We start from the raw sequence: 136,567 nt of genomic DNA on the forward strand, positions 1-136,567 counted from the left end.
TTCAGTTTTTTTATCTTGATAATTGCATGCTTTAGTGTCTTTTAGTTTGTTATGTTATTTTAATTTTTCACCCTGAGCAGATAAAGAAGGCCCTCAGAGGAGTGAAAGTTGAAGTCACCCACCGTGGTAATATGCGGAGGAAGTACCGGATCTCAGGTTTGACATCTCAGGCGACACGGGAGCTGAAGTAAGTACTTTTTAATAGTCTGGCTAACTTCCCTTTCGTTGGAGCCTATCTGGTTGTTCATAGTTGTTGTATGTCTTTTGGAAGACAAGACAATATTGACTACTCTCAATGTTTTCTGGTTTTAGTTTTCCTGTTGATGATAGAGGCACTATGAAATCTGTGGTCGAGTACTTTTATGAGACTTATGGTTTTGCTATCCAACACACCCAATGGCCTTGTTTACAAGTGGGAAATCAGAATAGACCAAATTACTTGCCAATGGAGGTCTTTGCTCTACTTTTAACTTATATTGTTGATTATTTTTTTGTCACTTTGTTGTCCGTCATATCTGATCTTACTGTTTCTAAGTTCAGGTATGCAAGATTGTGGAGGGTCAGAGGTACTCTAAAAGGCTGAATGAGAGGCAGATTACGGCCTTGCTTAAGGTGACTTGTCAGCGCCCTCAGGAAAGAGAGCTAGACATCATGCAGGTGAGAAATTTGAAGAAACATGTCAATTGTTTTTTTCACATGATGTTTAGTGAAATAATAGAAATATTTCTGTTTGCGTTTCTTCATCTGCTTCTTTCACATTTTGTGATTTCAATTTTGTGTTCTGATTGCTGTGCACTTTCAGTTTCTGTCCTGTTGATACAGAAAGTTATGAAAATTAGGATTCAGTAACTTTTCTTTGTTCCCTTGGTAAAGTGTGGATATGATTTTGCTGTATGTATTAATTGATACGTGTGGCTGAAGAGAAAACTCGAAAGAAAAATGAAATGACACATGAAATTTGATCAAACTAATGTATCTTATGTTGTGCAATCAATTCCATCACCATACTCCTGGAATCAAACAAGTAGAGAAAACTTTTTACTAAAAGTCTCAATAAATAACCATGCCTTAATCCTGGAATATCAAACAGCAGAGAATTTTTCACTAGCAGTCTCAATGATAGCTATACCGAAAGTGATAAATTTTCGCGTGGACTTAATGTGTAGTTACATTGAGAAAGTTGTTCGTTCTGCTGCAACTTGCAGGCTTATGCTTGTAACAAGGGGAGTCCCTTTTTTATTTATTTGGTTTGAGCCTTGAGGTCTCTATTGCACAAAGCTGATTGAATCTGCTCAGTTATTGTCCTCGAAAACTTGTTGCCTTGTTTTTACCCTTCAATTTCTGTTTCTACTTGCCCTTCATTTTTTTATTGAATGGAAAATGATGTTTCCTGGATGCTAATTGAAATATTGATTGCTTTTACAGATCTAGGGCCATACCTTTTGCCAGCCCCTGTGCTTTTCATAATCTACATTTCTTTGGTTTTCCTACCCTGTTTTTATCGATTTTATCCTTTTGGTGTGACTATGGCGTGACTTTAAACCAGGAGTCATAAACTGGTACTGTCATGGAAGGTTCATACACTGCATTGTCAAAATTTTGATAGATTATCTACTAATCTGGTGTACTTGCACATATCAAGTAACACTGCCTGGTGTTGATAAATCAGATTAATATTAGACCAGGAGTCATACACTGGTACTGTCGACGGAGGTTTTTGCACTATATTGTCAATATTAAATACTTTATCTACTAATTTGATATGCTTACACATATCAAGTCAGATTAATATTGGTAGTGCTGCCTGGTGGTGATAATTTTCCATTTGTTTCGATCATCCAGACTGTTCATCATAATGCGTACCACGAGGACCCTTATGCTAAGGAGTTTGGGATTAAAATTAGTGAGAAGCTTGCTCAAGTGGAAGCACGCATTCTCCCCGCACCTTGGGTAAATTGTCGTGCACCTGGTTGTTGTCCTTAACATCTGCAATAGTTTAGGAAATCACTCTTATTTATGATTGCTACTCCTCTATGCAGCTCAAGTATCACGATTCGGGCAGAATAAAGGATTGCCTGCCTGAGGTTGGGTGCTGGAATATGATGAATAAGGTAAGTTGTCAGTTGGACTAGAGACCCAATTTAAGTGCCATGTACTTTTACTTCCTGAAGCTGGGTTGTGCTTGAAAGGTTTTTTAGTGCCTCAGGGTCTCTTAACAATCAATATATTCATGTGTTATTAATCTTTGTGGGATTTATGAAGCTTTGGAATAAGGGATTCAGCGACCTAGGATGTGGTCTTGCTTTTGTGTTATTTTGTTTGCAGCTCAGACTTTTTGGCTTTTTTGTAGGAAATGGTTGTTTTAGCTTTTTGATCAGCTTGTATATCTTGGGGTGGAGGTGCTGCGATCTTGATTGGAGAGTTTTAGATATGGCTGCTCCTTTAATTTACGCTCATATTTGCCTGCATTTGCTTGTGTGAAATGACTCCCTTCCTTTGAAAAAGACTCTCTCTCTCTCTCTCTCTGTCGTCACTTTCTCACATGTCCATTCATTTGTGCTACATCGGTGAGGGAATAAGTTCAGTGTGTTGTAGTTTGGTGGATAATACCTCATAAATATTTCTGCCTGGACATTATTTTGTGTACCTTGTCCCGTTTCTACGACATTTTCAATGCTATTGCATTCCCTTGCATCCCTTAAAATGTCGCCTCTTCAGGCATTTGATTGCATCAACCTTAATTTGCAGAAAATGGTTAATGGAGGCACAGTGAACAATTGGTTCTGCATCAATTTTTCGAGGAACGTTCAAGATACTGTGGCACGTGATTTCTGTAACGAGCTTGCTCATATGTGCTACATTTCTGGCATGGTATGATTGATTGTGTTATTTTATAATTTGTTGATAGGACTTTGTTGACTTCAATTTTTTGGTGATTTGTCTCACCTTTTAATGGTTTGTTAAGGCCTTCAATCCTGAACCTATTCTTCCGCCAGTAAGCGGCCGTCCAGATCAAGTTGAGAGGATTCTGAAAACTCGATACCATGAGGCCATGACAAGAATCCAGCCCAAGGGCAAAGATATTGACCTCCTTATTGTCATTCTTCCTGATAACAATGGATCACTTTATGGTAGGAGATACTCAATGACATCAGTCTTCCTCGAATTCTCAAATTGATCTTCACTCATAATATCTTATATTCATTTTTCCTGCAGGGGATTTAAAGCGAATATGTGAAACTGATCTTGGGCTTGTTTCTCAGTGTTGTTTGACGAAACATGTATTTAAGAAAAGTAAACAGTACCTGGCAAATGTTGCCCTCAAGATCAATGTGAAGGTTGGAGGGAGGAACACGGTTCTTGTTGATGCACTGTCTAGGCGAATTCCTTTAGTCAGTGATCGGCCTACAATTATCTTCGGTGCTGATGTCACTCATCCTCATCCCGGAGAGGATTCTAGTCCATCCATCGCTGCTGTACGTATTTTTTTCATCTGATCACGTGTTTGGTTAATTTGTTTTATTTTAATCTGAGTTCGTGTTACCTATTATAACTTTCGGTCTCTCCTCTTTCGATTTTTAGGTTGTAGCTTCTCAAGATTGGCCTGAAGTGACCAAATATGCTGGTTTGGTATGTGCTCAAGCCCATCGACAAGAGCTGATTCAAGATTTGTATAAGACCTGGCAGGATCCAGTTAGAGGGACTGTGACTGGTGGCATGATAAAGTATGCTGCCTCTCTCTCTCTCTCTCTCTCTCATATTTTATGTGCATCTGATACTAGTTGGGCCTGTATGTAAGCAGTAAAGGTTACCAATTTCCCAACCCTGCAGAACCTGTCAATTTCTGTCAGTATTGTCATTTGGATGATCAAACTGTCTGTTATTTTTCCCAGGGAACTGCTTATATCTTTCCGCAGAGCGACGGGACAGAAACCTCAGCGCATCATTTTCTACAGGTTTATTTCGTCCTGTCTTAACTCAACAGTTGGCAGTTGGTATGGTGTTTCAACTTTTTGTCCGGTTTACATGTAGGGATGGGGTAAGCGAAGGACAATTTTATCAGGTCTTGCTTTATGAGCTTGATGCTATCCGCAAGGTAGTAACCCCTTCTCGAGTAAAAGTTCCTTACTTGCAGTGCAACAACTACTTCGTACTCTAAATGTTTTAGTCAATAGCAACTCATATGTTCGTTCTGTGGACTCCAAATAGTTCACGAAGTAGCACTTCTCTGATATCATAACATATTGCTTGTAATTCCAGGCGTGTAATTCCCTGGAACCAAATTATCAGCCTCCTGTGACATTTGTTGTCGTTCAGAAGCGACACCACACAAGATTGTTTGCTAGTAATCACCGTGACCGCGGTTCAGTTGATAGGAGTGGGAATATATTGCCTGGTAAGGTTTTGGCTTACCTCTGAACTAGCTTTGTTTGTTGGCATTATTTCGTTTGTTGAATATACAATTTGCAAATTATGAGCAGGCACTGTCGTGGACTCCAAGATCTGCCATCCCACAGAGTTTGACTTCTATCTGTGCAGCCATGCGGGTATTCAGGTATTCCACGTGCCATAGATAAACTACATTTATGTGTTTCATTTATGGTCCTCAATTTAGAAGATGCACTTACACTTGGATGGATATTGGTAGGGTACCAGCCGTCCAGCGCATTATCATGTCCTCTGGGATGAGAACAAATTTACTGCTGATGGACTTCAGTCTCTGACTAATAACCTTTGCTACACGTTAGTATTTTATCTCTGTCGCGTTAGTGAATTTTAAGCCCCATCTACATTTGGGATTATTCAAATCATTGTGCTTTCTGTTTGCCAACTGTTCTTATGTCAGAAGATAAGATTTTTCTTTTTATCAGTAACTGTACTAGTGACTACTAATCAGAGCTGATTTACTCTTCTTAACTTGCAGTTATGCAAGGTGTACTCGATCTGTCTCTATTGGTGAGTCCTCTCTCTTTCTCTCTCTCTCTCTCTCTGCCCCCACACACATTAAATAGGAATATAGTTTTGAACTGGAATTGATGAATCTCTTGATCCTGCAGTGCCTCCTGCGTATTATGCTCATCTTGCTGCATTCCGTGCTCGCTTCTACATGGAACCAGAGACGTCGGACAGCGGTTCTGTGACTAGTGGATTCGCCACAGGACGTGGGGGTCCTGGTATGGGTGCTGCTGGTTCACGGAGCACTCGCGTGCCAGGAGCCAGTGCTGCTGTCAGACCGCTGCCTGCCCTCAAAGAGAACGTCAAGAGGGTTATGTTTTACTGCTAAGTTTGGTTTGGTGGGTCTGTCTCTCGCGTAACTGTTGAGTTTGCTTTTTACGTCTGCTTCCCAAATTTCGCACTCTTTTCAGGGAAATATAAGATGTAGGTGGTTCATGCTCATGCCACACTATCCGGACAAAATCTTCTGACCTCCGTGATATTTGAATTTGTTGGATGCTAAGTTGGTCTTTAATGTGTGCTTTGCGCATTTTATAGCTTATATAGCAAGACAGTATCTCGGAGAAAGCTCAATGGTTACGCAGGTAATGTTGAGGATGAGAAGGCTGGCCAGTTGCCTAGCTAGTGACAGTTAAATCATATTTAAAAGGGTGGTTCATCGCCACGTCTTGTCGTCTGCTGGGGCTGCATTTGTATCTCTCTTCGAGCTTCCTTCCTTCCGGAATGTTACAGGCATCTGCGCTCACACATGAAGTAGATAATTTTAAGCGCCCAATTCTGGTCATGATCTTGATTGCTTTTGCTCAGCTTATGCTACCCCGTCCATTCATATACCATGTCCATCTTAGTCATGACGATACGATTTGATTTGGCCACACGCCACAAGACGCTTATGTACTGTTGAATCGGGCTACGTCATTGCTTTTGCTCTGCACAGGCATTTCGTTCAATGCTTTCTTTGAATTATTTATGATGCTCTTTGGCGTTGCCAGAATCCAATTTTTCATTGCGCTGTTGATGCATGTGACTCTCTACTCACCTCGCTAGTAGTAACAAAAAAAAGGGAAAGAAAAAAGATATGCTGAATATAATCTGGCCTGGGAGTAGGACGAGTCCGCCGCAGCAAACTGAATCAGCCCTACTCTCGGGTCCGAACGTTGCTCATCCACACGGGGATGCTGCATTTGGTCAGGGCTAGACTTGGGAAGCTGGGTCGGGTCGAAAATCATCTCATTCAAAGATCAATGTGTGTCATCATGGTTGGCAGCAGCAAGCACACGCCCGTCAAAGATGATTAATAATTTGATATATAGATTTCCGTCAAAGGGAAGTTTTCATTCGTTATCAAAATGACACGAAAGAATCCATAAGACGTTTCAAAAATCATTACAACGAAGTAAGCTTACAGACATGCAAAATAAACGAAAATCCAAAAATCAATGTATGTCATCACAGCATGGTTAGCGGAGCTAAGCACACGCTCGTCCTTGAAAATCAAATATGTGACTGCATTCAAACAAAATGATTGGCGGCCGATCATCGAATCATACATCATCATTATTGATAAGCATGCATCGAGATCTCCATTTGTATTTACAACTTTCACACAATTTTCGGCGTTCCCAACATCACTGTATGGAAACAACAAAAATATGTTGAACAAGCTCGGATTTGACACTTGTAAGAATGTGCCAAAGCTTCCAACAAAAACGTATTGAACGAGCATAAATATGGCACTAGAGCTGTTGTGAATACCAATGAAGCTAGAGATGGAGTACTTATTCATTAGAACATCCTAAATCTAGAACTAGATCGGGAGAGGAAAACTCTCAAATTTAAGATTGAGAGAGTAAAGCTTCCGGATCTAGAGTGGGAGAGTAAAGCAAGAAACAAGAGAAAATAAAAAGAAAAGTAACCAAAGAGAGAGGAGAAGGAGAGTTCTAGGTCAAATCCCTCCCATCCATAAGTTGAAGAAGCGAAGAAAGGTAGAGTAAACTCGGAGAGGAGAGAGAGGTGGGGTGACAGGTTTCCGACTTATATTGACTCATTCATTCGCGATACAGTTTTACCGACACATACCCGACCTGTATAAACCCATACTCGACCCAAACCGAGCTCTTTTCTTAACAAAATTTTTCCTTCAACTGTCAATGGAAGTCCAGTTCGATGGTAGCCTGTCCACGTGCATTTTGAATAATAGGCGATACCATGGACCAACCCGCCAAGTGAGTGAGAAAGCTCGCGAGTAATGGACGGGAGCACGAAGATGGCGATAAGGCCAAGGGGGGTATTCAATAAGACCTATAAAGCTCTTAGTACATTATAATTACCTCATCGTATTACTTAAGAATTGCAGTTTTATATCATGCATTGTCAAATGCATGCACGAATCGCAAGACATAGAAATGCGGTCTGGTTATACTCTTTCCTTGACTTTTAGCCTTTCCCACCAAATTTGAATAGTTACGCAAAGTAATTCTTGCAACACCTAACTGGGTTCTTTCCTTTTGCGAGCGGTGATTTGATATTCTTCGCATGACCTCAGAAGCATACAAGATGCATCCGATGCTCTCTACCTCTCTTATCTGGCGAGCATTAAATCCTTGTCGAGAAACGGAGATATGAATCAAGCTAATTAAGTGGCCCTTAATCGGTACAAAGATCGATTAATTGCACTTTGAACCGAAAATAACAATTTTAAAAGAATGAATCGGTTAAGCTTCGATTGCATTGCTCCAATGCACTTCAACAATTTTAATTGATTTTCAGCGAGCGATTATTGAATAAGTCTCATGTTTCTTCGACGGTTCAAATCCAATGAGAGCAATGCGTCGAAGCGATTAAGGAATACTTTTCTTAACGAGTTGAGAGCCGCTAGTCCGATAGTCCGACAGTAGTGTCAATTATTTTTAACTATACGATCGCTCAATTAATATGTGTTTTATGCAAAACACGCAGTGATGGCTTGTGAATTTACGGTTGAGATTGTACCGTCACCGATAGGATCGGGGGTGTCAACAAAGCCCGCGCCGGACGAGGCTAACCCGGCTCTACCAGGCTCGAAAATTCACTTAATTTTCGGGGCCTTTTCGAGCCGGGTCGTCGTCCGACTTTTTTTAACACAAATTTTTTTTTATTTTTAATTTAATTTAATTTTTTCTTTTTACGTTCTTTCATTTGATGAGTTTGTTAATTGATTTTGATTCTAAAAAAAAGGAAAAAAGAACCAGACCAGAATCTGGCCCGACTCGACCCGGTCCGGCCAGTGTCGGGCCGCGTCGAGCTCGGTACTGTTTTGTTTCGGGTCGGCTCAGGCCGTGCTGAGACCCGGCTCAGCCTGAGCCCGTTGAAAGCATTTTCCTAACGAGTTTGCCTCCATGCTCCCTAAACCACCGGTGACATGTCTCATTTCCTTAAAATTCATACCTGGGCGACGTAACGGCCGTTCTTTGCTTCTTTCACGTGCTTCTCCGTCGAGAGAGAGAGAGAGGTAGATGAAGAAAAGAATCAAATTGTCGTCCATTGCAGGGGCAGAAGAAAAACGAACACGTTCCAACAAATTCTTTTCCCTCCAACATTCGAATATCGTCCGACAGTCGGAAAACCTCTGACGCCGGTTTTTCCTGCCACACCAAAATTCCTTTCTTGGTTTAAATCCTCGAAACTTCCCACTCATTTCAATAAAGAATGTTCTTTCTCCTCCTCCCTCTTCTCTCCTCCCAATCCATTCTTCGTCCCTCTCCCAAGCCCCCCTCTTGCTATATATATACACATTCCCGTCAAGGCAAAGCATGAACAAGAACAAGAACAAGAGCTCCTTTGTGAAGTCCAAATCCGTTGCGGGGGTTGCGCTTCTTGAATCGCGGAGATGGCCTCAGGTTCAGGGATTAAGAGGGCGGACTCGGTGGCCGACAACATGCCGGATGCGATGAAGCCCAGTAGGTACCACATGAAGAGATGCTTTGCCAGGTAATCATCACTTGGTGCTTGGTACTTTTGTGGTCGTGGGTCTGGATGGGTGCTTGGTTTTCTTTGTTGTTTGCGCGCATCTAATGGATATATGCGAAGCTTACTTGGTTTGATGATTTGGTTTCTTGTTTGGAGAAGGTTTGTGGCGGGTGGGAAGAGGTTGATGAAACGCCAGCAGATTATGGAGGAGGTGGAGCAGTCAATTGAAGACAAGGTCGAAAGGGCTCAGGTTCTTGAAGGCCAGCTCGGGTTCATTCTTAGCTCCACTCTGGTCTCTCTCTCTCTCTCTCTCTCTCTCTCTCTCTCCTGCTGGCTCGTCTGAACCCTGTGCGCTCACCTGCGCCCGATCACTCGCAAATTGGACTTGCTATCCTCGTATTTTGGTTAATAGGCAAACAAAATTTTAGCTTTTCGAAAAGTCGCTAAGTTCCTTTGCCAGTCATGATTGGACTTACAGTTCCTGTTCGATTTCACTTTAAATGACTCCCCTCATGCATTGATGAATGTTTAACAGATTGCAGTTTAACCCACGTCCCTAAAATAGCAATAGCAGGGACTGATGCAACTTGAAGAGTTTGAAATTTACACGTGAATTTGTCAAAGTAGCATAGCATTTCTGACTCCTATCATTTGATGCTCAAGCATTTGTCGAATTTACTGTTCTCTGATTTTGCAGGAGGCAGCGGTGGTCCCCCCATCTGTCGCGTTGGCGGTTAGACCGAATCCTGGTATTTGGGAATATGTGAAGGTGAATGCCGGTGATCTTGAAGTAGAAGGCATCACTGCTAAAGAGTACTTGAAGTACAAGGAGACGGTTTTCGATGAGAACTGGTGCGTGCCTCAGATCTCCAGGAATCCCCAAAGAGAATCACTTTCAGGAAATAGTTATATCATGCATTTCGTCTATGTTGATGGCTTTATGCGAAGTGCCGTGTCATGATTAATGCAAATGTTCGCTGCAATAGTGGTGAGGCCCAGTTCAATATCTTATTTCATCGCTCGAAACGATTTGGTCCTTTGTGCAGGGCAAACGACGACAACGCACTGGAAATAGATTTCGAAGCCATTGATTTCACCACTCCTCGCATGGCACTTCCTTCTTCTATTGGGAACGGATTGAACTTTGTCACAAAGTTGATGACCTCTAGGATAAGCAAGGACAGTCAAAGTGCCAAGTCTTTTCTTGAGTTCTTGCTTGCCCTCAACCATCACGGAGAGGTAAGCATTTACACCTGCCAATTTGGTGATGAACGGAACAAACAACCAAGGATAATGCAACACTTACCAATGATAGCGCAATGAATTGATGGGTTCTATTGTGGTTCCAATTTTCAGAATCTAATGATTAACCAGAACTTGAACACGGTGTCGAAGCTTCAAGTAGCATTGATAGCAGCTGAAGCATTCATGTCCGCATTTCCCAAAGATGCACCTGTACAGAAGTTTGAGCAGAGGTTACCAATTTATTCTCACATTTGCAGAAAGAAAATTTCTTATACTCCCTTTTCACAGTATTAACTAAACCTGTCTTGCTTTTTTTCCTCTTGGTTTTCCAGGATCAAGGAACTAGGATTCGAAAAAGGTTGGGGCGATACTGCAGAGCGAGTGAAAGAGACAATGCATACTCTGTCCGAGTTGCTTCAAGCTCCGGACCCGGAGAAAATGGACTTGTTCATTAGCAGGCTTCCTATGATTTTCAACGTCGTTATATTCTCTCCCCATGGCTACTTTGGCCAGTCAGACGTCCTTGGGTTGCCAGATACCGGTGGCCAGGTACTATATACGTGGATATTTCGAGTCAAATGTAGAGAAAACTGCAAAATAAAAGGCACTTCATGCATGAGAAAAGTGGGACTAGACTCTCACGGCACAAATCTGACTAAGATATAAAGAGAAATCTTATGCTGCACAATTTCTCTAGGTGGTTTACATCCTAGATCAAGTGAGGGCTTTAGAGGAAGAAATGCTCCTGAGAATCAAGCAGCAGGGCCTTGCAGTGAAGCCTAACATTCTTGTGGTGAGTGACTCACAAGCCCACAGAGAGATTAGTCCTCTAGATGTCGATAATTTACCAACAGAAATGCCTGCTTCGTCTTATCTTATGCTGTTCCACTCATGCAGGTCACGCGACTCATACCGGATGCAAAACACACCAAGTGCAACCAGGAGTTGGAGCCTATCGTGGACACAAAGCACTCCTACATTCTTCGGGTCCCTTTCAAGACGCCGAAAGGAGTCATTCTCCGCCAATGGGTGTCCCGTTTTGACGTCTATCCTTACTTAGAGAGATTTGCTCAGGCAAAAATATTCTAGATCTCATTGCTTCATCAGTGGCTTTTAGTTCGTATGATTGTTGGTGCCTAATTTTCTGATGCATTTGTTATTTCATTAGGATGCGGCTGCGAAGATAATGGATCACATGGATTGTAAACCGGATCTCATAATCGGAAACTACTCAGATGGGAACCTGGTGGCTTCTCTTATGGCTAGCAAACTCGGAATAACACAGGTTACCATTTCCCTCTCTCTTGCGACTAATGCTGCAAAGCCGAATGGAGGACCTGCGATTCTCATGATTTGTTGTTTACTGCTGCATGTTGGCTTCCTCTCTATCCAGGGTACCATAGCTCATGCTCTAGAGAAGACCAAGTACGAAGACTCGGACGTCAAGTGGAAGGAGATTGATCCAAAATACCACTTTTCATGTCAATTTACCGCGGACTTGATTGCGATGAATCAGACTGATTTTGTCATTACCAGCACATACCAAGAAATTGCTGGAAGGTTAGTTTTAGCATCCTTCAAATTTGATAAGTTTGTAGGTCGAAGTATTTCTAGTGATGCTAATGACATTTATCTTTCTTCAGCAAAACTAGGCCCGGACAATATGAAAGTCACACAGTGTTTACTATGCCGGGGCTTTGTCGGGTGGTCTCTGGCATCAATGTTTTCGAACCGAAGTTCAATATCGCTGCCCCGGGTGCTGATCAATCTGTGTACTTTCCCTACACACAGAAACAAAGGAGGCTGACTGCTTTTCACCCTGCCATCGAGGAACTACTCTACAAAAAGGAGGACAACAACGAGCATTTGTTAGTCCCATCCCGATTAGTTTATATTGGTTTGAACATTTGGGTTCTAAGGCATGTTTCCAGTGTTAACTCTTGTATATGTGGACAGGGGTTTTCTTGCTGATAGGAAGAAACCAATCATTTTCTCGATGGCAAGGCTCGATACCGTAAAAAATATCACTGGACTAACAGAGTGGTATGGGAAGAACAAAAGGCTCAGAAGTTTGGTGAATCTCGTTGTTGTAGCAGGATTCTTCGACCCAGCAAAATCGAAAGATAGGGAAGAAATCGCGGAAATTAAAAAGATGCACTCCTTGATAGAGAAATACCAACTCAAGGGTCAGTTCAGATGGATTGCAGCTCAAACCGACAGATATCGAAATGGAGAACTGTACCGCTGTGTTGCTGATACCAAAGGAGCTTTTGTGCAGCCTGCTCTGTACGAAGCTTTTGGTCTGACTGTCATTGAAGCGATGGACTGTGGATTGCCCACATTCGCCACTAATCAAGGTGGTCCTGCAGAAATTATTGTTGACGGTGTTTCAGGGTTTCACATTGATCCCAACAATGGCGACGAGTCAAGCAACAAGATCGCTGATTTCTTCGAGAAATGCAAAAAAGAGCCTGACTATTGGAATAGGATCTCGACAGGAGGCCTTCAGCGCATAAACGAGTGGTAAGCATAACTTAGAAAACATTGCGACTCATCGTGCAAAACATTTGTTTGATCCTTGATCGTGCTCCTTCGCAGCTACACGTGGAAAATCTACGCAAAGAAGCTCTTGAACATGGGGTCCATGTACGGAGTTTGGAGGCATATGAACAAGGAACAGAAACTCGCCAGGACAAGATACATACATATGATGTACAGTCTCCATTTCCGGAACTTGGTGAGTCATCTGAGTTGGAGACTTATAAGGCTTTCTTTTCGATTCGAAAAAGACAGTTTGATTAATTTGAGCTACGAAAGCAGGCGAAGAACGTTCCAATCCCTATCGAAGAACCCCAAGAGCAAGTGGCGGCGGTGGAGAGCGCACCCCAAAAACCAACACAAAAGCCAGAGACAGTTCCTCCGAAGGCGACACCAGAACCTAGGCAAGTGACATGATTTTGTTGGCAAACCAAAATGACAACATGGAAGCATGACGTGCACCGTCACTTAACAACGAAGTGCTGAAACATAAAGCATGAAAGCACATTGAAGTTCTCTAGAATGCAAGCTAACACTTTACAATTTTCAGTGACCAGAAGATCCCGGAACCAGAGCTTCGAAGGTGAGAAATTTTGCCCGACCCATCGCATTGCAATGAACAGCGATCCCATTTACCGAGGAATCTAATGTACACGGAGACACACACACACACACACAACCAAATGCACAAACCACACCATTCTGTTCTAGTTTTCAGGGAACTTATGTTAAGGAAGCCAAATATAGAAGAACCCAGAAGGCTATGATGAGCTAACAAGGTTTTAATTCTCAGGGTGGGAGATTTCCAGGAAAAGCCACTCTACTCGAGGATAGGGGACCGAGTACTTTGCCCCTGGAATTGGTGGTGCCTCACAATTACATTCATTTTGCTGTCATACTACGCCGTGTTGAGGCTTTATTTCTCAGATTGACCTCGCGAAGGGGGGAGGGAGGCATCACGGCAAAGCATTGAAGTCGTCATACCAAGACGGCACTCAATAAGAATAGTGCTCAGACGCAATAACCAAATAAAAAAAAAATGTCATTTTCTTTTCGATTTTTCTGGGCAAACTGTATCAGAAAAAACTGTTGCGATGTAAAGCGCATCTCTTGTAAAGAACAGATCATAAACGCTCGTAGGTTTGCGTCATCATGATGATATCAATAAGACAAGAACTTCGTTCTTACAGTTGCTGCCGTGATCTTCGATTGTACTGCCTGTTCTTAACAGAAAAAGCGAAAAAAGAGAGAACCGAGGGTCAATGATGGGATGAGCCTGGCAAAGAAGTCCCACTTCTCCAGTTCTGGGCAGGTCCACATTTTCAAGATTATCGTTCTTTACTTAACTATGCGAAACCTCCTTCCCGCATTGAAAATTAGTTTAATATTCAAGTGAAAAAAAACACGTGTTTTATTTATTTATTTATTTGAATCTGTTCCCGGGGGTCGCTCCTTGCGGCACCATCATCATCCTCAAAACGAGACCACCTTCAAAACCTCCACTTCACTCTGCCAAAGATGTCGCCTTTTTTAGCTCCTGAAATCGAATCCATCGCAAGAGAAGAGAAGAGAAGAGCTTCTTTGGGCATCTCTCGTGGCGTCTCTTCTTCCTCTTCAGTCCCGCCGTTTCTGCTTTCAGCCCGACCACTCGCGTTCGCAGCAGAGCGTCGGCCGACGCTCGGGTTCTCTACTCTGTTTCGCCTCCTTCGAGCTCTCACAGCTCCCTCTCCTTCCTTTCCTCTTCCACAGCCCGATCGTCCCCCGCTTCGCCGCTCGAGCTCGGCCTTGGGCTCGTCCGTTTGGCGATGAAGTCGCCGCCGGCGTCGCCTGAGCTGTGGCGGCGAGGTCAAAAGGAGAGAACAGAATGAGTTAAGGGACTTCGCTAGATGTTCTTTTTCAATATTATCGGAGAAGGGAAGAATCAGAAGGCTTTCTTGCGACAGAGAAGAATTAAAAGAGGTTTGCTCTGCGACATTGACTTCCTTTCTGGTCGTCAACTTCTTTTCCCGGAGAAGAAGCAATGACGGTATCTGAAGAATATTAAATAGTTGTAATTCCCCACTTATTTCAGCAAAGATTGTTCTTTCTCCTACTCTCTCGCTATATATGCACATTCCCATCAAGGCAAGAAGGAACAGGAGCTTCTTTGAGAATTCCAAGTCCTGTCGGTTTAGCAGCTTTCTCGCACTTCTTGAATAGCCAAAATGTCCTCGGGTTCAGGCATTAAGAGAGGGGATTTGGTGGCCAATATTATGCTGGAGGAGATGAAGTCAAGTAGGAGTCATATGAAGAAATGCTTTGCGAGGTGCTTGAAAGTTGATTCTTGGTTTTTTAGGGGTCTGGTCTGGTTCCTATGTTCTTGAATTGTCTTGTTCTTTTTTTTTTTTTTGTGCGTGTCAAATGGAAATCCATGAAGTTCACTCGTTTTTTGATTTGTTTCTCGGTTGGATAAGGTTTGTGGCAACTGGGAGGCGGTTGATGAAACGTCGGGAGGTTTTGGAAGAAGTGGAGCAGTCAATTGAAGACAACGTTGAGAGGGCTAAGGTTCTTGAAGGCCAGCTTGGGTTCATTCTCAGCTTCACTCAGGTCTCTCTCTCTCTCTCTCTCTCTCTCTCTCTCTCTCTCTCTCATCTGTGCAAGCAAAGTGCTAGCTTTTTAGAATATACATGGAGGCTTTTTTCTCAAAAATTCAGATTTGTCTGACTTTTATTAACTGCCTAAATTTTGATTAACAAGTATAGACGCTATAGATTAATGAAATTACTCGAGATAGCTGTTTTGTATGTTCCATGTCAGCATAATTGGGTAATGTTAATGGCAGAGCTTGATTCAGTTCCTAAAAAGCCTCAGATTTTTATGTATTCTCAGGACTGTAGCATTCGCTACTAGTCTTTAACATCTGGTGCTCGAGATTTTGTCCAATTTTGTGTCTTTTGAGAATATGCAGGAGGCAGCTGTAATTCCCCCATATGTTGCATTGGCAATTAGCCCAAAACCCGGGGTTTGGGAATATGTGAAGGTGAATGCTGGTGACCTTGAAGTAGAAGTTACCACGGCTAGGGAGTACTGGAAGTTGAAGGAGGAGGTTTTTATGAGAACTGGTGTGCGTTTTAAATATCAAGGAAGCTCAAAGAGATTAACTTTCAGAAAATAGTAATTAATGCAGTTCATCTATATTGACAACTTTGTTCAAAGCACCATATGTGGCTTTTTTATGTGATTGTTCTCTGCTATAGTGACATAGCCCCAACTTGATATTCTCTCTCATTGCGCAAAATGGCTTATTTCGTTATACAGGGCAAACGACGACAATTCTCTGGAAATAGATTTTGAAGCCATTGATTTCAGCTCCTCGCATGACACTCCATTCATCTATTGGGGAGGGATTGAACTCTATCACAAAGTTAATGACCTCTAGGATCAGCACTGACGGTCAAAGTGCAAAGTCTTTTCTTGAATTCTTGCTGGCCCTCAACCATCATGGAGATGTACCCATGTTCAATTGTTGAATTGGTAACGGAAGAAAGCAGAACAGACCATCAACCATGCAATAATTTCTATGAAACTGCGAGAAATGGACGAGTTTGATTTTTATTTTTTCCGAACTGCAGAATCTAATGGTCAACCAAAACTTGAATACGGTTCTGAAGCTTCGAGCAGCGTTGATAGCAGCCGAAGCATTCATCTCCACAATTCCGGAAAATGAACCCATAGAGAACTCTGAGCAGAGGTTATTAGTTTGTTCTCACTTGCAGGAAAGAAAACTGATTAACTCCTTTTTGTATTGCAATTAAACTTGGCTTACCAATTATCTTCTTTCCAGGATTAAGGAACTAGGCTTCAAAAAGGTTGGGTTGCTACTGCAGCAAGAGTGAAAGAAACCATGCATATGCTGTCCGAGTTGCTTCAAGCTCCAGCCCCGCAAGAAATGCACCTGTTCATTAGCAGGCTTCCTATGATTTTCATTGTTGTTGTAATCTTTCCTCGTGGCTACTTTAGCCAGTCAGATGCCCTTGGGTTGCCAGATACAGGTAGCGTGTTACTAAATATATAAATATTGCAAATCGTTCAAATGTAGGAAACTATAAAAGGAAATTCCATTTATGACCAGTTTAGATTTTCAATTGTTTATAGCGCAAATCTGACTATACAAAAAGTTATGATGCTGCACAATTTCTGCAGGTGGTTTACATTCTAGATCAAGTGAGGGCTTTGGAGGAAGAACTGCTCCAGAGGATTAAGAAAGCGGGCCTTGCAGTGAAGCCTAACATTCTCGTGGTGATTGACTCTCAAGGCCATGGAGATTAGTTCTCTAGTTTAGGTCACAATAATCTGCAAATCGAAAAATTACTCTGTCTCATCTTTTGCAATTCCACTATGCAGGTTACGCAACTTATCCCAGACGCAAAGCAGACCAAGTGTGACCAGGAGTTGGAGCCGATCTTCAACACAGAACACTCTTTCATTCTTCGGGTCCCTTTCAAGACACCAGAAGGAGCCATTCTACGCCAATGGGTGTCCTGTTTCGATGTCTATCCTTTCCTAGAAAGATTTGCTCGGGCATTCATTCTGAAATTTTTTGCTTCATCAGCAGTTTTTAGGTATCATGGAGGTTGGTGCATATTGTCTTTATGTTCATTTTGTCAGGATGCGGCTGCAATGACCATGGAACACATGGATTGTAAACCGGATCTTGTAATTGGAAACTATTCAGATGGAAACCTGGTGCCATCACTTATTGCTAGCAAACTAGAGATAACACAGGTTTGGCAATCTCAAAGATTCTGCCTTTTCCCTCTCGTTCCCGGCTAATTCTGCAAAGCGCATGGAAAACCTAGAATCTTATGAGCTGTTTTTGTGCTACTGAATGTTGGCTTCTTCTGCATCCAATCCAGGGTTCTATAGCTCATGTCCTCAAGAAAACCAAGTGTGAGGACTTGGACGCTAAGTGGAAGGACGTCGATTCGAAATACCACTTTTCATGTCAATTTACTGCAGACTTGATTGCGATGAATCAGTCGGATTTTGTCATAACCAGCACATACCAAGACTTGTTTTGGTCCTTCAAACCTGATCAAATTTGTTAAGCGACTTATTTTCAATGATGTTGATCAGGATAGTTATCTTGCTCCAGCCAATCTATGCCTGGGGCATATGAAAGTTACAGAGAATTTACTATGCCCGGGCTTTTTCGGGTGGTCTCTGGCATCAATGTTTTTGAACCAAAGTTCAATGTCGCTTGCCCGGGGGCCGATAATTCCGTGTACTTCCCCTTCAGAGAGAAACAAAGGAGGCTGACTAATGTTCACTCTGCTATTGAGGAACCACTATACAACAAGGAGGACAACAATGAGCATCTGTTAGTCCCTTTCCTGATCTGTTTATTTAGGGAGGGAACGTTGGCGTTTGATGTCATACGTTGCTAACTCTTGTATATGTGGACAGGGGATTTCTTGCCAATCGGAAGAAACCAATAATTTTTTCAATGGCAAGGCTCGACAAAATAAAAAATATCACTGGTCTAACTGAGTGGTATGGGAAGAACAAAAGGCTGAGAAGTTTGGTGAATCTGGTGGTTTTATCAGGATCCTTTGACCCAGCGAAATCAGAAGATAGGGAAGAAGCTGCGGAAATAAAAAGAATGCACTCCTTGATAGAAAAATACAAACTCAAGGTTCAGTTAAGATGGATAGCAGGTCAAATTGACGCATGTCGGAAAGGAGAGCTTTACCGCTGTGTTGCAGATACACGGGGAGCATTTGTGCAGCCTGCGCTATACGAAGGTTTTGGTCTCACGGTTATTGAAGCACTGAACTGTGCATTGCCCATGTTCGCAACTAATCAAGGGGGTCCTGCAGAAATGATTGAAGATGGCGTTTCAGGGTTTCTCATTGATCCCAGATCCCAACAATGGTGATGAGTCATCCTTACCAAAAAAAAACAATGGTGATGAGTCAAGCAACAAGATCGCTGATTTCTTCGAGAAATGCAAAGAGGATCCTGAATATTGGAATAGCATCTCGATGGCCGGGCTCTAACACATATACTGCTGGTAAGTATGAAAAGTTAAATAAACGAGGCAACTCATTGGGCACAATTTTCATTTGATCCTTGACTGTGCTTCTTGGCAGCTATACTTGGAAGATCTATGCAATGAAACTTTTGAACATGGGGTGCGGATATGGAGTTTGGAGGCAAATGAACAAGGAACAGAAACTTGCTAAGAGAAGATACATTCAGATGGTGCACAATCTCCTGTTCAGGAACTTGGTAAGTCACTGAGTTCTGAGGTTTGTAAGGCTTCTGACTGGAGAAGAAGGTTGTGATTCATTTAAACTATGAAAATAGGCAAATAACGTTGCTGCCCGGATCGAAGAACCCCAAGAACAAACCCCAGTGCTGGAAACCAAATCCCCAGAACCATCTCCAAAGCCAGAGACCGCACCTCCAAAGCCGACATCAGAACCAAGGCAGGTGACGTGATTTTGTTGGCAAATGACAAAAATAAAATGACAACATAGAAGCATGCGTCACGCTGTTGCGCACAAATGCAAAACTGAAACATAAAGTATGAAAGCACATTGAAGTTCTTCAGAAACTTACTGCCTCGAGCAGTGGGCAATCTAATGCACACGGAGACACAAACCCGTACAAACCATGTAATTCTCGTTCTAGTTTGAGGGAACTTAGGAAAAGAAAATGAGTATTAGAGAACCTATGATGAGTTGTTCTCAGGGAGGAAGATTTCCCAGAAATCTTCCACTCGTCTCAACTGGAAAGGATCGAGCACCATGCCCCTCGAAGTGGTGGTGTCTCACCATGGTATTCATTCTACTCTCATGCTATGCCCTGATGAAGCTCTACCGTTTCTCAGATTGACCTCAGGGACACATGCTAAACATTTGAAGTCATACCAAGACTGCACTCAATATGAATGATGCCCAGATGCAACAAATCAAATCTCGTCGTCCTTTTCTTTTCTATTTTGCCAGCAAACTGTATCGAAGTGACTGTCGCGATGTTATGGTCGCGATGTTATGGTCTGTTCCATGTGGAGTGATATAATCATACTTGCGGATTGTCTTGCCATGGTTATCAATAACATCATCTTCATTGTTGCTAATGTGATCTTCGAGTGTGTACACTGCAGTGCAGCTTGTCCTTGACCAAAAAGGAAAGAGGAAAAAATGATGGAACCAAAGATAAATCATGAGCCTGGCGAAAGAAGCTCTACTTCTAGTTCTAGGCAGCCCACAATTGAAAGTTCTCCAAGGAGTCCCATAAGAAAATAGTTTATTCTTCCTCTTTTTACACAGATTTGTCGAAAGATTTTTTGTCTAATTACCTTTTGCATGTGCTTATTCCAAAACACGTACATTGTTTGTGAGTTCAGCACGCAAAAATTTGTTCTTTGCATTCATGGTACTGTCAACGAATGATGAAGATACAAATTTTATTTTATTTTTTCAAATTGGGAAGGTAAATTATATTAATCTTAAAAACACAATTGAAATTTATGTATGGATTAAAAATAAAGCTGATGATACATATATAATGTTAAAACAAGGAAAAAATAATAAATGAAAAAAAATAGTTTACTAATATAAAAGCAAGCTTTATAATTTGGAAAAAATAATAAATGAAAAAAAAAACATTTTCATAACAATTTTTTTTTCTGGAAATTAAAATGGAACCAAGCCGGTCTTAGCTCTTCTCCGACCGTCCAAAAACGTAAAACCCCAAATCTTGAACAGGCTCTCGGACAGACCTCCTGCAGACAAAAAGAGAGAAAAAAAATTCCCGCTCGCTACTTTCCATCGTCTTCCTCAAAGCCACCCCACCCCACCCCGCCCCACTCTCTTCCCCGAAAAAGATGCCAACTTTGCCTCCTGAAACCATCCCCAGGAAGAGATTCTTAGGGTTTCTCATATGGCAATCGATACCCACTACGCTTCTCTTCTTCCTCTTCAAAGCCGCGATTTCTGCTTTCGCTCCAACCACTCGCCCCCGCAGCAGAGCGTCGTCGATCCTCGGTTTCTTGCTCTGTTTCGTCTCCTTCGAGCTCTCGCAGCTCCTGTTCTCCGCTTCTCTCTCCTTCCTTTCCTCTCCGCAGCCTGATCGCCCCGCTTCGCCGCTCGAGCTCGGGCTCGGGCTCGTCCGGTTGGTGGTCGAGTCGCGGACGGCGTCGCCCGAGCTGCGGCGGCGAGCTAGGGTTTCGCTAACCATCGCGACGTTCGTCGTGGCGTGCGCGGTGTCGAGTTTCTTGTCGGTGGCAGCGGTGTGTTGGGGGGTGAGTTCGGGGGATTCGATTGGGAGAGTAGTGGGGTTTAGAGGTTTCGTAGTTGGGCTGTTGTATGGGGTGTTATATGTTTATAAGCGCAGATGGGTATTGAAGTTTCCCATTGTTCAGGTTGGTCAAGCATTATTTTACTGTTAAAAGTCTGGATTGGTTCTTCATGGTTAGCTTCAAATTTATTGCATAAGTTTAGTGTTTTATGCAGCGTCTTACCTCACTGCCTTTGTTTATCCTTTATATGGTTCTAATGTGTAAAAACTGTGTTAGTTGGAAAAGAAGACCATTACCACAATTTATGAGATAAGTGTCTGGTTAAGTTTCTAAACTGCAGAAGTAGTCGACTGATGGATATAACCATGGGAGGGTGCACCAGGGTTTAGATGGGAGCACAAGTGAACTTATAGAATGTCAATGTGGAGGGATATAAGTGCACTCCCACAGTGTTCAGAAAACTATCATGATGCGAGATCATTATTGATTAGTACTCTTAAGACATGCTAATAAGTCATAGACACATTGAATTAATGACAGAATCATGAAGAATGAATGCAATTACCTCCCTGTTGTTGAAGGAGCAAAATAGCCTAAATTTGTTGCTAGCTAATGAAAGAGGTTATTTTAAGTGCTAATGTAGAGATCTACCTCTGGGATGGGCGGGAATATATGGGTCAAGCCATCAAGAGTACTTTGTATTGGCAACTTCGCATGGCTGCACATGCGAGCACTGGCCATTAGGCTACCTTTAGTTGCAGTGTGGCTGACCTATGGCTGGGGAGGTTTGAAGCAGCAACTTAATGGTTTTTGCATCAAGTTTCTGCCTTATTTTACATGGAAGACAGTGATTGCCTCAAGTGTAAAATTGTGGAAAAGTTAAACTGCAAACTGCCATATAAACCGATGCTGATGTGGCTTTTAAATTGATTGGCAGAGTTTTTGTTTACTCAAGTTAACTCTCAGTGGGACCCTAGATAAGTGATTGCAACCTGTTCTGTGAAACATATGATCAGAGTGGTTTACTAAATTGCCTCGGTGAATTGGGAGAGGATTTGCAAGTAGAATTGCGGAATTTATTGGTTTATCTATTATAGAATCTTGATTTCCGAATGTTACTTAGGAGGTTGGTTTCTCTATATTCTTTTACGTACTATGCATGATTTCTGACATTGTTTTCTACCAAACAGCGGACACTATATTTCAGCTTCAAGATGGGATTGCCTACTGCTGCCAGAAATTCTTTTAAATTTTCCGGCGCTGCCTATGTATTTTCATCTCTGCTGTTAGCATTTCTCCCTGATCATCACTATGTTCGGGCTAGCATGGGAAGATTCTTGCTTGAGCAAATTATCTTTTACATGGGGACTCTTGCTGTTTTCCTTTGCTGGGAATTGATTCATCATTTGCACCAGGTGAGTGCTTGTCGCTATAGGAAACACAGTTGCTAGTGCATGTAAGGTGGTGTATATGTTAATTTCCTTTTCATCATTTCTCTTATGGAATGACTCTCCAAATACCTGATCTAGTTACTGTAGAACTTCACAGGCACGTGAGACTTCTTATCTTGTGTTCTGTTTCCAGCTATGCTTTTTGTCATTAATTTCTACAAAAATGAAACATGATCCTGAAGTGACTGAAGACAAGTTAGGGTTTTATGGGGCTAAATCTAATCAGTTAAGCCATGTTGATAGTTGTTAATCTGGTTTTTTCTATTATGTTTAACCTTGGACCTTTGGCTATGTATTCCGGCAAGAAGAGCTTTTTTGAACTGAGAACCGGCAGTCTTTATGAGCAATCACCGCATGCAAGCCTCAAATTATTATTTTCTCTTTTAATCAGCGTTCTCGAGTTTTACGTGATCTTTAAGAATCCTTTTCCTTTATTTAGTGCCAAGAAGATGTTAGATTGGTAGACCTGTTCATTTTAAGCTTTTGCATGAAGAATGAATTTTTTTTTAATAAAGAAAACAGCTCGGAGAAGATAAATCTCTGAGTAAGAAGAGTTGGCGGGTAGCTTCCTAAAGCCCTTGTGCTTAGTGCATCTTATATTGTTACAGATGAAGACAAAGGTTATAACATTAATACATCTGCGCCTGTGGGATAAAAAAGTTTGTTAGGAGAAAACTGTTGGTCTGTTGACAGCTGCAAAAGGAAAGACAAATTCTTTTTTGTTCTGGTGTATTCATGTACTAAGTTGAATGATCATGTTTCGGTGTGGTAATCAATATTGCTTTCTTGTGTCTTTCTTCTTGTGGTGGAGGCTTTGCTGGAGTTGCCTCATCTGTATTGCTGAGCTGTTTCCTTATTTACATGTCTCCTTGCCAAACCTGTTAGCTTTATCTGATTTCCTTCTGTCTGATATCTTTCATGTGGCTTCAGGTCTTACACACAAAGAGGTTCATATTTGCTCCCCCAAGAGGGTCGGCTGCAGCAGAAACAAATCCAAGCGAACCACTTCTTGCAGCTTTGGAGGAAAGTCACCCAAGTGCTCTTGTTCACTATCTTGCTTATCTGGATCTCTGCATGGTTTGTGAGAATAATGTGGATACTTGGCGGCGAGCTGCTTTCTTTGAAGAAACTGGTGACACTTACAAAAGAGTTATAGCGGTATGCCTGAGGCCTTTGGAAAAGCTTGCATCAAAATTAGCTGAAGGTCTAGAAACTTCTGCTGATAAAAGCTACCCACTTTCAAATCAGTTACTCTCCCCTGCCGACTTTCAGCTAGATTCATCTTGCTATGAACCAATACATCATTATCAGGTATGGCAAACTATCCGTCCTTGTCACCTTTTGCTTCCTGCACGTATTGTGGTGTTTGTATAGTGTGCAATTCTCGTCTTGTACTTCATTTGCAGAATTACAGATACTACTGTAGCAATGCCTTTTTTTTTTGGGTCATGCTTAAACTTGGCATTCTGGAATCGATGAGATGGTTATGTTTTGCAGTTCACATTTGTGACATGAGCGTTGATCGAAAAAGAATCCTTGTTTGCAAATCAACCCACTGTATATGTCAGCCATGCTTGGATTCTTGGCTGTTAAATGCTCCCCCTCCCCCCTTCCCCCCCCTCAAACAACGCAAAAACCCCCCTCTCTCCTTTTCCCGCAACTACAATTGACTGGTGTAAGTGGGCAACCAGAGAAAGCTGGGTTTGAGTGCTAGTCACCACCCTGTCAAACTTAGTAATCTATTTATTTAGTTTAGTAATCTCAGTTGCCAACTTCCAAATCGAGATTCATGTGTACTGAAAAGGAGATGAAAAAAAGGAGGTGGTGGTTTTACTCTCTCCCAAGAGAGCTTCCGGAGCAATAGTTAGAAGATGGAAAGCCAAAAGAGCTTAGGACTTATGCTTTTCATTTTCGGGTGCCTATAACAGTAGAGAGCCTAAACAAATTGAGCTTCTTTCTCGACGGAGGTTGCCATGTTACTTGACTGTCATTTTTAACTAGATCTAGCAAAGAAATTAAAGTTATATAGCTGAATCATGATGGCTTATAGTTTTGATGACTCGATGTTTTGTATCTTCTCGATTTTGTACAGTTGTATGCATGGTGTGCCAGAGCTGCTGCCTCTCTGACCGTGCACTCACATGAGGAGGACAGATATGGTGTTGCTCAGCTTTCTGGCAGCAATGCTGCTGTTTTATCTACCCTATTGTCTTGCCTTCTTGCGGTTGAATCATTCATGGGGAAGAGGACCCACTTGCAATCCCAGCACCACTTTATGGGAGCCAGTGGTATTAAATGGGCGACGCCAAACGCTGGAAGAAGGTATTTTCCGTCCAGTACCGTGGGTAAGAGAAGGGGTTCTCCTCTGCATTCAAAAGCATATGCTATTGCTGATGTTCTTAGGACATCCATTTACCAAATAGTGTCTGCCTTCCACGATGAAATGCTTGCCAGTGCCAAATCTGGCAATCTTGAAAAGGAATGGACCATCAATGCGAAGCCTCCATTTGGCACTCGTGATCTTCTCTTGCAGAAATTGCATCTCTTCTTGGATTTTCGGGCTAGCTAATCTCATCTCTGAGGCTTCTCTCGTTGTATTGTGTCCAACTGTCTCTTTTTGCCTTTTCATCTCATTTAACCACTCTGAAGAGTCAAGACGCCACAGGATGTAACGTTGTCGGAAGATAAATATAAGCATTCCACATTTTCCCTAAGGGTGAGAATTTTTCTTGCTTATTTCAAGTAAATGCTGTGTTAGCTAAATACTAATACTCCACTGGGATGCTGTCTGATTACTGGATTGGCTCTGAACATAGGCCTCTTGGAATGTCTGTTGGTTAGGTTCCATCTACAATCTTGGAAGTGAGAGTGAGCACTTAAGTTTTACATCAGACACCGTTCAGACCTGAATTCTGATGTAGGATGATGGTGGGAACTGAACCTATTGTTGAGCCATCCATTGGCTCCAGTAGTTTGCTTTAAATTGCGTCCACCACTCATCATGCCCTATAAGATTCTAGCATGTCATCTCTTTCTAGGAGAAGGCAAGAAAAGATTCATCAATTTTGTCAAACACAAGATTGTGGCCACAAGCTTCTTGTGCACTTATTGTCACTTTTAAGTATGTCCTCCACTCACTATTATTTGTATGTGAAGTGGCATGCACGTCCTTCCCATTGAAGAAGCACCCGTCCCACCTTGTGTCCTGCATGGGAAGAGCACCCACACTTAGTTTTTTTTTTTCCTGGTTCAAAATTGGAAAAGGATTCATGTCTCATAGGGTGTCTGAAATTCTTTACCTTTCGACGAGTTGTTCGGTCCGAGTCGACCATTTGATGGGGGCGACTTCCGCGCGTTCGACTACTTGCTGCGAGTCCTTTCATATAGGATCGATTGCCCAACGATGTCCGAATAGGTCAACATTGACTTTCACCCAATTTCCAGGATGAAAAAAATTGTGGGACAGGCAGAAAATCTCCTTTGCAAGAAGCTGAGGTCACTCAAAGCTGTTCCTCCACGGAGGGTGGGGATGAACAGAAACTTCATGATCCCGACAAGAAGAGATGGCGGGGACACCATCCTCTCCGTGGAACCGTGGAGAAGCGTGAGAACTTTGAGACTTAGAATGAAGGCCAGCGTCAGCAACAGTAGTCTTGCTCGGATTGTCACCATTTTTTTTGGGTTTTTTTTTTAACAGAGGATTGTCACCACTTAGAAAGGAGCTTCTTAGGCGATTCAGTGCCTTAATACGTGTGCCACTTTACATGATTGTGATAGGAGAGAGAGCATCACGATCACCGCGGAGATTTAAATTTCGTTTATTTCGTAAAAAATAAATAATTTTAAAAAAATTAATACCACAAAAAATTATGAAAAATTCTAAATCAGTATACATGTTATAAATTTATCTCAAATTATTTTTTTTTACCACAGAAAACTCCAAATAATTTGAAAATAATTGTTTGTAATTGTAGGTCATAAAATTATTTCGAGCGATATAAAAAATCATTTTTAAGGAATCGTTTTTCAAATCATCAATCTTTCGCGAAACAGATAGAGGGAAAGTTCCAACACTAGTTGTAATTGATAACCGTCCTATTACATCGTGTCTACTCAGATATGCATGAACAATCGACCTTAAGGTAGCATTTACGTCGTCATCTTGGACGCAATGAATGATTCTTGTTGTTTAGTCCATGGTGCTTTTGTTATTTTATATTTTATTTGTATTTTTTCATATAACGCGACCTTGAATTAATTCTGTGTCGAGTGGGGGGATCACAAGTGGGAACCAATAGCATGGATTGTAGCCTATAAGGCGTGGCTAGGGGAGATGATAGAAAGGAAATGTGGCCAGTCAAAATAATAATCATAATAATAAGGGTTAATACAATGAAAAACCCTAAACCGGTACACCTGTGACAAATTTACCCCAAACTATTTTTTTGACCACGAAAAACCCCAAACCGGTACATATGTGACAAATTTACCCCAAACTATTTTTTTTACCACCAAAAACCTTAAACCGATATATTTGTGACAAATTTACCCTAAATTAATTATTTTGACCACGAAATACCCTAAACCGATACACATGTGACAAATTCACCCCCCGTTAAATCGTCACTTTGTTTTGGCTTTTGGTCCGCTACGGTATGGGAGGACACAACCCTTGGTGCTCCACCCATCCGTGCGCTATGGATGGTGTCATCGTACAAGAAGAGACTATCGAAGGAAGGAGGTTTACGATTTGACATAAATAGGTAAGCCTTAGGGGCAGCCAGCGGCGAAGATCCCGACCATGGAGACCATGGGGATAACCCGGTAACAATGATATGGAAAGCAAGTCTTCGATCTTACAAAGAAAGGCGATGGCTCGAAGACCTCGTCTCTAATGCTTTTGCCTTCCACGAGACCGTACCTGTCGGATCCGAAGATCGCCTATCTCAAATTGATAAACCTGTAACAAATAGAGGGTTAAAACCCCATATTGGTATACCCGTCAACTATCACATGTCACTAAATCAACAATTTGATAGTTAAATTTAATGAAAATTAACGGAGGGTAAATTTGTCACATGTGTACCAGTTTAGGGTAAATTTGTCACGGGTGTACCAGTTTGGAGTTTTTTGTGGTCAAAAAAATAATTTGAGGTAAATTTGTCACAAGTGTACCAGTTTGGGGTTTTCCATGGTATTAATCCTAATAATAATAATAATAATAATTATTATTATTATCTTTTATAATGTAATTGGGGAATATTCTCGTCTTAAAAGGATGCAAAAGCAGAGGATGGCTAAACTAAAAGAGGCTTGAGAACAATCAATGCGATGCAAAATCAGGGCATGGAATTTTGCTAAATAAAACGTACAAAGCAGACTTAAGAGATGGCAGATGGTTAGCAATAATGAAAACCCATCTATTCTCATTAAAGCAGTGATTTTGGACAGTTGAAGTGGCAGATCATTAAAATCCCCGAGACGGGTTGGTAGTGGCCATTAGATGGTGTTCAAAATTTATCTTCTCGAATCGTTTTTCAACGGGGCATTTCTGCTAAGGAAATGGTTTCCTGGGAGGAGGAAAAAAAAAAGGGATGGTACTGATAGGCTCATTGGTAGTTTGCACTCAGCACATCGGTGCGTCATTTGTAATGAAATTTGAGATAGGTTAACCTCTTGAATTGGAGCTGTTCTTTTTTTTTTTTCTTGGTTAAGCATGACCGATAATGAAGTTAATTAGGGTTAACCTACCATTATATCACGTTATTATATGAGGGACAGGTGATGTCAAAACTCTCGGAATGCTCAATGCAGACGAAATTCATGTTCTCACCACTCGTTTCAGGTTCTCGTGTCTTGCTCTTGTCTCATTCAAGAGTTAGGCCTCGTGCGTCTAGGATATATGTGTTTAAGACAGTCATTTTTATCATTAGGAAAAGTCTCGTCTCTCTAGGCTACGCTTGTCTATAGTTTTCATTTAACATCTTTTTATTATTATTTCTATAAAACTTAATATCCCAACATTTTGATTCGCCTAATCACTCTCGTTGTGGCGGACATACGAATGACATGTTGCGACAGGAAAACCGAATGCCTAATCACTCTCTTGTCGGGATGTTATGCTTTATTTTTTCTTTTTCCATAATTACGTACTGCGATGCATGAACCATTTCGTATAGTTATAGAAGCCGAGAGTTTTAAAAATCCATTCCCAAGGTTTTTTTTTCTTCGTAAAGCAGACAGAATTTTGCATATTTAATCATGTTTTACAAGATACATTATTTTCAAAAGGTCGAGGATGCATGCTTTAACCTATGCCGGACCTCCTTCTATATAATGGACACAGAACCAGAGGGCAGATGCAGAATCTGGCTGGTCTAAGCTTTTCTAATATTCATCCCCTGCCTCTAGCTCCGTCCCCTCCGGCAATGGACGATGAAGAAGCACAGCGGCTCGTGCGCACGAACACCAACCCGGCACGGAGTGAATCGCCGCCGCCCGCGAAGCTAGAGCTGACCGTGGATGAAGTCGTGGAAGAGTACGTCGGATCGTTCGGGTTCGCGCAGCTGCTGCACGTGTTCTTGGTGTCGCTGGCGTGGATATTCGATTCCCAGAGCACGCTGATCACGATCTTCACCGACGCGCAGCCGTCGTCTTGGAGGTGCAAGTCGCCGGGTTCGTGTGCCGATGCCGGCGGAGACGGAGGCGCCGTGGCTTCCGTATGTGGATTGGAGGGAGGGACTTGGGAGTGGGTCGGTGGCAACGCCAGCTCGGTGATCGCCGAGTGGGGTCTCATCTGCGACCGCAAGTTCCTCGCCGCCATACCCGCCTCTCTCTTCTTCCTCGGCTCTTTATTAGGTACGTTGGATTGATCCTCGTCTTGAACATGCTCACAAAGTCACATGCTTTTCCCGCTGCTCAAAATCTACATTTCTCATGGGTTCCGTTTCGAATCGGAAATCGCTTTTTCCTTCACAGGATCAGCGGTTTACGGTCACTTGGCCGACGCGCGGCTGGGCCGGAAGAGAACCGTGCTAATTGCCTGCGTCTTGACAACTTTGACCGCTTTCCTCACCTCTCTTTCACCGGACGTATGGACGTATGCCGTCCTCCGCTTCGCCAACGGGTTTGCTCGATCGGGAATCGGCATCTGCTGTCTCGTCCTCTCCACGGAAGCTGTCGGCCGCAAATGGCGCGGGCAAGTCGGGCAATACGGCTTCTTCTTCTTCACCGTGGGGTTCCTCTCTCTCCCCTTGATCGCTTATCCCACGAGAAGTTGCTGGAGGGACTTGTACAAGATAATATCCGTCTTCCCCCTGCTCTATTGCTTCCTCTTGGTCCCTTTTGTTTCAGAGTCGCCGCGCTGGCTTCTTGTCAAGGGGCGAGACGGAGAAGCGCTCGACGTGATGAAGAAGTACGCAAGACTCAATGGGAAGAAGCTGCCGTCGAATCTAGTCCTCTCCAATCCGTCTCCGCCGAAAGCGGTCAGCAAAGATGAGGCCGGAGGAGTATCAATGGCAGATGAAGCAGAGGAGAGCCTGTGGAAGACCAGATGGGCTGCACAAAGAATGGTTCTGGTAATGTTAGCCGGTTTCGGGGTCGGGTTCGTCTACTACGGCATTCAGTTAAACGTTGAGAACCTCAACTTCAATCTTTACCTAACCGTGGCCCTCAACGCGGTGTTGGAAATCCCCGCGGTCTTCATCGGGAGCGTGCTCTTGAGCTTCATGAACCGCCGCCTACTCTTCTCGCAGTCCGCCTTCCTAGCTGGAGTCTCGTGCATCCTCTGCATCGTCTTCTCTCGAGAGAACCGCGGCGGCGGTGGCAGCGTTGCGGATAAACCGGGCGGGAGCTGGGCGCAACTCCTCATCGAAGGGGTGGGGTTCATGGCCGCTTCCATGGCATTCGACGTGATGTACATCTACTGCGTCGAGCTGTTCCCTACCAACGTGAGGAACTTCGCCGTGTCCATGCTGCGCCAAGCCCTCATGCTGGGGGCTTCGATGGCGCCACTGCTGGTGGCGGTGGGCCGGCTGACCCCGTCGTTCTCGTTCCTCGTGTTCGGCTCGCTTTCCATCTTCAGCGGAGTTTTGGGCCTCTGGCTTCCCGAGACTAGGAATGCTCCTCTCTACGAGACCCTGAAACAACAAGAAGAGGTGGAAATCCTGAGCTGCGGATCCGATGATCCGGGTTCGGAGCTTGGAAAGGAGGTCAGAAGTTAGTAGCCCACCGACATGATCATGCGACGGTTTCATTTTGCAAGACATTGCGCATCAGAAACTGCAAAGTCTGAGCACACCAGAGCACACCAGAGCACACCAGATGACCAGGATCAGATGCTAAACGTAAAATATTTGATAGTTGTTTCATGGGCTTTTTTTCAAATTGCATACAAAAAAATTTTTATTTACCATTTTAGGGGAGAGAAAACTTATTTGCCGTTTAGGGGTCCGCTCGGTAGTCTTGCTGCCGAGCGGGCATCCGTTCGGCAAGATAACCGCCGAGCGTGCTGCTCGGCAATTTAACTGCCGAGCCGAGTGGCCGCTCGGCAGCCCCCCTCCCCCCTTCCCCTTCCCCCTTCCCCCTTCCCCCGCCGCCCCTGCCGCCCCTCCCCACCCCCGGCCCCGATTCCGGCCCGGCGATTTCGTCCTCGTAAGAAATTATTTTCTAAAAAAATTATAAAAGCTCGGAGAAATTAGTAAATGGCAACATTCAACTAGCCATAGACAATTCGGGGTATTTTCGCCGACGACTTTTGAAAATGACGATTTTGCCCTTATGGCAAATTGTCTTCGAAAAAAATTGAAAAAAATGTCAAAAATGGCCATAATGAACATGTCATGCACGATTCGGGGTATTTTGGCCGACGACTTTTAGAAAATGACGGTTTTGCCCTTCCGGCAATTTGTCTTTCAAAAAAATTATAAAAAATCTCAAAAATTAGTAAATGACCATAATCGACCGGCCATGGACGATTCGGGTTATTTTGGCCGACGACTTTTAGAAAATGACGGTTTTGCCCTTCCGGCAATTTGTCTTTCAAAAAAATTATAAAAAATCTCAAAAATTAGTAAATGACCATAATCGATCGGCCATGGACGATTCGAGTTATTTTGGCCGATGACTTTTAGAAAATGACGGTTTTGCCCTTCTGGCAAATTGTCTTTTAAAAAAATTATAAAAAATCTCAAAAATTAGTAAATGACCATAATCAAGCGGCCATGGACGATTGGGGGTATTTTGGCCGACGACTTTTAGAAAATGACGGTTTTGCCCTTCCGGCAAATTGTCTTTTAAAAAAATTATAAAAAATCTCAAAAATTAGTAAATGACCATAATCAATCGGCCATGGACGATTGGGGGTATTTTGGCCGACGACTTTTAGAAAATGACGGTTTTGCCCTTCTGGCAAATTGTCTTTCAAAAAAATTATAAAAAATCTCAAAAATTAGTAAATGACCATTATTGAGTGGCCATGGACGATTCGAGTTATTTTGGCCGACGACTTTTAGAAAATGACGGTTTTGCCCTTCCGGCAATTTGTCTTTCAAAAAAATTAAAAAATCTCAAAAATTAGTAAATGACCATAATCGATCGGCCATTGACGATTGAGGGTATTTTGGCCGATGACTTTTAGAAAATGACGATTTTGCCCTTCCAGCAAATTGTCTCCCAAAAAAATTGTAAAAAGAAAATTGCCACAATCAAGCGGCCATGGACGATTCGGGCGTTTTGTTCTACTCGGCGTTTTTTAAAAAGGAAATCATTATTTTTGTTAAGTTTTTAATAATTATTATTTTATTTATAAATTGTTTCTTTTGAAGGTTATTTTATTAGTGTAATTAATTCGGAATATTGATAAAATGAAAGTCTCGAGATATATGAAAAACATGCTATTTTCATAATAGATAATAATCGGATTGTCACAATTACATGTACTAACGATGTCGTCTTCCTACATAACCTCCTGTTCCGCAACGTGGCTCTCTTCGGTGCTCGGCGACTCTAGTATTGTACGGACGAGGAGGAGGCCGAGGAGGAGGATCCGACCGAGGAGGATGTGTAGATGATAAAGGCATATCTTGTGAAAATATGCCCCCGCCTGACGGTACATATTCTTCTGTAGAGAAGCTTGAATAAAAAAGAGGGAAATCGGGTACATACGAAGTAGGAGAAGGAGCTGGAGTTTGCGGATCGGGAAATGCAAAAGTAGATCCCTCGGGAAATGGGGCGGCAAAAGGGGTGAATCCAACATTGAAACCTGCCTGGTCTAATCCCGGAGCGAAACCCGAAGCGAAATCCGTCGTATGATACTCGAAGGTGTAAGGGACGGCATCGCCAACTACATGACCTCGAGGAGTCCTCCGGGTCGACCGAATAGGCTCAAGCGGATCATCATCGTGAGGGCCAACGGTTGCCGCCGTAGTTGCTGGTTGGGGTGGTGGCATCATTGTGAGACGCCTCTCCTCATGCTGGGCGTATAGCATTGCCTTAGCTATCCTCCCCACATCTCCCAAAGTCCGACGAGATGGACGTGAATTTAATATACGTAAGATTTGTTCCATGCCATCACCCCGGTAATGATATGACAAGCAACAAATGTTATAAAATTACAATAACTTATGTTAGTAAAAATATAGTTAATGAATTAAATTGAAAGTATTTGCACTAACCATTGAACCCATTGCAGCTCCGGTAATAGAAATCCACTTCCGTGTATGTCTGCGGAACCACTCCATATATCCCGAGTGAAAGTGAAGTTCCTCCGTGGCGGGATCAGCATGGACTACATATTCGGTACGCCTGTCCCACATAGCGATCAATCGTCCGTGTTTAGCTGCCCAATCCATCCCGGGTGGCCTATTGTCAATATCATGCAACCCCGTGTGATCGCGGGGAGGAGTAGGTATCGCTCGCTGCATACCAAACCGGCGAAGTACCCGATCTGGATAATGCCACTCAACTATCCAAAAACGGATGAGTGGCACACGAGCCCTCCAAATATCCCGTCCCCGCAAGCGGCAGCCGGTACATTCTCCGTAATGTCGCCACCATAGGGCTCCCAAATAATCTGTTATCATAATAAAACATATGAAATTAAATGAAGAATTAATTTAAAAGCTAACATTATATTAAACTCATTCGTTGCTATCATTACTTACATCTTCGGATGCCAATCTATCAAGTTGGTAGCGCAGATGTACCAACGTATGCGTGGGAATCTCCGTCGTACTTCGACCGTGACTCCAACCGCATAAACAAAAAACATTCAATTTTCTTATATTATACGCACTGGAAGGAATTAATAACGCACGAACTAAAAATATAATAGATCCCATACCGACTACCGAAAGGTGCAAGTCCTAAAGGAACCTCAACCGTCGGGGATGGGGAGACACATCCGAAGCGCTCCCACGCCCAAAGCTGCAAGATATGTAAGGCACCGCCCATTTGCTTCGTCTGCGGGTCGGTTGCACGACATAACTCACAGTACAACCATGCAAGTTCCGCTGAACCCCAACTATCTTTGCGTAGGGACGTTAAGGTTCGCCAATAATGGAAGAAACAACAAACTAACTCGGGCACCTGATTTGTCCGAGAAAATAGATCCTCCTAGCAGCCGGAGAATGAAAGCCCGGGAATGCTGCACTATGGCGACGTCATCGGCGTCTGGCGGAAGCTCTTCAAAGCGCTGTCTCAACCAGCTCAAAGCGATCTGTGTGCCCCGCAATCGGACCGGGTGAGCACCGAGTAGATCGTCACATACGGTGGGCCAATGCGGAACACTGGGGCCGATGAATCGCACGTCCATCTATAGGAAGGCCGTCGACCTGCAATATCCTGCGGCGTGATAGTGCATTCACCTTCCGGCATATGGAAGGTGTGGGTCTCGGGCCTCCACCGCTCGACCAATGCAGTAATTAAGTGCCAATCCAGCTGCACGAATCCCATCATATAAATGCCAAAAATCCCCGAAGCTTGCAGATACGGGACTATCCGCGGATCAAGATCACCTACGTGTAGCATCGCTCGCCGACATCGAAGGGCTTCTGTCGGAGGTATCCGTGACATGTAACATGAACAGTTAGTGGCAATTTTGATGATATTGTTACAAAGTACAGATCAATTGAAAAATCTTCAATTACCTTAGCGTCCCATATAGCCCGAGATCTATGTCCGGCCCGCCCAGCAAGTAGTGAATCATCCTCCGGGCCCGGCTGAATGTAAGTACTACGTGCCATATCTACACAATTGTGATATTATAACATTACAACAAATTCCCATATGTATATATAACATGAAACACATAAACTGAATAAATATCGTGCAATTGTGATATTATAACATTACAAAAATTCATGATACTTGTCACGCCTCGTGTCTTTTTTACGCGCCAACATCCGTTATTCGTTGATTTCCCGGGATCGATACAACGATAGAAATTATTTTATAACATAGAAATTATTTCATGATACAATTTTTTTCCCATATGAAGATATTCATTTGATGACTTCAGAAGACAAAGAGATTTTATAACATAGAAATACGATCATCCTTACAACACATAGGAATGAAATACATAAGGATCGAGCAAGTATGATCTACTCTCCGGTCGATCTATGTGCACAAGTTTTCCTATTGTGCCCTGATTTTCCGCTGTGTGTGCAATGATTTCGCGAAGAGCCATCGCTCGCGCTTCTCCGATTCATCTCATTCCGGATCCGTGATGTACGGGGCCTTCCTTTCTTCCGAATACGACTCGGGTCCGGCACTAATGGCGGTTCTTCAGGTTCAAGCTCGTAATGAAGATGCCCCAACGGATTAAACATATACCGATAGCATTGAAGGGTTTTCTCTAAAGTATAGAATTCATCTATGTATGGTTCGTAATCAATGCCATACGCTTGACATGTTGCCATGACGTGTGAACATGGGATTTTCAATCCTTCAAATTTCCCACATGTGCACGTTCTCAAGTGTAGGCGCACTATGTGTTTGTGGCCCCCTGAACCTCTGGATGCGTCACGTCCAGTTGTCACTTCAAAAACGCCTCTATCGTAGTCGAAACACGTGACGACATGCCTATTTGCTTTTTGACTGTTCTTCGGGAGCGTGACACCGGCAAATTCCGTATATTTCCACTGGTTGTCTTTCTGCATCCTATACATTGTTCTTCTCGTATCAAAATAGTGCACCAACCGATAGAATATCTTGTCGACCATGGCTGCTATTGGTAGATCACGGAAACCCTTCAACATCCCGTTGACCGATTCGACTAAATTTGTCGTCATCGATCCATATCTCCTCCCTTCATCATAAGCCTTTGTCCATTTTTCTCTTGGAATCTGATCGCACCATGCATGTGGGCCGGATCAAACTCCCTAATTTGGCTCATGAATTGGTCGAACTTTCGACGTTGGTTCGCGTAAGCTGTACAAGACAACATTAATTAGTACTTTGTACTCAAATTTTTCCATATGTATTTTCTTAAAATTTACAAATTCGAGAATTTATCTGCCGTCCGAATAAATTTTTTCCCTTCGGCATTTTTGAAGTGTTTGTTGTAGTTGCCGGCAATGTGCCGAATGCAATATCTATGGTGGGCATGTGGAGGACGCCACCGTGTTGTCTCCATTGCTCGTTGAATACCGATATGTCTGTCTGATATTACACAAATATCATCTCTCCTAGTGACATATCTCCGCAATGGATTCATAAACCAAGTCCAATTATCAACATTTTCCCGATGGACTACAGCAAATGCCAGCGGGAAAATATGATTATTTCCATCAAGGGAGGCCGCACAAAGGAGGGTTCCTTCGTATTTTCCGTACAAAAATGTACCATCAACAAAAATCACGGGACGACAACTTTTGAAGCCTTCAATCGTCCGCTTGAAAGTCCAAAACATCCGGTTCAAAACCGTGCAGCCCTGATCTAGGTTGATATGATCATTGATCACAAAATGTGAACCTGGATTCCGACTCTTCATTTCGATCATCCACGTCCTCAACCTACCGTATGATTCATCCCAATCTCCAAATTGTCCGGCGATCGCCATTTGTTTGGCCTTCTAGGTTTTACGGTAAGTAGGTTCGAATTGCGGCTTATCTTGAATCTCCGCCATCGGTGGCTTGATTTTGATATCTGGTTGGGCAGCGACCATTGCTTCTATTTGGCTGCAAAGGTACTTTTGGTCAAGGTGCCGATGATCCCGTGACATTTGCGGAGAACTGCATGTATGTGGCCCATTATATTTACTTATTTTCCAAAACATGCCACCCGATTTAGCAATCGCGCGGAGCCTCCAACCACACGGTCCATTTGAATTGCCACACTTTATCACATATTCGTCTTTCTTTGTCAAATAACTCGCGAAAATTTTGATTTCTCCTAAGGGAGTACTCTTTCGCGACCAACCGCACCAGCGTCCCGTGATGGAAACAACATGCCAACATCAAATTCTTTTGATGGATCAAATAGCATACGGCCCGGCTTGGCTCTTGTGTCGTCTTGCATCATGTCAAAGTCGATCTCTGAATAAGGCGGTGGATGTACCAACGGCAAAATGGGATTGTTGTATCGCGTATTATAGTAAGCCTCCATATTCTCACATCCGACATCTTCTTCGTCATTGTCATCGGAGTCGATCCAAGGATCATCTTCTTCATCACCATCATCATCATCACCAGCAAAGAAGATTATCAACATTATTATCATCATCAGCAGCATTATCAGCATTATTATCATTATCGCCAGCAGCATTATCAGCATTATCATCATCATCATCATCATCAGCATTATCAGCATTATCATTGGCCTGCACGTATCGATTATGTAGACCATCATCATCTTCACCAACATTCGAAGCTTCCTCCGCGAAATCATCTCTCAATTGATGTTCCGCTACGGTTGCATAGAACCGCAAGAACCCCGTACCACCAGCCTGAAGTGCAAATTGCTGAATCATCGTAATCGTGGCATCATCATGGACCTCCGTAATGTCATATGTAACACAATTGCCTGTTACATACGGATATCTATACACCACTTGTTTGAATATACTTGGTTTCTGTTATATTCAAAGCGCTCTCAATCGACACACGTAACTCATCAAATGTCGATATATTTGCCATCCCGAACATGGTAGATTGTCCGCCTTCGTAATCAATTCCATATTCGGTTCGTACTATTGTGCCTCCCCAACGCACAATCGCAAAAGATGTAGACGACATTCTGAGTAAATTAGAAATTATTTCTAAACTACAATTTCCTAAATATTGTCCCATATACGTTATCAAATTAACATACCTACTATCAATATATCAAATGAAATAAATGTCTTAGTATAGGCCTAAGGGCCGGTTGCTAGAAGGGCGAAATCGTCATTTTGGGAGACAATTTGCCAGAAGGGTAAAATCGTCATTTTTCAAAATTCCTCGGCCAAAATGCCGTCAATCGTCCATGGCCGATTGATTGTGGCCATTTCCTAATTTTTGAGATTTTTTTTGAATTTTTTGGGAGACAATTTGCCGGAAGGGCAAAATCGTCATTTTTCAAAATTCGTAGGCCAAAATGCCGTCAATCGTCCATGGCCGATTGATTGTGGCCATTCCTAATTTTTGAGATTTTTTTTGAATTTTTTGGGAGACAATTTGCCAAAAGGGCAAAATCGTCATTTTTCAAAATTCGTCGGCCAAAATGCCGTCAATCGTCCATGGCCGATTGATTGTGGCCATTTCCTAATTTTTGAGATTTTTTTTGAATTTTTTGGGAGACAATTTGCCGGAAGGGCAAAATCGTCATTTTTCAAAATTCGTAGGCCAAAATGCCGTCAATCGTCCATGGCCAGTTGATTGTGGCCATTCCTAATTTTTAAGATTTTTTTTGAATTTTTTGGGAGACAATTTGCCAAAAGGGCAAAATCGTCATTTTTCAAAATTCGTCGGCCAAAATGCCGTCAATCGTCCATGGCCGGTTGATTGTGGCCATTTCCTAATTTTTGAGATTTTTTTTGAATTTTTTGGGAGACAATTTGCCGGAAGGGCAAAATCGTCATTTTTCAAAATTCGTCGGCCAAAATGCCGTCAATCGTCCATGGCCGATTGATTGTGGCCATTTCCTAATTTTTGAGATTTTTTTTGAATTTTTTGGGAGACAATTTGCCAAAAGGGCAAAATCGTCATTTTTCAAAATTCGTCGGCCAAAATGCCGTCAATCGTCCATGACCAGTTGATTGTGGCCATTTCCTAATTTTTGAGATTTTTTTTGAATTTTTTGGGAGACAATTTGCCGGAAGGGCAAAATCGTCATTTTTCAAAATTCGTCGGCCAAAATGCCGTCAATCGTCCATGGCCGATTGATTGTGGCCATTTCCTAATTTTTGAGATTTTTTTTGAATTTTTTGGGAGACAATTTGCCAGAAGGGCAAAATCGTCATTTTTCAAAATTCATCGGCCAAAATGCCGTCAATCGTCCATGGCCAGTTGATTGTGGCCATTTCCTAATTTTTGAGATTTTTTTTTTGAATTTTATGGGAGACAATTTGCCGTAAAGGCAAAATCGTCATTTTTCAAAATTCCTCGGCCAAAATGCCGTCAATCGTCCATGGCAAGTTGATTGTGGCCATTTCCTAATTTTTGAGATTTTTTTGAATTTTTTTGGGAGACAATTTGCCGGAAGAGCAAAATCGTCATTTTTTTAAATCACCGGCCAAAATAATCTATGGCCACTTCATTGTGGCTATTTTCCCATTTTCTGAAATTTCTTAATATTTTTTTCCTTCATTTTTTTTAAAGTCTTTATGATTTTTCTTTATTTTTAATCCATTTTGTATTTTGTAATTTTCTATTATCCGAATTTTGAAATTATTAAAAAAATATTTTTCGGACCGGGTCAAATCCCGCCCCCGCTTCTCGGTTCGAAAAAAAAATTTTCGGATCGGCACCTAGACTACCGAGCATACCCCTAAAAGGTAATTAAGTTTTTTTTCCCCTTATTTGGTAAATAAAATTTTTTTTTATGCAATCTTGAAAAAGCCCCAAAAAGAAGCCAATCTCTAACTATGTAATCTGTCCAAAAAATCATTTCACACTCCTAATTTTCTTTTTTAAAATTTGAAAATCGTCAAAATAAATATGTGGACGTAGTTGCAAAAATGAGTCCTCAAAATTTGTTCTTATGAGATTATGGTCATTTTTTTTATTTACCACAAATCGTAAACATTACAACTATTCAGTCTACAAATAATAATTAAATAAATAAAACAATACTTACGAAACTGCAAAAAATAACTATAACAAGGTTTACCTCAAACTAGTAAGAAGGTCGGCTTTGCTTTTCTCTCGCCTTCCGCAAAAATAAAAAAGTCCCAATTTAATTTAAACATGACAAAAATATTTGCAATAAAATAAAACCCTAATATCAATAAAGGCACCCGAGGAGAGGGGATATGAGAAAATCTTCGTGAGCTATATAGAAGAAAACAAGAAATGACGTCTTAGAGAATCTGATTAAAACTTGGTCGGGATATTAAGAACAAATCTCGCCGAACTTAATCAAAGCGAGGGAAGGGCTCCCAACGGACTCCACACACTGTTCACTTAATATTCGGATCACTTAAAATCGGAGATTCTGTGAAGGAGGCTTCAACAAAAGAGGGATGAGGTTTTGTGGAGAGGTGAAATGCAGTGCAAAGTTGAGCTTCTGTGGAGAGGCGAAATGCAGAGGAGAGATGAGCTTCTGAGAGGAGGCGATTTGTAGAAAGAGATGAGTTTCTGAGAGGCGAAACGCAAAAATGCAAAGGAGCGATGAACTTCCTTGGAGGAGCGAAATGCAGAGAATGAAGCTTTTGTGTGGATGAGCTTCTGTGTGGATGAGCTTATCAACGGAGAGCCTTCGGCTTTGCTTAAAGCAGAGCCGAAGGCTCAGTAGCACTCGTGCAAGGTCACGTCGTCTGCCCGCGCCTGATTAAAGGCGGCGCCGTAGGGGCCCCTACCCGCTCGGCGATTAGTGCCGAGCGGGTAGGGGCCTAAGATGCGAACAAAGCAGAAATTCTGCTCTCTGCATGCTTTTTTCTTGCTCGGCACTGTGCGTGCCGAGCAAGACCCACTGTGGAGAGAGAGAGAGAGCAGTGCGCTCTCTCTCTCTCCACGATCCTCCCGCACTCTCTCTCTCTCTCTCTCTCTCCAAGTGCTCGCACGCTTTAGTGGAGAGAGAGAGCGAAAGCGTATTCCGCTTATGCACTAATGCGGAGCGGAATTCTCGCTCCGCACCGCATGCTTTAGTGCGAGTTGAATTTCTGCTCCGCACTAAAGCGTGCAAAAAAAAAAAAAAAAAATAAGACACGGTGCGGAGAGAGCAAAACCGCTATCTCTGTTTGCTGTCTTGCTCGGCACCGTGAATGCCGAGCAAGACATGTGCTCGACACCTATGGTGCCGAGCGGCCACTCGGCGTTATGACCGCCGAGCGGGTTCCGCTCGGCAATAAGACTACCGAGCGGACCCCTAAACGGCAAATAAGTTTTCTCTCCCCTAAAATGGTAAATAAAAATTTTTTTGTATGCAATTTGAAAAAAAGCCCTTGTTTCATGTTATAGCTTCATTTAGTGAAAGCTCTAATCATTGTGAAGATGTTCAGATAAACCGGTGTGCGAATAGCCATAGAGAAATGTATATCGACATTGGATTGGATTGTGATTGTTATGATTATGATGCTGAATTATCGACCGATTCTGCAGGGCGCATTTCGAAATATTAAAGGCAAAGTGCCGGACGGGCACTTGCGGTTTCTTCGCTCACTTCTGAGGCGGCGGCATTTACCGAAAGCAGCTCTCCGGAGCTTCACCGGCCAAAAAAACTCTGCCATAACGGACGACGACAAGATCCTAAACGGCGGAGGAAATGTAACCGGCTGGATCGATTTCGGGCATGTTCACCGACAATGCACTTGTCCGACCAACATCAGCAACATAACAATCCACTCGCGCATTACCGGTCTTGTAGGACTTGCAACTTGTGCGCTTCACCGCTGCCCCGGCCAACATGTATATTATTAGTAGTAGTACAGGAGCATTGTCGACCCAGTATATACATTACAATCACTGAAATTTTCAAATAATTTTTGAATAACAATATGCTGGATATTATCTCGGATTTGAGGCACGTGAATTTACCTATAGCTTTAAAATAACTGCAGCGAATGGAGGATGAACATATGTTTCAAACGAAATGGACATCAAAGCAATACGCGCGAGAAGATAAATTAGTTTTGTAGCTCAAGAATGATTTATTTCTTAGGGATTTTTCATTTGGTCCACACGAATTTATAAGTAAATGGTTTTGAGTTCACGTTCTCATCATCTTTCGTAAAATCAAATCCATCACAAAGACATTCATAAACTACTATACCGTAATTCTTAGCAGATAATCTTAATTTAGGTTAAATAGTACATCTCAATAGGGGACGCCTATACTTGTTCAATTTATCCCTCTTAACTTGGATGTCATGAGGCGAGCCTTGGAAAGTTTTCGTATAAGAAGGATGTAGAATGATTAAATTGCCATTACACGGACCATTAGATCTAAACAGAGTGAACTTTGCATTTTAACTAAACGAGTGTACTCGTGGCACCTATTTGGGCAATACCAACTCACAAGGACCAGCACGATCAGGACACGTGTCCCGCGCGGCCCCCGTCTCAGCCGTCCGATCACAGTAAAGACATCGGACGGAGCAGTCGGAAACCTTGCTGGGAAGTGAAGGGCAATCCATAAAGTAAAGCGAGCGCCGTCTGAGGAGTCTCGCTCTCTCTTATCTTCTTCTCCCCCCCCAAAAACCCCCCCTTTCATTCTTCCTCAGTCGGACCCAAAAACCCTAACGAAGGTGCACACTTCTCCTTTTCACCTCGAATTTGACTCTGCCTTCGTTGCTTTTGACCTTCGTGTGTTCTTGGCGCATTCTTGTCGATCGGTATCCTTTTGAGTCGTTAATCGATCTGTGATTAGGGTTTTGACTTCTGATTGCTGGGTTGTTGGAATATCTTTTGCATTCCTGCTGTTGTTGTCTTGTTCTTTCTATTTGGAGATTTTTGGAGATTGGGGGGTCTTATGGGTTTGGTCTTTGATCGTGTGTATAGGGCCTTTGTTGTCGGAAGCGTGTGTAGGCTCTATATCGTCTCTTTATAGCACTTTGCCTTGCTCATTTGTTTGGTTGATGCGGAATCTGTGGAGGAAGACGAGCACTTTGGCTCGAGTATTAGATATTTTTCTTCTTGGGTTAAGTATGTAATGTGAATGTGAGGAAAATAAAAATGCAAAGAGTAATTCAGCTGGTAACAAACGCAGTTAGCCTTGCGTCCCCTATTGTATATTTTGTTTGCTTTGTGGCTGAGTGGGTGGGTTGAACTTGGATGGATTGATGCAATGGAGGTGCTTTATATTTGTGGGCATGGAGTCAGCTGTTATTGCTCAGTAGAAGAAGAGTTTGTTGTAGGGGCCGTAATGACGTTTTGGGCATTGGGAAACTGAAATATGATCTGCAATTGGTAGCATTCTAAATGTGTCAAAGCGAGGGTGGCATGTTCTGTGATGTTTAGAGCGGGTAGAAGTTCAACATAATTGTTTTTGTGTCTAAGCAGTCCCTTTGCAAAGGTTGCTATATATGATTAGTCTAAGACTTTAGGCCGCGTTTTCAATTTAAATGATGTAGACTTTACATATTTAAGTTGTTGCCTTTTATCCTCATCTGGCTTTGTTTAAAAAGTTTTTAGTGGTTTACTGTTAGAGGCAGAGTGTTGTTAGCTTATTGGCTATAGCATTTCATGATATTGTGTTTTTGCTTTCGAGGCTTTTCTTATAGCTGTCTTTTGTTTTAAGTAATTCGTAGTTGTTAGCTTATTGGCTATAGCATTTCATGAAAGTGGAGTTTGTATCCTGTTCCTAGCTGAAAGTCATGAAAACTACTAACTAGTAAATGGGCAACGAACGAGAAACATTGTCATCTTTTTAAGAACTGATTTGGCAGTTATATATTACTTGCTCATGAAATTGCACGTCCTCGTATGTACTGGCCAAAGTAGAATGGTTTTTGGAAGAGAATGCTGTTGGATTTGAGATCTTAATTTACAGTCTGCGTTGCCATTATTCTTTCTATCCTTTATATTTGGGTTTTTTGGGTCCTCCAGTAATTCTGTATTTGGTGTTTTGTTGATTCTTGTGCAGTCCTTTCCACAATTCTATCAACTTCTATTATGCGAGTTTCTGGCTTTGAAGTAGTTCTACTGTTACTTAGCCCTTCTTTACCCTGCAGATGAATAGGGAGAGGCTTATGAAGATGGCGGGTTCTGTCCGCACTGGTGGAAAGGGTACTGTGAGAAGGTCTGGAAGTTGGTCCTACTCATAAGTCAGATGTTTCTATGAATTTTCTCAATCTGGGTCTACAAGCATACGGCGGTTTCTTTTGCATCTCACATGCATTTGGCAGATTATAAGTTTTGAATTTTTTAATTGAGTTTAGGAAAATGCTACTTTATGTTTGTCTCATGCAGAGAGGATCTCCTTTCTTTTTGACAGGGTCTCCTTCCTCATAGGATTTTTAATATGCATTTTCATTGGATTGTGGCTTGGTTGTATAGATCTCTGATCTGATGCCATCTGATTGTCATTACTCATTTGGTGGTCTCAACTGCAGAAAGAAGAAGGCTGTCCATAAGACCACCACGACAGATGATAAAAGGCTTCAAAGCACCCTGAAAAGGATTGGGGTGAATGCCATCCCTGCGATTGAAGAAGTTAACATTTTCAAGGATGATGTAGTTATCCAGTTTCTGAATCCCAAAGGTGAGATACTTTTCATAGTGCAAACTCAAATAATGTTTCATCAGGATCGAGTAATGATATTCTACTTTGGGAATGCAGTTCAAGCTTCTATTGCTGCAAATACCTGGGTAGTTAGTGGTTCTCCTCAGACCAAGAGTACGTATTTCTCCTTTTCTCCTGCTTTGCTTGTATTATAGTTTTATCTTAGAATATTTCATGGGATTTGAAAATGCCAGAGTTTTACACATGGTATTGACATGTGTTTTGACTTTAATTCCTCATACGTGCAGAGCTACAGGATATCCTCCCTGGCATCATCAACCAATTAGGTAATGCTTGTGTTCTCTTACTAACAGATGTTTTATTTGCTTTTGTGTCTCTGTGTGTTTAATTTTCCCTGGGGGAGATAATGCAGGTCCTGATAACTTGGACAACCTGAGGAAGTTGGCAGAGCAATTCCAGAAGCAGGCACCTGGTGCGGCCACTGGTTCTGGTGCCACTGTGACGCAGGATGACGATGACGACGAAGTCCCCGAGCTTGTACCTGGCGAGACCTTTGAGGCTGCCGCTGAAGAGGGTCAGGCGACTCAGGCTACCCAGGCCCCCTAGAGACAGGGATTGTTATTGTCATTTCAATACTTGTAGTGCTATTAAAATCCTTATTTTCTCTATTTTGTCTGTCTTTCCATTTTACCTTTTTAACGAACTGTTTTATTTTCGCGAGCCTTGTGAAATCTGAGCAGTCCTCTTACTCAAATCGCTGAATATTTGTCTGGGTAGATCAAGTATCGGCGTTTCTGTTGCGGATCCTTTAGGTCTCTGAGTTCTATGTTATCGTAAAGAGTAAGCAGTAGTTTTATATCTAGCTTAGCTTTACCTTTTTAAATCATATTGGATGCTCCATCTCCTGAGCACCACATGTTCCATGCTGCTCTGAGGAATGACCGACCCTTCGGGCTGTTTGCTTGCTTAACAGAGATTTGGAAATACATCGGTCCCGACTGTTGTTGCTCTGTTTTACTCGAGGCCGATCGGCATTTTAACTTCTCAAATATAACAATATACTCTCACCATAATACACGCTGAGAATTTCCAAACCAACTTGGAAACAACGTTCTCTGCAGATTCTAATGTAGCAAAAGACTAGGCATTACTCACAACTGCCATCTACTACACTTAGATTAGACACCTTGAACATGGTTGCCTTTTGCACAAGTTTAACAACTTTTTGACAACGTGAATCTTCTCCCAACCAAGTCTCTTACACTATACGAGGAGACGTTAGAACGATGTTTCTGCCACCAAAACAACCTTCAAAAAGGAAAAGCAACACATAACCGTGGGCAAGTCCAGAACTATTGATGATGCTATAGTTTCATCTCACTTCGGCTGAACAAAGATAGCAAAAGGCGTGCATCAACTTTAGCTGATATCTGTCTGCATCCCGCACATGAATATGTCCATGTTCTTCACCCTCTCCCACCACTTGGTCACCCTCTTCTCGCCATCACCCTTCACACTCTCGTTGCCATTCTTCATCAACTTGACCTTCCCGATTGGAAGGCAAGCCTCCAGAGTTACTTCGCCGCCATTCTTCTTCTTCTTAGCATCGATCTTGTGATCCTCTTGATCCCTCTTCACAAGCTGCTCGTAGTACTCCTTGTTCCGCTTCTCCAAGCCATATATCTGCCCCTGAAGGTCCTCAATCTTGCGGCTCAGGAGCAACACCCTCTGGTCCTCCCTCATCTTCATCATGCACTGGGCCAACTCACCCGCCTTCCTCTTGACAAAGACGGACTCCGAAGCCAGCTCGCAGTTCTCCTCCACCAGCACGCTCACTCTGTACCCCAACCTCGCATTCTCGTGGAGCAATATCATCCTCTCGGACTCTAGGACCTCGAGGAGGCTCTTCTGCAGCTCAATCTTCCTCGACGAGTCGTTGCATCGTTGCTCGGAGATGGACACCTCATCCAAGAGGATCTCGCACTCCACGTTCTTGATCACAAGGTCAGCTACTAAGGCATCAAGACACGCTACATAGCCAAGATTGGCCAGTGGAAGGGGATTCTGGTATGAGAGCGAGCTCTCAGCATCTGAGGAATCAATCTGGACCGCCCAGCAGTCCTCTTCCTTGTCATTCTCGAAGTAGTCGTGGTCGGTTAGGGCGGACACATGCGAGGACTGTCGGGCGTGAGTGCGATTCTTGTTTCTGGAGAGGGCTCGGATGTAACGATCGGATAGGTAGAGATAGGACTTGTACAGATCTTGAAGCAGCGCGATGAGCTGAGGACGCTTCTGGTAGTAGGATTCGGCACGTTTCACCAGCGTGTCGCCGCTTCCGTCCTCGTCAGGGTCCCCGAGTGCAGCTTCCATTTTTTCATCCAGATCTACAACAGGATCAAGCTCTAAGTGAGAATAGAGAAGAACATCACGGGACATTACTGCAAACTAACGATTTGAGACACAAGTCTCAGCATTGATTAGGCATCCGAGACTTCTGATCGACAACCATAATCAACACTAAAGTGAAAAAAAATCAACCTGAAGATGAAATCTTAACCAAGTTTTATCCGGTTCAAATCATCAACCCATTTCAGAAGCCATAATGAGAAATGTCTCATGCTATGTCTCCTAATGTAGCCAACATATGGGCACACAACATGCTACACCCTGCAGCATTCTGCTCTCACAGGACTCAATAATTAGCCAATAAGGACAAATTCCTGAAGATGCTGCAGTACAGCACCATAGTAGGATTGAAATAATTCAATGCTACGTACAGAACAACCAAGAAACGAAATCTGATTTCCAACTTCGAGAGCTTTGGAATTTTCAGATCGACATCGTTTGTTTCAGACAATTAAGATTGACACCCAAAAGGTGTAATACTAACTTTCCAAAATTGCCTCAATAAACCCTATATTTTCATTTTTAGTTTTGGTCCCTCTGCTCTTGTTCGTCGAATTATGCTTTTAACGGCGTCAAGTCCACACGTCAAGTATGCCTCGGACCGTAACATCAAAGTCCAACCATTTTTTTCCTCCGGGGCCCAGAAGGACATTTATTACAAGCTTGTCCTGGTGTACCACTTCTCCACAATTTTTGCATGGAAATTCTTCTTTCGAAATCCGAATTCCGAGTTTCGAAATCGAGCTAAATCGGAGAAAGGTCGCCGTCAGCGAATCCCAACCACGAGATCATTTGGAAAGTGAAGCAAGCAAGGAAGCAGGGCAAAGAGATTCTTTCCTCTCCTTTTTTCCAGCATTTGGAAAGTGAAGCAAGCAAGGAAGCAGGGCAAAGCAGAGCAAAGAGATTCTTTCCTCTCTCTTTTTCCATTTTTTTGCCTGTAGTTTCAAATTTCAAAAACACAAGGGAGGGGCTTATAATGCCATGAACAGTACATAGGGACGAGACACTGACACAGAAGAAGACAGTGGGCAGTAGGAAAGGAACCCATCATGAGGTAACTTGTTCCTGCGTCCATGGACACCGTTGTAAATTCATTTTATCCTACTCAAAAGCTCCCCTTTATGTATTCATATTTACAATCTAGATTATTTATAAGTGGGGATTAAATTAATTAATTCAATAGTTTCTGGGTGTTTGCGAAATCATTAAGTATGACTTAGAAAGAACAGAAGTAAGCTACAAGGAAATCCACATTTAAAGGAGCTTCTTGGATAAGTCAACCCACTCTAAACAGTAGTTCAGCCTTACGAAAAGACTATGCTTTCCACAGCTGAAGCACTCTATAAAGCAATAATTTGAAATTAAGTTTGACAAACCTAAGAAGAGACGCCTTTTTTTAAGCAGCAATTACACTTCACGTAGGGTTAACACATGCAAATCTCTTCTGAGTACCAAGCAACCATCGCCTTTTACTTTTCTCAGATGTCGCGACGCAGTTTCAGTTTGCAAAGTTGGCATTTTGAAATCATTTGGTTCTTAGATATGGCTTTCGGAGAAAAAGCCAGCTTGAGAGACCAAAAGCATTTCGAACTTAAAACCCAGAGAGAGAGAGAGAGAGAGAGAGAGGCTGATACTTGCATGAACAATGAGCACTGCAACAATAACTATGATTTTCATCAACATGTGAAAACGAACATGGGTTTTGCGTCAAAGTTTCAATGGGGTGCCAGTCAAAGTTACCTGCAATGGAGGAGAGGAGCCATGAAGGCGTGGGGGTTGTGGTGGTGGAGCTTCTTGAGGGCAGTGAAGGAGGAGGAGATGACTGCATCTCCGTCTTGGAAATAGCACAAAAATCACCAACGCCACTCTCTCCTTCTCTCTCCTCTCCCTTGTCCAGCTGCTTCAACATCTCTCTCTGCTGGACCCCGTAAGGACCCTCCCTGTTCAAATCCCTTCAACCAAAGACAACCCCACGTCCACCATAAGATCCCAATTTTAATTGCTTTCCAAAAACTTCAAAACACTTTCCAAAGACCACGCACCACATCAACCAAACAAAAAAAACAAAAAAATCAATTCTTGCCAAGAAAATCGTAGTCTCATTATTTGGTTTCCCTCCGCAGGTCTACCACTCTACGGGTTTCCAATGTCTTGTCCTTTTTAAGGACATCGCAGGGCACGTAGGGCAATGAATGAGATGTCTAGGAAAAGGCCGTGCAACGACAGTGGAGACAGCGTCCCACACAGTGCAGATATGCGTAAATGGGAAGCTTGACAAGAGACGTTTGTGTTTGTACGTGTGATGGGGGAAGAAGACGACGCAGACCTCGAGAGAGGGAAGGGGAGGTTAAATTTTGGCCAAGGAATGCAAAACTCTGAACATTCACGGCGTTGAAACAGTTCCTTCTGACATCCCTATGCCAATAATTTTCATACTCTGTAAACACAAAAAGAAAAGTGAAAGGAAAAGAAAAAACCTTGAACCTGTTTTGTCCCATCTCTCTCTCTCATCAGAAAATTAAACTGGATTGAACTAAACTCTTCCTTCAACTTGACGTTTCTGTATTCCTGAAAGACTGACATGACTAAAAATTTTATCTTGGCTCTGTTCCGTTCATTTCTTGAGCGTAGAAGAGTAGTAGACGATGCAAACACGCGACGAGGAAGAAGGAAAAACAAAACCCATCTAACATCTTTACGCATAACATGTGATTGCACGAGAATAGACAGTTTTAAAAGAACGACGAACTGTGGAGCGACTGTCGGAAAGAAGAAGAAACTCACAGTAGTGAAGTCCGCTGTCGAAAGAGCGTCGAGGACATACTCTTCGGGGCTTACGGGCGAGGGAGGGAGACAAGGGAGGAGGAGGAAGAAAATCTTCTGAAGATTGGGGAGGATCCGGAGAATGAGACTCAGTCGCGCGGCTTTTTTGTCAGAACCGGACAGCGCTGCTCATTTTCCTTTTCAAAGCTTTGCTTCAAGAGGGAAAATGAGAGAGAGAGAGTGAGAGAGAGAGAGAGAGAGGGTTTTAGTAGCTACAGGTCCATAGACAGTTTCATTAATGCACTCGAATTGTATTCAATTATCTCTTGGGAATGCCATTTTTAACGGTTTATGTTAGAAATGATTAAGATCTATTTAGAGCAACTTATCCATTAGATATTTGATAATATCTTGATTAATAGACCGATGTAATCTTCCGACAAAAAAAAAGCCGATGTAATCTTCATTATAACATATCAAAATAACTAGAACTTTCTCGATTTTTGTATTTCGCAATATTCTCGATCCTGTAAAAGAAAGTTCTCGTTTACCTTTTGTTTTAGCTTCGAGTAAAAATACCACGGATGACTGGAAGAAGAAAGCAAGCGAGCATGTATCGTACTTCGATAAAGGAATTTGCAAAACCTATTGCTACATGTGTATGTGTTTTCAACTCTTTTTTGCCGTTTTGAATTTCTTTTTTCACTTATTGCTACGTGTTTGAACATCTTTACGATAATACAAAGGAGGATCACAATGTATACTCATGCCAACGTGTGACCATAGAATTGAAGATTTGGCGGAGGGAGGACCCTCTTGGTGAGGCGAAAATGAAGTTTAGCATATGATCAAGGATGACGAGAAATGCCTTATCTTGTTGACCCACTATCTAATTTTATTCCGGAGACCATATCGTGTCAACTAATTTTCGTGTTGTGTTCATATTAAGTCGTGTCGATAAGATTAGTTTGTCCTATTCGGATCGACCTATCTTGCAGCATAGCCTTATACCGACACGACACAAACACGACCCGCGAAGTCGAATTGCTACCCAAGCTCGAAGTCAGATTGAACTCGGTACTCGCTTCCCTTCACTTATAGTCATTTAACGCGGGTTAGATGGTTTCAAGGCAGAGTACGGATGAGCCCACGGCTTGCGAGTGATTTTGGGCCTTGGCAAATGAGAAGCATTCTCAAGAAACCGGCTAAGGCCCGGTCCAATACCATGTTCCTTCGGGCTAGTCGTCTGCTCATGATTTATTAATAGGTCAAAGAATTATTTTACATGTCGACCGTCGATCTCGTGTACATGTAAAGTTTCAACTATAGTCCTAATTTCTGGAAGATCAATGGTATTGTTCACTCACCTTAGACTAATCGTTTAGTAGACAAAACTAATAAAACAATGCCCTGTTTCTTTCCCATGTTAGCTCACCCGCCGCTCGATTGTTCGGCTTAAGGTGCCGATGAAGAATCAGTCGCCTATTGAGCTACCCCATCACAGAGCTCCACAATCGAATGTGCTAAGTATGGATTATTGGGATTAGACGTACAAACACAGCGGAATAGAGAGTAAAAGCGAGGAAGAGAAATTGAGACACAAGGTTTGTTTTGATTCGCCCTTGAACTAATACTACATCCAATAGATAATTTTAGCACAATTAGCACTTCTCATCTCTATGTTACAACTAGGGGTGTCAACGGATTGGGTCGGGCCGGGTCTCGACTAGGCCCAAGCCAGCCCGAATTACATGTGCCCCAACTCTTCGGGCCGGGTCGGGTTGGGTCAAATTCCTTTTTTTTTTTCCTTTTTGAAATCAAAATCACTTCACAAACCCATAGAATGAAATAATATAAAAAATAAAAAATAAAAAAAATTAAACTAAAAAGAAAACATTGGTGTTAAAAAAAGTTGGAGCCACTCGACCCGAAAATTAGGTGAATTTTCGGGTCGGGCAGGGTCGAGTCAAGTCGGGGTTTTTTGACACCCCTAGTTACAACAAAGAGATGTTATATATATAGTAATAGCTATTTATTGGCTCGAGTCAAAACCATCCCTAAAACAACCCGTGTCGGCTCAACGGGAAGTGGGAACCTATGCGGCTGTGCCTTCCTGTCAATGAAGAATAACTGTACCCCAACATGGGTTTATTTTGTTCACGACATATCTCAAAATCGCAATCTAATATCAATAGCACCGTGCTCTTATCATTGGGCAATTACATTACGTGGCAAAGCAAGTAATGAAATTGGTTTAGTTCACAGTGTCAGTGTCCCACTTTATCTAATTTCATATAATCCCAAGTCCAAAGCCAAAAAAAAAAAAAAAAAAAAAGGCAGGAATACAGATTCGCACGACTGTCGTGCAATGACAATGATCAAACACGAGAAAAAAAAAAAAAGAGATCATCCCACTGTGGCATTATTCAAAAGATTGGGTGTTTCATGTCAACCTGCCTTCATTATGCTGGAGTTGGAGTGAGCACGAGCAATCCATTTGATTGGGATGCAACTGGGAAACACCCAATAGAAAAGCCAGACGATTCTCTGGACCCAATCAAAGTCCAGGGAGGTGACAGCAAACAAAATTAGATGCGCCATGGAATCTGAAAGTGAGCTTCTCTCTGTCTCTCATGGAAAAAGAAAGAAAAGCCAAGGAAATTCGAAGAGGTATTCATCGTTTTCAGACGAGACAGAACAGAAAACAAAACAGAGACTTCATTCATAGTACAAGCTGCGACTGAGTACATTACTAGCATCTATCTATGCAACCCAACAGAAGAGAAGACAAGAGAGAGAGAGAGATGATAGAGACGACAGAAGAAACGGGAAATATGAACATGAACATCACAAAGTAGTCTTGACTAAGTTCTTGTTAAAGAGTTGCTTGATGTTATGATACATTCAGAAGCCCGTAATGTACCTCCCGAAACTCCGTGATAAGACTCGCCCTGACAAGAGCTCTTTCGGTCAATACACGCCGCGATTCACCATCTCGATGTGGCGCTGATCGGATTCTTCCCTCTGCAATCTCAGGTCGTTGTTGATCTTCCTTATGAACTCGTCCGCTCGCCGGTGCAATTCGTCTTGATTCGTCGACTTCTCCCTTGCGGACGCCACCCTCTCCCTGAACGTGTCCGACTTCCGCAGCTCGCGCCGACAAGGACCTGCCGCCGCCGCCCCCTTCGCCGCCGCCGGCAAGGCCACTGCCCGAGCCGCCGCCGCCACTACAACCCTCGGCGGTGAATCCCACGTGTCGCTCTTCTTCAGCTTCCACGTCGCTGGCCACCCCTGGCTCTCCATGATTGCCTTCCAAACAGTGTCCAGCGAGTCGTCTGGCTCTTCGGGTTTTGGCAAACCCGCCTTCTCTTCCCCGTCGGTTTCCCCGGTAATCTCGCCGGATTTTCCCGAGAGAGCCTCATCGTCGGAAGTTTCCGTCGATGGGTCCACGTTCTTGTCGACAGAAGCCGCCGCCGCCATTGGCTTGATCACTTCTTCTTGATTTCGAGTAAAGGCGACATTTTTCCATTCTTGATCTTGAAGACGAGACTCTTTGGCGGCTTCTCCTTGTGAAGCAGTGACCTCAAAGACTGCTGCTTCATCTTCTCCACTTTTGAAACCAAAGTTCAGATTCAGACTCTTTTCTGTGCGGAGGAGAGCCTTTTTCACAGGTTTGATGATCTGGCTCGGGTGGTGGAAGGTGGACGAAGCGACAATGGCGACGATAATGAAGTGGAGGAGGATGTAAATGTAAGGTGGGTATAGGAAGGCCTTGATGGAGCTCCAGAAGCTGGGGATAGTGGAGATGAGGAAGGTCGATGTGCAAGGGATCACTGCAATCTTGAACAGGATAAGGCAGGACCCAATTCCTACACAGATTAGTGCTATCTTGATAGCCCAGATCGCGGCCTCAAATGTTGTAGCCCTTTCCTGCGACCATTTCCTATGTGGATCAACCATTCTTTTGGTCTTAATAACAATAGATGTCGATGCTATTGAAACAGTGGTTTTCTCGAAAAATTCAAAACCAAAGTGAAGCAAAGGGTATTGGAAATCTTCAAGATTCTTGATGTAAGAAAAAGATAAGAGGGAGGGAGGTTCAAGAGATTCTGATGAAAAAGCACTTGGAAATCTGCTCGCCAACACCGTCTGGTTTTAGCAACGAGAAAGCATTTAAATGCCCTGAAACAGCTTTAAAAACCGCCATTTTCCCCGGAAAATTCATCAACTCCAAACACTACGGGTCGACTTACTAAACAAGGGTAGGAAGACAAAAGAGAATTCCTCACAGACCAAACACAGAGAGAGTGTCTTTAACTGATGAAACGGACATATTCCAGCCAATTCAGAGAGAGAGAGAGAGAGAGAGAGAGAGAGAGAGAGAGGTCGTAAACCTTAACCACAACCTCTGCAGTGTCGGCACTGCAAGCAAGTTCAAAATTCTTGGGCAGAGAGGGAAAAAGGACAAGAATCCTCCAAAAACAATATAAGGAGGAGATTCCTCGCAAAGGCAAAGGAAAGCAAAAAGAAGCAAATGGAGATTCAGGAGAAGAAAGAAGATGAACTAATGCAACATGCAGAGGCAAAGCAAGAACATATCAGCAGCAACTTTATACGACCTATGTTCTTGTCCTCTCCAAACTCAACCAATTCTGCAGAACCCGTACAACACCAACCGCCAAACACCTCAAGACACACACTATGCACAAGCTGTCCCTCTGCTCTGCACCAGAGCAGCGGACCACTCAGACAGGAAGTGGGGGGCTTTATAAATGTGCGAGATGCTTAAACACCGAGCAACTCTCTCCCTCTGTGAACAAATCCCCACCCTCGATCGGATCCCACATACCAGAAGCGTCCGACGTTTAAAGAGGAAATTTTTCAGAATTTCTATTTTTTCTGTAGTGGGGTTCATTGACTAATCAGAAAAGTCTCAAAGCCAAATTATTCATCATATTTTACAGGCTTAAACAGAAGGACCTAATCAAAATTTTCAAATTTAGCGCCGCTCCAACATGCAGCGTTGTCCACTAATGAGTGACTCTAGCTGTGGAAATAACGAAGTAGATCACCAGTTCATCGATCATTATATCCACACAAACAATATGTTAATTGCAGTGGAAGACAGGTAATGGTGTGTTACTAAAATTTTCCTCAGCCTTATCACTATGGAGCACTAATAATGCTGCTTCAACGGCTTGTCGTTTTGGTTCCCCTTGATGGGGGTACTCGAGTTTTTGGGGATGTTGCATTTCTTTTTCTATGTATTATGTCATTTTGTTTTTTTGACAAAGTCAAGGTGTCGATATAGAGACACGTCCATGTTTTGTACGGTTCAATTACATCATTATCACTCGGTACATGCTCGTTGCTCTTGTCAAGATGAGACTGAACTTGGACTTTTCCAAGTATTGTCCTATGTGATGCAAACTCATTTATTTCTTATTCTAGGGGTTACTTTTGCTTTTTCCTGATTTTTGCAATTTTCTTTTTCCTCTTCACGATCGTGAGATTCGGAACTCGGTCACCTTGCTTGCGCTCAAGCTCCCCATTCTCAAGTCACTGATTACTCGGCGGAATGCCTATTCTGTTTGTACAAGATAATTGTCCAAAAAGTCCCGAACCTATTGTACGGCGATCGATTCAATCTTAAATTTTGTAATTATGTCAATTTAGTTGTAAATCTTTTGACAATTTACCAATATAATCCTCAACCTTTCAATTGTAAATATTTGGTCCCACATCTTTTGAAAATTTGCTTATTTAATCCTTAACCTATTATTTGGATAATTAGTACGGAAGGACTACATTGAGAAATGGTTAAAAGGATCGGGACTAAATTGTTAAATCATAAGAAATTTCAGAACTATATTGGCACAATTAAAATATTTATGACTAAATTGGCAAATCATCTCAAGGTTTATGACTAAATTGACACAATTGAGAAGTTTAGGACTGAATTAGCTTTTGTATAATAGGTTTAAGACTTTTTAGATAATTTTTTCCTATTCAAACATATCGATATTCATCGACAATGGGTGAAAAAAAAAACAAGTTCATGGAAAAAAAAAAAGGTGGCTGTATTTTGAATGTTTCTGAGCACTAATGCCTTAGTGAAAGTAAAGTTGCAATAATTGATTGATATACACCAACAGCTTTGCTAACTTTTCCTTCTACTATAATGCCTTCCGTTGACTGAAAGGACTTTAGTAATGCGGGTACTAATGTGAAGATAAGAGAAGGTCCATGGACCTTGATTATGCTAAGCTAGAATAGGAAACTCCCCTTAATTAATTGCTAAAAAATCAAACATCATGCCATAACTTCTACACGCCCTAGAAAAAAGATGAATCAAGACCATTTCAAAAATCAACGAGCGACTTTTTGAGGGGATCCAAAGTTGTTTGGTGCTGGGTTTGGCAAAAATGACTAAAGGTAGTCGATGCCTCTAGAATTGTGGTTTTGATGTGAGGTGACTCCAAATCCACACATACAAATATGAGAAACAAAGTCATGGGCACGTAGGTTCAGAGCTAAACCAACCACTGGACTGAAAGTTTCATCATAGTTTAGACCATACTGGTGCGAGAATCCTCGTGTCACTAGGTGAGCCTTATCCCTTTTGATTGAACCATCTTGGCCTGTCTTGACCGACTCCCTTTTTTAAGGCACTCGGCCTAGACTCTTTATATAGAAATTCAGTGACTTTATTTTGATTATTTCAAAATATTTTGAGGGGAAAAAATATCTTAGAGTCATTCACGGCCAATATTGTGAGAATGGGGAAATGGGGTCTCTTGTCTGACCCCAGGGAGCAGATAGGGAAGTCCCATGGAACCAAAGAATTATGAGAAGCTTGGCCATTGCCAACCCAACCACCACAACCTTCTTCTCACACTTTTTCCCTTTCTATTTCTTTCAGGAAACTCCTCATTTTTTTGACCTATAGAGAAACATCCTTAGTGTAACAAATATATACACAAGTAGTTTTTGAAAGGATTATAATGTCCTAAGTGGAATATTGAACATGGTTTGCTGAAAGAACTAATTAAAACGGAGTACATGTAGTGCCTTGTCCCTAATCCCGGATCTCTCTCTTTCCATTGCTCATTTCAATTTCTATATTATCGATCGACGCGGGTGCGGTAGCAATTGTAATAATTCATTTTCGAGGGATCAAAATGGACGATCTATGATTAAATAATCTTTCCTTTTTAGGATTTTTGCCACTTTGTCAACTGATAAAAGCAAATGAGCCTGAAATGCACATCCTACGCTTCACCCTTTTCGAGAGTCTCAAACGCATGCACATTCGCTTAATTAGGGCCCTTTAAATCTCATCATGTATCGGGGTCATGGATCAATCGACGTACGATATCAGTCATAACGTCGAATCATCACCGTATTATTCGTCGGGATTTGATCATCAAGAAGGGTCTCTATCCAGTTTCGGATTGAAGTAGCTATCTCAGTTGCGTCATTCGTGGTTTCTGCTACAGTTCCTCTCTCTTTTTCTGGTGTCTGCCTCCATCTTCTCAAAGTTGTTTTGCTTCGCTCTTTTGTTAGGTTAATGACCTTTTCACTGACTCTCGTGCTTAGAAGAAATAAGGATGGGTTATCAGTTCTTTTTAGTTTTATTACATTATCGAATACCAGACTCTTAACGAACAGCAAGGCTCACCAGAAAGTGATTTGACTTTCTCGTACTCTTCCATGTTTCGGGTCAGAGTTCGGTGACTACCCTTTTGGATAAATTCGTGTTCTTCTTGATTAGGTATTCGAACAAGTTCAAGAGCTATACGCATTCATAAATGCAACTGCCATATATAAAATCTGCATGTGAGGATGAGATTGGAGCGAAAAACTTCAGCCTGTAATATAAGAAAAAAGTTCCAATAGCGGTTCATCATTTACGATTTGTATCCTTTTTTTGGTCTAAAAAAGTTAAATTAGAAATGAACGAGATGATGTCTGAGTTTTTCTCATCCAATTTTTTTAGAAGTTACCAACTTTAATGATCCATTATCTGTAAAATGAGTCGTATAAGGAAACTGAAGAAAGATGCACATTTGAGAATAAGTTCCCGAAAAATGGGAACCGCTTTTGTCATCGTATATTATGATGGAAACCAAACACTTTCGAGTTTTTATTCTTTCGCACTGGAGTTTCATACCTAAAAGAAGTAATAGCGTCGATACAAGACGGATACAAAATAACAAAAAAAAAGTAAGCTATTCGTTGATCCTTCTCTTTCATTTATAAATGACACTACACATTCAGAGGAGCACTCCTGAATTTGAATCTAGAGTCAGGTCACTGTCTCACAGTGAAATTGATAAAAGCATGAGCATTTGTAATGTGGGGGCATCCAAAACCGATGTCATCTGCCACCATCCTAAATTTTCGCCTTTTGCACCGTCCAGAAGAATTCTCAATTTTTTCATGACTATATTCAACTGATCTTTCTGGAAGAACATACGGACATATGTTAGGACACTGATTTAGCTGAATTCCCTTCGCAGAAAGAAGAATAAAAGGGAGAAGGTATACTGACGTTGAGATATAAATGTAATTGCATGGCATCCCGCGGTTCTAAAATCTGATTGAGAAGAGCGAAAAAATTCTGGATCATTCGCCCGAAAGTGAGTTCTTTTCTTAAAGGGAGGAAAATCAAGTGCGAAATTGAGGGGACAGAGAACATAATTAACAGCTAGGGCATAATCAAATGCATGCTCCACCTGCAAAGGATTGTTTTTGACTCCATCAAGGAGAATTCAAAGTACTCTCACGTACTTGAGCGGTTCCTTCTTCATTTTTGCTCTTGCAATTCCAAGTTCCGTACCAAATTTGGATCAAAAGCTTTGCTGACTTACGGCACTTTAGAATTTGGCAAGAAAGTCTTGTATCTTGCCGTTGCATCTAAGCTTAGTTGAGTATGTGGGCTTTGCCAGTCTTGACTTTTTCATGTATTTTATGAGATCAATCCATCTTTAATGCACTTGTTTATCAGGATAATAGGAAAAATAAGGGCACGCATCATTATCTTGTGAATTCATCAGGCCCTCCTTCAAATTGACATCAACAATTTTTTTTTTTTTTGGTGCTTCTTTAGTAAACCTGTGCCTTTTGAAACCAACCCACCACCCATTATAGTATCATTTTTGCAGACAGCAACATGTGGGAGTGTAGGGGATAGACACATGCAGATTAAAATTCTTAAGTGGAAGATCTGCAGCATCTGCAATCTTGGCAAGACTCCATTAACTTTTAACCATCAGCTCATTGCTCGAAAGGTTATCAACAAGATTGGATAAAATCAAAATCATGGGTATTAGCCAAAAACCAAAGTTTGCTTCCAAGGGAATGAAAAAGATGAAAATGCAAGCGTTCCTATTCAACGTAGACTGGTCATGAGCCTACAGATGGAGACACTAAGAGGAGTCACGGTTTAGGGGGCTATAGAGTGTCCAAAAACCGAACTGTGTAACCCACTGCAGTCCAAGATTGGTGGCGGTAGTGGGGTGGTGGCTCCACCTGACGGCGCTCTAAAATCTACCAATTTTTGCTTCTTTTTTTCCCCATTTTTTTTGGGGAAAATCTCTTTTTTTTTTTTCATAGTAGGAAGGGTCATTTCAAAAGGGTATCTAGCATGTTGAGATTCCCTTTTATTTTGTTGCTGCATGGGGTCATTTAGATTGGCCTGAATTGGCACGAGGGCATGCTTTGTAGTTTGTACTTGCTTGAATTTGAAGGTTAGTGCGCCATTTTTTGCTGGGGCGGTTCACGCTTTGCTGCCAAGCTAAGCTATGGATTGTGAAGTGTGGGTCAATGGAATTGATTGGGTCCCTTCTGTCATCATTTCGTGAACCCCATTTCCTCTATGATTCGCATAATTTGTACGTATGCAAAACTTTTTCCTAGTGCACCTTTGCACCTCTTTTTCTAGTACTCATCCATGGCTCCTTTGGCTTGAGCACTATGGAAGGTTTGATTGAATCTTGCACACAAGTTGAATTGCTTCTCTTGAAACCCATTTCACGCATACAAGTGCAAATTCAAATGCCCATGAGATTTGTGGCCCATCTTTCCTCATCAAGAAAGGGAAAAGCTTTGGGTGTACAAGTTCATATGATGCCATGGTGTGCTTCAAATTTCATATGCATGTCAATCTCAAGGACTGTAGAAAGATCAAACAGTACATAGCACAATGCTACCCGCAAGATACCATAGAAAGCGAAACTAGCACGAATTAATAAGATGCAAGCACAAACACCAACGGCATCATCCCTCGACCATGGGGTTACGACATGGATATTTCTTGTGGGTTGGCACAGGCGATAAGGCCAATCGGGTTAAGTTTCTTTTAGATAGGTTTCCGCATAAAATTGGTAAGGCAGGTAGTTTTGGAATGATAAGTAATGAATTGAGCAATTTGCGGATCGAAGAGATCGAAAGCCATATGCATAGTGCAACTAGAAAGAATGAAGCATGAAATTGATAGCTTCTAGAATGAGAAACAACAGGCACGTTGAGCTAAGAACTGTGGAGGGATGAGGTTTTGAAGGAAAGGGAAATTGAAAGCTGGGGGCTTTTATCAAAAACTGTGGCTGTAAAAAGAGTATAAGCATTAAGAGGCATGTGGTGATAAGTTGATCATGATTTTCGCAGATAGATACCCAAAAACTTAACAATCCCGAAGGACAGTGATTCCTTCAATCCCATTGACCTCTGGCTGTGACTGTGTTCTGTGAATTAAAAATCAGATTTTTTCCCCCTCATCATGAACTAGCTTGGTCTACTTTAAACTGGACAGTTTCTGACACCTCCAGGTCTTTGCTTGTTGCCAGGAGAAGAATCAACCAGGGCTTGTCTATGGTCTTGGTTTCTAGACGGTCTTTGCTCACGGCTTCTTGGAATTAAACGATGAAAATCTGCATAAACAATGCAGAACCAAAGCTTCTTACTATTAAACTTCCGTTCTTTTACCTTTGTGTGTGCTTTTAAACAAATGGGAAAGATGTCTTGGTGGAGAATCATGAGCACCTTCGAAATCTTTATGGGAAGCGGCGAAAGAGACAGCCAGCATCGGCTGATTCCGAATAGTTTTTGTAGAGAAATGGAATACAGAAGATATCTAGGAAAAGATAAGATGGAAAAAGGTTTAGGTTGCACCACGTACTTAATAAATTGTGGGTGGATGAGCTAAAGAAGCATCTCTCAAGAACTCAAGACAAAACAATGAGAGAAGATGACAAGTTAAGAAAGAGTTTTTGTAGAGGCAGTAGATACTTGAAACCATGTGCAGAAGGCATAGATTAGCCGATAAGGGACCCTCCAGACTTTGATAATTGTTAGTCATTCAACATAAGCATCCGTCTCTTTCCATATATCTCTTTGCTAATCCCCAACACCACTCGAATGTTTTATTAGGTTGTTTGTGCGATTCTTGATAACACGCGGAATTGACCACTCATACTGATGAATTGTTCATCACAGTGAGCCGTCCGAAAGGAAAGAGGAAAAATTGCATGCGCCGATAACAGTGGTTTTGTTCATTTTGGAATTGGTTGATGCATGTGAGGACACTGACCGATAATTTTATTTCTCCGGACGGTAAAGTATCTTCAGCTGTTATACTGTCAATGTAGCTTCAAACTACAATCTGCCAAATGACCATTGTTTAAAAAAAAATTCATCGACTTGAAGATGTTGATTACTTGATATGCTATCCCTTTTTCCTAATGAGGGTTCTAGCCGCTTGTAAGGGCCTTAAGAGGGAATATCCCTCTTTATGCTCTTCCTTCTTCTGTCTTCTTTATCTTCATCTTGGACACCAAAGCAATGGTCTTTGACTAACTTTTCCTACGCAATGCCCAAGACAATGATCAAGAGGGTTTGTTATTGTCATATTGTATTCCTAGTGCTGCTAAATCTTCTCATAAATTGCAATAGAATCTAACGCTCTATCATCAAGACCGTACCAAAAGGAAAAGGCATCCAAGAACAGTAAAGTACAAAGGCCATTTGAAATTGGTGGAACCCAAGAGGGAGGAGAGGAAAAAACACAAAAGAATAGGAAAGGAAGCAAAATGCAACTATTAGTTATTGCGGGTGGATTTGATTCAGCATTTTCAAGGGGCTTTCAGCCCCCAAAGTCCATTGGGAGAATACTAAAGCATTTGGTTTAGTTTTAAACCAGCATTTGACCAAGTGTTGGCCTTGGGAAAGTTGAAAGCCAAATAACCAGCATTAGGCTTTCAGCATTTGGCAATGCTAAAAGATTTTTTTCCTTCCAAAACTAACTTCATCAATTCCTTATATTTTCGGTTTTGCCCCCCTTTTTACTTTTTATCTTCTTCGCCAATATTGTAACAAATGCGAAAAGCAAACACAGAACACAAGGATTTACGTGGTTCGATCAAGGTGATCTACGTCCATGGGCGAGGCAAAACAAGATTCCACTATAATCAAATAGAGTACAAATTACAGAAGTCGGTTTTATTGACTGAACAAAAGCACACGACTCACAAGTCTCTCACGTAAGGAAAATTCTCAATCATAATGAAAAAACCCTAGCCGTAGTATAAATAGAGCCCAAAAAAATTTCTCGAGGGCGTTGCCCCCGAACCTCCATAGAAATCTGCTCATACCACTATTGGCCAAACTCTCCGCGTCACGAACTAAATCTCAATTTTTTTTCCACTTTTAGGCTGCACAAAAAAATATGTCGGATCAAGTGATAAACTGGACTGAGTACATAAAATTCAAGACATATTTAACAGCCGGTCCGACAATGGGTAATTTTTTAATTAAAAATTAAAAATTTGCATTCAAAGTGCCTTTGGAATATTGTTTTTACCAAACATCATTCAACCCAAAATCCATTTTCAAATGAGATTTTACCAAACGCAATTAGCATTTTCCTAAATCCCTTTAGGTTGAAGGCATTTTCATTTTCCCAAAACTCATCTCAAATGCTGAACCAAATGCTAAACCAAACCCACCCTGCACTTCCATGGAAGAGCATCTGCTATCATAGAATAGAGCTTTTTTTGGGGGGAGAGGAAGAAAGAAAAAGAACAATAAAAGAACAAATGGGGTCCTACAATGATTAATTCTCTCGACATAATTTCTATTATGTCGATTCACAATTATTTGTCCATGCTCTTCTTAGATTCGCGAGGCGAAGCTTGAAGTGGCGACGGGTGGCACCAAAAGATCAACCAGAAAAAGGGCGAATTATATAAAAGAACAGATGAGAATGGAAATATCAAAGTTGGCGCTTTATTTTAAATCAAATGGGGCTCCGGTTCATCCGTCTCCATCTCAATAAGAAAATGAACATTATTAGAGTAAAGGAACCCTACTTTCATTCAAACACCAACCCACAGTCACATGGGCACTGCTGGGCTGTTGACAAGGACTGGTATTCTGCTATGTTCTAAAGGAGTTCAAACAAGGAAGATGATGTTGTAACACTAGCTCTAATCTAACAATTAGAAGGTATTTCATGGACATGGTATTAGAAAGAAGTGCAACTCAAGTTTCACTGGTGTCTTCACTAAAAAAATGAGAAAGAGCACCTGTCCCATTCCATCTTTGAGACAATTGTTACTTCACTGAACTCTCCTGGGTCTTTTATAATTGCCAAAGTGCTTTTAAAGAAATGTTTTCCAGAACCTCAGGTCAAGTTTCACTTGTATCTTTGCTGAATTATGCATCTGGCCTATTTAAATATTGCCAAAGTTCTCCACCAATAAATTAACTCGATAAAACTTCCCATTTTGAAGAATTTAGTGTCATCATTAGGTTGGCAATCATAATTCTTATGATTTCATCAACTATAAAAGAGAAAAAGAAACTAGAAAACTTATTTTGGGCATCACAACAGAAACCGAAAAAATTGAAACAATAATGTTTTCATATTTTCTTTTTTTTTTTCTGAGAATTACGCCGTATGAGTTCACGTATAAAAGAGTGGACAAAATCATCAGTTGACTGAGAGCCCAAATATCTGAGAGTGAGACCAAAACCATAGAGATAGAATCATTCTCTTTATCTTTAGAACCGTGACTCGTTTACCCTTTGTTCTAAATGCCACGTACAGTGTTAGGGATACAAGTCAGAACACACTGAACTGTTGAGATGTCATGTCATGAATCTTGAAATAATTGGGCGATATTTCATACCAGAAAAAAGGAGAAAACAATGATGCAATGATAAAGCTGCCTCCACAACTAAAGGCAAGGTGGCCAAATTGTCCAAACCCAGCAAATATTATACTCTGTTCTCTTGTGGTTCAGAACTGAATATGTAGATTAAAAAAAACCAAGAAGAAACACTACTCAATTCATCTTGATTTCTTTTGTTGGGCTTCCATTTAAAGACGATGGGTCGATATTGGAAGACGATGCATCTCTCTCTCTCTCTCTCTCTCTCTCTCTATCTCTCTCTCTCGGATTTGTGAATCCATATTTCCTCCACTTCCATGAGCTTTTCCCAAAGCGAAAGCACTATTTGCATTCGGAATGTAAGACAGCAAAGTACATGACGTAGATTGTTATTGTAACGATCCTAAGACATTTCCCCTTATCATCCTGTTTATATTTTTCTTTAACCGTTTTTCTTATTTTCTGCCAACCTTTATTTCTAATGGTGGGCGTATTGAAATAGCAGACATAGCAAACTCCATACATAAATACACATAATCTTATATATGCATTAATATGTCTTACATCATCATCTAACCTCCCATTTATTACTCTAAAATACGAAAGATGTTAACTACTCACTCTCATACTCTATATCACTCTTAGCTACTATCACCCACATCTCAAGACTCCACATTGACAGCATCACTCTGGTACATATGCATATGGGTGGACTGGCCAAACAAAGGAGCTCGTAGTGGGTCCATCAATTTCCTGAAAAAGAACAAAGGGATGAGCGAGCAGCCCAATAAATGAAATTACTATGCTTAAGGCGGGAATATTAGCTTTATACTCAACAAAGCTATCATGTGATTTATTGTAAATATGAGCATTTTGTAAATCATCAAATGCATGGAATCTATCACATAACTTTTGTTCGAATGCCATGAATACATCAATCCATGCAAATCATATCAAATGGCCATTCTAGGCTCGCCAACTTTTGAGCGTATCTAGGCCATAAACATTTGCCTATCTGGGCCATAGTTAGTAAGTCGTATCCCGGAAATGCTCACTTGTGGGTTCAACGTTACCTAACGGTAAATGTCTTGCATAATCATCTTCATGGGAATGACGGCTCAATATACCAACAATATGAACCCTTAAGACTTTAAGAGAACGTTTGCCTATCCGGGCCATACATCGTTCCTCGGATGATCTGCACAAACACGTTCTTGCAGGTGCATACATCAAATCATTTTAATGCAAGAAAATATTGTCATGGCTTAATGCAATAATACTCGCATTGCACACAAGATGCATACAATTCATGTCAATCTAATGCAATACTTCATTTAAGTAACAAACAGACGTTCTTGCGTTACATCTAGTAATCTCATTTACCTGGTACCCGAATTATGGTTCCCTACGTTAAGCAACAAGGAAACAAGATGAGAAGTGGTGTGACGGTGGCGGCGGCACAAGGCGATGGTGTCGATGGGGTGGTCGAGAGTGGAAAGTCGGAGTGAGGGAGAAGGGGGAGTAAAAAGGAAGAGGGATAGTATGTAAGGTAAAAGGAATTGGTGGATGATAGAATGAAGAAATCGTACCCCTATTTATAGGAGTTTCCTAACATTAATTATTTGAATGCGACATTGATCTTATCATATCATTAATTACTTAAAAGTGACATTAATCTTATCCTATTATTTGAAAGCGACGTTGATCTTATCTTATCTTTAATTACTTGAAAGTGACATTGATCTTATCTTATTACTTGAAAGTGACGTTAATCTAATATTTTAAAAAATTGACTTACCATTGACTTAATATCAATTCAAGAACTATTTCTTCATATTATATTTTCTAATACAATTTTTCAAAAAACTTCCCAAATAAGTTAAGTAATAGCTTTCTTGAAAATTTTTTAAACAACTTTCTTGAGAAGTTACGGAACAACCACTTATAAAAAATTCCTTAAAGAATGGTCGAGAGAATTTCTTTTGCTCTTTAATTATTTCTAGTATAGGGAAAATTCGAGATGTCACAATTATCTCACTTCTTTTGTCAAGGTCCAACGAACCTACTTTAGCTTTGAGCTTCCATGGCGAGGGCACATCCGCAATCAGAAGGTCCTAGAATAGAATGGGATACATAAATTCATTCAATCATCTCGACATCTACTAGTCATCTGGCACAAAATACTTTTGTGACTCTGGATGGTGGTGAATGGGGCGGAAAAGATAAAACCTCAGAAGCTTTTCTTATTGTGCTCCACGGAGCAAAGGTGTAATGCCGCACCTTCTAAGCATTTGAGACAGATGGCCAGGAAAAGTTTTATGGCCATAAGATAGATGATTTCCTTTAGTACTTCCCAGTTCTTATAGAACGTCGATGGTGGCCAAAATAATCACTTTCAAAAACACTTCAGATCATCAGCCAATTGCAATAGTTCCAATTGGTGTATGATGGAGAAGTTAGAGACTAGTTACATAGAGGAGGAACAACACATTGCCACTGTTACCAATACAGTGCCATGCAGATCATAACAAGCTCCCACAGAGCCTGCACCTATAGCAACTGAGCAGTCATGATCTACAATCTATGCAGAAAGCTCTAACAATCTTTCATGTCGTCCATTGTGAGAACCTTTGACCTCACAGGTGCATCAATGATCGTTCGAGAAACAAATATGTATAAGCCTTGTGCAGGAAAAACTGCCAAGAAGCATTGAATTTCCTCGAAAATCGTACAAGAGTTCTTTAGAGGAAATGGGCAATATTGGCAGTTTAGCTAGCCACTACTACAATTGAAACTTCAATCTCACAACTTTCATCTACTGCCTATACATATTGGGGAACTCTCAAAATCTTCAAGGAATGCCATATAGTTATTAAGGAACAGATTAACATGAGAATGTCTTTCTTTTCTTTCTTCAAATTTTTTGGGCCATTCCAGCCAGATTAATCTTAGATGATCCATAAAGGCTAAAGTAAATGTTATGGCAAGCATGCAGAAAGGCTTAATTGTCAATCTTCAGACCAGAATTCCACACTGTAACCAGGTAAATTAATGGGACGAGGAATTAAGTGCAGCAGACATCCTCTAGACAAAGTGCTAATGCTTCCATGATAGATATTCCACATCAACAGCCCACAATAGCACAAGCAGCATAATAACCATTTGTGGACCCAAACAAGGTGCTTTAAGATGGAAGCACTTACTTACTATTACTTAGGTGAGACACATACACTGCAGGTACTCACGTAACGCCATAATAATGTAAAGGCTCAGTCTTATACTGTCTTGTAGCCCAGTAAGCTCTGAGACCAACAGATAGCTAAATGGCTATAATTGTGGCCAGGTCCATGTTCAGGGTTCAAAACCTCCCTTTTGATATTCTGCAGGGGAGGACAGCATATACATTTCAACCAAATGCCAGATATGACTCGGGGCATAAAGGCTTGAAGGCAGCCGTTGGTTGAAGCTTGAGAGCGCTTACCGAGACCAGAGCACCTCCAGAAAAGACTCATGGGAATACATTACTGATTAAAGCTCACATCAAATTGTAACCAAATCTGCCGAGCTCATAAACAGAGCATGAGTTAAGAGTTAAGATAAAAATATATAAGGACTCATATCCTGATAACTTACAACTTTGCCAAAATTGTTGTCTACTGTGATAAAAGAGCACAGGTCAAGAGTTGGAATTCTACGAGACCCTTTAATTTTCCTATTGACTAATTTCTTGTATTTGTGTTTTGTCTTGGGTTTTGTGTGTGAGATTTAATCCATATTCTGACTCGTTCCATGGATAAGGTCAGGTTTAAACATTACAGAGACTGTTAAAAAATATTCCATATAACATAATTAACCCATTTCCCAACAGCTAAAATTTTTGGCAACAAAGGCCACCCTACAATACACAGAAAAAAAAAATGCTCATGGGTGCCATAGTATTCTGCTGGTGCAGACACCACATTATTCACGTCAACTACTTGCCGAAATACTTCTTTAGATGCTTAACAAGTGTGTCGATCTATTGTATTTGGTTATTCAGTTAAAACAATGATTCTTTACTAGAGCATATAGCAAGAATAGAACCGATAACTGCATGTTTGATGCACTTGCTAGTACTAGTAGTATATCCGAGAATTCTTGAGAGCTTCAAACAATTAAATCTTCAGCATAAAGTTTAAAGGTCCGGCAAGTTCAACAATGTGTCATAGACCAAAGATAGGTAGAAATGTAAGTCAATCTATTTACGAAGAAGTGTAAATCCAAATTTCATACAGTCCTTAATGCCCCATTGCCAATATTTTATTCACCAGTTAAATGACAACTATCTAAGCAGAAAGCTAGGACCAAAGACAAATGTCCATCAGCTAGATGAAATTAACAAAACCTTTCGTCAGGCACAATTGGAATGTCCGCGTCGCAAGGTTAGAATATTTAGACTTGCAAGCCAGTCTTTGACAGACAACTGGTGGTGAATTAGTAAGAGGGAGAACTTGGCTCGGCTATTCTCTCACTGAATCTACTGGTAACCAGTTGTAATTGACTGCTGCATTAACTGTATTCCCCCATGTGAGAATTCGGACCATTATGAACTCAAGCTAGCTAAAAATCATGCATACATGGACTACACATTCACAAAGTACACTGCTTATACAGTGCTTACCTATGCATTTGACTTGAAAGACAAGTCACAGCAGCCAAAAACAGACGATTCAACCTATAAATCACAATGCAATACCATTTAAAGAGGATTTGCAAGTTATGTCCTGTTCAGGCAATTCGTCAAACAGCCAACGTGCTCCCAATCTCTAACAATTCAAGATTCCAAGTCCAACAACCAATCCCATCACAGACAATGACATCAGTACCTAATAATTTACTTCGGGGCAACTTCCTGTGGCGTCTTGGCCACGATGGAGAGCGCGTGGAGCCCCGACCGGAGCTCGTCGGCGAGAGCATCGTAGACCAAGCGGTGGCGGCTCACGAGGCTCTTCCCCTCGAACTTGGAGGACACGATCTTGACGTTGAAGTGGGTCTCTGCGGCGCCGCTCTCAACGACAGCGGCGTGGCCGGCGTGCTGGTGCGAGACGTCCTCAATGTCCAAGACGCTCGCTTCGAGCGAGGATTGGAGCTTGGACCTGATCCTGCCGGCTCTCGATAGCATCGCGCTCGATGCTCTGGAAGCCATGCGAACCCGAAGCGAAGCCAACACTCTGCGCGAATGTGATCGAACGGGGAGCATAAAAAGAGGCAAAGATCGTGGAGGACGCTTCTCAGATGCCTCGACGAAGGAAAAATGGAAAAAGAGGAATGCCAAAAATGCGGTGAGCGTGGATCGAACACGCGACCTTCAGATCTTCAGTCTGACGCTCTCCCAACTGAGCTATCCCCGCCTGTGTGTTGGCAATTGAAAGTTAAATTATATAAAAGTTATCATCGTTCATATTCAACCCGCTCACGGCGAGGTTGAGTGTAAATTTGCAGAGCTTCATGTGAAGGGGCTTCTAATAGCCCGATAATTTAACTGTGAAGCTGACATGAAACATTCCAGCGCTCATGCTCGGCCCAACCTTCCATCGCGCTCGGAGGTCCCTTTCGAACCATCCAACCGTCGCTGCAGTTTTCCCACCAACCGATTTTCAAAAATCAGCGGCAGAGGAAGAAGAAGAGCTTTACTCTCGCGAGATCCACAAGTGCGCTCGAACCTCTGACCTGCGCAATGGAAGAGCGATTCACGCGCCACTCCTCAAAGGGTCGGTACCCTTTTCCCTCTTCCTCAAGAATCAGATGCTCAACGCGTACCTCAAGTGCGGCAGCCTCGAGAGCGGTCTCCGGCTGTTCGAAGAAATGCCCGAGCGGAACGTGGTGTCCTGGTCGGCCCTCATCACGGGTTTCGTGCAGCAGGGCCGTCCCGAGGGTGCCATTTCCTTGTTTCGCCGCATGAACCGCGAGGGGACTGCGAGGCCTAACGAGTTCACCCTCGTGAGCACGCTCCATGCTTGTTCTTTGCTCAGGGAATCAGGTTTGGCTCACCAAGTTTATGCGCAAGTTGTGAGGTTGGGATTCGAATGGAATGTGTATTTGATCAATGCGTTTTCAACGGCCTTGATAAGGAATGGTCGATTGTTGGAGGCTATGGAAGTTTTCGAGAAGTGCCAGCTTAGGGATATTGTGTCTTGGAATGCTATCATGGCAGGATACTTGGAGTTGTCTTATGCTGAAGTTCCTTGGTTTTGGGGCCGTATGATCCGTGAAGGAGAGGTGAAGCCTAATCACTATACCTTTTCGAGTGTTCTCACTGCATTGGCCTCTCTTTCCGATATTGAAATGGGATTGCAGGTTCATGCACAGCTTGTTAAGTGTGGCCATGGAAGTGACATTTGTGTGGGGAATTCTTTGGTAGGTATGTACGTGAAAAACCTTAGATTAGATGAAGGATTTAGAGCTTTTGGAGAAATGTGCTCGAGGAATGTATTGTCATGGACCCAAATGGCTGCTGGTTGTCTATTGTGTGGAGAGCCGGGCAAAGCGCTTGAGGTCTTTGCAGAAATGAGAAAAGCCGGGATACTGCCAAACGAATTTACTCTTTCTACTGCACTAAATGCATGTGCCAACATTGCTTCTTTGGAAGAAGGGGTGAAAATTCATGGTGTTAGGATTAAACTAGGGAGCGATGTTGATATCTGTGCAGCAAATGCACTGATTGATATGTACATGAAATGTGGATGCGTGGATGCTGCACGAGGTGTTTTCCAATCCATGAGAGAGCATTCAGTTGTGTCATGGACAACGATGATTATCGGATGCGCACAAAATGGTCAAGCTAGAGAGGCTCTAAAGTTCTTTGATGAGATGATTGAAGAAGGAGCACAGCCAAATGACATCACCTTTGTTTGTGTTCTCGATGCCTGTTCCCAGGGAGGGTTTGTCGATGAAGGGTGGAAATATTTTTCCTCCATGAGTCAGCATCATGGCATTTCCCCTAGAGAAGATCACTATGCATGTATGGTTAATCTACTTGGACGTAATGGACAAATTAAACAAGCCGAGGGATTGATTTTGAGCATGCCATTTCAACCAGGGGTGCTTATCTGGCAGACGCTGCTTGGAGCTGCCCTCTTTCATGGGGATATGGAAACTGCGAAGCGCGCTTCTGATCATGCATTGAAATTGGACCGAAAAGACCCTTCAACGTACGTGCTGCTATCAAATATGTTTGCTGGTTTGAGGAACTGGGATGGGGTTGGGATGATGAGAGAGCTAATGGAGACTTCTGATGTAAGGAAATTGCCTGGGTCCAGTTGGATCGTTCAGGAGAAAGGTGGACCGCCAGCTTTAGCTGATGGCTAGATGACAATAATGGTGAGGCTGATGGTTGTAACTCCTAGTTGGTGTTTGACTGGGCTTAAAGCCCTGTTGATGGAGCATTACAGTATTTAGCAGTGAAGCAACGTGATGGCATTGAAGGAATGGTAATTATTTTAATTAAGCAAGGATAGTTCCAAGGAGAAATTCTGATTATACTAAGACCAATCTATAGATCAGTATGCTAAGTGTTATAAACTGTTACGAGATATTAAATATGACTTGTTTAAAGTCCCATTAGTAGTCTGGCACAGCTAGTAAGCTAGTTTAAGATACTAGTCTCAGTATGCCTATTGCTCCAGGTCCTAGATGGTTGAGTTTTTACTGTCTTACTTCTCACCGTGATGATTAGTCTGATCTTTGTGCCCATTATGAACACATGGGTTTTCAACGTCATGATCATTGCTCAGCACCATGTTTAGGAATTAGAGCAAGATACTCCATGACAAGCATCTCTTTGCAAGTATGTTTCACTGTGCAAAATCTGGTTTGTATTTCTGCAGTTGACATGGGATTTTGTCAATATCATCTACAAGTGGCCTCTCAGAAGATACCAAAACAGTGCAAGGAAGGAACGGAAAGAATCACCAGCAGGTGTTTGAAGGAGAAGATTGCTAGGATGATGCTAGTGCTGTTGCGAAGACAAGCAGTTCGCCGATGTTATTTCAGTGGATTGAAGTTTACTTGATTAATTTGCTGAAAGACACTTGCAGATATGAGCAATTGGGTACACTCAGGAGAAACAATTACCAAGTGAAATGGGCATAAGTCGGCTGGACTTGAGATGGGAGGCAGTCCAAGCTCATCCAACAGAGTGTAAAACTTTCTCCCTCCTGCGCGTGTGTGCATGAACTTTCGATCATGTGTCTAAGACATCAAATGAAATGGGTAAGAGCAACTCTAACTGAGGCTTTATTCAGTAGTCATCAATCATTCTTAGCCATTCTAATGTGCATACAATATTGCGCTGGTTTTCAGTATAATCATCTTGAGTCGAACAGTGGTTGTATTATCTTATGCTTCGTGGTTCTTCCGTCTTGACTGGAACTACTCCGTCTGCATTAATGTCCACATTTGACAACTCTATACCTGCTCGTTTTTGCTTGACAAATTCTTCGCGATCCGCAGCTCTCTTTTTCGAGAAGTACAGGACTTCACTTCGCTCGTCAATTAAATGTATTGGGTTTTGCCGGAGTGACCCCAGTTCTACCAAATTACAGCAACACAAGTAGCATCACAAGATAGAAGCAAAACCAGGTATTTTAAAGTAAAATGGCAACGGACACTTTGGTGTTCCACTGTAGTCCGCTCATGTGTCGGTGAGAGTCAAGCGCGTTCCGGAGAGGCCGCTGATTGCTGAGCTTGGCGGTCCCATGCTTGTCAGTTTGTACAGAAGTCAAATCACTCTGATGTTCTATTTTCTTTTTTACGAAGTGCTACTATTGCGAAAACGAATTCGCATGGCCCATATTACAAAAATTAATTAGCTATTATGCATCACTTAACGTGTATGAACCTCACTATTGGGGATGCCACCCTTCCCATTTGGAAAGGGAGAGATGGGGAGTTCGATTCTCCACATTCTCAAGAGTTGGGGGCGGGGACGCATGAAGAAGAAAGCAGGGTATCACAACCACTTAAAGTAGGAAAATTTCAACGGAAGAATTACCAAAAAAGTATTAAATATATTACAATTATGTCAATTCAGTTTTAAATTTTTTTTTTTTTGGGCAATAGAGTTCTAACTTCAATTGGCACAGTCACGTCGGTGATTTCCTGCCCAAATTGCTCAGATGGACCGAACTGACATAAATGCGAAAGGTTTAAGACTCAATTGGCCAAAATAAAAAGAAAGTTTAGAACTAAATTGACATAATTATAATATATTTAAGACTCTTTTTGGTAATTTTCAATCCCAACTGATAAAACTCCTCACCATTCTCATAGATGCAGCGCTACGCGAGCTAATATTCAAGTGAGTGATGCAATCGGACAATGATTAACCTTTTTCAGGATAGTTGATTTTACACTATTTCTGGCTTTAGTGCATATGAAGCTCTCCAAATCAGAGGGTTGACGAAGCTTATGATGTGAATCTTTTCCGGAGCTTATGGTTCACTCAACAGCAAATCTGGTTTGACCTAGATTACATTTGATCAAATAAATTGCAGGAAAGAAAGAAAAAAAAGAAAAAAGAAAAGGGAATCTCCAAAATAAATTCAATTATTCGTGATCTCCAGTTGACCTATACTTCGTCCTTCGCAGCGGAAGTCGGCATTTCAAGCTTGTGGAATTTCAAGAATAATTCTTCTTTTTCCTTTTTTTTTTTGGGAAAAGAAGATGCGACCTAGCAATCATCCATAAGTCATGCCATGTGATTTTTATAATATAAGATTAGTGAGGGTCGTGGTCAAAATTCCGACAGAAACAAGAAACAATGTACAAGTACCAGCTGCTCATGTCCCTCCTCAAAGTCTACATGAGAATTCGACCGAAAAAGAAGAATAAGTTGTCAAAAAAGTGCTACACCTTCCGTGCTTTTACCAATTCAGTCCTAAAATATTTTTTGGCCACTCTAAAGGAAGAACCAAAAAAAAAAAAAAAAAATTCAAAAATAGATTTTTTTATCAATAATTTAAACTATTATTAAAAATTATTCACGTCGGCACCGGCGGTGTTAGGTAGAACGGCCAGTGTCCACGTCAACGATTTTGGGTCAATACGATTGAATCGGCAAAAGGTGAAAAAGTTTATGACTGAATCGACAAAAATGCGAAAAGTCCGGGGCTTTTTTAACAAATTTTCCGAAAAAGAAAAGGGTATACATGAGAAGACTCGAACTAAACGTGAAGCAACCCATGTTTGTTCCACTGCGTCTCCATGTTTTCTACCCCTTTTTTTTATGAGGAAAGAAATCCTTATAATTTATTTGGAATCCTGTTAAAAAGCGTTTTTACAAGATATGTTAAGTAACCAAATAAAGAAAAACAATGATTTTCATTCGATACACCTAACTTTGCTCGTGATATAATTGCTTGAAACTCAAGCATCATGTTCTATGAGTCATCGTCGTGCTATGATTCTTTCATTTAATATAAACTTAGTAGTTCGAGATTCGAGTACAGTTACAACCTAGGAATGACATGAATGCCATCCTCTGATCAATCGATTTTCTAGCTGTTCTTCATCCTTCTCTCTCTCTCTGTGACGCGACAGTTCTTTATAATCTTTCCGGTGAAAACTCATATCTGGAGATGTCTCCTTCAAGTAGAAGTTGTGGGCATGTTTCAGGAACTGCAAACGGCTATGGCTACATTGAGCACCAAGTGTTCAAGATGGATACACTGGCCGGCATCGCCATCAAGTACGGCGTCGAGGTAAATTCTCTCTTCTTCCAAGTGGTTGGGTTGATCTGTTCCCTCAAAACTGTTTTGTTCACTGGTGGGCGTAAAGATGACGCCGGTGATTCAAGGAGAATTCACAAGGACCATAAGGATGTGGAAGCAACAAGTTCCATCTGGTGTCTAGGTTGCTGCAACACGATTCAATTGAAACATATGATGAGTAATGGCTTACAGTGGATTGGCTTCATATAAGCACACGGATCAAACATGGCCGTCCGTTTCGGTTTGTACCGTGCATTGTACGGTATTCACATGTCGGATGCAAAACGAAAGCGAAAAACTTGGCCAGTTGATTCAAGCTTTTTTTTTTTTTTTGTGTCAAGATTTCCGGATTCATGTGGATTACCCATCCAGTGTTATTGGTCCTGAAAATCATGCAGAATATGTCAATAGGATTCGTACCTTCCTTCTTACTCATGGTCTGGAAGAGACATGAGCACCATCCATCTCTTTAACCAGTGTTTGGCAAGAGATGTTGATCAATAGGGTTTAAAGTTTCCGCCGAGTTCTTCCATGCCAGTAGCAGGGCATGGCAGTTTACGAATGTCTAGAATCATCGCGTTTCGCTCTCTCCTAACGTCCGTATTTGATACCTTTTAGGTGGCCGACATCAAGAGAGTAAACGGGTTGGCCACGGATTTTCAAATTTTCGCCTTGAAGACCTTGCGGATACCTTTACCTGGAAGGCATCCTCCCTCAGCCTCTTTGCCTAGCGGTGCTGCTTCTTCAGGGTAAATTACATACCTGTTATCCTTAATCTCTTGACTCTGGATAAGTTTTAGTTCAGCATGTTTGTTGAGCAGGAATGTCTGCTGGAGATCGTCTTTAGATGCCCAGAGCCCGTAGATTCAAGCTAACAACAATGGCGCAACAATTGCGATCCATCTTTTACATCCTCTCATTTTTCTAAACCTTAAAAAGCACAGTTTGAAGTTGTGAAGTTGTGCTACGTATCCCTGGTGAGTATGATCTCGAGTTTCTGCTTTCTTGTAGGGACAAAAGTGCTGAAAAAGCATCATCAAGTACAGGCCACTGCAATTCGTCAAAGTCATCGGAGCTATTTAAATGTAAGTCATCCCAACAGAAAGCTTCTCCATTTATCAGCTCTTCAAGATACAACGGGGTTAAAACTCTCAAATCCTAAGGGATTAGCCGAAGGTGAGGAAATGACTGTTTTTGGTATAGGGACTAGCTGTATCCACAGCAAAAGACTGAAGGGTCAAGAGTCGCCGGCTTCTGATTCAAGTTCAAAGTTTCGACAGAAGGACACCGGTTTCCCGGCAGAGGATGGTTCAATTGTTGATTACGCATCTATCTTTGATGTCATAAATGCTGGACGTGAGGGATGTAATACAAAACCTACAAGGAGTTGTCAAGAAACCGAGACCGGTTACCCGAATGCCACACCAGGGAAGCTGTTGAAAAAAGGAAACAGTGGCGGAAACGGTAGCTTCTTAGCAACTAGAGGGAAGGATTTGGCTTTGAGAGCCAAGTCAGCCAGCCGAACATCACTGACCACTGATGCACAGTCGAACTGCACAAACTCAACTCGAGCGGGAGCGCAAGAAGACATAATTGCTAATGAACATCCTCGATTAGGAAAAGCTTCGAGCTTATTGAGCTTAGTTCAAACCAATTCCTCATCAATTCGGCAAACATCAAAGTGGAGCTTGAAACCAGACATCCCACTGTTTTCAGCAGCATCCCTCACGGGGCCAATTCTCGATGGCTTATCATTGCCGACAACGATTTCGGGATGGAGGAGTAAAGCTGCCCTTGATTAGGGCACATAAAATGTACATTGATCAACCTATTCTCGACCTGTTTGATATATTGATTATTTCCTGGCTATACAGATGCTAGAAAAGATGATTAGAGAAACTAAAGCTCCAATTTTGGCAAATTCAAATGAGCAAAAAATGTGGATTGAAAAACAAAACAAAATGAAGAAATTTTACAATCGATACATGTTCCTTGCTTCCTAGAAGTGTCAGCTTCTCTGAAGTGCTTGCCAAAAATTGTATGATTGCCTACTTCAAATTCAGAGGACAGGTCTATGTTCAAACGTTCAAACAACATCTCCATAGACTGAACAATAAATTATAGTTTCAGGCAACTATTTTGTCATATTACGACGGACAAAATAGTTGAGTAAAGAATTAACATGCCTAGGCAGAGATCTGCCTATATCTCCCATATAAAACTTTAAAGACTACAGTGAAACCATCCAAGATTATTGCTAAGTTCACAGGATTTCCAAATCTCAATTGCTTGAGCACGGCAGTCATACGAGAACCAGTACAATATTTGCAGCCTAGAGCAACCATGTGACATACTTTTAGCTCACCCTGCAACTATCTTCGCATTTTCTTAGACAGATTATTCAGCTAAGATTCCTTACTTCGAAGGGCAACTCTTCCATAAGGCAATTGCAGCAACTAAAACCTACAAGGGGTAGATAATCTAAACGGAACACATGAACAAGATGTTACTCTGCTAATGAAGCCTGTGCTCGATAAGCATAATTGCTATTTCATGAAGACCAGCTGCACCAAACGATCCAATATAATAGCAGAGAGTCGGTAGAAACATGTTACGACCATTCAATGCAGCAAGTTGGTAGAATTACACTGCCAAAAGCTCAACATCTTATGCACCAAACTCAACACAAAGCCTCAGAAAATGAAATCCGCTGCATTACAAAATCTCCATGAAGGCATTTTCAGAAGCAAGAGCAGTTACCAAGGGGGAGAAACAGGATTAAGTAGTGCCAACACTACATTCTCTTACACGCTTTGCCTCCATGTCTATCACTATAATCCAAGATTCAAATCTCAGAGTCTAGTCCTACCATTGCTTTTCTGTCCTCTAAAGAAAAGAAGAAGAGAGTCCGGAACGGAAGGTAAGACTAGAGGGAGTAGGGATATCACCACCTGTTCTTTGGTGGTTTGACCTTGTAAATTCTAACTATCCAGTTAGATGTTGTAAATGCCTCTTCCAGGTATTCAAGTTTTATATCCTTATTCCCAATTTCAACCCCCCTTGCACGATCATACCTGACATTACAAAGAGAAACTAAAGGTTAGTCTAATAGGCAAGAGTGAAGCATAACGAAGCTTATGCCCAACCATATATAAAGAGCAACAAAGGCCTCCTAAGGGGGTGGTGGATTCAAAGACCAATCAAAAACACAAAAATGTTACAGAGTCTCCACAATCTTTTTCATCTTTTCTATTTTTGAAACATGCCTTAAGCCTTAATTATAAACAAAAGACTACGCTTGATGTTCCACCTATGATTGATTACCGAGTTTACAACATGTACGCTTTCAAGCATTTTCATGTGCTTGTAGAAGATAAACGAATCTCCGGCAGCTAATGAGAAGAAAAGGACGATCTTCAACTTACCCAGGAGGTTTGCCATATTCTGTTGTCACCTCTCCAAATCGGTAGTAGGACAATTTGTACCTACAACAAATAAAGGGGATTATGATATTAACTAAAGGTAGTGGATCGTGATGATTGATTACCAAGAGAACTCAACTATAAGACAGGTTAAGCATCCATGTCACTTTCAGATCTCATTAGTGATGCAATTACAACTCAACCTAATCAAACATCGGTCCATAAAGAAACTAATCCAACAAGTAATCTCATTAGATCACTCTTGAGTTTTCAACCATCTCATCACTAACAGAATAGAAAACTCGAATGCCAAAATTAAACACAACTGACTTCTCATTATACAACCAATAACAAGAATCATCCAGTACCATCACAGCGGAAATGTTTGAGGCACACTCCATCACTTAAAATAATGAAAGAAAATTTAATTAGGCTTTTTCGAGTAAATTCTTCACTTTATTTGACAGAGTTGTGGAAAGACGTTACATGAGATGGATACAAACACGGGGCAAAGATTCCAGGAAACTTACATGAGACAATTCAACATCTTGGGAGCTGCACCTTTATCAACACGATATTCTCCATTAACAAGGTAATCAGGCTCCTTGATTACAGGAAAAACTCCACCACCAATTCTAACCATCCAGAGAAATCTAGCACAATAAAAGAAGAAAACAAACAAACAGAAGAGACTATGAGAAGATTACTCATTTCAAGTGTGAATCTGAAATTTTGAACAGAAAAAAGTGTTAGGAAATGATTGCCTAAATCCAATCAATTCTCAAAAAGCAATCTATTTAATCATTAGTACTCACTCCGAGTTGAAGCAAAACCAAAGTACCCAAACTCGATCAATTTCATTTTATAGCATTTAAGTACTCACATTCAGGGATTCCACGTTTTGCAGCCACAGACCCAATAGTCTCATAGAGCTCAATGGTATGCTGCCGTTTTAACAACAGAAACCTTTTGTAGCAAAATTTACTAAGATTGTTCAGTGTGAACTTTTGTTAATCGTCATCTTAAATATGAAGCTTCAGATCAGACAGCGATTTTCAGGCTTATGGACAATTTTCCACAATTAATTACATCAATAGTTTGAATAAGATGAGATGATGTCAAGGCTTACTTGTTAATATCATCTGAAGAATAGCCAGTAACACCACCAAACACAACTAAAACATAGTCCACATCGAGTGACTTCATTATCTCATATGCCTCATCCTCATAAGACGACATTGCACGTCCAACAGTAGCGATATGTGTATTGTTCCAGGTGTTATTGTCAACAATAACAGTTCTATTTCCCATTGCAGTGATCTGATATCCATAATCCCACCATGACATCACCTTAGCATCAGGAGGGGTATTCTGGCGAAGCCAAAAGTATGCCTCGCGGTAGTCATCAAAGATAACCCGGTTACCATGAGCGCCCCTCGCGGCCAACACGATTGAAGGGGAAGAATATGCCTCAGACGTGACCCAAGTACAGTGGGTAACGTACTTGCTCAGCAAATAGAAAGCACCAAAAAGCAGCACAATAGCACCATTTTTCTGAAAAGGCGGGGATTGATCAAGTGAACCCTGCTTCGGAAAAGGAAAATAAATCACAAAAGTCGTCAAAACAAATCACCAAGAAACCCTCTTCAGTAATGCAAAAACAAAAAAGATGAAAAAGAAAATTTAGGCTGCCAATTCCCCTACCCCCCTCCCCAATGCCTAGAACAGCAAAGTCAAATAAACTGAAGCTAGCATCATTCTCCATTTCAGTTGGTAGCCCATTAAGAGAACTAAGTAACTCTCATCATGAGATTTGTTGCTCACCTACACATGCATTTGGAATTAACTGCTCACAGATTAGTTCCTAGATCAAAGAAAACTCCCAGCTGATGATTACGCATGAGTTCCTGAAGAAATAGTTCGGCACTCAAACAATTAGAAAAGGCAAAGGACTAGCCTAAAGGATTTGTTACCTTAGAAGAAGCCTTGCCGCTACTTCCACCTTTGCCGGAAACACTTTGGGGAGCCTTTGTCTTTGCTCTTAACAATAAGGTCAAATTCTTTATGGTGGCTGACACCGCAATCGCACTTATGAGGCACATAGCAGGTGTAGCAACAAGAATCAAACGAACCATAACACCAGCAAAATACATGCTCGTAAGGCCATACATAACTATGAATATCGTGGCATCTGACAACCTCTTGAAACAGAAATAGAGACCTGCTGGGAAGAGGAAGAGAAGAATCTGAAAGTCAAACATGAAAGAAGACCATGCTGTAGGCTGGTGCTCAGAGACAGAGGCTATAATAGGTATGTGGTCCTTTGCATATGTTGGATCAAGCAGGGAGTAAAAACGGCCTGTCCATGGAGAGATATATCCAGATGCTGTGCCAACTCCCAGAGCCACAGCACCTACACCAACAGCAGAGGTCACAGTCATCCTCAGAAAGGCTTGAAACAACTTGGTGTCACTTAGAAGGTGCTTCAACCAATCCAAGAAGTAGAACACCTGCACAAATAATTCGGTTCTATAAGAAACTTCACCTAAAGTAAGACCTGACTCATATGAATAAGAAACAGACTTTCTTCTACGACAACTCTGAATTGGTGTTGTCTAAATGCAAAGGATGTGAACACCTTCGCTTTTTGAAGAAGAGAAGCGGGGGAAGGGGGAAATGGAAAGGAAAATGCACAATTGCCGCTCTATGTAGAGTTAAAGCCATAAAAGACGTTTTTTTGTTGCGCTGCGATTCAATATGTTGTCTGTCTAAACAAAGACGGTCATTTTAAGTATGAAACAAGGATTATAGTATTTATTCCCAACTAAAATGAAAACACTAGTGATATTTTTCAGTAAGAGACATTGATAAAATCAAGTACATTGATTGCTACTTCATTATCGGGATCTTGAATGAACTGCAAAATACAAGTATAAGCTCAACAACAAACCAAAGGGAAGATTCGACAGAAGAAGGAACCTGCATTAAGAAGAATACGCCCATGGCCGCCATATGCTCTCCTGACTGCACATGCTGAAACCCGACAAAACGAATTTGCATAGCGAGCAGCATCCCCAGAATATACATACAGTTATACGCCACATACAGTCTCATCGAGTACCGGCCAGTTATCAACAAAACCAGCACATAAAGAGGGATCAAATTGATTATAAACACATAACCACCCCAAGCTGAAACCATATAAAAGTAGCCAAAAGCCGAGGCCAACCCCCATGCTAGCGAACCTGTGTTCACTGCCTTCACAAACAGATAAAACGTCAGGAGCAGCGCGAAGATTGCCACGCCCTCGTTATCGTACGACCCTGCAACAGACCTTGATATGTACCCGGGGCAAATCGCGATCAGCGCCGCGGCAACAAGCCCCGCTCCCGTGTCCCAAATCTCCTTCCCGAAGAAGTAGGCGAGGACGGTCGTGTTCGATGCGAAGAAGGGCGCGGTCAGGACGCAGACTTCCCGGATATGGACAGCAAACCTCAGGAACCTCAAGCCCCAATACAACGCAGCAGCAGTAACCATGAGACCCGGGTAGAGCGTGCCGCCAATAATGCGGCCGAGCGGGTACCAGCTCTCGCTATCGAACCAGTTCCAGAATTCGTAGAAGCCCTTCTCGGTCAAGAACAGGGTGGTCCTGTAGTTGAAGTAAGGATCGAACTCGTGGATCATGGACTCGTAGCGGAGGACGCTGAACAACCGGGTCATGAAGGCTAGGACGTAGACGAGGCATAGGATCGAGACCCGGATCAGGAGCTCCTGCTGCTTGGTCTTGAGCTTGAGGGTCTTGAAGGAGAAGTAATTGGAGAGCAGATCTGGGGATTTGGGGCTTAGTGGGGATGGTGGGGGTGTCGGGTGCGATTTGACAGAGTCGTTCACGGGTTCTGATTTGCCCACCATGGCGAGAGACTGCGAGAGAGAGAGAGAGAGGGAGAGGGAGAAGGGAGTGTGGGTGGGGTTAATTCTTCATCAAGACTGAATTTTTCTCGGGAAAATTCAAGAAAGTTGGTGTATGGATTCCAGTGGCTGGAGGGTTTATGGGAGTGAGGGAGAGAACCCTACTAGCAGACTCAAGAGTCAACTGCGAATGGAGGTGGTCTTGCGATAACCCTGCAGATCCAAAAGTGAAGCCAACTGAATGTTCATCGGATGCAAAAATGCGAATGGAAGTGTTGATGCGAGTCATACGACGTCACTTGTTGGTGTTTTCCTTCTTCCCCGTCAAGTTCAAGATATCCTGTTTTCTTAGTTTAGTATTCTTGTAAACAAAACCCTGTTGTGCCCGTGTCTTTTTTTTTTTTTTTTTTTTTGTGGAGAAATTCTATCCGATTGATCTCAATCTCTTGTTAAGATATTTTTATTCGGGCTATATTCCTTTTATGTCCCTTTTAACATATTATGAATACCTACTATTATTCTGATCTTTATCACTAAACGAATCCTTATAATCGAGAATTTATTCTCTCTCCAATCTTGTTGACTTTAAACTCATCTATCAGTCCAAAAATCCCGTCATAACATGAAAAAATAGAAGTTCATGATATAAATAGAGCATAGAGTTTTAATCAAAATGATTAGAGAAACGTAGTAGACTTATTTTCGGGAAAGGGAGTTTGTTTCTTTAGCCAAATGGACTCTATGTATAAAATAAATTTGTGACTCGATCTTTTGTGCCGAAATCATTCCGAGCGCAAATAAGGAGAATCACGGATCGAGAATCGACTCCTCCACTAGAGGTGCTTCTGTTGTTGCTCACATCCGTTTCGAAATCGTGTCGACTCGGAGCTACATCATCCTTAGTCGCACCTAACTAATTTGTTTCTTATATTCGAAGACTATAAAGCTAGAATTTTGGACCATTGGCAAACGGGCTCCTCTGCAATTTCCCTACCGAGTGTCTAGGGGACAAGGTGTGTTGAACTATACTCAAGAAAAGCAGAGGGATATGGGGTCAGTGCAGCTCAATCTTCCCGAGAGTTTCGTATTGTCTATGGCAGTACTTGCAAATATAATTGGCTGCCGCCAGAATGGTGGATTCTATGAGGCGTGAAGAGGAGGAGCGTAAAAGACAAATGCTATACACATTTATTACGTACGGAGTAACGTCGCAGCTCTTAGTTGTTACGACTTCTTCACTAGGATCTGGGGTACGTGCTTGGTTGAGGGACAAGGGAGATTTGCGAGAAAAACAGAAGAAAGGACAGATCATGACAGTCCATATAGAGAGACTTCCGACACGCTTGAGATCTCGTGCCGTCTTCGTGAGTTTAAAAACTGCAGGACTAAGATCCCAGGAAGGCGTCGACTTTATTGTTCGTGTCCCTATAGGAACTTCATGCAAATCGGCGGATTAACCCCCGCCAAAGCGAGTATCGAGCTGGGCAGTGTCCATATGCCATCCCCACAAATCAGACCTGAAGCTACTGCCGGTGCAAACGTGTCGTCCTTGGTTTTGTCGACTCTCTCCCATATGAACAGGATCAAGCTACCGACGCACATGTCGATGGCAAAGTATGGCCCTATGTAGAAGGGTATTGCCATGGCCATCGGCAGCAGGATGAAACGGGCCCACTTCTTACCGACTGAGTCCCTGAACCCGTTTATCATGATGGCTGCCGCGAAAAACCCACAGCAGAGCTTGAGGCAGTGTTTGGGCAAGGAAGAGAAGCCTTCCACCCCAAGTTCAGCCATGCTCCGATATACCGTTGCAAAGGGGACGGCATATTCACTTCCCGGGAGTCCAAGATCCTTAAACGCCTTGTAGAAAAGCCAAAAGACACGGAGAGATAACGCAGGCCATGGCGGTACCGATCACCTGACTCACAAACATGGACCGTGGTGAAGCCAGGGTCAGATAGCCTGTCTTGAAGTCCTGAGTCAGGTCTGAAGCTGTAGACACAATATTCATCATGACTCCACAGGCAGCTAAACCGGCGAGAATTCCACCATGTGAGGCCCCGGCCCATGCCCCAATCACGAAGATGGCGAGCTTCCCGCAGGTCGAGGCAAGAGACCAGTCAGTGAGCCCACAGCCATAGGCATTACAGAAACCCAAGGTTGGAGCGAAGAGATAAATGACTAAAATGTAATACCACTTGGTGGAACAAGTGCGGAAGAGTAGCAGTGGATATGGCGACATAGCCTGCCGCAGCAAACCATGTCGGGATCTGATCTTTCAGGAAAAGCTGTGTCCGCCGTTGGTCATCATAAGACACTTGAGGGTTCTCGGGAGTGGAACCATTCACAACAGGTAGAACATGGCTCGTTTCTTTGTCTCGGAGCTGATGGTACAAGCCAGAGAGCGTTCGGCTAAGTACCTTGAAGAAGTTGTAGAGCCCATCACCCAATATCATGGCAATGGCAATGAAAACCTGACAGATTGGTATGGTATGATTAAAAGAATCAACAGAGGACATAAAATTTAATTATTACCTTGAAGGCCATGCATGGTTGCGCTTTCCTCTGCTGGATACCAATAACCCCTTCTGGTTTCTATTAGTGGCCACATTAAACCCCAGGACAGAATTCCTCCAAGTTGCACCGAGATATTTATGATGTACGGGGCAAATCATCCCAACTCCAACGTATGTCGCAGAGAAATCAGAGTAAAACCTTCACATTTTCCATGTAAGAGAGTCAGCTAACGATTTTGCATGTTGGAGGGCATGACATCGAAGCGAAGGCCGGCTTACAACACAAAGTAGCTGTAGACTGTAAAGTGGAAGCTTGTTAAGCTTACACACCTTTATTACAAAGCCTTGAGCCCAAGAGTGGGGAACTTGGTAAAACCACAACCATCTCCTGCTGTATAGAACCATTGGAAAAAGCCCCCACAGGAAGCTGAAGGAAAAGAACTTTCCCAATGCTTTCACTTGTTTCCTTCAGGTGAAAAATAGAAGCTCATGAGAGCCAACACGCTAATGAGAAGGCTTTCCGGCTTAAAGTGTCTCTTACTTGGCTAGCTTGGCTCCTTCAGGTGTGTGCGAAACTGTTTATAAGATGAGCAGTCGCCGTGCCGCTAGGATACGTTAATTTGAAGTCGATAATCATAATCTGATACACCAGAGAAGGGCAAGCGTGAGTGAAGCGCTCATGACAGTACATGGAAGCACCCGCAGTTTGATTCCTCGTGGCCAAAGGGAATCTTTTCAAGCAAAGCGTTTTATGGAGATGAATTGGGAACTACTAATATGTTTTACGACATGTTCAAGACAAAGTGCTACAGAAAATTAACCCAACATGTAAAGAGCACCTTCCGGAGAGGCACAACAGCAAAGAGGCCAAGGAAACTGACAACAAACAGAAAACCAATCATCCATGGCAGTGATGGGTTTTTGAAATCACGAGTGCTTTGGGGATCCTTTGATTGACCACCAACTCGCTCGCTCATTGCAAAGAGATAACTCCCCGAAACCTCCTGCTCGTACAAAATAACAGAAGCGCCAGATTTTCAGGTAAATAACTCTTAGCTACTCATCCAAAAATGACACACAAGTCTACATCTCTTGTCATTACTTTCTTCCAATAACTTAATTCAATCAAATTCAAGGAGGTCAGTATTGGATAGCAAGTCAACGTTATTCCTAACATGTGATGAATGGAGGTCAATGACGAATGACAGACTGTTTTAGTTGAAAATATTCCATATGAAAGAGAAGCAAGGGTCTCTCAATCTTTTCTGTTGAGAGAAGCAGAGATTTAATTGGTTACTTTCCAGTCCGAAATATTTTTGTCTATCCTACCGGTCGAAATGCTATTCAAGCATGTGATAGGAATGACACCATACGCATGACACTACACATTGGATTGAACAATCAGTGATCTGGCTCCACAATTGGAGATGGCTGGCAAATGAGCATGCGCACTCAAACTTAGGGAAGGTTCCTTCAGTTCTTGATAGTTGCATCCATATATCTGAATAATTACTTCAACAGCAAACTTCAAAATAATCTCTGCGCACCCCTTTAGCTCGTTGGCATTGATTTGTCACGGAATCTGTTCCGAGAAACAAATGACGTCGAATATGCACATGAAATTTCAATATGGTTATGGCCAAATACTCACACCACAATGGCATCGCTTTCTTGATGAGCAGGACTGACGACGATGGAATGGGGATGTGGACGGGAAACGAGAAGACGAGGGATTCACATTTCTGACCTCAGCCAACATCGGAAGTCGGTCTTTTGTTTTCAAGAGGGGCTGTCGACGTATCGCGACTCGCAAGAGCGTCGAAGCAGTCAAAGAAATTCTGATCAAAAAGGTTTGTTTGTTGCCCCTATGAGCCCTGATCCTGATAAACAGGTTGTGATTCAAGTCTGCCTGAGTATTGCAGCTCATGTTCAATTGCAACAGGCTTTTAGAGACTTTTTTCAGTAGTTTTCCTCCCCGTTTTGAGTCTTCCGAGTTGCGTCTCGTGAGCATCTTCAAAAGGCTGAATGGAGTTGAAAAATGAATCGTTTAAGCAACCCCATCATGATCCATTTTACTACTGTCTAGTTTTTTTTGTCTCAGTAATCCATTTTGCTTAACTTTGTTGACCTTGCTGACAACTGGCAGGGCCGAATCGCCCCATGGGTGGGCGAGGCCGACCTCGCTGGGAAGCAGAAAGGCAAAGAGAGAGAGAGAGAGAGAGAGACAAAGACAAGAAAAGGAAAAATAAAAAATAATTCTAAAAATATTAAAATATTATTAAAAATTATCCACGTAAACGTCGACATCCACGGCGGGATCCATCGGCATCCACATCAGCATTAGTTGACGTCCACGTCAGCGTAGTTTTGCCAAAGTTTGCCGAATAGATAGAATTGGCACAAATTCAAAAATTTTATGATTGAATTGACATAATTGTAATAAATTTAGAATTTTTTTGATAATTTTTCCCAAAAACGGGATTAGAGACATAATTCAAAAGCAACTCAAAAAGCACAAACCGTGACGGTCTTCTTCTCTATTCTCCTATTTTCGCGGATATCTCTAGCTAGCTTCATTTTACGTTTGGATCGGAGTAGTTTTCAGTTTTCACAGCAAGTCAAAGCACTCGGGCCCTTCTCTCTTCAATTGGTCCCATACTGAAAAAAACACTCAACTTTAGCATTTATCTCAATTATATCGAATTTTTTTTTGTTATGTAAAAAATCTCCGACTTTTATTTTTGTCTCAATTCCACCAGCCTAACAAAAAAAAAATTAGCTTTTGTTTCAATTCTGCCAACCTCTACAAAAAAAAAAAAGCATAGTATTTCCCAATTATATCCAAAACCTTTTTTAATCTCATAAAAAAATCTCACATTTGTCCTAATTCTACCACCTTTAGCTTTCCGTTTATAATTACCGTCAGTTAATTCTATGTGATATTTCCATGTTGTTGATGAATTACATGTTAGCTTTACCTCAACGAAGGCGACATGAAAAAACCGCTATAACTTTTTTCTCTTATCTGCTTCCCCTACACATTGCCAAAAGATATAAAGCCACTGAAGATGATGTGTTTCGAATTTTTCTCGGCACTTGATAGCCCAAAGAACCACTAGACGTGGAGATCTAATAATTTATATGAATGATCTTAAATCTTGTTGTTCATGAAATTTACTGTTTTCAAATTTCGACAAGAAAATTCGAACCACGTAGGATTAACTAACGGTGACTATGGACGAAAGACTGATTGTGATAGAATTGGGACAAAACTAAAAGTTATGGATTTTTTATGAGATAATTTTTTTAATATAATTGGGACAAATGCTGAAGTTCGAAATTTTTTAGGTATTAAGCAGATAGAATTGGGACGAAATTAAAGTTGAAATTTTTTTTTATGAGATAAAAAAAAAGTTTTGGATATAACTAAGATAGAGGCTAAAGTTGAGAATTTTTTATGAGAAAAAAAAAGTTCAGGATATAATTAAGATAATAGCTAAAGTTAAGGATTTTTTTTTTTTGTTGGTATTAGGCCCTCGTCAATCATCATTGCTCCTGACGCTAGTGTTTGAATCGAGCCTAGGCCAATGTCTCCTATAACTAGAAAAGAAGATAGAAAAAAAAAATTATTTTCAATATGTATTATTAGATGGTGATTTGTTGAGGTCATGAAGATGCCATTTAAATATAATCTCGTAAGAAGCCATACATGCTAATTTTTAACCATATGGTGTTTTAATTATCCAAAAAAATTTACATTTATTGCATTTTTTTTATCAATTCAATCCTAAATTTATTAAATTGTCAATTGAGTCATAAACATTTTCATATCTTACCAATTGAATCCATCTAATATTGACAAAAAAAAAAATCATCCAATCAATTTTGACCGCATGCCCCAAGCACTAGCCTTCCTAAGGTCAAGGGACGCTCGGGCCTAGGCTAGTGAGGGCCACTCGATCCGGCCCTCACCAGGTTGGTCAAAGGCGACCCTTGCCTAGGGCCAACCGAGGGAGGAAAAAAGGAAAAAAAATATTACTTAAATAATATTAAAAATTGTCCACATCTTCATCGGCCATATGTGAGTCAACGATTTCCAACCAAAAGTTAAATAGGCTTAATAGATAAAATTAAAAAAATTCAAGACTAAATTGAAAACATTACGGTAGATTTAAATTTCTTGGACAATCCTCCCCTCTTGTGAGCCATCTCGGGGTTCCAAGAACATATTTGGTGCTCTTTGAGTTTCGAATAGTTGTCAAGAAAAAGAAAATCAGAAATGGAGTTCAGGCTAGGATGATTCGGGGTTTTGAATTGTTGTCGAGAAGAAATTTTAAGAAATGGAGCTCGGGTTAGGATGAGTACGGGTTGGGCCCAAGTTAGGTCAAGTATGAGTTGCCCAAGCTACAGTATACAAAAATGGGTCAATATTGGCAAAATCAATCAATTCAGACCAAACTCATTTTCAGCCCGCGTTAAACAGGTCTAATTTTAACATAAGTAAGACGTTGAGCCCTCACAGATTTTCAATCAAATTTGTCGAAAATCTTGGAAAGCAGAGGCATTCGCCCCAACATTTGCACAAATCATTTCGAGATTTACTACTCAAATGCTTTCCAAAACAACAGTCTAGTATTCTTAATCCCCCCGCAGCTGCAAGTACTGCAAAAAGATTTATAGCAAACCAATGTGATATTTCGATGCTGATTTGATTGCATCAATTTTTTCATGTGTACTTCCGTCACCGGGTTATATGAGGCGAGTTAATTGACAGACAAAAACTGCTCAAAAAAGAATTCAAACAAACCAGTGTCACGTACAAATTTAACAGGGGCTCCAAAATATATCAACATTATCTGCACTCTTGACAAGTTGGCACCACGCATGCTTACAAGACTGCATAGCAGTTACCTCTCGTTTTTCCATAACTACCATCCAAAGACATACCACGTGCCCAGTCGCAACGACAAAGAAGTCTGTACGGAAATTGAAGCCCACGTTCTCAAGTTCTTTCAACGGGCCTCATACTGAATGACTGCAAGAATCACAAATCAAAAGAGGTAAGCAATTGTTTGTTCTAAGAAAGAGAAGTAGAAAGAGCAGAAAAATATTAAGTTCAAGAACATGAAAGAAGGGCTAGAGCATTTAAGAGACTAGAGAAAGCATACTCAGCCCTGTAACAATCATATCACATGCATGGGTCCATGGAAGTTGCAGAATGTTTAAAGGTAAACGTGTATCCTTCCACAAAACCTCATCAACTACAAGAAGTATGTCCCCAAGTCCATTCTTTTTAGAGAACTTCAAACTGAACTTGTCTGAATCTGATAATCACGCACATTCGATCATGAATGTAGATAGATCCAAGTACCAAAATCACTGTGTCAAAACCGACAAAAGATTCTGTAACAGAGGGGCTATGAGTCTATTACAATTAGACTCAGGTGCCCATAAGTCACCAATTCTACAGAGTCCAGGTTCCAAAAGCTTCAAAGGCATGGACCTTCACTCCAGATTCATAATAATAAAAAGCGGTTGACCCTCTTTCTGTAGAAATGATCTTAAGCAGTACAACCTAGACAGAACAGCTCATAATTTCTCCAACCAGCAAAATAAAAAGCAATCGCCTTTCATTCTTCACAAATTCAAGCAGAAATATATATACTCATGGTGCGTAACAAAAAAGTTTCAGAAAGGTTCAGGACTTGTTCTAACTTTATAATAAAATCAACGATCCTTCTTGCATATGTGCCTATGTGGCAATATCCCATTGTCCAGTGAGGCTTTTGCAAGGTACCCCTAGATAATCATGATTGAGAAACCTTGCCAATATGCTTCTTCTTTGATGAGGTAAATCTACTTTAACAAGATAGAGAAACAAAGCTACATAGGTCATAGAATGGTTAACTTAAAATAGAGAGCTCAATACACAAAACTAAAGCAAATTGACTTTTTGTACATACAATATCGAAAACCAATAGGATCCCGACAAAAAGCTAATGATCTAAATATTCTAGAAGCTTTCTAACCTGACTGTTCAAACACAGAATATGATACTCTAGGTACTAGTACTAGATTTAGACAAGTCCATTCAACAAAAAGATCCTCCAAACCCGGTCTCATTTAAAAAAGTCCACACAATGAGCACTCCTTCAAAGAAAACAAGAGAAGGGGGAAACAACTCTCCAAAAAGATGTTGCTCCAAACTACATACCGAAGTTCCGCATACTAACAAGTTTAGACAGTTTCATTCTTGGAAACTTAGCTATGGGACCTTGCAATACCCTCTAGGGTAATTTTATTTCCATGATGGCTACAAACTGCTAAACTCAATTCATTCAGGCTCAAAATATCTACAGCAAAACCCTGTGGACCAATACAAGAAGGTCACTCCAAGCCGAGTCAGCACCAATCGAACTTGAGCTAATTCAGTTCGAAGAACAACAATGGAACCCAGTTCACTGCATGCCAACTAGCTGTAGAAATCAACAACCAAGACTATCTATTCCAAAAGGCAATTGCTCCCTCAGTTTGAGGATTGCGGTCCACATAGTCATCCAGCGCCCGAACAGAGTGCGAATTAAAAAAGACCATGGTCGAGCAAACTCAGGGCGACGTGAGCTTACTTCGGCGTGTTCGCTTCTTGTAGAGGATGCGGTACCCGCACTCTCTGCACTGGATCACGTCCCCGGGCTTCAGCGTGTTCTCCATCCCGCAATCTGCGCCCCATTATCAACCACCACCACCACCTCAATGCAAATCAAAACCCACCAAAAGCGCAAAATCGCCGAACTAGTAACCGGGCAACCACTGAAGCATCAAAAGAGAGATGACTTGACAAGAAGAAGAAGAAGAAAGACTTGCCTCCGCAGATGTAGCTGACCGGTTCAGGCTGAGGGTCCATGGATTCTCTTAGGGTTTTTTCCGGTGCGAGCGGCGAGCGAAGAAGCCGCGGAGATATCTTCAAATCTGTTTTGGAGAAAAGGTTAAGGAGGACGCGTCGGAGTCATTATATACCGCTTTCTGTGGCTGATCGTGGGCCCATCGTATCAAACTGTTCTCACAATGTGATGGGCCCATTTCGACCCGATATTCGGATCCATCGGAATCGGAACGAGACGGATCATTATACGGGTCCATCCACCCGATTTGCTTTTGATTACCAAACCTTCTTTGCTTTTGACAAAAAATGAAAACTATCAAACATTAAAGAATATTAATCCGCTAAACAGGAGAATATAAAATTTCATAAAATTCCATAAGTATCATCTGAGATTAAAAATCAATCGAATATTAGATGTAAAGATCTTGCGTGTGGTGTAGAGAAATCTAGAAAGAACCCAATTTTTTTTTTTTTTTGAAGAATAGAAAGAACTTAATTGGTTAGACTAAAGTACAAACTTTATTAGTTAATAGGAAAATTACTTTTTTTTATTAAACAAATAACAAAATAAAAATCAACATCAAAAACCAAACTAATAACCCGATAAACCAAACTTGTCGGTTTGGTTCGGTCGATTCAGTATGCTTTAAATTTTTCATGAACACCCCTAATTGCCTCTCCTACGGAAATTTCTCGATGATACCATGAAAATGAAACATGAGAGTTGTTATTTATTTTCCTACGCCGTGCATCAAATAAATAAGCGGGAAAATTGTTGAATTAGTCATAGTGTTATTATTTGATTGTCAATTCGATGCGACACTTTATGATTTTTGTTAATTGAGTCTTAAAATTTTGAGCAAGTCTTTCGATCAGTTTTTGCTAGAAATCGTCAACGTGATAGTGTGCCACCTAGGATGGTTGATGATAACTAGACAATCACGTCGGCAATTTCTGGCAAAAATTAATTGGTATAATTTTATCGAAATTTTGCACAAAAATTTAGGACTAAATTGGTAACATTGAAAAATTATTACCAGATTGATTGGGTGATTTTTCCCAAAAGCAAGCAATTTCATAGGGATAAAATGCCGGAGAATCGCCAAGCATAATAATGTTTTCCTAATAAAATTCGTGGTGTCTTTATGAAATTTTTACACAATCTAGACCATATCGCGAAATGGGCAATCCACGATTAATTTGTGAAAATCGCATGCAAGTCCAGGTAATTTTAGAACTGTTGCAAGTGCAACTCTCTCCTTACAAAAATGACCTTGTGTTGAGGGAAAGTGTTTTCCGGTAATTAGTTTTTTGGACTTTCACTCGTTTGATTCGTCGAAAATGACAATCGAAAACTTCAATAAATTAAAAAAAAAAGACAACCGAAAACACTTTTTGGTCAACGAAATATTCGTGCATAAAATTATGAAGGTGAATTCATAACTATAAAGAGATGAAAACATTTTTCGAAATTGCATCTCTTGAATTTTTCAATATTTTATTAATTTAATATTTTTATTTCCTTTTTTGTCTTTTTTACTTCTTTCTCGACCGGTGACCGGTAAAATAAAACAAATAAAAAATTAAAAAAATTAAAAGTTCAAAAAAATTCTCTCGGGATAAAATCATGAAATTGAAATAATTTTTCAAATGAAATCCAAACACCGAAAAACATTTTTGATCCCATATCGTCTACCATTTTCCTAACAATAATTTTACCGAATATTTTTTTTTATCACGAAATTTTGAAAAAATTTCAAATAAGAACCTGAAGTGCCATCTTTATTTCAAAAAAGGGCCTGACCAAGACATTTTCGTCATTTTCTTTTTTGATTTTCTTTTTTTTTTCTATTTTTTTTCCTTTATTTCTATGTTTACCCTCTGTAGTGTTCATCCTCTTCAATCCAAGACATTGTTCATCTCATGTTTACCCTCTGGGTTGTCTCTTTTTCTACAAAATTTTTCCCTTCGCTTGTGGCACCCATTTACAAATAAGGCTTCTCATTACCTTGCCGACGCTCCATGATGGTCACACCGCCGCTCCAGATCTATTTGTCGCAAGGCTTGCCGAGGTCGTATGACCCCAGCATCGCTGCTGTTGGGGACTAGCGACGTTCTAGGCTTGAAGCAGAGGCTCACCACGAGACTCAAGGCTCGCCGTCCTCAATAAATGGCGGTGGTGATGACCGATTTCCTTCTAGCGTTCCTGACTAAATGTGGCCCCCCGAGATTGTCGAGCACTTCTCCACGAAGACTTGGCAACAAAATTGTTGAAATTGTCTCTTTTGGCCTCGTCTTGCCCTCGCCGGATTTGGGTTGTCTCTAAGGCGATGAGCAATGCCCTTCTTACGTAACAAAGGAAAAATATAGAAAAGGGAAATGGAAAAAAAGGAAATGACGAAAATGTACTTAGTCATACCCTTCTTTGAGACAAATAAGGAACTTAAAGCCCTTATTTGAAACGAGGTTCAGTTCAAATCTTTATTTAAGAAAATGAAAGCACTTCGTATTCTTATTTAAAATTTTCTCCGAAATTTTCTCCCAACCAAACGTACACTTAGAATTTTTTTAGTCACATCACATGTGAGCATAGATTGAAGTTCTCACTTGCAGTTACATCACCAGTCCCCACAAAGCTCAATAGAAATTTCTAGTCCAAGTCAGACTTTGCAAGTCCCTCCTCGGTTCAAAGCTTGAGCGCGTAGACAATGACTTAGAGATCAAGTCCTGAAATTTCTTCATCTTCCCCTGTTTTTTTTTTCTCCCGTCTTTTTCTGCATGAACCCCACCAAATTCCACTAACCCTAACGCAAAGTTTGAATGCCTTTTATCCCCCCATCTCTCCAATCGCAACCCGTAAAATAGTCAACGAGAACCGATCAGTCTGCCCACTAATGTTGACTCGGGGAATCTGTCGAGGGACAGCAGAGGAGGGGCTCAGTTTTTCAAGCATGAGAAGCAGCTGAGAAATTGAGGTCCGCACACCAGAAGCTTCTACTCGTCACTAAATTATTGAGAATCTTGAGATAAAGATGCAGAGGAGGAGGAGGGACAAAGAAGTTGGAAAAATTCATGAGCCCGCCAAATGGTCTTCTTGATGAGGCGTGTGGTTCACATTGTAACATCTTTTAATCCGGGTCAGCTGAGTAGTCAAAGGCGCACATGATAACCATTATGTTTGTCTGCGTTTTTTATTGTTTTTTTTTTTATTTTATTCTTAAGAACAGATTTGAAACAGAAATCCGTTTAGTAATGTAATTTCATTTTTCTATTAATCCAAAAATAAGTCTAGAACAAGAATTGAGAAGTAGGAAATTTCTAGAAATTTTCCTCTTTTGGAACAGAAATAGAAATAAGAATTCTTTTCACCGATCGCTTCCTCTCTCTTGCATTCATGTCTTGCATCCGATTATCGGCCAACATTTGCCGGTTACCGTCTGTTGGTCGCTGCCTAGCATACGCCGTATGAGGTCCCGCGACTAGCAAACATGAATTTTGATGATGTTATCAAATGTGCCGTTGTTGCTCGTTGAAATTCATCCAATGAATAGAAAAGAAAAATCTATTTCGGGCTGAGAACATAATATTGTCCGCTCCTGCTTTTGATTTAGCGTAGTACCCTCGACGTGGACGGTCGATTGTGCGAATCTGAATCAGTGAAAAATCAAAAGGTTCGGGTACCCGTGTTGTAAAAACCTCCTCTTCTTCTTTTTTTTTTTTTTTTTTGAGTTTTGGTGGAATGAGAGTGACGTGGAATTAACAGGATCCCTGAGGAGCTTTTTATATATATTTCATAACTTCACTTTCTCTCGCAGAGGGACAAGAATAACAAGAAGAGAAGAGGAAGCTGCTTTTGTGGGGAGGGAGAGAGCAGGGGAGGGAGATGAAGGAACAAATCATGGGGAGTCCATTGATGATGAGGTCATACGAGAGCACTCCAGAGAGACCCTTCTCTGTGTCCGAACCGGTCAGTCTGCTCCAAAGCCCCTCTTCCTCGGATGGCTTCAACTCCTTCAAGATCGGTATGCAACTGTCATGCAAGTCATGCATCCTCTCTCTCTTTTACAGACACTAGTAGGCAAAGATGGTGGCTTTAGCTGTGTTAGAATCAGCGGAATTGCTTCTTCTGTCCCTTGGAAAGTATGTTATTGCACAGTGAATAGTCTGCTAATCAATGTCAACTGCCCTTTTTCTCCCATGAGGTGTGCTAATCTTTTGCTTTATATGCAACCAGTTTTGGTAATTGCCCAAGATCTCGCGGTGAATCGGGGCTTCATATGACCTCCTACCAAGTTATGATGCCGGAAAGGAGTAATCTTATGTTTGAATTCTATGTTTTTTTACATGACTAGCGAAATTCGGCCTGTGCAGATGAGGAGGAGACCTACCTGGGGCACCAGAGAAAGATGGGCAGGAAGAGCAGCAGTTTCGCCTTCCGGGTCCGGGACCACGGTATCATACCATATACATATTGAGATTCGCAGTTCAGTGCGACTCATGCACTTTCCTTAAAAGATGAAACATCTTCCTTCATAGCGGACACTAAATTGTTGCAGTGAAGCTGGGGCCGAAGTTGTCGGAGACGGTGAAGGGCAAGCTGAGATTGGGGGTAAAGATCGTGCAAGGAGGAGGGAGAGACAGCATATTCAAGCAGGTGTTTGGGATGGAGGAAGGGGAGGAGTTCCTCAAGGCCTCGCAGTGCTACCTGTCGACCACCGCCGGTCCAATTGCAGGCCTCCTCTTCATCTCCACCAAGAAGATTGCCTTCTGCAGCGAGAGATCCATCACCTTCCCTTCCCATAATGGGAAGCTAGTGAGATCACCTTACAAGGTACAACTCCAAAAAAAAACACAAATCAAGCTGATAGTTTCCCCATTTCGGGGACTGAAAAAACTCTGATGGAAAACGCAAAACGCAAAATGAATCAATGAACAACACTGTTCGATCGCTGCAATCTTTGCAGGTTTTGATACCGACTGAGAAGATAAAGCAAGCGAACCGGAGCGAGAACGTGAACAACCCGGCGCAGAAGTACATAGAGATACTCACCGAAGATGACTACGAGTTCTGGTTCATGGGGTTCCTGAGGTACGAGAAGGCCTTCAAGAATCTTGAGAAGGCCATGACAGTGGCTAATAGAATGTAAAGGGAAGCAACAGAGATGATGTTGTTCAACTTAGTGAGATTAGCGAACTCCCCTGTGCTGTCCTAGTGAAATGTGTTTCAGATGCAGGGCATGGAAAGAGTGCACTGTAGCAGAACATCCAATTTTGTGTCATTAGCATCAAGTGCTTTTAGATGGGAGAATAATAATACATGTGACTGTTCTCTATTATGCAAATTGCAAAATATATTCAAATCGAACACCATGCGGTTAATGTTGTTTCTTGAATTATTCAAGAACAAACATGTTAGGATGGTGTTTGCGCAATTTCGGATGGTGTTCGCGCCTTTTGTTGATGACAATCGCCTCTGGGCCTCCCGGTATATCAATGGTGAGCACTTTCATCAGTGCATTGCACAGTTTTTCTTTGGCACGCTTTGTCATATCATTTGGACTGAACCGAACCATATCCTCTTCAGGAATCGGACTCTATTTTTGCCAACCCTTTTCAAGCATCTTGTTAAGGTGGTTAGGGATAAAGGCCTCACTTTCGACCATGTGGGAGACACTCCCCGAAATAGAAGGATACAAGTCAACTAGGTCATATCTCCCTCTATCTTTGGGTGATCTGCTGCTGCTGCTGCTGCCTAGCTTTTATGCCTTCGCTTCCTGTTGCCCGTTATTTTGGCCTTTTGTAATTAGTTGTGCACCCGTTGCTGCCCTGTTTTTTTATCAGCCATAACATCTTTGCACCCGTCGTGACATCCCCAAGTGTCACCATGGACACGAGGTTTTTGTATTCGGTTTCCCTCTATGTAATTTGCGCCTTGAAAAGTTAATATACTTCTTACTTTACCAAAAAAAAAAAAACGTGTTAGGATCTACGATTACAAGGAGAGCAACTTATTTTAACTCGAGAGATTTATTCATCTCTGCCAAAAGCAAGTGAAAGCATAAAGTATGCAAGAAATAACTAGCGTAAATTACTTGACCTGTTCTTTCACAAGCAGTCTAAAGGATTATAAGAATGTGTTCGATCAATTTACATGGAGAGAATTATCAAAAAAGTTATCAACCTTTTGAAATTTTACCAATTCAACTCTAAACTTTTAAGTTTGTCAATTCGATCATAAACATTTTCACCTTTTGCCAATTCGGTCATATTAGCCAGAAATCACCGACGTGGACGCCGACAGTCCAACATGACACCATTGGCGCCGACATCATTGGTAATTTTTAATAACATTTTAATTTTTTCAAAATTTTATTTATTTATTTATTTTTATTTATGTTTCCTTTTTTGCCTTTTCTTTTTCTTTCTCTCTACCAGCCTTAGTCGAGCCGGTGAAGGTTGAGGCATGGGCCTTGAGGGGGTGTGGGGGGGTGGACGGGGGCCGGAGAAAAGGAAGAAAAAGAAGGGAAAAAATAAAATAAAATAAAAATATTAAGTAAATATTAAAATAATATTGAAAATTGTATACGTCATCGCCGTCGTTGCCACGTAGGACGGTCGGTGTTCACATCAGCGATTTCCATCAATAGAACTGAATTAGTAAAAGGTAAAAAAGTTTAGGACTGAATCGGCAAAATTAAAAGGATTGAGAACGAATTGACAAAAGCACAAAAATATTTAAGACTTTTTAAATAATTTTCTCAATTTACACGTCATTTGTAATTTCTTCTTTTGAGGGATGGAATTTTCAGCTCACGGGCTTCTTATTACACATTTATAATACCATTACAAAGATCAGATTTACGTAAGATAAATTCCAGTACGGATTTATTTGGCATTTAAAATTCCCTTCCCTTGCGTGTTGCCTGAAATATGCCTCGCATAATCTGCATGCACTTTCGTCACAACACACGCGCTTCATGCCTTCTTGAACTGGACCCTAAACGGCTCGTCGCTCAATGCCAAACGCCGCGTCACGCCTTCCAAATAAACCCCGACGTCCCTACATATCACCTTGCAAGTGTCGCACACCGCGGGACAAAACACGAGCTTGTAATCCTTGTCCATCTTCTCGATCTTGAACCAGTTGCTTACGGTCTCACGTCCCGGGTTCCCCAGGACCCCGCCGCTCATGACGAAGTACTGCTTCGATATCCCGTTGTAAGGGGCGAGCCTCCACGCCGTGGACTGCACACAGATCGTCGCCGCCTCGAACCAGATGTTGAGATCGGTCAAGAGGCGGATGGCGCCGGCGTCCGCAGGGGAGAATCTGACGGGGAGGCCGTTGGAGACCTCGTGCTGTTCCTGGACGACCGCGAGCGGACAGGTGCCGCTCCTCGAGGCGCCTAGCGTGAGGCCGCCGCCTCGGCCCCGGACGACCGGGAGGATGTAGTAGCTGACTCCAGTCTGGAGCTTGTGGCCGTCAATGTCGAGGACCGGGGACGATGCATTGGAGGGTTTGGGGGAGAAGGAGAGGAGGAGGAAGAAGAGGAAGAGGAGAGAGAATGGGGTGAGAAGTGAAGCTTTCATGTCCATGGTGTGATGTGATTGATTGGTGTGGAAGAAAGGTGGGTGAGTCGATATATATAGGAGTGGGATAGGATTTGGAAGAACAGATGGTGCGAGGTGGGTGAGACTGCAAATGCATTGATGTGGTTCGACTTAGTTAAAACGACATTGAAAGCGGGTAACTACTAGTAACCCCTTAACAAGGATAACGTTGGGGAACTCAACGCGATAAGAGGACGATTTGCTATGGATTAAGAGCTGATCGGTTCTTGAAGGTCGGGCTAATTAATGGAGGGAAGGACAAAGTCCAAGGTAATTTGCAGAACGTCGACGTCTCTTATCAATCTGACAAGAGATTTGTCCTTGGCCGTATAGGATGGAACCTTTCCCGATTCGGACGTGTTTCGGTCAAACAAATGACAAATCCTCCTACCTCAACATCACGTGGGGACTTGCCATATTGAGCGGATGAGAACATGGTACACCGCTTGGATTTATTACATCGTTCGTGGGCACCAAAATTCTGCGGACTTGAAGAAAAGACAGAGGCCGGAAAGAACAACTTATCGACCTCGTCACGAGTATATGAAACAAGCATTGTAAGAGAGAAATCCGACGAAAAAATGCAAGCTCAAGCGGGGACAAATTTGGCCTCCAATGATCCGATCTTGAGCTGTCTCTTTTAGCTGGTGTGTTGGGAAGGCAGATTGAAGTTGAAAAAAAAAAAAAAACCGAATGGAATTGTTCTTACATCTGATCAATGGAACATGAAGGAGTCTATTGCGCGTTGCCTCGTGCGAATGTGGATCTGGATCACCGATTCACAACTCACAATCAAACTAAAAAGTCAACATAGAAAACACCATCTTCGGGGCAGTGACTAAAATTTTGAACCCCATAAAGGATTCTGGAGATACCCAGTCAATGTGAATGGTAGCCGATAGCGGTCACTTGTCTCCTAATTATTAAAGCTGATCAAACATAAAACTTGTTGTAAAAAACTACTTATAATATAATGCACGTAAGGAAATATGCATGTGAAAAAACGTACAGTTGCAATGAAGAAGAATCAAGAACGTTTATGGACCGAGTACATGTAGTTAGGGAATTTGTTGCATCTGTTTAAAATTAGGTGGTAATCAGGGAATCTGTTGCATCTGTCAAAAAGTACAACCTTGACTACATATTGAAGATGCAAGCAATGTCAACTGAACCATTTCATGCACTTTCTCCTCCTAGTCTAATTTGCAACAAAATGAAATACCTGCTGTAAGTTGCAGTAGCTTCCCAACGTTGTCAACTACTAATGAGCCTTGCCATAATTGACTCCAGCCTTGTCCCTTCCTTAATGCTGCAGGTGACCGCAAAGGAAGACGAGTTTCAAGATGTGGCCACAGCATTGCAGCAAGAGAAATGGCATGAAGTACGATGTATGTGTGAACTCGCGATTTAATACAGTAACAGCAACAAAAGGTTTAAAAGGACTCTGTCATGATGCATATGCAGAAGATAATGATGTTTTATTAATAGTAGTGATAATATTGATAATAAATCTCAGCAATGACCTCAAGCTGTCAGGGAGAAGAACTCTTACTCTGAAATATGAATTGCTTGATCAAGCTGAAGGAAATATGAAGAGAGCTTTATGAAAAGGAAAGTCTTTGTAGGAAGTCTGAAAGTATGAGCTAAACTCAGAGATAAAAATCTATCAGCAAATATTGCCCTGGCATCATTTACAACACTAAAGAGTTCCCACAAACAATCCCATGCTCTTTCTAACCTCAGAAAAGGCTCTCTCTGTATCTACCCTCACAACTACATAAAAGTCCTATTGGGACATCCACGTAAGCAACTTGATAACTTTTTGAAATTCCACTTTCTTATGTTTCTTCTGCCAAATTTAAACCCAGTAACTGTGTATATTCGGAACAAGCAAATAACAGTTTTGTGCTGTAATTACAGGAAAGCATTAGGGTTTCACCTATACACAATATCTCCGCTATGTGTTGATCTGCGGCAGAACCAATCAGGAAACAATTTCTCAAGAAGCTCGACCTGCTCTTCAACCTCCTCTGCAGACAGGTTATTACAATCATCACAAATTGAAGTTTGATCAAAAGTAACTGAAGCTTGATATAAAGTAATTACACAGCTAAAGAGCATTTACACACTTCTCTCGAGAACTTCAAAGTTATTAATTATTATCTTGTGCACGAGCTCTTCCCTTGTGATTGAAGAGCAGCCAACCGACTGGAAAACATAATTTACTGTGGCAGCAATTCCATTCAAGTAAGAAAGGTCCTGGCACATTCTTAAACTTCTTTTGGTCGAAATTTGGTCCTTGGAAAGATGACCGCTCTCATTCTCCTGTGACTGTAAATGTCAAGGCAATACTGTTGGGAAGCGACAAGCACGAGTTGTCTCTAAGAGAAGTGAGCAAAAGTAAAAATAACATCACCGCAAAAATGCAAAATGAGCACATTGTTATCCTTAAAAGCATAATGGAGGGTCTACAAAAGCACCATAGATCCTGTTCATGTAATAAACTCCTAATATAATTCTCAATAATGTCTACCATTTAACTTCACGTTTATATTCTTTTCATACAGATTTATCCATTTATTTACTTACACTCACAATTTTCTGCTAAGATTCAACTAATAAAAGGAAGATAACTTCTTTTCAATCCTGCATTTTAGCAAACAATTCTTAAGAAGCTTCATCATCATTGACCAGCTTTTCATCTTATTATGGACGAGCGCTTTGAGGGGCACCATGTCGGCTTGTCCTAAATTTTCAACTTCTACTTGAGGAAAAGGGGAAAAGGAAAAGCTGGTCCAACTTTATCAGTAATGTCATATGTAGTCCACGTCATAAATGAGAGTATACAGACAGGACACAAACCTGCAGCCTTGCCAGATATTAGACTTGGCCTTGATGCTATGTCTACAAAGAAATGACAGTGAAGCAAACTATGTAACTGCGTTACCCACCTGATTTGATACCGCTGCAAAACCTGAGAGATTCTTTTCTTCCACAAGTTTCAGAGAGCATGGGCTGTAATTATGGACATGCTTGCAGGTCTCTGATCTATCTATGGAACTTCTCTCACCTTTCGGGGAAGAGAAGTTCAAAGACCTTTTTGCAGGCTTCCAACATGACTGGCATTCTTTGCTAGTCATTGATTTAATATTGCTGTCACAACCAGATATTGATCTCTTTGGTGTCATCTGTGCCGGTGTGTCAATCGTTAAATTTTCAGAAGATGAGGAAAACCTGACTGCAGGACTTTTCTTGGTGATGGGGTCAACAGATGAGCAAGGATAAGGCGATTCAACTGAGGGAACAATGAAGGTGGATCTACGACAACTGGAAGAAGCTTCTTCCTCCGTACTGATATTGTGGTTGATCTCACCTATAGGTTCAAGGCATACACCATTTAAGAGTCCCTCTTGTCTTCCTTGCAATTCCTGATTGGTAGGATTGGTGCATGAGGAAGAAGAAAAGGTAACTGGTGATGCTAAAAGTTGAGTATTCTCTGATACAACAACCTTCTGAGAAAAGTGTCTGCTGAAAGACTCAGGTAAACCAGATGCCTCTGACAATATTACACCACCAGCAACTGATGACTGACGGTGGAACACAGAATCTCCAAGAGTATCTTGGACGTCGATGATCTGATTGCCTTGGTGTAACGGCCCAGGCAAAATGGCCTCTGGAACAACAGAAGCCTGGTGGAGGACACAACACAATAGCTGGTGAATGACCAAATGTTCAACTCTCCATTTTTTTACCAGAAGTTGAATGAGCACATAAAGAAAGTCAATTCAGAAAAAATTATACAGTACACTCAACCTGACATATTGATGCAGGAGCACAATCCTATTTTAGTAGTTTTAAGTTTTTTTCTTCTTTATTTAGTCTTTTCTCATATATTCTAGGGTTATAAGTGGTCATGTGAGTATTTAATTCCACTCGATCATTGAGATTATAAGTAGTTAATTAGATCAAGGGTTGAGATCACCTTACGTCTTTAACCCTAGTATAAATAGGTATTTATGTCTCTTTGTCATTAGTGTTGCCTTATTCAAATCAACTCTATTTTAGCCCTGTATTGATCCTTTTGCTATTTTTTACTTCTCCGACTACATCAATTGGTATTAGAGCACTTTTTCAGGGTTTTCCCTACATCACATACAACATTGTATAATCTGGCATAAAAGCAGTCATTTGACAAGAAAAAGGAACCTTTGCCACAAATGCTAATGAAGTTGTAGTTCTACTTCAAAGCAATAATGACTCAAATAAGGAGCTAACAGAAGCATTTTGTTTATGCTGCCATCTTATTTGATCAAGTCAACACATTTTCCTTAGTAGAGTCAGACGAATATATAATCAAGTCAACGAATTGATTTATGTTGTGGGCTAAAGCTCTCTTAGTCTCTCAAAATGTCAAAGCTATAAATGCAGCATAATTTGTGCAAGGACTTCAGTTCAGATGATATGGAACTTTACTTCTCATTCCCAACCAATTCAATAGAGCAAAACCACTATCAATTTGTTAAAAGCTTGTCTCATTCCATTTGTCAAAAGTTTGTCTCATTCAAATGCTTTTCACAATGATCTTAAACAAGAATTACAAGAAAATGACAGTAGTACCTCCGGATGATCAGTAAAATAATCAACAAGCCTCAACATGAAAAGTTCCCGCAGTTCCACAAAGCCAGATTGTTCATGGCGCATCTCTATGGCATCAAGTTGCACTGTGATTTTCATATCTGGCCTCATGCATAAGGTTTTCTTATCGTATATAAGGAGCTTCTCTACCCGTATGGCTTCAGGAAGTATGTATTTAATCTGTGCAAGATGGCTGCATAGAAATTTTCTGAGAGAGGGAGAAGACATTGTCAGCAGGTAAAGAAAAGATGCACTGAGAAGATCCCAAATAATAGTTTCTATGAAAATCACACATGTTCATCAAATTCCTCCCTCTTTTTGACCGGAAAGAAAAAGAACCATGTAAGGGACTACAGTATAAACTACACTAAAATCATCAATATCAAGTAGACAAGATAACATGCTCAGTACATTCAGAACTTCAATGACAACAGCCTTCACTGGACGAAAACCTCTTTCTAGCATGAGGATACGTGTGAAGGTGACATATTGCTAAGCAATTACCTTTTTGCAAGAACTTCCACCTGAGCACTGACATTCCAAAACGTGGGAGACTTCTTACACAGATTAAGCAACCTCAGCGAGCAGGTCATGTTATCAAAGAGCTCCACAATTGTCTCGTACCTAAAGCTAAAAGAAACATCGCCATCATCTTCACTAAATAAAAAAATAATAAAAAAATAAAATACAACACATCCTCGACAGAACAAGCAAAAAGCATCGTCTAGGTCCTTACTTCTCTGCGACTTCAGTCTTTCTTCGCAGAGGCTCGCCGGTCTTCCTAGGCGTCTGCAACGCAAACCCAGATTCTTCCGAGCTCGTTACCATTCCGCTCGTCTCGCATTTCTTCTGATCCATCGTTAAACCGCGATTCTACAGAACCGAAGCTAATCGAAAGCGAAACGATCTCAAATTGCGGAATGTGTGGAAGATTGAAGCGAAGAGGACCTGCCTGATTGGGAGAAACCCTAGGTTCTGTCTGATCTGAGTGAAGAGGGAGACTGAAGTCGTGAAGTGGAAGAGAGGGAAAGGAAACGCAGATTCTTTGAAACCGATTTTGTCAGACGAAACTGCCCTCGCCCACGATTGTAGATACTGTAGACTGTTGTGCTACGCCCACTCCTTTTTCTGCTTCCGCCAGGTATATTTCTCGACCGTTGCGACGCACTTTTGCTAATGGACATAAACGGATTTGGGCCATCATGCGCGGACCAGGCCCAATAAGTTTTATCTGGTGCGATGGTGTGTACACGACATTGCTAGCGCTACCCAATTTTAGAGGCTTTATCGGGCCGCCGAGGTCGCCAGGGCCTTGATGATGGCCGGGCTGAGATCTGCCCTCTCGAGGGTTGCAACCATTAGGGGCGTCACAACTGAATCAAGAACTAAACTGAATCGAACTAAACTGAAATTTCGTTCATTTTTAGTTCAGTTCAGTTCAGTTCTAGAAAGAAACACGATTTATTTTTCGGTTTTGTTTAGTAAACTGAACCGAACCATAAAAATAAAAACTTGAGCTCACAATCGCCGGCCAACACGAGGGGATTTGAAACCTTCGTCCGCCACTCACCTACAGTCGCCGACCATCGCGAAGGCCTCGGCAAGCGGAGAAGAAGACGAATAGTAGAATAAGAAAGACAAAGGAAGAAAAAAATAAAATAATGAAAAATGAATAAGAATAAAAAAATGCAAAACGATATTGTTTCATTTAATATTGGACGGGTTGGCCATCGGCCATGCCACATAGAATGACAAACGCCGACTAGGCCGCTATGTTAGCTCCAATCTAAATTGGACAAATTGACCGCATTGAAAAATTATCGGAAGGTTTAGCATTTAATTGGTTGAATTGAAAATTTGATAACCGAATTAGCCGACGCACATAAGTTTATGACTTTACGAACAATTTTTTTTAATTTTATGAAAAAATTACATAAATATAATCCATGACCAAATTTAGAAAATTGTTTGTGTAATTGTCCATTCAAAAAAATGGCCGATCACATTGATCACTCGACTAAAATTTACTTTTGGTAAAAATGATCCTTTTTGAATCGATGTGTCTTGAATTTTTGTGTTTAGCTTTTTTGGCAATCCACGTGTTACGAAGAGGAGGGAGGAAAAAAAAAAAGATCAGCTCATCAACGAGGAAGTCAACCTGACAGCACCATCCTCGTCGGACAACAACTCGATAGGCTCGCCACGTGAGCATGAACGGATCTCCCATCAGAGGGTGGGCGTTCATTGATATCTTTTCTTAATTTTTGTTGTCGAAATTAATATGATTGCCACCAAACGGATCTCCCATCAGAGACCACACGTGGCACTAACTTCGGCCATCCAGCTGGACCTTGACTTTGATCGAGCGAGACGAGATTTGCAACAGCAAGGATCTGCAAACACGTCGCGCCTGCTTCCACGTGGCAATATTTCTGGCCGTCCAGTGCGTTCCAGTCAACCTTCCGGAAGGGACACAGAATTCCAACCCACCCCCAACCCCACCAAAAAAAAAAACAAAAAAGCAAAAAACCTCAATGATCACGAGCCCTGTCTGGCGGCAAACGTTGCGTGACGTCAGCTCAGGGCCTAAGACGGTAATTTCGCCTGGCCGTTGTAGATCAGAACCAGCGCCCGCCACGTGTAGACCCGACGCGTGTCGCGCTCCGCATCGCTCCTTTATCATAGTAATTTCGCAAAAAATATCACCGTCCCTTTGCGAATTGACCAATCGGAGCCCGGATTCAGATCCGCTCGAGCAGGCAGCGCGCAGCAGTGACGTCATGGACCAGCCTAGCCACGTGTCCGTGTACGTGGAAGGACGGAAAGCGTTGGGCGGTGGCCAGGTGGCGTGTGTACGCGGGGTTGAGGGCACGGGTGGGCCCCACGCATCGCAAACCCCGCGAAACGTGGCCGGAAGATTTTTTGGTCGCGCGTCGTGATCCCCGACCTGTTGGTTTCACCAAAAAGCAAGCGATTGGATCCTCTTCCTTCCCCCCGGCTTTTATTCCTTTGTTCCGATTGAAGATGCATGGATGCCCCGTGATCTAGTCGAGAGATTGTTTTGTTCGCTTTGGAAGCCGTCCTCGAATTTTTCATCACGTGGTGAGAACATTTCAACGATAATAATTTACATATTACAAAAGAGTTTTACCTTTTTGAGATTCGCATTAATTATCGCTATATATTAAATTTTGAAAATGTCGCGCTTATAATCGACCGAAGATCAAACCACTCGAGCTTACTAAATTAATTTTGTGAGAATAGGCGATATGGTTTTTTTCAATTTGAAGCTTTGCTTGGAGGGTTTTGATATATGTTTTTATACTTTCCACTTTATAAGAACAAACCAACCGAATGCATAAGATTCGCGTTGATAAGTTTGAGTCGTTGTTTCCGACTTTTGACCCAATTCATGAAATATTTCAGTAGATTATTCGGTAAACACGAAACTTGCATAGGTGGTAGACGTTCTCGTCATTAAAAAGCAAAGAATCAACAACTATTTAAGGCATTGCGATTGGATATCATCATTATCTAACTTCGGAATGTGTGTATTATAGCATTACAAAAATTCAAGGGCGTCTTTACTTGTCAATACAAAATTTGGGACGGGATAAACATATGACACTACAAATATAACCCCTCATATCTCCTTAATTACATTGAAAAGCGAGTTACATAACTATAGGAAATTGACAACCGTCTAAGCACTTGCGGGGAGCCAACGACATACGGTACTATTGACTGGTGAATTAGAAATGCATCATCATACTAGTCAGATGCTATTAATGAAGAGAAAAGAAAGAATTGTGATCATTCGAACCCGATCGACCTTGCTAAGAGGTGATCATTTAGTTTACAGATTGGTTTTACATATAGCCTTTCACGAAAATCGAGAGCAAATTATTCGAACAGGCGAATCAAACTCAGCATTTGGGAAGATTGTACGACAAGTGTATGGTATAGTACATCTTTCTGGTTTTATAGCATCAAAACAACGTTGTGCTCGGTGGGGTCTCCTGACGTATTGGCCATGGACTCCACATGCAAGACACGTGTCCACGAAATGGGTCGTGCTCCTCACTAATCATTTGTATTCCCCCGCGAACAAATTGGGACCTTGCCACGTGTCGGTTCTGCTGCTTCTCTCCCGTTGCAACACGATATGTCAAAAACAGGAAATTTGACCTCGGTTGGCTTGTCGTTCTCCGACAGTAATTTGAAACAGACACACTATTGTTAGCGGTCGAGGGTAGACTAGACACTGGTTATTTGAATTTAGCCCAAAAAATATATATATTTTCCACGCACGTTTATTATATTTATGAGTGTGGTTATTAACTATGTAATTTGTTTTAATTAGTTAGTCAAATTATTTTTAATTCCTGTAATAGTCTACATTTGGGGAATGCTGATCAAGTGGTTTCGTTGTTTCCGGAAAAGTATGGTCATGCGAGATTATTAGCCGAGTTTTATTATAAACATATGTTCATTTCTCGTGAATTAAAAGAGTTTGGACATGAAAGAGAACCGCCACGTCCGTCTCAAGAATATTCAAACGTTTAATTTGAAATTACCGTGAATTTTAAGAAAGCGGCAGGCAAAGACTCTTTGCTAGGTTACTGCGAATATTACGTGTTTTGGATTTTCTTTGTGGCCATTATTATAGTCTTTTGGATCAATTATTGTATCATATGCTCAAATTTATAGGCATCCGTGCGTGTTCACGTGGAATGTGGTCTAAAATACGCAAGAAACCGAAAGGTCAAATAGTTGCGAAAATAAAAAATAAACATAACAACGCCGCAAAGGCTGTGTAATTAATGTAAAATTCCGTGGGATCATGAGGGGCGATTTAATTCTAAAACGTTCATAATTAAATATTTGAACATTCCTCGTCATGCGTAGGTTGTATTTTAGTCTAAGACGTGGAAATATAAGATAGAGACAAATATGAGGCCATTGGCAACTGTTGTAAGATATTTAATTATTTGATGAATGCGTGATGTAATATTTAAGTATTTCAATAGTTAATATTAACCATTTTGCCGAATTTATTCTTATCATCTTGATAGAACGTTAATGCAAACAAAGGGAAGATGAATTTAAGGGCGCATTTGTTTTTTTTCGAAAAATGTCATGATAAAGAAGAATGTTTTTCACGAAAATTATTTTAAAAGATTTTTTTTTTGTTGGGATAGAAAATCCATATTCTCTATTTTAAGTATAAATATTTTCCTTAACTGCAAATTGATAATAACTTTCACAAAAAAAAAAAAAAAAACAAACAAACTTGCGAACCATTTTTTTTTCTCGTATAAGACACAACCTCGGTGAAGTTTTAAACGATGGAGACCGAATTTTTTTCTTTTTCTTCCGGCTCATGGGAGATGTGACTGGTTCTGTTGACTAGGTAAATTTTTTTCTTTTCTTTAGGGTCAAAGACTAGGTAAAATGAAAAGAGGAAATAGATCCCTCCATGAATATGACTGTGATGGCAACAGAGGAAAGGGGAATGAAAAGGACGTGAAGAAGATCGAACACTAGAGAGAGCGAGAGAGCTTTAAAAATGGTGGCGGGTGGGTCGTCGCCAGTATGCCATTGGATGACATGGGTCTCTCCTCCCACTGTAGGATGAGAGAAAAAAATATCGCATCCCCTCAACTATCAATCCATTTTTCTATTCCGTCTGTCAACAGTTCGATCGGCGAGTGAAAAAGCTGTTTCCTTTTTCGAACATTGCGATAGCTTCTTCTTTCGTCGCGACAAGGTGGTTCTTGTTGGGGTTCGTCGCTGTTGGAGCTTTCGGCATTCTTTTGAGGTAGTGATGAAAGAACCGTTTCAAGGCCTTGGCGTGCGTAACCATGGCTTTTGAAATTCGATGTTCGCTGCTTCGGTAAAAAAGTGGCTTTTGTTGTTCGTAGAAATGCCTAGCCATGTAGTTACTTCATCCATCGATGGTTTTCTCGTTCTCTCCGCTTATAGGGTTGCTGCATTTCGTCCTGTTGATCGCGTTGATTAACATTTGATTCTTAGTTGTACGGTGGATTTGCAAAGAAGAAGCTCCGTTCTTTTCTCTTCTAATTGGAAATGGTTCTCGAGTTGATGAACTGAGAGCTTTCTTGCTTTTGAGTTCGTCATGCTTTTGTGTGTGTGTGTGTGTGTGTGTGTGTGTGTGGAGAGAGAGAGAGAGAGAGAGAGAGAGAGAGAGAGAGAGAGTCTCTCTTCGACATGTTAAACTCAATCTGTTCACAGGTTAAATTTGAATCAGTTGTGTTGTCATTGCAGATTAACCAAGCTTCAAGATATGGGATGCTTGGTGTCAACACCGGAGGATAATGGCGGTAAGAGAAGGACGCCACAAGACATTGGAGAGGTCTCCGTCTACGTTCCGGGTCTCCGGATTCCTAAACCAGTTGATTTTTCTCACTCACTGGGTAGCATTTTATCGAGGAATTTGGTGCAACTCCTGACTGCCCTTAGGACCCGTATAGCCGTGCTGGCCGGTGAAGGAGCCCCTACAGTCAAGAGATTGACGAGAAAAAGAGCCACTCAGCATGGTCTGCCCTGCAACACATTAGCCTTTTTCCTTTTTTGTCTCTTTCACGTTACAATTGTTTGTGGTCTCAATTTGTCGACCTGCTCATGAACTTCTTACAGGCGGCTCAACTTTGACTGATCTGCAGCAGGCTCTGGAAGATTACTTGCCTGTACTATTGGGATTGGTCAAAGAAGGTAAATGTCAAATAGTTTGGTGTTCTTGGAATGTGCGCAATCGATGAGAATTGCTGATCTTATTGGTAATGTCTATGTCATAGGAAACCATCTGATGCACGAAGTACACTTTGTTTGGGTTAATCAGGAGGATGAAGCTGAGGTCAGGAACTAACTGTGTGTATTCTTGTTTTGGGGTGCCATGATAGGCTATGGTGGATTGATGTGAGCTATAATCTGCAGGAAACCACAATATCTAATGCTTGGTACGAGGTATTGTCAGTTTTGCATATGATGGCAATGGCATTGCTGTTGCAAGCTAACATAATGCTCCTTCCAAAGACATCAGCCGATGGCATTCAGTCAAAAGTCGCAGAAGGTTGGTACTACAAGATTCCGGTATTCACTGAAAATTTGCTTTTGTACGCCTCAATGATTTTCTAGTACATCTGGGTGGATGGAAGAAAATGCATTGGAGTGTAATTTCCTTTTCTTGTTGTTCTCCTATGGTTCATAAATTATAGTTCGACATCATCAGATCAGTAGGAATTAATCCAGATATTATAGTACATGAATGTTTCTGTCCATTTTAATTTGTCCAAAAGGTGGTCGAGTTGCTAAAGATTCTGCACTGTGGCTGTTAAGCCCTTACCAGAACATAAGAAAGGAAGATTTCAGTCTGGTCTCATACTGCCCTTCATCAGCACCATGAGAAGCAGCTTTTAGTGTGCGTAAATCAAATTACCTAAAAAAGCTTCTGTCATGGCATAGCGACTTCTATGTAGTTATGTTTATCATAGAGAGCTACAGACGTATTAGACAGGTTTCATTAGGCTTTTAAACTGCTCTGGGTCCCTGGGGAGCTCCATAGTTGTAGGAGAATATCCTGGATAAAACATCATCAATAGGTTACAATAAAAGAATGCGGAGACAAGGAGCTAGATCTTGTTTATTTGGACAGGGACACCACTGGAACTTTCTGCATAGGTTAGCTGATTTAGGCACGAGTCATGGGGATTAGCTAATGTGAGAATTAACAACAGAAATGATTTTTAAATTCTGGATGAAAGAAAAAAGATGGAAGCTTCACTAGAGGACAGCTTTTGCACATTCGAAGTCCAATTAAAGTTACAAAAGGACAAATTTAGTTAAGGGATCATACTGATAAAGTAGTCTGATATTGTCTTCTGGCGTTTGATTATTATATTGTCATACAACTGTTAGGATTTTTCTAACAGATCTCTCACTTATCATCTGTTTTCTTTCTTCCTTTCCTGATAGTATGTTTGACCTCCTCCCTATCTCTCTGCCACAGAATGTAGGAGAGCATCTGTCGATGTTTTCCTAAAAGCAGCTGGGTTCTTGGACTATGCAGTTCGGCATGTTCTTCCGCAATTCCCTGCTGAACTCAGGTTTGCAGGCAAACATACATTAGTACACAGCTTCATGGGCAGTGAATGTGTTCTAATTATGCTGATGGTTCTTTTGCATCTTAGGAGAGAGTTACCTGTAGACCTTCAAGAGGGAGTTCTTCAAGCACTTTGCCTCCAAGCACTGGGGCAGGTATTCCATTTATTTTTCTGAGAAGATGTAGTTTGTGATACAAGTTGCTAATGCTTAGTAACTTTAGATCAACGCTCATCATTGAAGTATTTTTCTACTTCAGAAAACCTGCATTGACATAAATTTCTGAACTTATTGTAAACGAGAATAGTGTTAAGGGTAATGTCTGGCAGTTTAGATAGAGATTCAGTGATCTGTATATCATTCGCTGGGGCTAAAACCCTTCGAAACCTGATAGCAGTTTAGATAGAGATTCAGTGGTCTACATATCATTCGCTGGGGCTAAAACCCTTCGAAACCTGATAGCAGTTTGAGTGCTTTATGCGAGATTTCTATAACAACTGTATGTGAACTCAAAGATTTAGTGAAGTCGTGGACTAGGAATTGGAGGATATTCCTATAACAAATGTATATGAACTCAAATATTTGTGTGTGGTGAGAAATCTAGTACAGTGCTTGTTCAGACGATCCCTTTCGCCCTGTTTGAAGTGCTCTGGCATACTAAAGATATCTCTTCCTTAGGTATTAACGGGCTAATTATTTTTTCCACTCGTTTTTTAACGAGTGCTATTTCACTCTAAGTTATTGGAGAATGTTTTGCAAGAACTGATTTAGGCTGCTGATATTCAACTTGGGATGGCTATAGACAGCTCCAAAGCTACTCTGGCGGTGAAGCGTAGGCTCGCCTGCGAGATAGTAAAATACTGGCAGCAGGTAAGATCTGCCAACTTTGAACCAATTGCTTAGAGCCCTGATAGAATCTTGAAATAACGTTTGCTCCATCTTTTGTCTTCTTCTTGATATGATTGTGTTCTTTGATTTGGGCGCTGGTGTCTGACTTATGAATGGGCTGCTCAATGCTCTTTTTTGCTTTAAAGGCTCAAGAGCATCTTGTGAACTTTCCATTAATGAATGGCTGGGGAGAAAAGCACCGTCAATATGTTAAATGGAAGTACGTTGAAGCAAAGGTATTGGCATGATTTCTCCTGCTTAGCTCTTTTATCCCTTTGCTTGATATGTTGTGCATATGCATCACTTTCAGGACGAAAGCGATCCTTATCATGCCAAATCTTTGGCGTATTAGTCTAGGTTGAATCAGTTGAGTGTTCAACATCTGACAGTATGAACATCCTGGGTTTTTCGTGGACTGCTACTGTTCCACAGTATCTTTCATATGCATTCCATAATCCCTGCCTCCACTCCAAGCTATGTTCATCACCTTGAAAGCCAAACTTTACGGACAATAATATCAGTTTGAAACTGTTATTCTTATTTGGAGAGGCTACCTATATGCTATACCGCACAAATGGACAAGCTTGCTCATTTGACCGGAGGTCTCATCAAGAGGCACCAGAGGGAAAATGCTCTATCATATGAACTGTAGTTGGTTCTCAGCATTCGTTATCATATGGACCTTCAAACAAAGGTTATCAAGCCACTGGTTCGAAAATCACTATTCCATTGCCTTTTCGCACAACCAAAGAAAATAGCTCCCTATTCAACATGTAAACTTGGGTTTAGTGCTTCATGTCGGTAATTGACTAGGCATGAAACAAGGTGATTGTTAGTTGATCCCATTATCGTCTATAGGAGATACTAAGTTAGCATGCCAAACCAGAGACTAATTAGTTTATTTGGGGACATCTAGGAAGAGAGAAATTCAGGTCGAAATAAGCGGATAAAACCCAACATGACAGATTGCTCATTCTTGCGTGTCTAGGGGACATCACATCTCATATTGTTCCGTCTATAATAATCTTCTCAATGCCAACATATTTCCGCCAGGCCGCAGCGTATTATTTCCATGGTCTGATACTCAATGAGGGGAAGTCCCATGGAATGGCAGCAGCTGCTTTGCAGGTAGCGGTCGAGTCTCTCGAAGAAAGTAAGAAGCTCTCCGAGGCATTCGACGCAACACCTCCTCTGTCAAGGTGACAAATTGAAAATTTTCCTGTCCGCTGCTTTCTGTTAGCTTTCTTGTTTTCTCAGCGAGCGACCAGAATTAGTTTGTTATCTCTAGTTCGAGAACAGGACCTAACAACATTCTCTTGCTTCAGAAACCCACCGCTTTGGGGAGCCACAAAGTATATCTCCGAGAAAATTCCGAAAGATGCTTCCGTCAAAGTGCGGATAAACAGAGATTTGTACTCCCAAGATAAGTAAGTCCTCCTCCTCCGCCTACAGAAAACGTGAAAGAATCTCGACATGAGCAAACCGATCGATCACCTGCATTACTGTCGTGTAGCAGGACCGCAGAGGGCGCACCGACCTTGCCCGATTTTGCTTTGGCCTTAAAACCCGATGAATACCAACTCCCTTCAGTGCATAGCTGTTGGAATGAGGAGAAGATAGACAGAAGCAGGCTGGAGGCCAACCAGCCCAAGGGCACAAGATGAAGTGTTGCATAAAAGACAGCTGCGGAACTCGGACACGGGGAATATACAGAAGCAAAGTGGATCATCCGAGGAGTTCACTCGGATCCAAGGACGGGAAATTTTTCTCGATTTAAGTTTTGGTTTTCCTGTATGTTTTTGGCTCCGTTTTCATTACGGCCACGGCCAGCTCAAGAGAGAGAGAGGCCTTTGAAACTGTACAAGTATCTGTGCGAGTGTAATTTCTATGACAACCAAGCAATGTTTGTCTTCCTGTCAAAGTTCAAGCGAGTGGAGAATTTAGCCTGTGTATTATTGATTGTGAAACGGATCAGAGAATTGTGAATGAATGTGAAGAACGGACTAAGTTGCATATGCATATATAAGATAGGTAGGCCGTTGCAGAATGCAGAGTTGGATTATGTTGTATGATCAGCATCTTTCTTTGGATCAATCATTTAATTTTTCGTTTATTAATGTATCGTAATGAAAATGTGTGCTGAATATCCACTTTTTGTCACTTTTTGTCTTTTGTCACAGCCACTTTTTGTTACTTGACCTTGTGATTATCGATACATTTTTTTTTGTTCTAATTGTGTTTTTAATCCTTAAATTATATCATTAATCGTACTAATGTTTTCGCCAATTTTTTTTTACTTTTTCTTTATGTTGTTAGTGTCATTAACATTTACTTTTGCTGAAATTAATATTATAGTTAGATTTTGGTTTTCTCTATTTTCTTCATTCTTTCACTCTTCTCTTGTAAATCAATAATAAAAGAGAGATTTCTTTCAAAGAAATAAAATGAAAATAAAATTTATCTTTAAAATTTGGTAAAATTCCAAACAAGGGCATAAAGTGACTTTATTTGAAATAATGGTGTGAAGTGGCCATACCAGCCACAAAGAAGGGCCTGACTGTTGAAAAGCAAATAAAGAACATAAAAAACACATGATTTAATGAGGTTTGGTAATATGCCTACGTCCTCGGTCAAACACTTCATCCTCTCTCTTTTTATTTTCTTCTTCGTTATTTCATCAAGTATGTACAAACCCATAGATATACAATTCGACGGACATATTCTACAAATCAAGTCTTTACGAAATAGAAAAGAGAATCCTCTACAAATCGGGAAGAAAAAATCAAATCTCCTACAAATTAGGGAATTACAGCTCATGTCAACACTCCCCCTTAAGTTGGCACGTAGATATCTCGCATGCCCAACTTATCCGGTGAGCTATAGAATGCTCTACTTGAAACAATATTCGTTAAGATATCTGCTAATTGGTCGTCGAATTTCATGAATGGAAACGGAATCACATTGGAATCCAAGTTCTACTTAATGAAGTGACAATCCACCTTAATTTGTTTGGTGCGATCATGTTGGACAGAATTATGAGAGATATCGATAGCTGCTTTGTTATCACAAAACAACTCCATTTTAGACATATGAACAAAATCGAGTTATGTCATAAGTTTTCGAAGCCATAGGAGTTCACACAATCCCTTAGCCATTCCTCTAAACTTTGGCTCAGCACTTGAAAGAGCTACTAATTTTTGTTTTTTTTGCTCCTCTACGTAATTAAATTCCTTCCCACGAAGGTAAAGTAACTCGAAGTTGATCTTACGTCTGATACACTTTCCAACCCAGTCTACATTAGTAAAACCTTCAATCTTAAAATGCCCACTCTTTTGAAACTCAAGCCCTCTCCCCAGAGCTCTCTTTAAATACCGAAGGATTCTCATTACACTATCCATATGGTCTTCACTTAGAGCATGCATAAATTAACTTATAACACTCACTGCATAGGTAATATCAAGACGTATATGCAACAAATAAATCAGTTTTCCAACTAACATTTGATATCTTTCTCTATTTGTAGGCACCTGATTAGAATACTCTCCAAGTCTATGATTCTGAACAATCGGTGTGTCTGCAGATTTGCAATCTAGCATTCCCAATCCAGCTAATAAATCCAAAATATACTTTAGGGAAAAATCCAAAAAAGGGCCTGAAGTCTTCAGATTTTCTCAAATAAGGGCCCCAAGTGAACTATGCTTCAAATAAGGGCTCAAAGTGACATAATGTGTTTCAATTAAGGGCCCGAAGTGATCATAATGTTTCAAAAAAGGGTCCGGCCTGAAGGGCGTTTTCGTCATTTCACATTTTAATTTTTTTATTCATTTTTTCTCTTTTTCCTGATTTATGTAAATAAAAAAAAAAAAAAAACCTCCACGGGCGGGAGGGTTGCCCCTCCCGCCCTTTGTGCCACGGCCCACCGCCGGTGGGGGGGTCGGGCGGCGGAGAAGGCCGGTGGGGTCGCCGGCGACCCCGCCAAGCTTTCTTGCCACCGCCCTTCGGCGGTGGGCGGTGGCCACAGGCGGGAGGGGCGGCCCTCCCCTGTGAAGGTCCTGTTGACGGTTTTTTTTTTTTTTTTTCTTCGGGTGATAAAACAGATAACAAATAAAATAATAAAAAATAAAAAAATTAAATAAGTAAAAAGACTAAAATGCCCTTAAATCAGGCTCTTTTTTGAAATTTTATAGTCATTTCAAGCCCTTATTTGAAACAGTGTTCACTTGGGGCCCTTATTTGAAAAAATATGAGGACTTCGGGCCCTTTTTTGAAACAGTGTTCACTTGGGGCCCTTATTTGAGAAAATCTGAAGACTTCAGGCCCTTTTTTGGATTTTTCCCTATACTTTATTTGAGATAGAAAAATACCTCTCTCGGACCTTGCTACTTCAATCCCCAAGAAGTACTTAAGTCTATCAAGATTTTTAATCTCGAACTCCGTTAAGAGCTTCTGCTGTAATTTCACGATTTTCTCATGATCATCTCTTGTAATAATCATATCATCTACATAAATAATTAGCACAGTTATTTTACCTCGACTTCGCCTCAAGAACAAGGTGTGATCAAAATCGCTCCGAACATACCCATGCCTTTTCATAACCATACCGAACTGTCCAAACCAAGCTCGAAGAGACTGTTTCAATCTATACAATGATTGCTCCAACTTACAAACCAGTCCTGTTTGTGAAGAAGGACTATAACTTGGTTATATATATATGCTTTTCAAGGTCACCATGGAGAAAAATGTTCTTGACATCAAGCGGGTGTAATGGCCAATCTAAATTATTTGTAAGAGACAACGACACTCGTATAGTATTTAGTTTCGCAAAGGTGAAAAAAGTTTCTTGGTGTCGCGACCCTCCTCGATCGGAATGTGAGAGGAAGATGGTTAATGGGTCGCCCATCCGGCCCGGTTGCGTGTGGACCTTCGGACGCGGGCCTCTCCCAAGGCCCATTACCCAAATCGCGACGGAGGATAAAAAAACGGATCGACCTTTCGGTGTGGTCTAGTGACATGTGCTACGTGTGCATGCCTCGGAGTCGCCACCAATCGTTTCGTGGAAGGTACGATTGGAAACCCTATCGAATAGTTGGGAGCTTCTATTCGATTCTCAGAGAACCGGAGAAGTGGGATCGGGGACTTAGTTACGCCAACTATCAGAATTGACGCCCTTTCGGTACCTAAGTTGATTGAATTTTTCTAATCTCGAATTTCATGCAGATGAGTGGGGTACGAATCCTAAATCTAGGAGTTCATGCAGATGGGAGTGATTATTCTAGCAATCACAATCAATCAAAGTAAATGCGTAAATCAAGGAATCCATAACGTGCGGATAAATCGCATCAAATCGGCGTGGCATTCCTAGTATAGCCCTATTGGCTTAGAGAAAGGGGTATTCAAAGCATAGGAGAGGATCGGGAGTGATTTGGAAGCGATTCGCCCATGAGGGGCAAAATCGTAATTTTGAGAAAATATGGGGACGATTTGCCGAAAAGGGCAAAATCGTCATTTCGGAAGAGATTCGGAGTGAGAAATGTTGAAAATAGGATTGGCCACCTATACTGACCCATTTCCTAATTTCCAACATTTTTTGGAAGTCCACGGGAATTTTTGGAGACAAATTACCCCTAAAGGGTAAAATTGTCATTTTTGAAAAGATGGGGAAAAGAAATCTCAAAAATAGGATTGGCCAGTTGATTGTGGCCATTCCTCAATTTTTAAGAATTTTTGGAATTTTTGGGAATTTTCTACAAATTTTCCTAATTTTTTTTGGATTGTCTATGATTTTTTTTTATTTTTTTGGATTTTTAAAAATCATTTTTCGAATTTTTTATTAAAGGAAAATATATTTTTTATTATATTTTTTATTTATCGGACCGGGTCAAACCGGTCAATGGACCGGTCAACCCGGTCCGAACTCACACCCGGATCCGCGCGGCACCGAAACGACGTCGCACCAACATTTTCGTTCGAATTTTTTAAATTCCCGCCTAAAATGAAATGTGCGTCTCAGATTTCGCCACGTGGCGTTCTCTGGACGCTCCGATCGGACATTAAGATCGATGGCTCAGGGTTCGCCACGTGGCGAAATTATGGCTCTTTGATCAGAGATCAAATCTACGGTCGGGATAGAGACACGTGGCTAATCCACGGCCGTTTGATCCTCCGATCAGATCTACGGTCAGGATCGGACGACGTGGCTAATCCACGACCGTCCGATCAAAATTATTTTATTATTCCAAAAATGATTTTCCTTTATTTTTTTTAAAGAATGATCCAACGATCAGAATTGTGACACGCGGCCAAACCTGGGCCGCGCGATCCCAAAATATTTTTTTTTATTTTTGAAAAATGGAATTTTTTCAAAAATGATTTTTATTTTCGGAAAATCTGAGATCTCGACACGTGGCCCATTTTGGGTCGTCGGATCAAGGTTGTTTTTTTTGTTTTTCTGTTATAACCGCCGGCTGACGTGACTGCCACGTGGCCGCCACGTCATCGCCACGTCAGCGCGTTGACCCGTTGACCGCCACGTCAGCGTCGTCTCCTACCTCTAGACTCCGACGAGATGGACGGCCGACGGCTTCCCGGCACGATCCAACGGTGAAATCTCGTCCGATTTGGGCGATCTAGGTATCGATGGAATCGTCTCGACGTCATCTATAACATATCCGAAAATCAGCGCGATCAAACGGTGGGAACTATCCTAAAAAAGGCCAAACAGGTCCGGCCAGAATGCACTTTTCCGGCGGACATCATTCAAGCCATTTATACTATAAACAAGCCATTTAATCCACCGATCAGCATATATGAAGGATAAGGAGACTTACCTGCATCTTCTCCTGGTTTGGTTTAGCACGAAATGAGTTCGGGAGCTCGAGACGAATTTTTGGGTTCGGGGTCGAATCAGTGAGATATATGCGACGACAATGCAAAAAGAGAGCACGCATGTGAGCAATAAAGTATGAGGAGTAATCTGAATCAAAAAGTTTGAAGAATCGTGGTCTCAATCGCAAGTTGCCATTAACGCGAGCTAGGGCGGATGAAAACTGGCCTCACCTTTTCCGGCGACGAGATGTCGCTCGATCGGACTCGAGCTCCTCGTATGGACTCCACGAAGCTCGCGGAACCGATTTCGTGGCTCGTCTCGCTCTGTATCGTTGCCGCCGAAGCTTCAAAGCTTCTGCTCTATCCTTGGTGATGGCGAGCCTGAGAGCTTTCCGATCGTCGCCTCAGTCGCCTCTCTCTCTCTCTCCTTTTCTATCTGTTTGCTCTCTCCAATCTCCCTCCGTTTCTCTCCTTTTTGTTCTTCTTATGGATCTGTTGCAACTGAAATCCCCCCAACAGATTTTTTTGTTTTTCTCCTGTCCCCGTGCGCCCAAGAGATTTGCAGAACAGAGCTGTTTTTGTGGCTCTCGGTCAACGGAGTCAACGGGTTGACTTGGCTCAGTCAACCCGACCCATTTGACCCAATTTCGGCTTTTCAGTCCAATTCGCTGTCTATTTGACCTATGTTCGCGAAATTGATGTGAAAATTGGAACCTGCAGCATTTGTTTTATCTAAGAATAACAAGTTTAGGCAAATTTGGTTTACGTTAATGCAAAGCCCCCAATTTTCAAGATTTGTCCAAATGTAAAATTTGTCCAATTAGTATCCTTAACGACTAATCTGTGCTAATTTGACCTCACCAATGTGTTTAGAACTCCAAAAAACTTGTGGGTCAACATTCATTTCCGCATGGGTTCGCCTTTAAAATGACCAATTTGATCATAATTGAAAATTGCGGACTAAATCGGAAATGCAAAGAAGCACAATTTGCAATCTGCTCAAAAATTGAAATTGATTGGACTAAAATGCAATTAAAGGTGTAGGAATCAAATGTCATAACTGACTCAAAATAAGAAAAACAATAGAAAGACCCCAAATGATTTTTTTTGCTCAATTTAGGTCCACATTTGCAAAGACTCATGTGACCTCAAGTTGAATTTTTCAATTTTTAAATGGCCAAAATGCAGAGGGAATTAAAGGAAAATATTGGATATTTTCCCATATTTTTTAGGCCAAAAATGCTATTTTTTGTGAATTTTGTGTATTTTTCTAATATACGGAAAATACTAAAAAATGTGAAAAATATCGAAAAATATTTTTTGTTCAAAAATGGATCCTTAAGCTTGGCCAAGGCTTCCAAAATTGATTTTTCGATTTTATGAATTTTTATGGATTTTTTAAAAAAATTTCAAAAGAAAAACTAATCAAAATCGGGTGTCAACATTTGCCCCTCTTTGGAAGTGATCTCGTTAGAGGTTACTTCCAAAGACAAGGTGACACCTGAAATTTAATCGACCTGATTGGGGAAAAAGAAAAGAAAGAGTTATGACATTTGATCCACACCTCTACGTTTCAATGCAAGTCCAAAAAAATAGTTTCCATGCTATTAAGGATATGAGAGAGATCGGAGGAAGAGCTTCACCCGATACTTACCCGCCCGAGCTCGAGAGGTTTTCTTCTGAATGTGAGTGGATTCTAGAATATACCTAGGGATTCATCATTAGAATGTCCTAGGGAGGTTAAGCTCTGACCCGTATGGTAGGTCTAACCATGATGGAATTCCTAACTAGAGGAATGTGAAGGTGACTTATCCCGTCTGTGGGATTCGTCTGAGGATTTGATCCTTATGGTGGATCAGTCCGGAAAAAGAATTCCTATTCAAAGGGATTCTAAAGACGACCTATCCCGTCTGGGGATTCGTCAGGAGATTTGATCCGTATGGTGGATCGATCCATAAAAGAATTCCTACTTAAAGGGATTCTAAAGACGACCTATCCCTTTGTGGGATTCGTCGGAAGATTTGATCCGTATGGTGGATCAGCCCGTAAAAGAATTCCTACTTAAAGGGATTCTAAAGACGACCTATCCCGCTTTGTGGGATTCGTCGGAGGATCCCGATCCGATCGGTGGATCAACCCAAAAAAAGAATTCATATTTAAAGGAATTCTAAAGACGACCTATCCCGCCTGTGGGATTCGTCGAGAGATTTAATCCGTATGGTGGATCAGCCCAGGAAAAGAATTCCTACTTAAAGGGGTTCTAAGGACGACCTATCCCGCTTTGTGGGATTCGTCAGAAATTTGATCCGTATGGTGGATCAGCCCGGAAAAAGAATTCCTACTTAAAGGGATTCTAAGGACGACCTATCCCGCTTTGTGGGATTCGTCAGAGATTTGATCCGTATGGTGGATCAGCCCGGAAAAAGAATTCCTACGTAAAGGGATTCTAAAGACGACCTATCCCGCCTTTGGGATTCGCCGGAGATTTGATCCGTATGGTGGATCAGCCCAAGAAAAAGAATTCCTACTTAAAGGGATTCTAAAGACGACCTATCCCGCTTTGTGGGATTCGTCGAGAGATTTGATCCGTATGGTGGATCAGCCTGAGGAAAAGAATTCCTACTTAAAGGGATTCTAAAGACGACCTATCCCGCTTTGTGGGATTCGTCAGAGATTTGATCCGTCCGGTGGATCAGTCCGGAAAAGGCTCACCTACTAAAAGGTTTTACCTGTAAGATGATTTATCCCACTTTCGGGACTCGTCAAAAAATCTTTAGAAAAGGCCCACCTACTAAAAGGTTCACCTAATAAGATGACTGATCGGGGATTTAGGGGATACCTGGAATCCTGTAGCAAATCGAATCTGAAAATTCTTTTAACGGAAGAGGTGTCATTCGGGATCCGGGGGTTACCAGGAATCCCTATGAAGCTTAAACCCGAAAATTCTTTCTCATCAAGAGAGGCGTCCTTCTAGGATCCGGGGTTACCATGAATCCTGCGAAGTTTGGACCTAAAAATTTCTCTTTATCAAGCAACAGAAATTCTTTCTTACCATGAGAGGTAGCGTTCGAGATCCGGGGATACCGGGAATCCCCGTGAAGCTTAAACCCGCAAACTCTTTCTTACCAAGAGAGGTATTCTTCGGGATCCGGGGTTACCGGGAATTGCAAGAAGTTCAAACCCGAAAACTCTTTCTCATCAAGAGAGATATCCTTAGGGATGCGGGGTTACCATGAGTCCTACTGAAGTTCAAACCTGAAAATTTTTCCCCACAAGAGAAATGTCCTTCGGGATCCGGGGTTACCATGAATCCTTGAAGTTCAAACCCGAAAATTTTTCTTATCAAAAGATGTGTCATTCCGGGATCCGGGGGTTACCAAAAATCCTCGCGAAGTTTAAACATGTAAATTCTTTCTCATTAAGAGAGATGTCCTTCTGGGATCCGGGGTTACCATGAGTCCCGCAGAAGTTTAAACCCGAAAACTCTTTCTCATCAAGAGAGATGTCCTTCCGGGATCCGGGGTTACCATGAGTCCCGCAGAAGTTCAAACCTGAAAATTTTTTTTATCGAGCAATGGAAATTCTTTCTTACCATGAGAGGTAGTGTTCTGAGATCCGGGGATACCGGGAATCCTACTGAAGCTTAAACCTGCAAATTCTTTCTTATCAAAATAGCATCAGCGATCTCCGGGTGATATCTATTGTCAAACCGATAAAACTTTATGACTCAAACTGAAGTCGTGAAAAAGTTTGAGTGAATGCATTATGATGCTGGAGGTTATCCAAAACATCTTGCAACATGCTAAAGTGATCAAAAATTCCTTGTGGGGAAAGTTTGAATCCAACGATCTGAAAGCGCCAACAGAGTTTGGTTAAAACACCCATTGGAGTATTCTCATCAAAGAGGGCTTCTCACCAATTTGAGATAATGTTTTTTCATTTTGAGAGCACTCAAATTTCCTATCGAACCTATGCCTAGGATTCGGGATCATTCGCAGCGCATACATCTTGATCGATCACGAGGTCTTCGAAAGGACCGTAATGTTGGGCTTGGACAATGGTTTCCAAGTGGGACTCACAATTGAGTCAAGGCTCTTTGAACGAAAATCTTCAACATCTACTCCAGGTTTACAAGTCAAGAAACCTGCAAAATGAGAGAGAAATGATCTTGCTCGTACTTCTTTGAGCTAAGCTTCTACGTTAATCCAAGTGCTTTAATCGGAAAAGACTTTTCGGGTTTGTAACGCAGGTGAGGATTGGGAACCGAAAAAGGTTTATTTTTGGGTCCGGAACATGTAAATGGGTGTGTCGTTGGTGATCATTGCAACTTTACCACCGATATTGACCCTTAGGGATTATCCTTTGAAGAACGTTTTCAATCTTGAAGGTATACCCAAAATTCTTTGGAGAGCATCCTCGGTCTTCAAAGTACACATTTGTCTTCAGATAGCACCTCTATCACATCAGAATGGTGCAAACTTTTATCTCTGTTTTGGTCATCCGAGAATGACATAACTACAGAGTGATCTATCTCCACTGGGGGTTTTCTTTTACAACCAAGTCTCATTTGAGACAAAGGTATCATGGAATCTTTTGATACTTACAAGATCGAACACATGGTTCACAAATGTACGAGTATTTGAATGGGCATTGGCCTTGCTTTTACCAGGCACTTTGCTTTTTCTTATGCCCGGGATTGGCTTTTCTTCTTTCTTGCTTTTTTCTTCTCTTTTTTCAAAATCCCGCCTTTTCCTTTCTTTTTGGGAATAGGATTTTCAATGGCCGTGCTAGATATTCAATTGAGAGTTCTAGCATGCCCCAGTATTGGTTTAAGAATTTATCATAAATCCTATCTCTTGAACTCTTCCGTTCTTGGAGTGTTGTCGCTCACACCTTGAGATATGCAACGATCACCAACGGGGTTCATGAAACGAATATGCAGGCTCAATTGGGCTATGCAAAGGATAAAAGTGTATAGGATAGAGAAACGAATGCTTTTCGTCATCCTAAAGCACTTGAATTATCGTATAAGCAACACACGAAGATTGATGTTAGTCCAAGCAAGAAAATTTCTAACCATTTTCCTCCTAATACTGCCCGATTTACCTCCATTTGACCCCAATGTGGGGTGGTTCTTGACAGGGATAAAGAATGAAACCGCCGTTCAAAGGGGTTATCAATGGTCACCCGTAGTGTTTAAGATAAAGAAATGAATGCCTCCGTCATCTCAATCTATGTAATCGCTGCGAATAACCCCTATGTCCGCAGGTCAAGGTTTCGCTATCCCTTCCACTCCACTCATCTCTCAAGTGTGTATGGGACGTGTTTGGATCGGGTTTGCCTCTCGTCCGAGGAAATATCCAATGAATGGTTTAAACAACTCTTGTTGGAACAGCTCATTTCGTTTTTTCCAAAATTTTACCTCCCATTGGGATTTGTGATGCACCGTGCATGCTTCAATCATATTCAAATAACCTCCAGTTTTTAAACATGGATGCCAACAAAGTGATTGTGAGAATTCTACGCCTTTTCTAGACATGAGAATTGAATACATCCTAGATTCCTAGAAGTCTTAACATTCTAGGAAGAAAAGATTCTTAAAGCTTTAAACCCTAAGAGATTGGGGAGATGAATACTTACCCGCCCGTCGTGGCTGAACATTCCTAGGAATATAAAAGGAACATGTCAGTGTATGTTCTCGAATTTTTAAAAAAATTGGAACGATACAACTTACCCTCGGTTATGTGCTCCAATTTAAAGGAGAATGCATGGATTGTGAAAATCAGTAATGTACTCAACAAGATAGGATTGTTAAGTATTATAAAATCTCTCGAAGTTTTTCGGATTTTGAAGGGACATGACACTTACCCGTCCACCGTGATGGCGAGTCCCTGTCAAGTTCAAACATTAAATGTCAGTTCGTGTTCCCAAATTCAAACAAGTTGGAACGATACGGTCTTACTCTTGATTATGTGCTCCAATTTAAAGGAGAATGCATGAGTTGTGGAAATCCGTCCACCATGATGGCAGGTCTCTGCTATTTTACCACTATGGCGATGATTGCTCTCTTTAGTTTGGCAATGAATCTTTCTCATGAATTTGAAAAAGATCCCTTCATCAGGTTGTGTTAGGCATCGCATGTCGCTTTTCATCTTAGCGGCTCCTTTGGCATGTTCTATATCCGCTCGATGGTTGTGAATCCTTTTGAACTTGTTCCGTGCCATTCTTCGAAGTTCCTTATTCAAAAAATGAGGAAATTCTTGTCAAAACGTACGTTAGAACATGTAAGATGGAAGTGATACGTTTTACCCTCCACTCAATCTTATAATCAAAGATCGTTTCTTGAATGCTTGATTTTCGAAACTGGTATTTCTTTTCGCCTTGAGCCCATGTCGACGAGTTCCTTTCTTTTGAGTTCTCTTGAGTGTCAATAATTTCCTGTTGAAATGAGGACAAACTCAAGTTAGGAATGAGATCATCGAAGATTAAATTAGAACGATACGAAGTTACCCTTCACTTGACTCCTTATGTCAATGTTTTACTCAAATGTGAATGGCCTCGATCGAATCCATTTATTCGATTTTCGGAGATGTTGCTTGCGGGAAAACCTCTACTAGGTTTACTTTACAGGTACATATTGCATCCATTGACTTGTTGGAATCGAAATGTCTCTCTTTCATATCCGGTTGCTCAAACGATTCATTTGCTCTGGCTAGTCGACACTTGCCCCAGCTAGGCGACACTTGCCCCGACTAAAGAGTTTAATTCTTTTCCGCATTTTCTGTCCAATTTGGAATACCCATTGTTTGGAGTTTTGATTTCCTTCTTCTTGTTTACCTCTCTTTGGGGTATTACATCTTCAATGTTTGAGAAAATTGTCCTCCACAGGTGTCTTGTCGCTTGTCATCTCCTTTATGACGTTTTCTCTTTACCGGAGTTAAGAAGAGGTCTTATCGACACATTCGATATCGATAATCTCTACCAAATCTTTCCATCCGTCCTTGAAGGTGTTAATCACGAGAAAACCCTCGCCTACATCGACGATCCATTTGCCCCGGTTGGGCGATGTCTGTCTCGGCCAAATGGCCTAGTACTTTTCCATATTCTCTCGTAATTTCCTATCCAACTTAAAGACGTCTTTGTACCTACACATGAAAGAACAAATGTCAACGCATATCCGATTTCATTTGAACTATTTTAGGAACATGATACCCCCTTTGAGTTGTTGCATTCTCGATGATTGAGGAAATTATCCTTTCCGTCAATTTTTGCTCCAGTGGGGTGTATCTTGATGCGCTGGATATCTTTGCTCCGATATGCTCCCTTTGTGGCATATGAGAATTTTGCCCCCAACTTGGTCTCTTGACAGGAAGGGAAGGATTTGCTCCGAATGAATCTTCTTTGTTGATTCTGGTCATCTATATCGCTCATCCGAGTCACTAATTATTTTCATCTATCCTTTGGTAGCTTGGCAACCTTGGAAATTATCATATTGCAACTTGGTAACTCTTTCAATCATGTTTGACGTTTCCCTGTCACAAAAAAGAAACCGCATATCTAAATGGCACATAAAATGGATTGGAATCCATACATTTTACCATTCGCCTTTGTCTTTTGGGTTTAGGCATTTTCCTTTCTTTTGGATTCTTCCGCCTTGACTTGTCGACATCTTTCAAGAAAGAATATGGATAAAAATGATACATGTATGATATGCATGATGCGAGTGATCTAAGTTGATTCGTGTTTACAATGAAAGGGTGGCTTTGTGGCCTTCACTCTATTCATAAAGAGCATATATTTATCAAACATGCCAATCTGCAAAGTTTGAATTCTTTCTTCTTAAATGCTCTTTTCAAAGAGGCTTCTAATTGACAAAGAAAACTCTTTCAGGTTTCCTCGAGGATTTTGTTCACAAATGAGCCATAAAAATGTTCTTAAAATCATTTTATCCTAAATGCATGTCCGAGATGCCATGAAGGGGGGTACTTCTTGTTTTGCCATTTGAATGCATCGCTTCTTGGGTGCCTTGCCCCTGTTTATCGCCTGGGAGAAAAAAAAGATAGGAAACATTATTTCCACACTCGATTGAAAATTATTTAGGAACGATACGTCCTTTTTTACCAAAACAGATGATCCGGTTTTGCTCCTTTTCTTAGTTGGGAGCGTAGTCACGCTTGGGCAGCTTGCCCCCACACATTTTCTACATATGCTCCTTTGGTAGAATATGAATGATTTGCCTCAATGAATTTTCCTTGTCGATCTTCAAGCATCTCTTTTAGCAGCTCGAATGATTGACCATCTTCAACCTTGGTCAAAAGGAATAGGTTGGCAAGTTAAATCGTATAGGAGGTATTTTTATTGGAACGATCATGTTTACCGTCTTGAAGAACTGTTCCTCCGTAGCTTCTGCACAAATCATCATGTGAGTAACATCAAAGTTTATGCATGCAATTTTGAAAAACCCTTTTGAAAGATGTTTTCAATGAAAGAAAATGGAGGAAAAGGAAATCTTCCTATCACCGGACATTTTCATTCCTTTGATCTGAATATGAAAGGCAATTTCTCAAAAGTAAATCAAGGAATAGGAACTAATCCTCGTGTCATCGGATATCCTCGTTCCACTAATCTGAACATAAAAGGTAATTTTCCAAAAGTAAATCAAGAAATAGGAACTAATCCTCATGTCATAGGATATCCTCGTTCCTCTAATGTGAACATGAAAAACAATTTTCCAAAATAAACTCGTGAAATGGGAACTAATCCTCGTGTCATCGGATATCCTCGTTCCTCTAAAATTCATTTGAAAATTAGGAAGCATGCGGGAACCCAGGCCTCAAGTCTTCGAAAATCGAAGACAATTATCATCATCGGGCTGGTTTGGAATATTCCCGCACGTCCTTAATAAAACGTGCACATGCATTTATTGAAATTCAAATGATAAGGCCGCTTTACAAGACAAATCACCTCGGACCAACGGCTCAAGATCCAAGGTGTCAAAGAGTCTTTCTTACAGAATGAATTTGAATGACTAAATGAAAACAATCACAAAGCAAACAACTAGCATAAACCGCTTTATTTCGAAAAGTCCATGGCAGCTTCGGATGGCCTAGCTTCTTCGCGTACCATACGGTATCTTTCCCATATCAATGAATCACTTCTCCCGCTAACTCTTTCGGGACATGATGACGTTTCGGTTAGAATGCCTTGTAATTTTGGGGATGCCAACCGAGAAATCAAGTCTATCTTCCTCTTCTTCGACATATACGAGGTCTATTCCTTGATGTTTAGACGAAGTATTTTGCTGTACGTTTGATTTTGTTTCCTTGAAATCCAGAAGGCCATTGTCAATAAGTTTTTGAACTTTGATCTTGAGTATGGCACAATCGTCCGTGTTGTGTCCCTTTTCCTCCACGTGATAGGCGCACAATTTAGTCTCATCATAACCTTTGAGCTTCGGAGGATTATATCTTGGCACTTCCTTAGCGATCAATCGCTTTTCTAAAAGCATTGGGAGAAACTTCGATAGAGGGTGAGGAAGTGGAGTAAATTGTTTGGGTTTCTTCTTCGGCCCAATAGACTTTGGAGCAATCCGAACAGCTTTAGTTGGCTTTGAAACCGGTTCAATGTAAGGTTTATGGTATTCGCGACTACGATGAGGCAAATCCAGTTTGCGATGCCTCTTTTGGGGACCATGAGGTGGTCGGGTAACGGTATAGTTGGTTCCCTCAACGCATCCTTGGATGTGTTTTTTCCGAGTGGAAGATTGCTCGACTTCATATATGGGCTCTTCGTATGGTTGTTTTCCTTTGCCTCCAAGATCACCTATAGCGGTTTCAAACACGGAACGGGATGATGATTCCATAGCAATTTGATTGACGCGGTCCATAAGGCGTATCAATATCCCACGCAACTCATTAATTTGGTTCTGAAGATCTTCGGGAGTAGGTGCGACTTTATTTGGAAGCAATGGAGTTATGGAGGCTTTGAAGTCTGCAAATGTAGTGATCATTTCTTCAAATCGTCTTTCTAAATCAATAAGCCGATTGTTTTGCTTTTCAACATCTATTTGAAGATCGGGAGGCGGCACATTATCCACGACTTGTGGAATAGCAGGGGTCCTTGCTTGTTGAGACAACTCTATTAGCGCGGAATGTACTTGAAAGAGTTGAAATTCGACATAGGCGAGTCGAGCGAGGATATTTTGGTTATCCATCTTGCTTGAAAGTGTACTTTCACAAGAGATCTCGTTCCAATTTCTTGTTACCTGTTTAAATGAAAGAACGACATTAGAAAAGTGAAATAGAAAAGAAAGCATAAATCCCTTCAATTTTATGCTTTGCTTGTAATTAATAAAGATAGGAATCTTTACACAAGCTTTAGCCTTGTGTGACAAGCTCTTATCAATATTTTTCGGAAGAAAAGCATACCATTGAAAGGAATGTAATCCACGATAATTGCTTTTGATCGGTTCCAAGAAAAATCAATGGAATGTTCAAAAAGTGTAAAACACAATTTTAATGTGTTTTAAATCCAATTGAAGATATGATATCCAAATTAAAGCCGTTTGCTAAGAACGAGAGTGATTTAAATATCTATCTTTCATTAAATTTGGAAAACACGAAAAATCTTGATCAATTATCGTGAATTACAAATAATGAAAATGATATGCAACATGCATGAACCAATTCAATTTTATAGTTCCTTCTGGCGAAATTAGGATTAGATTCCCCTATATAGCCAAAAGGTCTCCTCGATCGGAATGTGAGAGGAAGATGGTTAATGGGTCGCCCATCCGGCCCGGTTGCGTGTGGACCTTCGGACGCGGGCCTCTCCCAAGGCCCATTACCCAAATCGCGACGGAGGATAAAAAAACGGATCGACCTTTCAGTGTGGTCTAGTGACATGTGCTACGTGTGCATGCCTCGGAGTCGCCACCAATCGTTTCGTGGAAGGTACGATTGGAAACCCTATCGAATAGTTGGGAGCTTCTATTCGATTCTGCAGAGAACCAGAGAAGTGGGATCGGGGACTTAGTTACGCCAACTATCAGAATTGACGCCCTTTCGGTACCTAAGTTGATTGAATTTTTCTAATCTCGAATTTCATGCAGATGAGTGGGGTACGAATCCTAAATCTAGGAGTTCATGCAGATGGGAGTGATTATTCTAGCAATCACAATCAATCAAAGTAAATGCGTAAATCAAGGAATCCATAACGTGCGGATAAATCGCATCAAATCGGCGTGGCATTCCTAGTATAGCCCTATTGGCTTAGAGAAAGGGGTATTCAAAGCATAGGAGAGGATCGGGAGTGATTTGGAAGCGATTCGCCCATGAGGGGCAAAATCGTAATTTTGAGAAAATATGGGGACGATTTGCCGAAAAGGGCAAAATCGTCATTTCGGAAGAGATTCGGAGTGAGAAATGTTGAAAATAGGATTGGCCACCTATACTGACCCATTTCCTAATTTCCAACATTTTTTGGAAGTCCACAGGAATTTTTGGAGACAAATTACCCCTAAAGGGTAAAATTGTCATTTTTGAAAAGATGGGGAAAAGAAATCTCAAAAATAGGATTGGCCAGTTGATTGTGGCCATTCCTCAATTTTTAAGAATTTTTGGAATTTTTGGGAATTTTCTACAAATTTTCCTAATTTTTTTTGGATTGTCTATGATTTTTTTTTATTTTTTTGGATTTTTAAAAATCATTTTTCGAATTTTTTATTAAAGGAAAATATATTTTTTATTATATTTTTTTATTTATCGGACCGGGTCAAACCGGTCAATGGACCGGTCAACCCGGTCCGAACTCACACCCGGATCCGCGCGGCACCGAAACGACGTCGCACCAACATTTTCGTTCGAATTTTTTAAATTCCCGCCTAAAATGAAATGTGCGTCTCAGATTTCGCCACGTGGCGTTCTCTGGACGCTCCGATCGGACATTAAGATCGATGGCTCAGGGTTCGCCACGTGGCGAAATTATGGCTCTTTGATCAGAGATCAAATCTACGGTCGGGATAGAGACACGTGGCTAATCCACGGCCGTTTGATCCTCCGATCAGATCTACGGTCAGGATCGGACGACGTGGCTAATCCACGACCGTCCGATCAAAATTATTTTATTATTCCAAAAATGATTTTCCTTTATTTTTTTTTAAAGAATGATCCAACGATCAGAATTGTGACACGCGGCCAAACCTGGGCCGCGCGATCACAAAATATTTTTTTTTTATTTTTGAAAAATGGAATTTTTTCAAAAATGATTTTTATTTTCGGAAAATCTGAGATCTCGACACGTGGCCCATTTTGGGTCGTCGGATCAAGGTTGTTTTTTTTTTGTTTTTCTGTTATAACCGCCGGCTGACGTGACTGCCACGTGGCCGCCACGTCATCGCCACGTCAGCGCGTTGACCCGTTGACCGCCACGTCAGCGTCGTCTCCTACCTCTAGACTCCGACGAGATGGACGGCCGACGGCTTCCCGGCACGATCCAACGGTGAAATCTCGTCCGATTTGGGCGATCTAGGTATCGATGGAATCGTCTCGACGTCATCTATAACATATCCGAAAATCAGCGCGATCAAACGGTGGGAACTATCCTAAAAAAGGCCAAACAGGTCCGGCCAGAATGCACTTTTCCGGCGGACATCATTCAAGCCATTTATACTATAAACAAGCCATTTAATCCACCGATCAGCATATATGAAGGATAAGGAGACTTACCTGCATCTTCTCCTGGTTTGGTTTAGCACGAAATGAGTTCGGGAGCTCGAGACGAATTTTTGGGTTCGGGGTCGAATCAGTGAGATATATGCGACGACAATGCAAAAGAGAGCACGCATGTGAGCAATAAAGTATGAGGAGTAATCTGAATCAAAAAGTTTGAAGAATCGTGGTCTCAATCGCAAGTTGCCATTAACGCGAGCTAGGGCGGATGAAAACTGGCCTCACCTTTTCCGGCGACGAGATGTCGCTCGATCGGACTCGAGCTCCTCGTATGGACTCCACGAAGCTCGCGGAACCGATTTCGTGGCTCGTCTCGCTCTGTATCGTTGCCGCCGAAGCTTCAAAGCTTCTGCTCTATCCTTGGTGATGGCGAGCCTGAGAGCTTTCCGATCGTCGCCTCAGTCGCCTCTCTCTCTCTCTCCTTTTCTATCTGTTTGCTCTCTCCAATCTCCCTCCGTTTCTCTCCTTTTTGTTCTTCTTATGGATCTGTTGCAACTGAAATCCCCCCAACAGATTTTTTTGTTTTTCTCCTGTCCCCGTGCGCCCAAGAGATTTGCAGAACAGAGCTGTTTTTGTGGCTCTCGGTCAACGGAGTCAACGGGTTGACTTGGCTCAGTCAACCCGACCCATTTGACCCAATTTCGGCTTTTCAGTCCAATTCGCTGTCTATTTGACCTATGTTCGCGAAATTGATGTGAAAATTGGAACCTGCAGCATTTGTTTTATCTAAGAATAACAAGTTTAGGCAAATTTGGTTTACGTTAATGCAAAGCCCCCAATTTTCAAGATTTGTCCAAATGTAAAATTTGTCCAATTAGTATCCTTAACGACTAATCTGTGCTAATTTGACCTCACCAATGTGTTTAGAACTCCAAAAACTTGTGGGTCAACATTCATTTCCGCATGGGTTCGCCTTTAAAATGACCAATTTGATCATAATTGAAAATTGCGGACTAAATCGGAAATGCAAAGAAGCACAATTTGCAATCTGCTCAAAAATTGAAATTGATTGGACTAAAATGCAATTAAAGGTGTAGGAATCAAATGTCATAACTGACTCAAAATAAGAAAAACAATAGAAAGACCCCAAATGATTTTTTTGCTCAATTTAGGTCCACATTTGCAAAGACTCATGTGACCTCAAGTTGAATTTTTCAATTTTTAAATGGCCAAAATGCAGAGGGAATTAAAGGAAAATATTGGATATTTTCCCATATTTTTTAGGCCAAAAATGCTATTTTTTGTGAATTTTGTGTATTTTTCTAATATACGGAAAATACTAAAAAATGTGAAAAATATCGAAAAATATTTTTTGTTCAAAAATGGATCCTTAAGCTTGGCCAAGGCTTCCAAAATTGATTTTTCGATTTTATGAATTTTTATGGATTTTTAAAAAAAATTTCAAAAGAAAAACTAATCAAAATCAGGTGTCAACACTTGGAAATCCACCCCATATGTTTGTGTATATTCTTTTGCTACCAGCCTCACCTTATACTTTTCAACGGACCCATCTACTTTATACTTGACTGAGAATACCCATTTGTGTCCCACTGTTTTCTTTTCTTCGGGCAATTCCACGAGCTTCCAAGTATTGTTTTTTTTCTGCAATGCCTCCATCTCTTCCTTCATAGCTTGAACTCACTTAGGATCTTTCAAAGCGTCATGTACTCTTCTTGGATTATAAACTGATGATACATTCAAAACAAATGCCCTAAACAACTCAGACAATTTTTCAACCGAAACATAGTTAGTGATCGGATAGGCAAACTTTTCTTTCCCTCCAATATCCGGTGAGTATCGATTTAAAGGCTTTTCTTGATTGTGCCTAGCGGGTAATTTATATCCCACAAAAATACTATAATCATAATGTAAATAAGTAGAAGGAAAAGTTACATCAGGAATTTTCTCGGGAGTTGGGTCGGGTCTTGAAGAAGACAGGGGTAGCTATTCTGGAAGAGCTGGTTGAACTTGCAAACTCGGCCTCCTCGAGAATCTAAACTCCGTTAGACGAGATTTGTTCTGAAATTTTCGGAACACCTTGCCCACATTGCAGGACTTCTTGCTCAACATTCGTCGGCAAATTCTAGCTTAGTTTTGCCCTAACTGCCGGCGACAGTGCCGATACTCCACCATTTGTACTCCCCCTTAAGCGATAATAACACCACTAGTCTCCCACTAATTTTTCTTTTCTGTCCGTATCTCCCCTTGGAAAGAAGAAGTGGTATCCCGAAAGAAAGATTCTATCTCAAGGAATGTCGCATCAATTGTAACATATGTCTTCTTAGTAGATAAATTATAGCACCGATACCCTTTCTGATGTGAACCATAGCCTAAAAACACACATCGTACAGCACATGGTTCAAGTTTTGTGTGTTGTGTTTTGGGAATGTGAACAAAAGCGATACGGTCGGACACCTTGGGGAAAATAGTAAGAACCGATGGTAAGTGGACATGAGGAGAGAGCGCCTCCAATAGTATCTGAAATTCTAATTCCTTTGATGGTATTCTATTAATAAGGTGAACTGCTGTAGTCACCGCATTATCCCAAAAACGGTGAGGGACATTATTTTCAAATAACAAAGTGCGAGCTGTCTCAAGGATATGCCTATTCTTTCTTTCTACTATCCCATTTTGTTGGGGTGTTATTGAGCATGACGTTTCATGGAGCAAGCCAAGCTGCATAAAATAATCTTTGACATGATGATTAATGTACTCACCACCATCTGGATCGTCCCACCAAATTGAGTTTGCACCACGATACGAAAAATTTCGAACATATTGGCAACTTCATCCTTAGTCTTTATTAGATATAACCATGTCATTCTAGTGCAATCATCAACGAAGAGAACGAACCATCGACTACCCGACATAGAAGTAATAGGAGAAGCACCCCCACACATCGGAATGAATCAAAGAGTAAGGAATTACACTTTTATTTAAACTAATGGGAAAATATATCCAGTGGCTTTTTACCAAAATGCAAGTTTGACAATCAAACCGATAATCATTCAAACATAAAAGTAACTCACAAAATAGCTTCTTCATGTAATGAAACAATGGATGCCCCAATCGCTTATGCCAGAGCCATATATGTATTTCTCGACTTGTTGATGACTCTTGAACCCGATTGACATTCCCGTAACTGAAGTCGTCCATGTAATACAATCCCCCTTCTTAGTACCATGCCTAATGATCTCCTTCGTGAGGATATCTTGAAACAAACAGAAGTGCGGATACATTAACACAACACAATTTAATTCTTCTGCAACCTGCCCAACCGAAATCGGTTTCATAGATAGTGATGAGACAAGAAGTGTATTTGGCTGAGAGAGGGAATGGGAAATATTAATAGCTCCAGCTCCAGTTATCGGATATGACACTCCGTTAATATTCGAGATACTATAGTGTCGAGGTTTTGTAATACTAGCAAATTCATCCGTAATAAAAAGTCATGTGGTCAGTAGCCCCGTAATCGATAATCCACTGACTACAATCATTAAATAGAGAGGCAAATAAAGCAAAACCATATTACCTTCATCATCTGTGGGTATCTTATTTTGTGGTTCAAGCTGTGGCACTAGTGGCAACTAAGGCTCTTCCACAACTAGAGACACTTTCTCTTTATCACTGTTCCCTTCTCCCTCCATTTGCTTTCGAGCTTTGAGCTCTTTTCACCAATCGGGATACCCGTGCAGCTTAAAGCACGTCTCTCGAGTGTGTTTGGTATTCCCTCAATGAGAGCAGCCACCATTTGGAGGAGTTCTCTATTTTAAGACTGTCTTGGTTCGTTCACCTCCTGGTTTAGCCATTTGTAAATTCGACTCCCGAGCTTTTCTTAGGCCAGGCTTGTCTCCTTGCGATATCATCGCCACGTAACTAAAGTAGTATTCTCACTACTCAACATCATTGTTTGTCGCTTATCCCGCCCGCGAACCCGATCATAGGCCTACTCAACCGTTGGGAATGGCTGCATCCGTAGCACATCAACTCGTATCTTATCTAAGCAATCATCTAAACCATAGAGGAAAATGTACACATGATCCTCCCGAATGGTTGAATTATATCTCGCAATATCATCTGGGCATACCATCGGGTTCGGGCGACGGAAATCGATCTCTCTCCATGACCTTGAAGGTCGTTATAGTACACTTAAATAAGTCCTTTAGATTGTCTCATCCAGGTCATACACTTCTTCAAATCATAAACCCAAGAAGCATCAGTCCCATAAAAAAAAGTAGTAGCGACAGCAACCCAAATTGCTTTTGCGGTTGGAAAGCAAATAAAGTTACCGATTAAAGCTGGGTTTGTGGAGTTTATCAGCCATCCTTTTACGGTTGAGTCTTCAGTTTTTCACTTTCGAAATTGAGGGTTTGTAGGTAGAGGCCGAGGGAGGTCTCTACTATGTATCCCAACCTGCCTTTGCCTATTACATACATCTCAAAAACCCGAGACCATAAGCCATAATTGGTTCCATCCAACTTAACCGCAATATATGATGAAGATGAATCATTCGGTAGTATCGGTGTTGGTGGAGTCTAGTTCTGAGTTAGAAGTTGAGTCAATTTGGTTGTCAGATTCTTCAAAAAAGCTTATGTGGTTGAATTCCCTCTTGATTTTGGTGGGGAATCACTATAGGATTCTCATCCGCCATGGGTCCGAGGTCGATCGTGAGAACAAGGTGAAAGACAATGTTGGGC

The 136,567-nt window shown here is 41.4% G+C and overlaps 16 protein-coding genes, 1 non-coding gene and 2 pseudogenes across 29 annotated transcripts in view; 10 read left to right on the forward strand and 9 right to left on the reverse strand.

Moving 5' to 3' along the window:
• The window catches only part of LOC115734688 (protein argonaute 1-like), an 8,643-nt gene extending 3,085 nt beyond the window's left edge, over positions 1-5,558 (forward strand). The window contains exons 7-22 of the mRNA XM_030665582.2: positions 81-187; positions 313-451; positions 541-657; positions 1,843-1,950; positions 2,040-2,111; positions 2,749-2,871; positions 2,966-3,131; positions 3,217-3,476; positions 3,583-3,725; positions 3,894-3,956; positions 4,033-4,096; positions 4,261-4,396; positions 4,482-4,555; positions 4,649-4,743; positions 4,925-4,956; positions 5,058-5,558. Coding sequence (XP_030521442.1) covers positions 81-187; positions 313-451; positions 541-657; positions 1,843-1,950; positions 2,040-2,111; positions 2,749-2,871; positions 2,966-3,131; positions 3,217-3,476; positions 3,583-3,725; positions 3,894-3,956; positions 4,033-4,096; positions 4,261-4,396; positions 4,482-4,555; positions 4,649-4,743; positions 4,925-4,956; positions 5,058-5,284 — 1,926 coding nt within the window. The 3' untranslated portion in view covers positions 5,285-5,558. The remainder of the gene's footprint in view (positions 1-80; positions 188-312; positions 452-540; positions 658-1,842; positions 1,951-2,039; positions 2,112-2,748; positions 2,872-2,965; positions 3,132-3,216; positions 3,477-3,582; positions 3,726-3,893; positions 3,957-4,032; positions 4,097-4,260; positions 4,397-4,481; positions 4,556-4,648; positions 4,744-4,924; positions 4,957-5,057) is intronic.
• Positions 5,559-8,672: 3,114 nt separating this feature from the next.
• On the forward strand, positions 8,673-13,873 carry LOC115734872 (sucrose synthase 7). Of its 2 annotated transcripts, XM_048282297.1 has the most exons (17): positions 8,673-8,925; positions 9,064-9,196; positions 9,602-9,756; positions 9,951-10,143; positions 10,261-10,379; positions 10,482-10,698; positions 10,847-10,942; positions 11,047-11,223; positions 11,318-11,434; positions 11,543-11,709; positions 11,793-12,017; positions 12,106-12,672; positions 12,748-12,886; positions 12,970-13,091; positions 13,238-13,270; positions 13,481-13,620; positions 13,682-13,873. In XM_048282297.1, the coding sequence occupies exons 1-16, from the start codon at positions 8,825-8,827 to the stop codon at positions 13,617-13,619; spliced, it is 2,700 nt and encodes an 899-aa protein (XP_048138254.1). In that variant the 5' UTR covers positions 8,673-8,824; the 3' UTR covers position 13,620; positions 13,682-13,873. The 2 variants fall into 2 exon arrangements, with proteins under 2 accessions (XP_048138254.1, XP_030521706.2); XM_030665846.2 differs by having other exon boundaries at positions 13,481-13,873.
• A 911-nt stretch (positions 13,874-14,784) lies between these two features.
• Positions 14,785-19,718, forward strand: LOC115734871 (annotated as a pseudogene).
• A 721-nt stretch (positions 19,719-20,439) lies between these two features.
• LOC115734914 lies at positions 20,440-25,135 on the forward strand. Its single transcript, XM_030665912.2, has 4 exons — positions 20,440-21,097; positions 22,165-22,389; positions 23,356-23,736; positions 24,518-25,135. The coding sequence occupies exons 1-4, from the start codon at positions 20,561-20,563 to the stop codon at positions 24,992-24,994; spliced, it is 1,620 nt and encodes a 539-aa protein (XP_030521772.1). The 5' UTR covers positions 20,440-20,560; the 3' UTR covers positions 24,995-25,135.
• Positions 25,136-28,655: 3,520 nt separating this feature from the next.
• On the forward strand, positions 28,656-30,790 carry LOC115733188 (organic cation/carnitine transporter 1). The gene is made up of 2 exons (XM_030663858.2): positions 28,656-29,283; positions 29,404-30,790. The coding sequence occupies exons 1-2, from the start codon at positions 28,740-28,742 to the stop codon at positions 30,645-30,647; spliced, it is 1,788 nt and encodes a 595-aa protein (XP_030519718.2). The 5' UTR covers positions 28,656-28,739; the 3' UTR covers positions 30,648-30,790.
• Positions 30,791-42,164: 11,374 nt separating this feature from the next.
• LOC115734686 (basic transcription factor 3) lies at positions 42,165-45,042 on the forward strand. The gene is made up of 6 exons (XM_030665581.2): positions 42,165-42,310; positions 43,736-43,803; positions 44,117-44,265; positions 44,344-44,400; positions 44,535-44,573; positions 44,660-45,042. The coding sequence occupies exons 2-6, from the start codon at positions 43,736-43,738 to the stop codon at positions 44,851-44,853; spliced, it is 507 nt and encodes a 168-aa protein (XP_030521441.1). The 5' UTR covers positions 42,165-42,310; the 3' UTR covers positions 44,854-45,042.
• A 525-nt stretch (positions 45,043-45,567) lies between these two features.
• On the reverse strand, positions 45,568-49,685 carry LOC115734684 (kinase-interacting family protein-like). Of its 2 annotated transcripts, XM_030665575.2 has the most exons (3): positions 49,438-49,685; positions 48,394-48,605; positions 45,568-46,631 (listed from the first exon to the last, which is right to left on the reverse strand). In XM_030665575.2, exons 1-3 carry the CDS (start codon positions 49,473-49,475, stop codon positions 45,667-45,669), a joined length of 1,215 nt encoding a protein of 404 aa, XP_030521435.1. In that variant the 5' UTR covers positions 49,476-49,685; the 3' UTR covers positions 45,568-45,666. The 2 variants fall into 2 exon arrangements, with proteins under 2 accessions (XP_030521435.1, XP_030521436.1); XM_030665576.2 differs by lacking the exons at positions 48,394-48,605; positions 49,438-49,685 and adding an exon at positions 46,801-47,105 and having other exon boundaries at positions 45,568-46,636.
• A 2,431-nt stretch (positions 49,686-52,116) lies between these two features.
• LOC115734685 lies at positions 52,117-54,209 on the reverse strand. 5 transcript variants are annotated; one of them, XM_048282949.1, is made up of 3 exons: positions 53,518-54,205; positions 52,630-53,482; positions 52,117-52,593 (listed from the first exon to the last, which is right to left on the reverse strand). In XM_048282949.1, the coding sequence occupies exons 2-3, from the start codon at positions 53,374-53,376 to the stop codon at positions 52,387-52,389; spliced, it is 954 nt and encodes a 317-aa protein (XP_048138906.1). In that variant the 5' UTR covers positions 53,377-53,482; positions 53,518-54,205; the 3' UTR covers positions 52,117-52,386. The 5 variants fall into 5 exon arrangements, with proteins under 5 accessions (XP_048138906.1, XP_030521439.1, XP_030521440.1 ...); XM_030665579.2 differs by having other exon boundaries at positions 52,117-52,613; positions 52,650-54,209; XM_030665580.2 differs by having other exon boundaries at positions 52,117-52,599; positions 52,648-54,208.
• A 13,911-nt stretch (positions 54,210-68,120) lies between these two features.
• LOC115734806 (protein BOLA1, chloroplastic) lies at positions 68,121-68,880 on the reverse strand. Its single transcript, XM_030665743.2, has one exon. The coding sequence runs from the start codon at positions 68,824-68,826 to the stop codon at positions 68,461-68,463; it is 366 nt and encodes a 121-aa protein (XP_030521603.1). The 5' UTR covers positions 68,827-68,880; the 3' UTR covers positions 68,121-68,460.
• Positions 68,881-68,904: 24 nt separating this feature from the next.
• On the reverse strand, positions 68,905-68,977 carry TRNAF-GAA. Its single transcript has one exon. It is a non-coding gene; the product is annotated as a tRNA-Phe (tRNA).
• Positions 68,978-69,052: 75 nt separating this feature from the next.
• On the forward strand, positions 69,053-82,836 carry LOC115734798 (pentatricopeptide repeat-containing protein At2g13600-like). Of its 2 annotated transcripts, none has more exons than XM_048282948.1 (2): positions 69,053-71,743; positions 82,824-82,836. In XM_048282948.1, exon 1 carries the CDS (start codon positions 69,141-69,143, stop codon positions 70,932-70,934), a length of 1,794 nt encoding a protein of 597 aa, XP_048138905.1. In that variant the 5' UTR covers positions 69,053-69,140; the 3' UTR covers positions 70,935-71,743; positions 82,824-82,836. The 2 variants fall into 2 exon arrangements, with proteins under 2 accessions (XP_048138905.1, XP_030521590.1); XM_030665730.2 differs by lacking the exon at positions 82,824-82,836 and having other exon boundaries at positions 69,053-71,056; positions 71,453-71,892.
• Positions 73,972-76,137, forward strand: LOC115734802. Its single transcript, XM_030665738.2, has 4 exons — positions 73,972-74,326; positions 74,954-75,084; positions 75,347-75,420; positions 75,539-76,137. The coding sequence occupies exons 1-4, from the start codon at positions 74,204-74,206 to the stop codon at positions 76,135-76,137; spliced, it is 927 nt and encodes a 308-aa protein (XP_030521598.1). The 5' UTR covers positions 73,972-74,203.
• On the reverse strand, positions 76,901-81,935 carry LOC115734797 (dolichyl-diphosphooligosaccharide--protein glycosyltransferase subunit STT3B). The gene is made up of 6 exons (XM_030665729.2): positions 80,737-81,935; positions 79,731-80,267; positions 78,887-79,341; positions 78,288-78,410; positions 77,761-77,820; positions 76,901-77,409 (listed from the first exon to the last, which is right to left on the reverse strand). The coding sequence occupies exons 1-6, from the start codon at positions 81,667-81,669 to the stop codon at positions 77,280-77,282; spliced, it is 2,238 nt and encodes a 745-aa protein (XP_030521589.2). The 5' UTR covers positions 81,670-81,935; the 3' UTR covers positions 76,901-77,279.
• Positions 82,837-82,892: 56 nt separating the features above from the next.
• LOC115734799 lies at positions 82,893-85,264 on the reverse strand (annotated as a pseudogene).
• Positions 85,265-89,105: 3,841 nt separating this feature from the next.
• On the reverse strand, positions 89,106-91,203 carry LOC115734807 (DNA-directed RNA polymerases II, IV and V subunit 12). The gene is made up of 3 exons (XM_030665744.1): positions 91,047-91,203; positions 90,809-90,901; positions 89,106-89,217 (listed from the first exon to the last, which is right to left on the reverse strand). The coding sequence occupies exons 1-3, from the start codon at positions 91,084-91,086 to the stop codon at positions 89,195-89,197; spliced, it is 156 nt and encodes a 51-aa protein (XP_030521604.1). The 5' UTR covers positions 91,087-91,203; the 3' UTR covers positions 89,106-89,194.
• Positions 91,204-94,790: 3,587 nt separating this feature from the next.
• LOC115734804 (GEM-like protein 4) lies at positions 94,791-97,220 on the forward strand. The gene is made up of 5 exons (XM_030665739.2): positions 94,791-95,087; positions 95,437-95,517; positions 95,622-95,896; positions 96,030-96,485; positions 97,065-97,220. The coding sequence occupies exons 1-4, from the start codon at positions 94,949-94,951 to the stop codon at positions 96,210-96,212; spliced, it is 678 nt and encodes a 225-aa protein (XP_030521599.1). The 5' UTR covers positions 94,791-94,948; the 3' UTR covers positions 96,213-96,485; positions 97,065-97,220.
• Positions 97,221-97,867: 647 nt separating this feature from the next.
• On the reverse strand, positions 97,868-98,737 carry LOC115734805 (kunitz trypsin inhibitor 5-like). Its single transcript, XM_030665741.2, has one exon. It carries the CDS (start codon positions 98,656-98,658, stop codon positions 98,041-98,043), a length of 618 nt encoding a protein of 205 aa, XP_030521601.1. The 5' UTR covers positions 98,659-98,737; the 3' UTR covers positions 97,868-98,040.
• Positions 98,738-99,690: 953 nt separating this feature from the next.
• Positions 99,691-104,375, reverse strand: LOC115734800 (CDT1-like protein a, chloroplastic). 4 transcript variants are annotated; one of them, XM_030665734.2, is made up of 7 exons: positions 104,045-104,375; positions 103,813-103,932; positions 103,291-103,516; positions 101,625-102,362; positions 100,803-101,004; positions 100,613-100,703; positions 99,691-99,982 (listed from the first exon to the last, which is right to left on the reverse strand). In XM_030665734.2, the coding sequence occupies exons 1-7, from the start codon at positions 104,164-104,166 to the stop codon at positions 99,928-99,930; spliced, it is 1,554 nt and encodes a 517-aa protein (XP_030521594.1). In that variant the 5' UTR covers positions 104,167-104,375; the 3' UTR covers positions 99,691-99,927. The 4 variants fall into 4 exon arrangements, with proteins under 4 accessions (XP_030521594.1, XP_030521593.1, XP_030521592.1 ...); XM_030665733.2 differs by having other exon boundaries at positions 100,803-100,998; positions 103,813-103,938; XM_030665732.2 differs by having other exon boundaries at positions 103,813-103,938; positions 104,045-104,373.
• Positions 104,376-108,900: 4,525 nt separating this feature from the next.
• LOC125312505 lies at positions 108,901-114,194 on the forward strand. 3 transcript variants are annotated; one of them, XM_048282959.1, is made up of 12 exons: positions 108,901-109,129; positions 109,597-109,868; positions 109,969-110,043; positions 110,127-110,185; positions 110,266-110,401; positions 111,338-111,434; positions 111,519-111,585; positions 112,201-112,299; positions 112,464-112,553; positions 113,371-113,516; positions 113,643-113,744; positions 113,831-114,194. In XM_048282959.1, exons 2-12 carry the CDS (start codon positions 109,616-109,618, stop codon positions 113,979-113,981), a joined length of 1,275 nt encoding a protein of 424 aa, XP_048138916.1. In that variant the 5' UTR covers positions 108,901-109,129; positions 109,597-109,615; the 3' UTR covers positions 113,982-114,194. The 3 variants fall into 3 exon arrangements, with proteins under 3 accessions (XP_048138916.1, XP_048138914.1, XP_048138915.1); XM_048282957.1 differs by lacking the exon at positions 108,901-109,129 and adding an exon at positions 109,175-109,212; XM_048282958.1 differs by lacking the exon at positions 108,901-109,129 and adding an exon at positions 109,175-109,212 and having other exon boundaries at positions 113,834-114,194.
• The last annotated feature ends 22,373 nt before the right edge of the window (positions 114,195-136,567 follow it).

Source organism: Rhodamnia argentea, chromosome 7, assembly GCF_020921035.1.
Source record: "Rhodamnia argentea isolate NSW1041297 chromosome 7, ASM2092103v1, whole genome shotgun sequence".
Lineage (NCBI taxonomy): Eukaryota > Viridiplantae > Streptophyta > Magnoliopsida > Myrtales > Myrtaceae > Rhodamnia > Rhodamnia argentea.

Coding starts and splice junctions, on each gene's coding strand:
- LOC115734872 (XM_030665846.2), top strand. CDS start 8,825: ATGGCCTCAGGTTCAGGGATTAAGAGGGCGGACTCGGTGGCCGACAAC. Junction 10,144..10,260: donor CCCTCAACCATCACGGAGAG/GTAAGCATTTAC, acceptor TCCAATTTTCAG/AATCTAATGATTAACCAGAA. Junction 10,380..10,481: donor GTACAGAAGTTTGAGCAGAG/GTTACCAATTTA, acceptor TTGGTTTTCCAG/GATCAAGGAACTAGGATTCG.
- LOC115734914 (XM_030665912.2), top strand. CDS start 20,561: ATGCCAACTTTGCCTCCTGAAACCATCCCCAGGAAGAGATTCTTAGGG. Junction 22,390..23,355: donor TGATTCATCATTTGCACCAG/GTGAGTGCTTGT, acceptor ATGTGGCTTCAG/GTCTTACACACAAAGAGGTT. Junction 23,737..24,517: donor AACCAATACATCATTATCAG/GTATGGCAAACT, acceptor GATTTTGTACAG/TTGTATGCATGGTGTGCCAG.
- LOC115733188 (XM_030663858.2), top strand. CDS start 28,740: ATGCCGGACCTCCTTCTATATAATGGACACAGAACCAGAGGGCAGATG. Junction 29,284..29,403: donor CTTCCTCGGCTCTTTATTAG/GTACGTTGGATT, acceptor TTTCCTTCACAG/GATCAGCGGTTTACGGTCAC.
- LOC115734686 (XM_030665581.2), top strand. CDS start 43,736: ATGAATAGGGAGAGGCTTATGAAGATGGCGGGTTCTGTCCGCACTGGT. Junction 44,266..44,343: donor CCAGTTTCTGAATCCCAAAG/GTGAGATACTTT, acceptor TTGGGAATGCAG/TTCAAGCTTCTATTGCTGCA. Junction 44,574..44,659: donor TGGCATCATCAACCAATTAG/GTAATGCTTGTG, acceptor GAGATAATGCAG/GTCCTGATAACTTGGACAAC.
- LOC115734684 (XM_030665575.2), bottom strand. CDS start 49,475: ATGTCCTCGACGCTCTTTCGACAGCGGACTTCACTACT. Junction 48,606..49,437: donor CGACAGCGGACTTCACTACT/GTGAGTTTCTTC, acceptor CTTTGGTTGAAG/GGATTTGAACAGGGAGGGTC. Junction 46,632..48,393: donor GCTCCTCTCCTCCATTGCAG/GTAACTTTGACT, acceptor ATCCTGTTGTAG/ATCTGGATGAAAAAATGGAA.
- LOC115734685 (XM_030665579.2), bottom strand. CDS start 53,376: ATGGTTGATCCACATAGGAAATGGTCGCAGGAAAGGGCTACAACATTT. Junction 52,614..52,649: donor GTGGGATTCACCGCCGAGGG/TTGTAGTGGCGG, acceptor CAGTGGCCTTGC/CGGCGGCGGCGAAGGGGGCG.
- LOC115734806 (XM_030665743.2), bottom strand. CDS start 68,826: ATGCTCCCCGTTCGATCACATTCGCGCAGAGTGTTGGCTTCGCTTCGG.
- LOC115734798 (XM_048282948.1), top strand. CDS start 69,141: ATGCTCGGCCCAACCTTCCATCGCGCTCGGAGGTCCCTTTCGAACCAT.
- LOC115734802 (XM_030665738.2), top strand. CDS start 74,204: ATGTCTCCTTCAAGTAGAAGTTGTGGGCATGTTTCAGGAACTGCAAAC. Junction 74,327..74,953: donor CCATCAAGTACGGCGTCGAG/GTAAATTCTCTC, acceptor GATACCTTTTAG/GTGGCCGACATCAAGAGAGT. Junction 75,085..75,346: donor AGCGGTGCTGCTTCTTCAGG/GTAAATTACATA, acceptor GCTTTCTTGTAG/GGACAAAAGTGCTGAAAAAG.
- LOC115734797 (XM_030665729.2), bottom strand. CDS start 81,669: ATGGTGGGCAAATCAGAACCCGTGAACGACTCTGTCAAATCGCACCCG. Junction 80,268..80,736: donor GCGTATTCTTCTTAATGCAG/GTTCCTTCTTCT, acceptor TTATTTGTGCAG/GTGTTCTACTTCTTGGATTG. Junction 77,821..78,287: donor AAGATGTTGAATTGTCTCAT/GTAAGTTTCCTG, acceptor TATTTGTTGTAG/GTACAAATTGTCCTACTACC.
- LOC115734807 (XM_030665744.1), bottom strand. CDS start 91,086: ATGGACCCTCAGCCTGAACCGGTCAGCTACATCTGCGGAG. Junction 90,902..91,046: donor GGTCAGCTACATCTGCGGAG/GCAAGTCTTTCT, acceptor AATGGGGCGCAG/ATTGCGGGATGGAGAACACG. Junction 89,218..90,808: donor CAAGAAGCGAACACGCCGAA/GTAAGCTCACGT, acceptor TGATTCTTGCAG/TCATTCAGTATGAGGCCCGT.
- LOC115734804 (XM_030665739.2), top strand. CDS start 94,949: ATGAAGGAACAAATCATGGGGAGTCCATTGATGATGAGGTCATACGAG. Junction 95,088..95,436: donor CTTCAACTCCTTCAAGATCG/GTATGCAACTGT, acceptor CGGCCTGTGCAG/ATGAGGAGGAGACCTACCTG. Junction 95,518..95,621: donor CTTCCGGGTCCGGGACCACG/GTATCATACCAT, acceptor AAATTGTTGCAG/TGAAGCTGGGGCCGAAGTTG.
- LOC115734805 (XM_030665741.2), bottom strand. CDS start 98,658: ATGGACATGAAAGCTTCACTTCTCACCCCATTCTCTCTCCTCTTCCTC.
- LOC115734800 (XM_030665732.2), bottom strand. CDS start 104,166: ATGGATCAGAAGAAATGCGAGACGAGCGGAATGGTAACGAGCTCGGAA. Junction 100,704..100,802: donor CTTTGAAGTTCTCGAGAGAA/GTGTGTAAATGC, acceptor ACCTGTCTGCAG/AGGAGGTTGAAGAGCAGGTC. Junction 99,983..100,612: donor AGCGGAGATATTGTGTATAG/GTGAAACCCTAA, acceptor GGTCACCTGCAG/CATTAAGGAAGGGACAAGGC.
- LOC125312505 (XM_048282957.1), top strand. CDS start 109,190: ATGTTCGCTGCTTCGGTAAAAAA. Junction 110,044..110,126: donor ATTGGGATTGGTCAAAGAAG/GTAAATGTCAAA, acceptor TCTATGTCATAG/GAAACCATCTGATGCACGAA. Junction 112,554..113,370: donor GGAAGTACGTTGAAGCAAAG/GTATTGGCATGA, acceptor TATTTCCGCCAG/GCCGCAGCGTATTATTTCCA.